The 144,179-nt window shown below is 40.8% G+C and overlaps 1 protein-coding gene across 10 annotated transcripts; it reads left to right on the top strand.

The window, feature by feature from the left end:
• Positions 1–24,688: 24,688 nt before the first annotated feature.
• LOC148006923 (uncharacterized) lies at positions 24,689–107,115 on the top strand. Of its 10 annotated transcripts, XR_015645097.1 has the most exons (16): positions 24,689–24,963; positions 25,072–25,171; positions 25,274–25,435; positions 25,667–25,973; positions 58,316–58,449; positions 58,744–58,830; positions 60,736–60,801; positions 64,965–65,016; positions 84,987–85,093; positions 86,398–86,583; positions 89,979–90,224; positions 95,210–95,344; positions 96,584–96,742; positions 99,162–99,271; positions 105,921–106,157; positions 106,928–107,115. XR_015645097.1 is itself a non-coding variant. In XM_087598413.1 (9 exons), exons 6-9 carry the CDS (start codon positions 58,795–58,797, stop codon positions 70,226–70,228), a joined length of 306 nt encoding a protein of 101 aa, XP_087454539.1. In that variant the 5' UTR covers positions 24,689–24,963; positions 25,072–25,171; positions 25,667–25,973; positions 38,370–38,506; positions 58,316–58,449; positions 58,744–58,794; the 3' UTR covers positions 70,229–70,429. The 10 variants fall into 10 exon arrangements, 2 of the variants coding, with proteins under 2 accessions (XP_087454539.1, XP_087454547.1); XR_015645100.1 differs by lacking the exon at positions 25,274–25,435 and having other exon boundaries at positions 25,752–25,973; XR_015645096.1 differs by lacking the exons at positions 84,987–85,093; positions 86,398–86,583; positions 89,979–90,224; ... (3 more) ...; positions 105,921–106,157; positions 106,928–107,115 and adding an exon at positions 38,370–38,506 and having other exon boundaries at positions 64,965–65,576.
• The last annotated feature ends 37,064 nt before the right edge of the window (positions 107,116–144,179 follow it).

The following is a 144,179-nucleotide window of genomic DNA, read 5'->3' on the forward strand; positions in this document are numbered from 1 at the left end:
CAAATACACCCAGGAGGAGTAGAAGGCAGGAAATAATCAAACTCAGAGCTGAAATCAACCAAGTAGAAACAACAAGGACAATAGAAAGAATAAACAGAACCAAAAGTTGGTTCTTTGAGAAAATCAACAAGATAGATAAACCATTAGCCAGACTAACGAGAGGACACAGAGAGTGCGTCCAAATTAACAAAATCAGAAATGAAAAGGGAGACATAACTACAGATTCAGAGGAAATTCAAAAAATCATCAGATCTTACTATTAAAACCTATATTCAACAAAATTTGAAAATCTTCAGGAAATGGACAATTTCCTAGACAGATACCAGGTATCGAAGTTAAATCAGGAACAGATAAACCAGTTAAACAATCCCATAACTCCTAAGGAAATAGAAGCAGTCATTAAAGGTCTCCCAACCAAAAAGAGCCCAGGTCCAGACGGGTTTAGTGCAGAATTCTATCAAACCTTCATAGAAGACCTCATACCAATATTATCCAAACTATTCCACAAAATTGAAACAGATGGAGCCCTACCGAATTCCTTCTACGAAGCCACAATTACTCTTATACCTAAACCACACAAAGACCCAACAAAGAAAGAGAACTTCAGACCAATTTCCCTTATGAATATCGACGCAAAAATACTCAATAAAATTCTGGCAAACCGAATTCAAGAGCACATCAAAACAATCATCCACCATGATCAAGTAGGCTTCATCCCAGGCATGCAGGGATGGTTTAATATACGGAAAACCATCAACGTGATCCATTATATAAACAAACTGAAAGAACAGAACCACATGATCATTTCATTAGATGCTGAGGAAGCATTTGACAAATTCAACACCCCTTCATGATAAAAGTCCTGGAAAGAATAGGAATTCAAGGCCCATACCTAAACATAGTAAAAGCCATATACAGCAAACCAGTTGCTAACATTAAACTAAATGGAGAGAAACTTGAAGCAATCCCACTAAAATCAGGGACTAGACAAGGCTGCCCACTCTCTCCCTACTTATTCAATATAGTTCTTGAAGTTCTAGCCAGAGCAATCAGACAACAAAAGGAGATCAAAGGGATACAGATCGGAAAAGAAGAGATAAAAATATCACTATTTGCAGATGACATGATAGTATATTTAAGTGATCCCAAAAGTTCCACCAGAGAACTACTAAAGCTGATAAACAACTTCAGCAAAGTGGCTGGGTATAAAATTAACTCAAATAAATCAGTTGCCTTCCTCTATACAAAAGAGAAACAAGCCGAGAAAGAAATTAGAGAAACGACACCCTTCATAATAGACCCAAATAATATAAAGTACCTCGGTGTGACTTTAACCAAGCAAGTAAAAGATCTGTACAATAAGAACTTCAAGACACTGAGGAAAGAAATTGAAGAAGACCTCAGAAGATGGAAAGATCTCCCATGCTCATGGATTGGCAGGATTAATATAGTAAAAATGGCCATTTTACCAAAAGCAATCTACAGATTCAATGCAATCCCCATCAAAATACCAATCCAATTCTTCAAAGAGTTAGACAGAACAATTTGCAAATTCATCTGGAATAACAAAAAACCCAGGATAGCTAAAGCTATCCTCAACAATAAAAGGACTTCAGGGGGAATCACTATCCCTGAACTCAAGCAGTATTACAGAGCAGTACTGATAAAAACTGCATGGTATTGTTACAGAGACAGACAGATAGACCAAGGGAATAGAATTGAAGACCCAGAAATGAACCCACACACCTATGGTCACTTGATTTTTGACAAAGGAGCCAAAACCATCCAATGGAAAAAAGATAGCATTTTCAGCAAATGGTGCTGGTTCAACTGGAGGGGAACATGTAGAAGAATGCAGATCGATCCATGCTTATCACCCTGTACAAAGCTTAAGTCCAAGTGGATCAAGGACCTCCACATCAAACCAGACACACTCAAACTAATAGAAGAAAAACTAGGGAAACATCTGGAACACACGGGCACGGGAAAAAATTTCCTGAACAAACCACCAATGGCTTATGCTCTAAGATCAAGAATCGACAAATGGGATCTCATAAAACGCAAAGCTTCTGTAAGGCAAAGGACACTGTGGTTAGGACAAAACGGCAACCAACAGATTGGGAAAAGATCTTTACCAATCCTACAACAGATAGAGGCCTTATATCCAAAATATACAAAGAACTCAAGAAGTTAGACCGCAGGCAAACAAATAACCCTATTAAAAAATGGGGTTCAGAGCTAAACAAAGAATTCACAGCTGAGGAATGCCGAATGGCTGAGAAACACCTAAAGAAATGTTCAACATCTTTAGTGATAGGGGAAATGCAAATCAAAACAACCCTGAGATTTCACCTCACACCAGTGCGATTGGCAAAGATCAAAAACTCAGGTGACAGCAGATGCTGGCGAGGATGTGGAGAAAGAGGAACACTCCTCCATTGTTGGTGGGATTGCAGACTGGTAAAACCATTCTGGAAATCAGTCTGGAGGTTCCTCAGAAAATTGTACATTGAACTGCCTGAGGATCCAGTTATACCTCTCTTGGGCATATACCCAAAAGATGCCTCAACATATAAAAGAGACACGTGCTCCACTATGTTCATCGCAGCCTTATTTATAATAGCCAGAAAATGGAAAGAACCCAGATGCCCTTCAACAGAGGAATGGATACAGAAAATGTGGTACATCTACACAATGGAATATTACTCAGCTATCAAAAACAACGAGTTTATGAAATTCGTAGGCAAATGGTTGGAACTGGAAAATATCATCCTGAGTGAGCTAACCCAATCACAGAAAGACATACATGGTAAGCACTCATTGATAAGTGGCTATTAGCCCAAATGCTTGAATTACCCTAGATCCCTAGAACAAACGAAACTCAAGACGGATGATCAAAATGTGAATGCTTCACTCCTTCTTTAAATGAGGAAAAAGAATACCCTTGGCAGGGAAGGGAGAGGCAAAGATTAAAACAGACACAGAAGGAACACCCATTCAGAGCCTGCCCCACATGTGGCCCATACATATACAGCCACCCAATTAGACAAGATGGATGAAGCAAAGAAGTGCAGACCGACAGGAGCTGGATGTAGATCGCTCCTGAGAGACACAGCCAGAATACAGCAAATACAGAGGCGAATGCCAGCAGCAAACCACTGAACTGAGAATAGGTCCCCTATTGAAGGAATCAGAGAAAGAACTGGAAGAGCTTGAAGGGGCTCGAGACCCCAAAAGTACAACAATGCCAAGCAACCAGAGCTTCCAGGGACTAAGCCACTACCTAAAGACTATACATGGACTGACCCTGGACTCTGACCCCATAGGTAGCAATGAATATCCTAGTAAGAGCACCAGTGGAAGGGGAAGCCCTGGGTCCTGCTAAGACTGAACCCCCAGTGAACTAGTCTATTGGGGTAGGGCGGTAATGGGGGGAGGGTTGGGAGGGGAACACCCATAAGGAAGGGGAGGGGGGAGGGGGATGTTTGCCCGGAAACCGGGAAAGGGAATAACACTCGAAATGTATATAAGAAATACTCAAGTTAATAAAAAAAAAAAAAAAAGATAATGTAAAGCGGAAAAAGCTACTAGACCAAAACATACAGGAAATCCAGGACTCGATGAGAAGATCAAACCTAAGGATAATACCTATAGAAGAGAGTGAAGACTCCCAGCTCAAAGGACCAGTAAATATCTTCAACAAAATCATAGAAGAAAACTTCCCTAACCTAAAAAAAGAGATACCCATAGGCATACAAGAAGCCTACAGAACTCCAAATAGATTGGACCAGAAAAGAAACACCTCCCGTCACATAATAGTCAAAACACAAAATGCACAAAATAAAGAAAGAATATTAAAAGCAGTAAGGGAAAAAGGACAAGTAACATATAAAGGCAGACCTATCAGAATCACACCAGACTTTTCACCAGAGACTATGAAAGCCAGAAGATCCTGGACAGATGTCATACAGACCCTAAGAGAACAGAAATGCCAGCCCAGGATACTGTATCCTGCAAAACTCTCAATTAACATAGATGGAGAACCCAAGATATTCCATGACAAAACCAAATTTACACAATATCTTTCTACAAATCCAGCACTACAAAGGATAAAAATGGTAAAACCCAACATAAGGAGGCAAGCTATACCCTAGAAGAAACAAGAAACTAATCGTCTTGGCAACAAAACAAAGAGAATGAAAGCACACAAACATAACCTCACATCCAAATATGAATATAACAGGAAGCAATAATCACTATTCCTTAATATCTCTCAACATCAATGGCCTCAACTCCCCAATAAAAACACAAAGATTAACAAACTGGATATGCAACGAGGACCCTGCATTCTGCTGCCTACGGGAAACACACCTCAGAGGCAAAGACAGACACTGCCTCAGAGTGAAAGGCTGGAAAACAACTTTCCAAGCAAATGGTCAGAAGAAGCAAGCTGGAGTAGCCATTCTAATATCAAATAAAATCAATTTTCAACTAAAATTCATCAAAAAAGATAAGGAAGGACACTTCATATTCATCAAAGGAAAAATCCACCAAGATGAACTCTCAATCCTAAATATCTATGCCCCAAATACAAGGGCACCTACATACGTAAAAGAAACCTTACTAAAGCTCAAAACACACATTGCACCTCACACAATAATAGTAGGAGACTTCAACACCCCACTCTCATCAATGGACAGATCATGGAAACAGAAATTAAACAGAGACGTAGACAGACTAAGAGAAGTCATGAGCCAAATGGACTTAACAGATGTTTATAGAACATTCTATCCTAAAGCAAAAGGATATACCTTCTTCTCAGCTCCTCATGGTACTTTCTCAAAAATTGACCATATAATTGGTCAAAAAACAGGCCTCAACAGGTACAGAAGGATAGAAATAATCCCATGCGTGCTATCAGACCACCACGGCCTAAAACTTGTCTTCAATAACAATAAGGAAAGAATGCCCACATATACGTGGAAATTGAACAATGCTCTACTCAATGATAACCTGGTCAAGGAAGAAATAGAGAAAGAATTTAAGGACTTTTTAGAATTTAATGAAAATGAAGGTATACCATACCCAAACTTATGGGACACAATGAAAGCTGTGCTAAGAGGAAAACTCATAGCGCTGAGTGCCTGCAGAAAGAAACAGGAAAGAGCATATGTCAGCAGCTTGACAGCACACCTAAAAGCTCTAGAACAAAAAGAAGCAAATACACCCAGGAGGAGTAGAAGGCAGGAAATAATCAAACTCAGAGCTGAAATCAACCAAGTAGAAACAAAAAGGACCATAGAAAGAATCAACAGAACCAAAAGTTGGTTCTTTGAGAAAATCAACAAGATAGATAAACCCTTAGCCAGACTAATAAGAGGACACAGAGAGTGTGTCCAAATTAACAAAATCAGAAATGAAAAGGGAGACATAACTACAGATTCAGAGGAAATTCAAAAAATCATCAGATCTTACTATAAAGGCCTATATTCAACAAAACTCGAACAACTGCAGGAAATGGACAATTTCCTAGACAGATACCAGGTACCGAAGTTAAATCAGGAACAGATAAACCAGATAAACAACCCCATAACTCCTAAGGAAATAGAAGCCATCATTAAAGGTCTCCCAACCAAAAACAGCCTATGTCCCCACAGGTTTAGTGCAGAATTCTATCAGACCTTCATAGAAGACCTGATACCAATACTATCCAAACAATTCCACAAAATTGAAACAGATGGAGCACTACCGAATTCCTTCTATGAAGCCACAATTACCCTTATACCTAAACCACACAAAGACCCAACAAAGAAAGAGAACTTCAGACCAATTTCCCTTATGAATATCGATGCAAAAATACTCAATAAAATTCTGGCAAACCGAATCCAAGAGCACATCAAAACAATCATCCACCATGATCAAGTAGGCTTCATCCCAGGCATGCAGGGATGGTTTAATTTACGGAAAACCATCAACGTGATCCATTATATAAACAAACTGAAAGAACAAAACCACGTGATCATTTCATTAGATGCTTAGAAAGCATTTGACAAAATTCAACACCCCTTCATGATAAAAGTCCTGGAAAGAATAGGAATTCAAGGCCCATACCTAAACATAGTAAAAGCCATATACAGCAAACCAGTTGCTAACATTAAACTAAATGGAGAGAAACTTGAAGCAATCCCACTAAAATCAGGGACTAGACAAGGCTTCCCACTCTCTCCCTACTTATTCAACATAGTTCTTGAAGTTCTAGCCAGAGCAATCAGACAACAAAATGAAATCAAGGGGATGAAGATTGGTAAAGAAGAAGTCAAAATATCACTACTTGCAGATGATATGATACTATGTTTAAGTGATCCCAAAAGTTCCACCAGAGAACTACTAAAGCTGATAAACAACTTCAGCAAAGTGGCTGGGTATAAAATTAACTCAAATATATCAGTAGCCTTCCTCTACACAAAAGAGAAAAAGCCGAGAAAGAAATTAGGGAAACGACACCCTTCATAATAGACCCAAACAATATAAAGTACCTCGGTGTGACTTTAACCAAGCAAGTAAAAGATCTGTATAATAAGAACTTCAAGACTCTGAAGAAAGAAATTGAAGAAGACCTCAGAAGATGAAAAGATCTCCCATGCTCATGGATTGGCAGGATTAATATAGTAAAAATGGCCATTCTACCAAAAGCGATCTTCAGATTCAATGCAATCCCCATCAAAATACCAATCCAATTCTTCAAAGAGTTAGACAGAACAATTTGCAAATTCATCTGGAATAACAAAAAACCCAGGATAGCTAAAACTATTCTCAACAATAAAAGGACTTCAGGGGGAATCACTATCCCTGAACTCAAGCAATATTACAGAGCAATAGTGATAAAAACTGCATGGTATTGGTACAGAGACAGACAGATAGACCAATGGAACAGAACTGAAGACCCAGAAATGAACCCACACACCTATGGTCACTTGATTTTTGACAGAGGATCCAAAGCCATTCAATGGAAAAAAGATAGCATTTTCAGCAAATGGTGCTAGTTCAACTGGAGGTCAACATGTAGAAGAATGCAAATCACTCCATGCTTATCACCCTGTACAAAGCTTAAGTCCAAGTGGATCAAGGACCTCCACATCAAACCAGATACACTCAAACTAATAGAAGAAATACTAGGGCAGCATCTCGAACACATGGGCACTGGAAAAAATTTCCTGAACAAAACACCAATGCTTATGCTCTAAGATCAAGAATCGACAAATGGGATTTCATAAAACTGCACAGCTTCTGTAAGGCAAAGGACACTGTGGTTAGGACAAAACAGCAACCAACAGATTGGGAAAAGATCTTTACCAATCCTACAACTGATAGAGGGCTTATATCCAAAATATACAAAGAACTCAAGAAGTTAGACCGCAGGGAGACAAATAACCCTATTAAAAATGGGGTTCAGAACTAAACAAAGAATTCACAGCTGAGGAATGCCAAATGGCTGAGAAACACCTAAAGAAATGTTCAACATCTTTAGTCATAAGGGAAATGCAAATCAAAACAACCCTGAGATTTCACCTCACACCAGTGAGAATGGCTAAGATCAAAAACTCAGGTGACAGCAGATGCTGGCGAGGATGTGGAGAAAGAGAAACACTCCTCCATTGTTGGTGGGATTGCAGACTGGTAAAACCATTCTGGAAATCAGTCTGGAGGTTCCTCAGAAAATTGGACATTGAACTGCCTGAGGATCCAGCTATACCTCTCTTGGGCATATACCCAAAAGATGCCTCAACAAATAAAAGAGACACGTGCTCCACTATGTTCATTGCAGCCTTATTTATAATAGCCAGAAACTGGAAAGAACCCAGATGCCCTTCAACAGAGGAATGGATACAGAAAATGTGGTACATCTACACAATGGAATATTACTCAGCTATCAAAAACAACGAGTTTATGAAATTCGTAGGCAAATGGTTGGAACTGGAAAATATCATCCTGAGTGAGCTAACCCAATCACAGAAAGACATACATGGTATGCACTCATTGATAAGTGGCTATTAGCCCAAATGCTTGAATTACCCTAGATCCCTAGAACAAACGAAACTCAAGACGGATGATCAAAATGTGAATGCTTCACTCCTTCTTTAAATGAGGAAAAAGAATACCCTTGGCAGGGAAGGGAGAGGCAAAGATTAAAACAGACACAGAAGGAACACCCATTCAGAGCCTGCCCCACATGTGGCCCATACATATACAGCCATCCATTTAGACAAGATGGATGAAGCAAAGAAGTGCAGGCAGACAGGAGCTGGATGTAGATCTCTCCTGAGAGACACACCCAGAATACAGCAAATACAGAGGTGAATGCCAGCAGCAAACCACTGAACTGAGAATAGGACCCCCTTTGAAGTCATCAGAGAAAGAACTGGAAGAGCTTGAAGGGGCTCGAGACCCCTTATGAACAACAATGCCAAGCAACCAGAGCTTCCAGGGACTAAGCCACTACCTAAAGACTAAATATGGACTGACCCTGGGCTCCAACTGCATAGGTAGCAATGAATAGCCTTGTTAGAGCACCAGTGGAAGTGGAAGCCCTTGGTCCTGCTATGACTGAACCCCCAGTGAACCTGATTGTTGGGGGGAGGGTGGCAATGGGGGAGGGTGGGGAGGGGAACACCCATTAAGAAGGGGAGGGGGAGGGATTAGGGGGATGTTTGCCTGGAAACCGGGAAAGGGAATAACATTCGAATTGTAAATAAGAAATGATAACTACATAGACTATAGATGATATATAGAGATAGACAGATAATGAATAGACATATGGGTAAATGTGTGGATTAAAGATGAGGAAAACAAATATTAATAGATTTATGAATGATTAATGACCAGTCATCTTTATTCTTAAAGATCAAAGGCTCTTGAGAATTAAATTTCCTTCAATAGGAATGCTGAGCCACCATTAATTTGTATAAACCATGTTAAGATGTGTCTAGTCGGGGTTGGGGATCTAGCTCAGAGGTAGAGCACTTGCCTAGCAAGTGCAAGGCCCTGGGTTCGGTCCCCATCTCCGAAAAAAAGAAAAAAGAAAAAGAAAGAAAAAAAAGATGTGTCTAATCGGTAATCAGTTGTTCTTTTGAAAATGTTATTTTTCATGTCTAAAATCTTCCAACTATGTATCAGAGCAGCGTGTCTCTAAGTTTGTTAATATTTCATTTGTGGTTCATTTTTATTTTAGTTTATAAATAGAATTATAAGTATGTTTTTATTTAAATAGTAGACCTTTGAAATTTTTATTTTCCATTCTATCCTTCAAAACATTTTCCTTATTTTTGTTTTGTTTTTAATTAACAAGTATTTGTAAATACATCTGAAAATCATCTAGAATTTTCTGGCCATTGAAGTTGCTTAAATTATATATTTTGTACTATGACTTTCTTAGGATTTATTGGTACAGTAAGTTTTTAAAGGTATTTCATATTTTCAATAAAATGAGTAAAAATGCATAAATCTCTTACAAGATGCTGAGCTTTAACATTAATGAGATTTTTCACATAGTGTTTCATCCACCTTTGAATGTATCTGACTATCTATCATAAGACTGTATAAAGGAATTAACCAAGCGTCTGCCTATAGGTCCCAATTGTAAAGCTTCACATACTGTTGGTATTCTAAGCTCCAATCCCACTTTCCCCCACCCCCAGCTACCTGGGAACCGCTAGGTATGTTTTAGCCCACACTTCCTGGCAACAGCCATCTGTACCTGACAGTGTTAAAGGGCTGCTTGCCCTCTCTTACCCTCTCTTATTTCTCTCTAGCTCTGTATTCTTCGATGCTCTTTCCCCTACCACCCATGTGTCCATGGCCAGCCAGCTTTCCACTCTTCTACTCTTCTCTCATTAAACCTCTCCATGTAAAACCATGGTGACTGGGTGTGTTCTGTCTGGGCACGGGCAGAGATTTAAAACCTAACATTGGTGCCGAAACCTGTGATCGAACCAGGAAACTTTACACTGGTGCTGTGATTCAGATGCCCTGCCTGAGGATTTTGATCTCCCCCTGCCCACATGGCCTGATGTCCCTGCCACCCCACCACTGACCACAGGGTGGAGGATAGGCCTTTCCCACTGCATGCCTCTGCTGCCCAGAGCAACCCTCAGCCCACCCTGGGCCCCCACGGGCCTAAGGCACGGAGCCTTGGTGGAGATGGAAGGAAGTGTGTGCTCCCACAGCATCCTCGCAGTGTCCGCAGTCCACACTGGGACAGGGATGCAGTTGCGGTTGCTCTTCAACATGGGCTGTGCTGTGCGTTTGCGCTGACTGTGGAGGGGATGAATGCACATGCAGGCCACTTCTGTGCTCATGACCCGAGACTGCCACTGTGCGTCCTGCTGTTGGGCCCTGCCATTACATCTGCTGCTGCTTCCAAGTGCATCATAGGGATTCGATTTGCAGCTGCTGCCACAACATCTATGTCATCGGACCACCTCCTACTGGCTGCTGTGGACCTCAGGACTTCCATCACTTCAGCAGGCCTCCCCATCTCTATGATGTTCTACTTACAGCTGCCCACCAAGGAGAGAGCCCTCTTCAAGCACGTGTTAGTGAGCAGTACCTACTCAATCTCTGTGTGTTTTCCTTACATCAGAGCTTGACTTTCTATGGTGTACACATGGTTTCAGGGGAGTGTTCTTGAACTTTTGAACCTGTGCTGCCTCTTGGGATGAACTTTTTATTAACTCTCATTCTAGGACCTTTTCCCTTAAGCGAGACTCTCTCTCTCTGTCTCTCTCTCTCTCTCTCTCTCTCTCTCTCTCTCTCTCTCTCTCTCTCTCTCTCTGTCTCTCTCTCTCTCTCTCTCTCTCTCTCTCTCTCTCTCTCTCTCTCTCTCTCTCTGAGACAATTTAATGTCAGGGTGGGCCTGGATATGGTGTTCTCTGTCTCAGGAGCACCGGCTCTAAATATAGCGAGAGAACTGGTCAGAGCAATTAATCCCTAGTCACAACCACTGGTCTTTAGGTCTTTGCTGCCTGTCCCCATTTCCTGGGATGTTTTGGTCTAATTTACACTAAGCAAACAACAATAATTCTGTCTGTCCTCATCCCTAGGCCTCCCCCTCCTCCCTTCCTCATTGTTTTAGCTCCTGGTTTGTGTCCACGAAAAAGCAGGCCTGACCCCATTCCTCAGGAAACCTGTCTGTGAGGCCTGCTTTCCCACTCACATGCGACCCATAAGACCCTCATAAAATCTAACTCTCTCTGTGAGCACCAGTGTCCCGGCTGCGCAGGGCTTCACCCATGTGCTCAAGCCTCTTTCTTGCTCTGGAGATCTTTTAAAATGTTCATATTGTTGACTCATGCTGTTATCTGTTTTGTAAACTTATAAGCTACAGGAAGCCCACTCAGGACTACCTCTCAAGGACCAAATAGTCTCCTCCCTGACAAATAAATCTGCCTAAAGTTCCCTCTTACTACCTATTTTAAAAGGTGGGATTCCTCTGGGTTTCAAATGTACACCTAAGGGAAAAACTTTTCTTTTGTCCTAAACATGTTTAAACTTATTCTCTGCCTATAATAAATATATAGGTGTGTTCCAGCATCTTGCAAGTCCAGGAACTTACTACACCCAGGACAGCTCCAGAGAAGCAACCGCCAGATGTTCCAATTTCCTCTCACAGACACTTATGCTTCTATTGGACCTGTTCCTTCTGACCTATCCTCCAATAATTCGACAGACCCTGGGCAACAAGAAAATAGCCAACTCTAAGACAGGACAAACATCCCTCCCTCAAATATGGCACCAACCTGTCATTCTGCCTTTTTCTTCAGTTCCTGGACTTTTGAAAACCCTATAGGGAAGTGGAGACTCCCTTTCATAACACCCTTTCTAGTCATCTTTGTGGTGTTACTATTCACTCCCTGCCTCACTAATGTTGTCTCTGCATTCCTTCTATGACCGATAAAAAAAAAATTCTGATCAATTTATTAAATAGTTCCTGTTACAGGATTACCAGCCACTGTCCACTAAGGAGCCTAATGCAAACATTTGCCAAGTGAGCCCTGATAGTGAAAGTCAGCTGTACCCTGACATTGAAGACGCCCCAAGAGAGTAGGACGTAGCCGAAGAGACAGGGCACCCCATCCCCCTTTCACCATCAGCTTCTCCCTCCCTTTTTTTCCCCTTCTTTTTCTAATAATAAAAAGGGAGATATATTGTTATCAGGAATTGCCTTTAACTATAACAGAGATAATGTTTGGTCACTGTTGCCATGGCAACAGCCATATATTTCCAGAAGATCTTTTGGCTCAATTCTCAACTCCACCTAGAAGTAGTTATGTCATATTCCAAATAAAAGGCAGACTTCTTCTACCCTCCTCCTCTCTTTTCTCTTCTTTCTCTCGACCCTTCCCCTTGTCTCCTTCTCCCATTCAATCTCTACACATGGAGCCGTGTTGGTTTGGTGTGCTCTATCCCGATGGGTGCAGGCCGATATTTAACAACAATGATATTAATAACAACACACACACAACTCCAACAATTTTGTTGGCTATATATTTTGTTTAACCTATGTTACATATTTTGAGACAAAGTCCCTTATAATCCAGGATGGCCTCAAGTTCACTATGTAGTCAAGAATGACTTTGTACTTGTGATTCTTCTTTCTCAATATCCTGAGTATTGGAGGTAAAATTTAAAGCAAGCATTATTGACTGGGCCTGTTGTTGCATGTCTTTCATAGACTCACAAGGCAGAATCAAACAGATTTGCTTAATTTTGAGACTGGCCAGGCTCTAGGCAGTCAGACCTATACAGGTAAAACTGTCTTCAAAACAGTAAAAAGCATACTTCTGAAGCTTCGGTATTGGTGGTAGTTCATGGAGCTAAAATTGTTGTTTCTGTGCAAAGAACTGGGTTATACCCATAGAAATGCAGAAAGAGACATAAAAGAAATGCAAATGAGATATAAAGATATTTCTCAGTGGATAAAGAGACTTCTACAAGTCTATTATCTAAATTCAAATCCCTGAACACGAAGTGTAAGAAAATAACCAACTTCCAAAAAGTATCTTCTGACCTTTCCATTCAAGCGTGATCTATGTACTTCTACACACATGTACACGCACACTGGTGTAAGGACCCACCCTCACACTAATTAGTAAATAAAAGCAAGAAAAAAACATAGGCATTTACAAACATAGATAACAAATTTTTGTGTGTGAAAAATAGTTCTGTCCCTGTCCACACTGATTTATCTGTGTAGGCATGGAACTCCAATGCTCTAAATAAAGGTAAAACCATTTATGGAACCTACAATGCTCAGATTTATTGGAGTTCAGTGGGATAGAAACATTGCCAAATTGTTCAAGATGATGAAACATAAAGGTTAAAGTCATTGCTCTACTGTAATATCTGAACATAAGTTTGTCCATGAAGATTGAAATAAGGCTTTGTGAATATTATAGTGAAGGCCTGCTTACAGATAGTTAAGTTACTTTGCATCTTTAAGGTTCCTGTATTCTCAAAATACAGGATTAAGTGGCAACAAAAACGTAAATTATTTTTTGTGGGGAAATATTTACAAATATCTACTTGTCCCATATAGGTTATTAACAGGCGTTTATCTCAATGAACCAAAGAGTGTTGTTGGGAATATTTTCAGGAATATTGATGAGGATTTATTTCGGGAGCAGGAAAAGAGTCAAAGACACCATAGCCTACCCAAACATGGGTGACAACTCATAAGAGCTGGAAGTCTAAAAGGCATCGCACACCTAACTGGCAGCAAAACGGCTCAAAGGCTGTCTTTTCCTGGTGGTTCCATCAGTCTAAGCCTCTTGTTGGCAGGCAGATAAGGTTGACCGTGAACCTTCTAGAAAGTTTGACTAGTCTCTGTTTCTGCCAGGCTATTAGGTAGTTTCTCCTTCCACCAGCCTGCTGGGTATGTATGAGAATTTGCTTTGCAACTCGTTCTTCAGAACAAAGTTGGATCCCAGTATTCACATTGGGCAACTCAGAAACATTTATCACTCCAATTCCAGACAGTCCGATATTTTTTCTGACTTCCACAGATACCAGAAACTTATATGACTAATAAACATACATGTAGGCAACTACTCATAACAACAAAAGTTAAATAAATCAATCTATAATGTTTAAAAAAGATGAGCTTTTAATTTAAAGAATTTATATAGCTTTCAGGAAAACTGAAAAAAGGTAGCTCAATGGAAAATTTTTGAGGGTATGGAGATAGGAGGGAGTGCCTTATAATGCTTTGTCTATGTTTGTTTGTTTTTCCCCAACAGTTTTTTTTTACTAATATATTGTGATTCCTGATTTTCTTTCCTTATGAGATTTCTGTTTGCCAACATGTATGTCTCTAAGTCATGTATGTTTCTTGGGCATTTTTGGCTCCAATTTTTAAAAATTAATTTATTTGTTTTCTCCTGTTCATGTTTGTTCATATTATTTTTCCATTAATTAATATATTCATTAGTTTATATCTGAATTGCTGCCCCTTCCCTATCTTCCCTTACACTCTCCCTACTCCTATCCCATCTCTTCCTCTCTGAGAGGGTAGGGAGCCCCTGAGTATCCCCTTATCCTGACCTATCAAGACAGGACTAGGTGTTGCTTCTCCTGTTTCTCCACTGTGGCCATACAAAGCAGTCCAGTTTAGGGAAGAAATTTAACAGACAGGCAACAGCTTTAGGGACAGCTCACATTCCAGTTGTTGGGTAACACACAGGAAGACTGAACTATACATCTGATATATATGTGGGGGGGGGTCTTGGTTAAACCCATGAATATTTCTTTCGTAGCTCAGTCTCTGAGAGTCCCTAAATTTAAACTTTAGTTGACTCTAGTGGACTTCCTCTTTAGTTTCTATCCCCTTTGGGATCCTCATCCAACTCTTCCATAGGCACACCTTAACTCTACCCAATGTTAGTCTGCGTGTCTCTGTGCTGCTGAGTGGACTCTCTCAGAGGATAGTTTTGCTAGGCTCCTGTCTTCAAGCATAACATAGAATCTTTAATGGTCTAGGACTGGTGCTTGTACATGGGATGGGCATCGAGTTGGGCTAGTTTTAGTTGCCCATTCCCTCAGTCTCTGTTTCATTCTTAGTCTCAGCATTTCTTATAGACAGGACAAACTTTGAGTCAAATGTTTTGTGGATGGGTTGTTGCTCTTATCCCTCCACAACATGCCTTGTTTCAGAAGGTTCCATATCCCCAGAGATATGTGTCTCATCTATGGTCACCTGCATTGAGTCGTCAAAGCCTTCTCCATTCCAAGTCTCTGGTATGTCTTAGAGATGCCTCCCCATGAAGCCAACCCTGCCAGCTTGAGATATCCATACATTACTCAAAATATATTATTTCAATTTGGTTCTGTCATGATACTCCTTGAATGTTTTTGGTTAGAAACTTTTAAGATTTGGTATTATCTTTGACTGAAGTATTGTTTGTTTGTTTCTTCTAATGTATGTTCTAATTTGAGATTCTGTATTCTGTCTCTTGTTATCTGTTGGTGGTGCTTGCATTTGTAGATTCGGTTCTCTTTTGTGAGTCTTCCATCTACAATGTTACCTGTTTGTATTTTTTTTATTGATTCTATTTTTATTTGCAGGTCTTGGACTTTTTATTAGTTTCTTTTAACTGTTTGCATTTTTTCTATTTCTTTAATGGATTCATTTGCTTCCTCTTTAATGGCATTTATATTTTTTGCTGTATTTTTCTGAATTTCTTTAAGCTATTTATTTGTTTTCTCATTATAAGACTATCATTTTCATGAAATTAAAGGTCATAGTCTTGCTCTTCAGGTGTGTTATGATAACCAGAATTTGTTGTTGTAGTAGTACTAGGTTCTGATATTGTCATATTGCACTACCTTCTGTTGAGAGTGTGCTTGTGTTTGCCTTTAACCATTTAGTTGTCTGTTTTATTGGCTTTCAGGTTTCTCCCAGAGAGGAGCAAGCCTCAGGGATTGTTTCTGCCAGGTGGCACAGGCTTCCAAGCTGCCAGGCATAGCTGTGGAATTAGGTGCAGGATTGCATGTAAAGGTATGGACCAGAACTTGGAACTCAGAAAAGATGTGGTAAATGTCTTGACTGCTTAGTTTACTGCTCCTGGCAAGTGAGGGATTGTGGTAGGTGGTGGTGGTGATGATGATGATGGTGATAATGATGATGATGATGATAATTACTTAGTCCCTAATGGTTTTCTAGTGAGAGAGCAAGAAAGGGTGAAGATTTGCATGGGTGGAAAGGAGAAGAGGATCTGGGAGGATTTGGAGAAGTGGAAATTCTAGTTAGAATATACTTTATGAAAAATCATTTTTAATAAAAAACATTTTTCTCCAAAGTATATGAAATAGTGAAATATATAACATACAATACCTCAATATATTGAGTGTTCTATGTATTCTCTCTAACCAAAAGGTAATGAAATTTAAAATTAACATATGATAGATGAGTGCAAATTTCAATTTAATAAAGTGAAAATATAATTTATAGTCTAGTTTAGAAGCTTCTAAAAAAATTCTCAAAAAGATTTAAATTGTGTTAAATATTCTCAAGTTACTTTTTTCTCTGAGTAGACAAGGGAAATAAAAATGCCTTGTAAAGAGTTTCTGCTACCTCACCAATAGCTTCAAGTCTCATGTCCTACCCCAACTTTTGGCAGAGACACCCCCAGCTCTGACAATGCCAGTTGTCATACTGATTTCAGAGCAAACAATAAAATGTGAAAGCATGAATTCACAGTAGAAAAGGACTTTGGCACGATAACAACACAGAGGGACAGAGGGAGACAGAATGGCAGGGAAGGAGACAGAGAGGAGAACCACCTCATAAAACATAAAGAGATAAAGATAGAAAGAAAAGACATATGAAGATGCAGGAATACAAAAACATATACATCAATAAAAAACATTTGACCCATCATATTTCAGTTAATTTTTTTCAGTGTTTTAGAAAGTAGAAGACTACAAACTAAGAAGCTTATAAACAAAAAGCAACATATAATATGAAGAAATAATAGCTACCAAATTTGACAGGGACCAAGTGATCATATATCAAGTACTAATAGTTGTGTCAGCCCACTCTTGACCACTGTTCTTTGTCTTTTTCTGAGCCCTGCTCCTCACCATTCAGATCTTTCCTGGCTTCTAAGAACGCATGCAGAGCCTTTGGCAGCTCCTTTTTACATCTTATCACAGCAGCTTCTATCTTGACAAAGGTCTTTTCATATACCCTATATTTAATTTGGTCTTGCTGGATAAGTTACTACTTTCACATATTAAAAAAAAAAAACTTCCCCTTTTGTATTCCTAGTTGCACAATTCAAAGAAGGAACAAGCCTGTGATTATTTCATGTCTAACACATCTAAGCAGTCCTTCTGATCTCAGAGGTTCATTTATCATGCTGAAAGTGGATGAAAACTTGTAGCCACCCTACATTCACTTTGAGAAGTCTTAACAGCCACAGTTCTTCCTGGAGGCTATGATTTATCTGAAGCATGTGACTGAATTTATCAATAGGTTATACTATACTTTTTCTTTGATACTTGGATATAAACACAGCAAGACAAATTTAAAAACAACTTTCCCTTGAGACTTAGTACTCTCTGACAAGTAGCTGCACTTTTTATTTTCTGGCATCCAAAAGAAACTATACTTCAGAGAAGGTTTTAGCTCAGTGTCATGGAATGAGTACTTGTCTCATGCAGAGCTCCTGGAATGAATAGGATCTTTTACAGAATTAACTTTTCATTATCTTTCTCCTGAGCTATGATTTCACTAATAATCTATTAACTCTGTAAGGCTTTATTCTCTTAAAAATGCAAGGTGAGCACATTAAATATAATAATGTCTATGAAAGTATATCATGCTTATATATGGGAAAGAGATAGACTAACATCCCGAGAAATGCCCATAGCCCTATGTTTCTTAGTTGATTCTAGATTAAATCAAGTTGACAGTGAAAATTATCGATAAGAACACTAAAGCAGTTCATCAGATTGATTCTTTCTTCATGGTAAATGTTTAATTTAGTTGTTCATTTAACATTATACTCATTTGTCCAAAGAGGAGACTCTTCGAGCTTTTCACAGCTATGGTTAGTTCCAAGCCATGTGATCTCACTTCAATGGCCAGCACTTAGATGGGTCTACTTACAGTAGCAAAGCCTTTTTCTTCTAGAACTAAGCTATTCTTTAGTCAAATCTCAGAAGGTCTTTACAACAATTTCAGAAACTTTAGAGAATGGCAGGTAACTATAAGAGATACAGACCTCTGTACATGATTACACATATGTAGAAAACAATGAAGAATGTAATAATGAAATGTTCAGACTGAACTGATCCTGGTTTTGCATTATGTTTTTGATCTGCATCAACAGAAGGTTTATTTGAAAATTGTTTTTATTACATTTATTCATTTAAATATTGTGTTTGTGTCTGTGAGTATGTGTGTTTGTATGTGCATGCATGCAGACACGTCAAAGCTAGAAGTATGTCAGAATTAAGCACTTTCTTCTCTAACACCATCCACTGTGTCAGTAAAGCTCTGTCTGTTGCACCCAGGCCTGAATTACAGACTTGTGTATGGAATGGTATTCCCAGCTTCCTTTGGGGTTCTAAACTCAGATCATTATGCTTATGTATGAAAAACTTTACTCTTTCTCCCTTCTTTTTAGCTCGCTTTTTAAAAGTACATGCAGGACATAGTAAGTTAAACTGTCTTATTATTGCAACACAGAAACAACTTTGTTGACTTTTCACCTAGCATTTTTCTTCTTTTAATACTTTAATGAATAAATTTGGCCTATCAATGCATTTTAATAACCCCCCCCAACACACACACCACAGACTTCAGTTGGCTCAAATAAAGGTGTCTCACTTAGTTAGGGTTTTACTGCTGTCAAAAGACACCATAACCAAGCCAACTCTTATAGGGACAACATTTAATTGGGGTTGGCTTATAGGTTCTGAGGTCCAGGCTGTCATCACAGTGGGAACATGGCAGTGTCCAGGAAGGCATGAACCAAGAAAAGATGAGAGTTCCACATATCATCTGTAGGCTACTAAGAAAAGACTGGCTTCCAGTCAGAAGGAGAAGATCTTAAAGCCCACATCCGCAGTGACTTACATACTGCAAGGCCATACCTTCAAATAATGACATTCCTTTGGCCATACATATTCAAACTACTATATTATACTCCGTGGCCCACTTAGGTCTTTTCAAACACCTGAGTGTATAGTGCCATAAATTGCCATAACATAATGCTTAAACATTTAGGCCAACTTCAAAAATCCCATACACTATGACAATCTCAATAATGTTAGAAGTCCAAAGTTCAAAAAGTCTTCTGAGATTTATCTTATTACTTACCTCTGATATCCAACTCAAGACTGGAAACCAGCTGGCCATACACCAAATATCTCCATGTCTAATGTTAAAGCAGTCTTCAGATATCAAACTCCTTTTTCATTTTTGTTGACTGTGACAAAATTCTTTCTCCTGGGCTGGTTTCTCTTTCAATTAGCAGCTTTTCTTGGAAGGTATCCCATGTCCATAGCATCTTTAACATTTTGAGTACTATAAGTCAACCTCACAGATTCTTGTTCCAATGTCTGGGATCCAAACATGATCTTCTGGTCTCTTCCAAAGGGTTTGGCTTACTTCTTCAGTTCTGCCCTCTGTGGCACTCTATGGTCTCCTTGACTCAACTCAGGTACTATTGCTGTTATGGATGGCAATCTCATGGTACTGGCATCTCCAATACTCAGCGATCTTCTGATTCAACTATGCTTCACCAGTAGACTCTTATAATGTCTCTTTATAGTGCCAAACCTCAACATCTTCCCATGACAACTTAAGTATTTGTCCATGAACTGTAACTGATACTGCACCTTCACAAATGACTGTCCCTGGTCTTACCTACTCTTCATGACCCCTTCATATATTCAAAAAGTACTACCTAGGTGATTCTTACAAGTTACCAAGTCCAGCTACAGCATAAGGTACAATCTTCACTATCTTTGGAACACAAATTTTTTGTCCTTTCAGAAAAATACTTCCAGACTTCACCTCAGTAATCCTGGTGTCTTTATAATCATCACTAACTTCTTAGCACCACTAACCACCAACAATTGTTGCAATAGTCCCTTCTGTACTTTAATTCCACGGAACCATGTAGATAAGTCTGCCTTGTTCTGCTAATTGTTTTGGCTGGAACATGTCCCCACCCGCTCAAATCCCCACCCCTTATGCTGTTACAGCTTTCTGTTTTCCAACTTCCTCACTGTTTATGCATAGTTGTCCTAGAACTTGTTCTGTAAATTAACCTTGAACACAGATATCTTGATGGTTCTGTATCCATGGATTAAAAGTGTATACTGCCATGTCTGGATCTAATCTTAGCTGGGTGGGATCTTGCCCTAAAATCTCTTAATCTGTTATCGCCTAGGACATAGGATACACCTCTATTCTGCTTCCTGGTGCCCCTCTAATATTTGAACCATATATTTTGTATTTTTCCTTTCTCAGTTTGCTCTTTTTCATTAAAATGTTCTTCATAAAAGTAAGCTCTAGTAACCACACAACAGAATTTATACCTGGCTATTTTGAGATTTGCCTATCCAAAGCAATTAATCTAAATCTTTGCACCTTAACTTCAGGCAGACTCTTCTTACAGTGGCCAAATGTAGTCAGCCAGATTCTTCACCAAAATGCCACAAAAACCGTCTCTGTACCAAATACTGAAATTCTCCAATGAAACCATTTTGGCCAGGTCTGCACAGTTAAAATCACTTTTGACAACAAAGTCTTTCACAGTCCTTCTAGCATAGGCCATTAAGCTTCATTTAAAGCACTCCAATACTTTCTAAATCCAAAGTCCCAGAATCCACATTCTTCTAAGCAAAAGCATGATCAGGCCAATCACAACAATAGCCTAGTTTTTTGTGTCAACTTCTGTCTAAATTAGTGTTTTAGGGGACTGGTAAGACGAATCAGAGGTTATGAGCACTGGCTACTCTTCCAGAGGTCTAGAGTTCAGTTCCCATCAACAACATGGTAGCTCACAAAAATCTGTAATGGGATCTGGTGTCCTCTTCAGGCAGGCAGAGTATATGCAAAAGGGCACTGATACATTAAATAAATTAAATTGAATTAAATCATTAATAAAAAAATAAATAAACGAGTGTTTTAGTGCTCTTCATCAGACACCATTATCAAGTCAACTATTATAATGACAACATTTAATTGGGGGTGGTTTACAGGTTCAGAGGTTTAGTCCACATCATCAAGCCATTCGTAGACATGTAGGAGGGACTGAGAATTGTACAACTTTATCTGAAGGCCACTAGGAGAATACTGGTTTCCAGGAAACTGGGACACACATACTAGAGCCCATACCCACAGTGACATACCTACTTCAATAAGGCCATAACTGGTTTTAATAGTGCAACTCACTGCATCAAAACTATTCAAACCATTACAATTTTTACTAACCCAGATGGGATGCTGTACACTGTTCAACAAACATGTTGAAACCCACCTTCATGGTACCTCCACCCACAGTTATTTTTCCTATGAAATAACAAGAAAAATGAACCATGCCTAGTGAAGACTTGTTGCTACCTCACTACCAGCTTCAATTTTCATGTCCTTCCTTAGTGTTGGCAAAGATACCCCATGCCCCCACCATGGTTGTTGTCATCCTGCTTTCACAACATGGTTTAATTTATTCTCTCTCCTACCTCTGCCTATGCTACAAGTCAAGGCTGATGAGTAGTAGAAATATAGAGGAAAGAATAAACGAATCTGTCAGGCAGAAAAATAAGACAATAAATTTATTATAGGTTTTGATGGTCCAATTTGTTATAGAGAATTCAGATATATTAGTGCCTACAGCATTTACAATTCAGAGGCTATTGCTACACAAATGACAAGGGATGTTCCTTTAATTTATTATTTGTCTTATTTACATAGTATATAATCGTTATGAAAAATCATAACCATTTTGTTACTGCTCTAACTGAGAGCTCCCTCAACGTTTTAGTTCCCTTGCATGCAGTTTTCTCAGGTGGCTGTTTCAGGTGGAATATTTTAACATGAAAAAAAAATTCAACAGCCTCTATAATAACTATATGTTACATGATGCTGGTAACTCATTGTACTTGAGCAAGTTGTTCTGTATGGTGTTCCAAAAAATGTCTAGTGTAAAGCAGGACACATAGAACACAAACTGTATGTCTTTGTCAGATATTCACTGACCTAAAATTGATAGATCGATAATAAAAAGGTAGATGACATTTAGGTCATAGACTGGCAAATTATATACAATGGTTTAATAGATTGATTGTAGATGATTGATAGTTAATGCGTACAATATGGATGCTGACAAACAAACAGATGGATAGTGTGGTAGTTTGAATGAACACTGAGAAGTGACACCATTAGGAATTATGGCTTTTTGGTGGATGTGTAGCCTTGTTAGCAGAAGTATGTCACTGTGATGGTAGGCTTTGTGGTCTCACATATGTGCACAAGTCTGGCAAGTGTGATTCAACCCTTCTGCTGACAGCCTTCAGATCAAGATGAAGAACACTTAGCTCCTTCTCTAATATCATATCTGGCTGCATGCTGTTCCCTGCCATTAGCTTAGTTTCCTTAGCACAGTGTCCTCCTGATTTGGTTATCTATTGATGTCCAGCAACTCCTCTCAAATGAAATGCCTTAAGACAACACATATTTAGTAATTCTCAGGGTCATTATGAATTAAGAATGTGTTATGGCTTAAATGAGGCCCTTGCTTCAAGGGTCTATCACATGGCTGCAACCAAAGTCAACCAGGGTTGTGGTGCTATCTCAAGAATCACAAGCTCATTTATAGGTCTCTTGGCAGAGTTTGGTTCTTGCTGGCTGGTGACCAGAGGATCTCTGGAGTTCTTTACTATGTGTTGCCCTCCTAATGCAGTCTATGGCTTCCTCAGAACCAGTGGAGACATGGTGTTGACTGGCAAGCCAGAAAGGCCATTGAAGTGAATTCTGATCACTATGGCCCCATTCTGTTGGTCAGAATTCACAAGCAAGCCTATCCTTCTCAGGTTGGCAGGGGTGGGTTGTTGGAGAGTAGGAGTGCATGGGAGGATGGGGGTTTATACAAGAAAGAGAACACTAGGAAATCAAGCTGTGGGGATTCCATCTTGGATTTTGGTTTGCCTCTAATTTGTAGGCTAGACCTCCAGTCAATGTTAGAGCTATTGTTATGCTGAATGGAGGGATGCTGAGCCAGAGGGAGAATGTATGGTGGGTGGAAGAGAAAATAAGGTGACTTTGGACAAGTCAAATCGCCTCCTGCCTCTGAGACATTATTTTGTCCTCAGCAAAATGTAAATATTTGGTCACAGGGGGGCAAATGAGAAAAAAAAGTGCAAGCTTCAGTTTGTTTTCTGAGGGAGAAAACATAGCTCTCTCCAGCTTGCAGGGACAAACTGCTCTGGGCCTTTTCTGTGTGTTGATTTGGAGTCTGTCAGTCTGGTATCTTCAAGGATTTTAGTATTTGGCCCCTTGGGGCCAAATAATAAAGAAATATATTAAATAATATATAAATAATTAAGAATTACATGGCTGGGATAAACACAACGAGAAAGCTGGTTTTGGGAGTTTTTTAAAGTATCTCTAAGGCCTTTTTAAAAACTACCTTTACTTCTAAGGAGCCTGTGGTGGGTGGGCATAGCTGAGAGAAAACTGGCTGTATGTGGGAAATTTCACGCTCCTGATAATAAAATGGTAATAAAATCTCATCCGGCTCCCGAGGCTTAGAGCAGAGGGGATGTTTATGGTGGAGGGGGTTCCCCAACACAGGTGCAGCTGCTTTCCAGGTTGTGAGGTTTTCCAGGCCTATAGGGCAGCTGGGGTTATGGACTCTGTGGCCTCCTGCTAGTGTAGTTCCTTTACTCCCAGGCTTTGGGAGAAAACACAGAGTTGTCCCGCCCTGGCGCCAGGCAGCTTCACTCCAGGCTCCAATTGAATGGTGTCACACAAAGTGGGATTCACAGTCTGTGCTGGAATGGTTTGCCCCAGGGAAGGTAAACAGCTGGGGAGGACATTTCAGAGGGTGGCAGTGTCCTCCCAAAGGTTAGCCAGTGATTGGGGATAGAACTTGGGAGTCAGCCTTTCACAAAGCCATGCTTCTCAGCAGGAAATGTGGGTGGGGCGGAGCAGTCCTGGGATAGAGAAGAAGGTCCTTTGAATCTATCGGAGGGCCTGACCTCTTGCAAGAGGGGTATCCGGGACCAGAGGCCAGCGCAGGGAGCACACTCCAGTGTGTAATCTCATTACCCTCCCTCGCTCTGCCAACCTAGCACGCACAGTCGCTTACAGCCTACAGCTGCCCGCGTGCCTAGTGTCCCTCCAGCCCATGAGGTCACCTCCTGCAGAGCCATAACCCATACTGGAGAGTTGTGGGTGGCCCAGAAGTAGTTGGGACAGCCCAGACCAGATCTGGCCAACAGTCTCACCTTACCAGACTACAGCAGTCTTAGAAAACCTAATGAAAACCAGTTTTAGTGGCCGCTGGCAAACTTTCTCAGACTCGCTGATTGGTCCAGTGGCCGAGAGCTGTAGCCAATCAGTGCGGTGGTTGGGCCCGCATTCTGGGCTGAAGGTCTGTGTGGGCATCTGGCGGGCACTGTGGCCTGCAGAGACTCGAGGTGTGGAGGGCAGAGCCAGGGAGGAGTGAGCATGTCTTGGGACCTGACAGCCAGGCGGCTGGCACCACCATCACCGCTATCGCTGCTCCTGGTGCTGGTGCTGCTGTCCGGAGCTGGGGCTCTGCGTCCTGAAGAGCTCTTTCCTTACCGGGAGTCGTGGGGCTGCCTCGGGAGGGCGACGATGAAAGCTCCGCGGCTGTGAAGCTAGCAGTACCTCTACGCTTCTATGGTGTCCAGTTCAGCAACCTCTATGTAAGTTCAGCTCCCAAAGGTGCGCGGCTTGGTGTGGAGTCCTAGTTTCTTCCCAGGGTGTGGAGCAACTAACCTCCATGTTTAACTGTCATTGCCGCTGGGGACCAGGCTTAGCAGCGGCGCTGCAGCTTCTTGATCCCTACTGTGGAGGAATAAGGATCATTTCAAGGGAGAGCTGGAACCATCCCCCTCTACTTCGACTTCCCAGGTAGGAAGATGAAGTTGAGGCGGCTAGTGCGGTTTGCGTTTAGGGGCGGTGGGAGGCTGTGCATGCTGGCATAGTAATCTAATTAAGGACACGGCGCCCAAGGTGTGCAGTGGTGGAGAAAGATGAGCGGGTTCGAGAGCAGCCGCACCTGTGGGTCGCAGTGCACTTGAGGACTGTCGCCAAAGTTGAGTTTGTTGCCCTGGATGTGTCTCAACCTGCAAAGAGGAGGGAATCTTCTTGACTCGAGTAGAACTCGGACCGTAGGTGCGTTGACTGGTGGTTGCCCTTGGGACTTGAGCGACCACTGTTTTGCTCTTTTAAAAACGTTTATGTGGGGCGGGATTCACCTGCCACCTCATGCGTGTGAAGAGCAGAGAACAACCAGGTTTTTTTTTATCCCACCTTCTGTCGGGTCCTAAAACTCAAGTCCTCAGGTTTGACTGCAGAGTGCCCTTACCTGCTGAACTGTCTCGCCGCCCTGTGGTCTTATTGTAGGTGGGCACCAATGGCATCATCTCCACCCAGGACTTACCCAGGGAGACTTAATATGTCGTTGATGATTTTCCTACTGACTTCCTAGCCATCGCCCCATTCCTGGCTGACATCCACTCGAGTCAGAGCAGTGGCCGGATCCTGTATGGAGGACACCTCCTGGGCTGTGCTGTGTCTGGCTGCTTGCTACCTGTGCACAGGCTTCCTGCTGACCAGGTCCAGCTTCCCCCCTACCCACTTCTTCCTGGCCACCTGGGAACAAGTGGGCCCCTAGGAGGAGGACAGTCTTGGGGCTGCGTGGTCTAGAGAGGTAAGTGAGGGGTACTCTGCAGCTGAGTAAACAGAAGGGTTGGGCTTGAACCGGAAACTAAGGCATTGGCTAGGAGACATTCCCTTGATTCCCCTCCTCAACACTAAGAAAATCGCTTAGTAAAATGGGGGACTAAGGTGCAGATACCAAAGACCCTGAGGGAACTTAATGCCCTGAGGCATTTTACAGGTTTTTTTTTCTTTTTTCTGGAATCACCTATAAGTACACAAATATTTCTAATGATATATTCATCGAAAAAATTAAAAATTTGGGAAATTTAAAAAGGAACACCTTTTCTTTTTTTTTTTTTTTTTTTTTTTTTTTTTGTATGAGCTGGGTGTGGTGTCACTCGCCTTCAATCGCAGCAGAGTCAGAGAGGCAAACAGATCTCTGTGAGTTCTAGGCGAGCCAGAAGTGAGTTCCAGGACAGAATACAAAGAAACCCTGTCTGGAGAAACCAAAAATAACATGTAGGTTCGTGTGTACATTTCTAGCCATTTCTTTAGCATATTGTTGCCGTTGACAACAGTGGGTCCACAGTGCCCATATTACTGTTTCACTTGCTTGTTCTGCTGTATAGTATGCTCTTGTCAATGTATTTCTGTAACATTTATTACAACCGTATAAAATCTCACCCTTCCTAGTGGTCATTAAGGTTGCTCCCGTAACTATTTTACTGTAATCAATACTATAAAATGCTTTACAAGGTTTTGTTTTGTTTTGTTTTTTTTCTTTTTTTCGGAGCTGGGTACTGAACCCAGGGCTTTGCGCTTGCGCTTGCTAGGCAAGCGCTCTACCACTGAGCTAAATCCCCAACACCATAAGGGTTTTTTTTTAATCGTGTGTGTGTGTGTGTGTGTGTGTGTGTGTGTGTGTGTGTGTGTGTGTGTTTGTCTTTCTCTGTGTCTGCTTGTGTTGGTAGGGCCAGAAGAGGGCTTGGGCCCCCTGAAGCTGGAGTTGTTACATACAGGCAGTTGTGAACTGCTTGACTGAGAATGGATACAGAGATTTGAGCTAGCATGCTGAAAGGACTACAGTGTGCTCCTAACTGCTGAGCCACCTCTTCAAAGCCAACACTTTTAAAGTGTCAAAACACTGCACAGCCTTAGCTGACATCACAGGAAAGTGAGCAAGCATGCCATGAACTTCTTAGTAAGTTCCTTGTAGCTTTCTCCACATTGCCTTTTTAACAGTTTACATACTTCTGTCTTCAGGAGCCTGCTTTGCAGTCTCCCTGGAGAAAACACCAACTCTGCTCTGGCTTTGGTCTTGGCAACATGTGAAGCGGGCGTGGGTGGGTGAGGGTAAATGGCCTCATTCCTGGTGTAGGTAGAGACAGAGTCCTCTTGTGAAATTCCACCTGGGTGTAAAATGCCATAGATCTGGAGCAAATCTGTGCTTGCTTTAACTCCCCTAGAGCCTCTGAGCTACAGAAGTGATGTCTTCCCTAAGAGCTTGCCCATTGTTCCTGTCACTGACAGTGGCTGTGTTTGTTCTGTGAACTTAAAGGAAGAGACATGTTTTCCTAAAGCCTGCACCAGCAGAGATGGAGAAATAAACATTGTTTGAAGCTACAGTTTTTTATTTGACAGGTTAACATCCAGTTTTGTTTGCTGACCAGCCTTGTAATGCCTTGGGTTTGACATCTCAATTACAGTTCAACAGAATACCTTCAACTCAAACACTGCCTCCTTGGGGCAGGCCAGCCAGCTAGAGGGCTAGAGAAGACAGTCCCCACTGCTAAGTTTCATTCTCTCAGTCATTCATTCATACATTCTTTTTAAAAGGTTTATCGAATATCATGTATAACAAGCTTATAGTGGAAAAAAATAAACTTTTCTAATACAAGCAACTAGGTCACCAATTCTAATATTTCTATTTTCTTACGGTCTTTTTTTTTTAATTTTTCATTTGTGAGTGAGAGTGTGGGTGTGCATGCACATGTGTGCATATGCATGTGTGAACCAGAGGTCAATTTTAAATGTCTTTGCTTGGGAGCCATCTTGTCTTTCTACTCAGGGTCTCTCTGGGACCTGGGGCTCCCCAGTTAGGCTAGGCTTGTTGGCCAGTGAGCCCTAAGGATCTGCTTGTTTTTCTCTCCAGAGCAGGGATTACAAGTGTGCTGCCACGACCTGCTTTTCATCTGGGTGCTGCCATTCAAATCAGGACTTCATACACACACAGCAAGCACTTCATAGGGTGTGCTGCCTTCCCAACTTCTCCTATAATGTTAAAAAACTTTATGTCACAGGGTTAGGGTTAGGAGCTAGGGGTTAGGTTTAGGAGTAAGGGGTTAGTGTTAGGGTTATATATGCAGAGAGTCATATATATCATATATAATCTCTATCTAAACATAGTCGATATTTGTTAATTCAGAAACTATTTTTACACATTTTCCTTGTATCGGCACTGAAATAGACATAGACTCTAAGCGGAATGCTCTTACTCTGAAAGGCCTCTCTTACATTTAGTAGGAACACCATTAATAACCTTATGTTGTGGTAATATGGTAGACTCTCCAGCTAGAGCTTCCTCCTAACCCATCCTGATTCAGGGATTCCATTTGGGTAGGTTTCAGTGAGGAAGCAATTTCTCCAGGATAGAAGGCAGAGCATGTATCAGCCTGTGTGCTGAAGGTTAATGTACTAGGGGCATGGCAGGCACAGTGTCTTTCAGAAGAGCAGGGTGTTGGGATCTGATGCAGGAGCACTCAAGGGTAGAGACGTTGTCCCCTCTGAGGACTGCAATTGGTTCCTGGAAGTAGGCAGCCTTGAACGTTTTGAAGTTGGGGGAGTCTGACATTTATGTTGTTCCTTTTGTTTTGCTTTTGATCCCCCCCCCTCCCACCATGCATTTCAGGTTGGCCTCAAACCTCATAATGGAGGATGATCTTGAATCTCTGATCCTTTGACCTGACTGACCTGTGCTGAGATAGTGGGTGTGCAGCATTACAACCTACCCATTTGATGGAAACTGAACCCAGAGTGCAGACTGAGCCACAGTCTTTCTGGTGAACTTAGTAAGGGTCGAAGGGCAAACTACTTAGACAACTGTTAAATAGTCTGTTTGTTCACACCATCAGACTTCTCTTTAAATTTTTAAAATTGTGTTTATGCACATGGGACATATGCCTACACACCGTTGCATGCAGTGCCCGTGGAATACCCTGGACCGGATTACCTACAGTTGTGCACTGTCATGTGAGTGCTGGGAAATGAACATAGGTCCTCTGGAGGAAGAGCCAATGATCTATCTCAACCAGGGAGCCATGCCTCTGCCCCCCTCTCCTTACCTTCTTGCAGGACCGTTTTATACTGTCTTCTCAACACAGTCCCACAGGATAAGTACAGTAATTACTGTTTATATCACAGAAGAGAAAATAATTTCCAAATCTGCCTTAAGTGAGGCAAAGTCACCTTAGAAGACATACTTTTCCCCTTTCTTACATTTTTCCTGCAAGACCCATTTTCTGTACAAGAATCATATAAGTAGTTACAGTAACAATAGTTGCGCTTTTTCTGAAGACATCTAATAAATAAGGTTAGTGTTTTAGTGTTCATTGTGGCTTTGGTGCTAGGACAGTTCTTGGAGCCATATTCAAAGGAAGTGTGAACTGGAGTGAAGTTGCTGTGAAGAATGCTTCTGATGATAACCTCACTTTGAAATTACTGTTCTGCTGCTCCCAAGGAAAATTCAGCTGAATTAGCTAGCCTCTTGTAACAGAAAAAACAAACAAATAAAAAAAAATTAGAGCAGGAAGCATTTGCACTGAGGCTCCGGGGTCTTGAGGCTGCAGTGGGTCCCAAGTGTTTTAGTGTTTATTTGACATGAAGGTTACAGCCCCAGAGAGATGAGTTTACTACTTAGGATTCTCATTTCATTAGAATATTTCATTAGAAACGGTCTTTGACAGTTTCCTTTTGGTGTCCGTGCATGCTGTAGCTGTTTCTGTGTGTGTCTGTGCATGTGTGCGCTCATGCAGGCACACACAGACATTCATGCATGGCTCACATTTGTGTGGAGATGCATGTGTGTGCAGACCAGAGAAGAACTTTGAGTGTAATTCCTTAGGCACTCTTCACCTTTTAAAAATTATTTATTTGTTCTGCATACATGTGCATGCCTTGACATTGTGGTAGTCACAGCACAATTTCAGAGTCAGCTCTCTGCTAATCCTCCTTCATGGGGTCTGGGAATTGAACTCTGGTTTATCAGGCTTCTGAGGTAAGCGCCTTTAACCTGCTGAGCACTCTATTCAGCTCCCTTTCAAATCATTTTCAGGCACACCTCCCTCTGACCCAGTACTCAGCTAATCTAGGATTGATTGCTGGGTGACAAGGCTCTTGGACCTGCCTTCCTTCCTGTGGGACTACAGATCTGGGACTGACAGACACCATGACTGTTTTTGTTCAGTGTGTATTCTAGGGATCAAACTCAGGTCCTCATGCTTGAATAGCAACTCCTCACACTGAACCACTGAACCATTTTCCCAGCTCTTCCTTCAATTTTGCAGTTCTGGGACTTGAACACAAGTCCTCATGAAGGTTAGCTAAGTAAGTCCTTCATGAATGAGCAACACCCATAGGCACAGTAATTCTTTCATTACACCTTCCAGGTACTTGTGTAGTCAGGCACAAGGCAGAAAACACTTGCAGCAGTGGTCTTGGAAGACACAAGCCCTCAGTCTTCCTTTTCTAAGCTGTAGATTGACATGGTAGTGCTGACTTTTTAGGGTTGTCATGAGAATTAACCAAGCCAATGTGTTGTTCCTGCCATGTAACGATCTTGTGGTAGAACTCCTTTATGTAAGGACTTGTTTTTTTATTTCATTTTATTCTCTGTGTGTGTGTGCATGTATGTGTATGTATATGTTTATGTGCTACATGTGAATATGTATGTCTATGTATTGTGTGTATGTAAATAATCTATGTTTATGCTGTATATGAAATTGTGTGTCTGCATGTTCATGATGTGTATGTATGTCTGCATTTGTGCATTATGTGTGTGTTTGGGTATGTGTGTGTGATTTGTGTGTCTGTGTATGGTTTATGTGTATGATGTGTGTATGTGCATGATGTGTGTGCTTGTGTGTGTCTGTATGGTGTGTTTATATGCATATGGTGTTTGCAGGTTGTGTGTGAGTGTGAGGTGTTTATACGGTATGTGCACACTGCATTGAGGCCACTTGTGTGTGCATGATATATATGTGGGGTGTGTGTATGGTATGTGTGTAGGACATGTATGGTATGTGGTTTTGTATGATTTATGTGTGCACATGCAGAGATTGGGAGGAGATCCTCCCGGTACCAGTTCTCTCCTTTTACATGGGTTCCTGGAACTGAACTCGGATTTCAAGGCAAGGGATTTATTTACCTTTTGAGCCTTCTCTCTATAAGTACTTTTTAAATGGAGGGTTTTCCAAATTACTGTTTTGGGTTTTTTCCCCTTTGTTTTTCTTATCTTTTTGTAGGGGAATTTGGTGGGGAAAATTCTGTGGCTTTCTTGTCTTTTAACTTTTCCAAACCTCCATATTGTTCTTCAGATATTGCCATAGGCTGAATGGGCTTCAGGACTTGTTCCGTTCGATGAGGTTTTGAGCACAGGATGTGTTTTCAATTACTCCTGTGGAAGGCTCTTCTGAATACTTTGAAGGCCCTGGGATTGAACTCTTGCTTTGATAGATTTTTTTTTTTTAATTTTTGAGGTAGATTTTGGCACACACCAATCTCCTTTACCTGGAAGATTCTGTGATCTCTACATAGTTTTCTTTTTCTTTCTTTTTTTTTTTTTGTTTATTTTATTTTATTTATTTTTTTATTAACTTGAGTATTTCTTATTTACATTTCGAGTGTTATTCCCTTTCCCGGTTTAAGGGCCAACATCCCCCTAACCTCTCCCCCTCCCCTTCTTTATGGGTGTTCCACTCACCATCCTCCCTCCATTGCCACCCTCCGCCCAACAATCACGTTCACTGGGGGACAGTCTTAGCAGGACCCAGGGCTTCCCCTTCCACTGGTGCTCTTACTAGGATATTCAATGCTACCTATGAGCTCAGAGTCCAGGGTCAGTCCATGTATAGTCTTTAGGTAGTGGCTTAGTCCCTGGAAGCTCTGGTTGCTTGGCACTGTTGTTCATATGGGGTCTCGAGCCCCTTCAAGCTCTTCCAGTTCTTTCTCTGATTCCTTCAACAGGCATCATGTTCTCAGTTCAGTGGTTTGCTGCTGGCATTCGCCTTTGTATTTGCTGTATTCTGGCTGTGTCTCTCAGGAGAGATCTACATCCGGCTCCTGTCTGCCTGCACTTCTTTGCTTCATCCATGTTGTCTAATTGGGTGGCTGTATATGTATGGGGCACATGTGGGGCAGGCTCTACATAGTTTTCTTACATCTGGTATAGTAATGTTAATATTAGGCACTGGAAATGACATCAGAGGAATAATATCTTTACACTGTGAAATGTTTCTGCTCTCTTCATTCCCTCCAGGATGTTCACATTGGGTATGACAGAGTGTTCTACCTGGCATGCAAGAATGGCATGGTGCAACTGCATTAAAAAAATTAACAAATAAAATGTTTGTTCATTTAGTTAATCTGAGATTTCTTAAACTGTCACTTCATAGAGCAAAGAGGTTATGTCCGGAAGATCTGAGAAATGATGGGTACCGTTTTTTTGTTTTTGTTTTTTGTTTTTGTTTTTGTTTTTTTGTTGTTGTTGTTGTCGTTGTTGCTCTGTGTGTTTTTGGTGTCAGGGGAAGGCTGTTGTGTTCTCACTGGGGAGGAGGGTGTTATCTAGAATTGAGTTAGATAGTATGTCGAAGGTTTTTGTTGTTGAGGAATTTCATTTGGGTTGGAAGGACCACAGGAATGGGAACTGAGTATGAGTGGTAGGAGAGCTTTCCTTAGTCTGGGCTGCATCCTGGGAGAAGGATGGGAGCGTGGAGGTTGCTTCAGAAAAGGATGGAAACATTGTATCTGTAGTCAGGAAGCAGAGAAAAATGGGTGTTGTTTCTAAGCTTCCTTTTCTCTTTGTATGCAATGCAAGCCTGAGCCCAGGGAATAATGGTGTCTATATTTAGGGTGGGTCTTTCCTCCTTAATTAATCTAATCAAGATACTTTATCAGAGACATGCCTGGTGACTATTTCCTGGATGGTTGTAGATACTGTCAGATTGACAGCTAATAGTATGCATCACAGCTGGTCCCTGCACGCTTTAACATGGAATGGTGGGTGTTGAGTTGGTGCAGAGGTGACAGTTGTTGATCAAGAACTTTGGATTTAGCTGGAGTTTTTAATTTATGGAGCTAGAGTCCACAGAAAGTGTATGTGTGTAATTTACCACATGTCAGTGAAGACAGAGAGGATAGAGAATAACTAGATATATGAAAATGGGTTGAACAAAACTGCTTAGGTGTCCTTGAAGACTACATATGAAAGAGGATACACTATGTCATCGTGAAAGCATTAGGCATTCTCTTGACTCTGCAGTACCGGGGTGAATTTGGAACACCCCAAGCACATCAGTGTCCCCATGGGAATGGGGAAAAAAATAACATACAAAGTGGTGGTTGGTGTTCACACCAAACATCGGAGGCCAGAATCAGTGGCCTTACACCTCCAGAGAATGTGTCCTTAAGGAAGACTGAGCATTGAACTTTGTCCCCCAGGAAGGAATCACCTCATTTCTTATTTTGTTATCATTTTGGTAAGGCTGGATAGACAAATCCCTTGTTGTAAAGATGACATTCTGCTGGTTGATGTTTTACCCTTGTTGGATGGTATGTTTGAGAAGCCTTCTGGTTTTCTGTCTGAACAGGAAACTGGAGACCTTGCAGCTGGGCAACTCTGACCTGATCCTCTTTGCACTGCTCCCCACCCTGTGGCAAGCTCCTCTCCTAGCTGGCACTCTCTCTTTCTCTTTGGGGAAGTTGGGAGGCCATGACTCTTGTACAGGTTTTGGCAGTGCAGCTGAGGGGTTACCTTCAGAACCTGTGTGGAGGACTCTTGGAAAACTTGTATCTGGGAATGTGAGGGCCTTTCCCTTTGGAAAAAAGTCAGACAGAAGGTGTCTCTATAGAGGGGCTCTTCAGGGACTATGAAGTGGCCTCTTAGCGATTCTGTGTGGAAGTCTGTAGCCCTGACAAGGGGTTCATGTGTGGCAGATTTCAAGCAGGTCAACTCTTCCGGAATGTACTTTGGGATCATAAACTGTATTAAAAGGAAGTTTTTGTTGTTTTCTCCTCCGTTATTTGCCTGTTTTAGTGGAGATGAGGAAATGAAAAACTTGCCATCTGAAGTGAGTGCTTCGCCAAAAGGTGACACAGAAATGACATAGAACAAGTAAGGCACTACATGTGCACATCTCCAGGTTAAAAGTCAGGCTCTCCCATCACAGCCTCCTCACTTCTTCCCAGACCTCCTCCCCACTGATTTCTGATCTCCACATGTAGACAGCCCTTATCATAGGGAATTTCTCTAAATTTAGAACCTTGGTTCTCCCTTATCTTGTGATGTTGATTGTGGCCATCATATCAGGAGCCTCCACAGTTGGTTATTTAAGGATGGGATTATTAGTTCGGCTTTTCATCTCCTACTTGAACTTTCTTGTGACTGAAATAAAGCTTTGGCAGCCTCTGGCCCTACCCAGACTGATGATGGATGACGCATGTTCTGCGTGTACCTGAATTGGAAACTTAGAGGTTTTGACCTTTCTGGGGAGGATCAATTCCCGCGATGACATAATTGAGGACTACAGCTGCAACAAATGTAGAATGTGGGGACTGAATTCATGAACTTTTTTTTTAAAAAACAAGGAACGTAAGCAGACTCTTCCATTTAGAGAATACAGAGGAGCTACAGAGTTCTTTTTTCCTTGAAACCATATTAATATCTGCAATTCTTTGTCTTATTACCCAAACCTCAAAGCTGTACTTTAGCATTATGTGTCAGAAAGGTAAAAGTGACATTTGAGATGTTCTAGAACAAGACAGAAAAAAACACAAGGACACATTCATTCCTTGTATTCAGTTTTGAGGTTCTTGCTGTGTCAGTTTGTCTTGTTTAGCAAAGTGAAGATGTAATGATACCAATAAGTGATTTCTTTTCCTTCTTGTCATCCACCTTGTTTATAAAGCGAGTATTTGTAAGAGAAATGTCTCCCTAGTTCCCTATTAAATTGTAAAACATATATGGTCTAGTGAGAGAAGCCAACTACAGCGTCTAAGACAGTGGAGCATCCCTTAACTAATTCTTTGGTGGAAGAAGGTGGTAATGGCAGAAAAGGTCCCTTTGAAACTCAGTAAACAAAATATCATGGAATAATTCTACAGTCACCCTGGTGTTAATTCAGACTCAAACTCTCATCTAGGTCTGCTTTGGCTCCCACAGTGTTTATCTTCATTCACTGGCTGCCACTGTGATGCTACCCCACCCCCACTCTGATGTCCTGGACACTCTCCTTTTTCTGTGGCCTCTGCCACCATGCCTGTCCCCAGTCACTCTCCTAAAATTCCACTCCTGGCTGTTTTCCTCTCCTATAATGCAGGCTCTTGTGGCATAGTTTTTTGGCTCTGTCCTGGCTGCAGCATGAAACATAATGTGGTTTAGCGGGTACCCAACCCCAATGAATTAATATTCAGATGGTTTAGTGAGTGGAGGCCAAAGCCAAACCAGACAACCAACAGGAGCCAAATACATACTGGAAAACCAACAAAGTGGGTGCTGAAGGATGGAAGGGGTTCCACAGGGAATCACAGTCCTCGACCCCCAGGAGGCAGTGCTTGCTGGTTAGGATTTTCTTGCTGCAGGGAAATATGAACACAGCATCAAAGCACTTAGTAGGAGTGGGGACCCTTAAACACTGTGTGGAGGGCTTAGTGGAGCTGAGCCAGGGAAGGGAGATTGGGTCAGAGCATGTGTCCTGGAATGGCTTGTTTGGTAGAGTTCAGGTGACTGTCTATTGCAGGGGATGAGCTGTTGGGTCTGGCTGGCTTCCACCATTAATCATTGCCCGACCTTAAGCAAGCCCCTGGGTTTCTTTCTTCATCTGCAATGTGACAAGATAACTCGTATTGTAAAGAGATTGAAGAGGAAAGGGAGTTTGGCTGTGAGATCAGTAAGGATGACTTTTGATCAGCTGCTTCCTGACTGAGTGTTGCCTGCAGTAGGCAATGGGTGGATGCATAGATGGATGGATGCATGTCTTGCTGGATGCATGGATGTTGGATGCATGGATGGATGGATGCATAGCTGGCTGGCTGGATGCATGCTGACTGGATGCATAGATGGATGGATGGATGGATGGATGCATGTCTTGCTGGATGCATGGATGTTGGATGCATGGATGGATGGATGGATGCATAGCTGGCTGGCTGGATGCATGCTGGCTGAATGCATAGATGGATGGATGGATGGATGCATAGATGGATGGATGCATAGCTTGCTGGATGCCTGCTAGATGGATGCATAAATGGATGGATGCATGGATGGTTGGATGCATGGATGGATGGATGCATAGATGAATGGATGCATGGGTGGGTGCATGCATGGATGCTAATATGATATATGGATGTGAAAGCCGTTGAGACACAAAATAAATCTGAGGGTATAGGAATGAGCAAGTCAATTTTGTTCCTTGTCCAGAACTCTCAAAAGAGTTTGGGCTGGAGAAGCTTACAACCTTAACACTTCTAAATACAGTGTTTTAATGTTATTTGTTGAGAATTTCATATATTGATACAGTATATTTCAGAATATCCACTTCACCCCCTATATTTGTTCTAAGAATCCCTTGAATACAGTGAAGCCTACTCATGGGTGAGGGGCCACCACTGCAGCATGGTCCACTCACTAGGGACCACACCCCTAAAGGAAACCCTCCCCTAGCAGTTCTCAACTGTCAGAATCTTCTCAGCTACAGGCAGGGGCTTCAGTGCCCTACCACATCTGTGCTGGAATCTTGAGTGGTTTGCTCTTCTGCTGGACACCAACTTCACTGAGTTTGGGAGTTCAACGACCATATCATGAGCACATGTCATTGTTTTGACCCAATTCCTTCCGACCTTTGGCTCTTAAACTCTTTCCACCTCTTTTCTTTCCAATATTCCCTGAGTGTTGAGGGAACTTGATATGGTGGGAGCATCTGTGGCTGAGCTCTCCACAGAGAGTTCGGACTAGTTATGAATGTGTATTAACTACCATCCACTGTATGAAGATCCTCCCCCCAATGACCACCGAGAGCTGTGTTAATCTATGATCTTGTAACTGGTATAGTTTGATACTATATATCCATTTAAGAAAATAGTAGTTATGGTTCACTCCCCGGGTTTATGAGCCTCTCCACCATGGTTTCTTGACCAGATTTACAATGTCAGGCAAAAGTTTCCTCTTGTAGTGCAGACCTTCAATCCACCCAGAAAGTGATTGGTGATCCTCACAACATTCCTGCCATTCATGGCACACCCATGAGGACATCCTGCCTGGGCTTTTGTTATATAGCCCTGAGTAGTCACAGTAGAGTCAGAATAGTCTGCATCACATCTTCTAGCATCATAAAGGGTAGCTAGCAGGGGTGGAAGCTTCCTGCTAAGTACTGTGCAGGCAGGTCTGTGTGATTTCTTCAAGTTCTTTGACCTACTTGTGTGGTGTTATCTGCTATAGGATCTTACCATCACATTCTGATGGGTAGCCCTGAGCAATGAGAATTGACAACTCTGGTATAATCTCTGTGACATCCTCGACCAACAACTTGAGAGCGAGGTGTCCTACATCTGGCTCTGGCCTTTTTGAGAACTTGTAGCCAATGGAAGGAGAATTACCCACCTTACAAGTCAATTCCCTTTAAACGTTCGTTGTAAGTTGGCAAGTAGCTTTTCATATGGCTTTTGTATTTTAATGTTCGTGGATGTTTTACCTACTTGTATGTCTGTGTGAGGCTGTCAGAAGTCCTGGAACTGAAGTTACAAGCAGAGGTGAGTTACCATGGGTGAGTAGGTGCTGAGAATTGAACCCAGGACCTCTGGAAGAGCAGCCTGTGCCCTTAACTGTCCGTCTCTCTGGCCCTTCATATGACTTTTTCAAATATCCTTAGTGTTAGTTAGTTCTTCTTCATCCTCTTCCCTGCAATCCTAAAGATTTTAAACCAGTGTTTCATTTATGCATTATTTAACTATTGATCTAAATTGGTAGAAAAGATTTAAAAAAATGACACATGGTTTACAAAATTATATTTGTTATTTGAAGATGGGATTCTAAAGGAGATTATGTTCAAAATCAACATGGGGAAATCCTAAAAAGGATCTGGCCTCTGCCCCCTTGTTGGAACACCTTACCTGTGTTCTGATTTTCTTCTTTTGTTTATTTCTTTGTTTAAGGGTGTCTGCAATTCCTTTTTGTCCACAGCTTAACACTCTCCAGGCTGTTCTGGCATCCGATGAATGTGATTCCTATGTCCTCTTTCTCTATCCTGCCAATGGTCTTCAGTTTTTGGAACTCGCCCCAAAGAATCCTACAGTGTCCAGCTGCAGCTTCCTGCTAAGGTGGGCTTCTGCCAAGGGGAAGCAGATGACCTGAAGAGAAAAGCCCTGTATTTCAGCCTGACTAACAGTGAGCAGTCGGTGAAGAATCTCTACCCATGAGTAATGTGGAGTGTGTGACTGTGATATGCACTGAAAGGACATTAGGAGGGACACTATCTCTAGTGGCCAGAAACCATTTGATAATAACCTTTGGTGGCTTCTAAGAAAGGCACTGGCTCAAAACCAAGAGCTAAGCTGGACCTCTGGAGCTTCAGGCTCGCCAAGATGTAAAAGATTCTTTCTTTTTCCTGCACTATCTGTCAGGCATAGAAACCAGAACGAGCAGTGATTATATGTTTTTGCAGAACTACTGGGGCTTGCTGTGAAAAACATTGTTCTTAGGGCTACACAAAAATATCCAGTCATAACTAACTGCCTCAGTGGAAGCTTTTCAGGTTAATGATTTCTGGAGAGGAGGCATCATGATTCAGTCTTTCAAACAGGTATTGTTAAGGATTAAATTATGAGTACTATAATGGGGGAGAGGTAGATGAGGCTTTTAGTCGTCTCAGGTTTCTCCTGGCATCATCACCTGAAATCATGCTGATTGGTTTACCCACAGCGTTGCCAGAGACAATTCCATTTCTTAGTCTCCCCAGTGGGTTATTCTGCTAGTGCTGCAGTAGGCTATTCTGCAGGTGTCTGTCCAGTTCGTGCTCATATGAGACTATTGACTTCAGGTGGGCTCTTTTGTCTTTGTATTCTGCAATACCAGCTTAGCCCATAGGAGTTACTTTGTGGCTTCCCATAGTTGCTTCTCAGTCAAACTAAGACTAGATCGTGGGCAGATAGAGTGACAGAGCAAAAATTTGCTCATCACTTTATCTGCAGGGCATTGTGATAAAACACTTGCAGATATTATCTTAATTAAAACTCTCTCAACTTATAGGCGGTAAGTATAACTATCTTTCCAGTTTTACAAATAGTCTTCCCGAAATTATGAAAGGTGCTTATGTCAGAGTTAAATGGCCGAGCCATAGTCAATACAGCTCTTAAGTATGGATACAAGGGTGATCTCTTATGCAGAGTAGATAGGGTGTTTCTTACTTGGATTTCATGTTACCTGGTTGTTTGTATTTTGGTTCATTTTATCAGTCACTCAGGGTTAAAGCTCATTCTGCCACTCTCCCGCAATTTTGATATTTCTGGAAAGCATCAAAGGAGACAGTGAAGAACCGGAGTGAATGGATGACAGTGTTTGTGTCTGCCTGTGTGTGTGTGTGTGTGTGTGTGTGTGTGTGTGTGTGTGTGTGTGCATGCGCGCGTGCATGCGCATGCGTGTGTGTGAGCACGTGTATGAAGGCCTTTATGGCTCTAGTAGGAAAACACAACTTTCTCCTCACATGCTTTTTGCACACACACACAGGCACAGACATACGGGCACACACATGCACATGCACAGCAGCTTCTTATGGCTATGCAGGTACCAATTCTCATTCTAATACTCTGTGATTCTTGGTCCTTCCCAGATGCTGTTGGTGTCCAGGGGATCTGCCTTTAAAAAGCATAGTATTTCAAACACTCAGCCCTATTTCCAAGGGCTCTACATACAAGTGTCCCCTCCATTACTGTGATCCATACAGGGTCTTTATCTCCATCTCATCCGCTGTGTACTCTAGACTCTAGAACAGACTTAGCAGTTGGCCTCTATCCTTTCTCCTCTAACCTCTTACCCTCTAGCTTAAAGACTCTCTCTCCCCAGGTTGTACCTAGAGCCCCCTGGAAGGAGGGCTGATTGCTTGAAATACTACGATGTTTAAGACACAGGAGTGTGCCAGAAAGGAGCAGCATGAGACATGACCAGAGTGATTGACAGATTTGGTGTGCCTCACGCTTAATAAAATGAGACAAACTACAGACAATGGAATAACATAAAATGCAAGTCAGAATTATCCTACCACTACTCTGAGTGACAACTCTGCTACCTCCCCTTTCAGCATGGGCTTTGCCTCCCATTCAGTGTTTCCATACTTAACACTGTCTCCTAGGATTCTTTCCTCCAGATTCTGTCAGTATCATTGTCTTAAGGGTTGAAACATTGCATCACACATGCCCAGCATTGAGGACAACATTTGTAAACAAAGTAGCTCAGGATCATGGTCCTAGCTCCCTCTGGATGCTTTGCTGTACCCCTTCAAGGAGAAGAACATTTTCCTAGTCCTGGAATTTCTTCTTCCAACAGAGGTCATACATTATTCAGGTTTGCAGGCCTCTTCTGAAACATATGCATATTCAGGTAGAGAAGAGAGTAGTTCCTGGGAAGGATTAGTCACAGGCAGGCCAGCATGGCTGTTCTGTTTTGTGATACAGTTTTTCTTTCTAGGAGACAAATTCTATCTGTGAGCATTCAAAATGACCTCAGTGTGGAGGGTAAATTAACTGTATAGATTCCCACCAGGCACTGTGGCAAATGCTAGGATATTGATTTATGTCTCATTAGAATGCATTTATTTTGCTCCATGCTTGCATGATTTGTATTTTCCTACTCTTTGAAGCTTTGAAGCTTTGAAGCTGTCCACTTCCAAACTCAAGAGGTTTCCCAGCTGCAATACCCCTGCTGTGGGATGGGCTGGGGCTCCAGGGTCTCTTCTTACTGATTGGTTTCAGTTTTTAAAATTACATTACTGTGTGGGAGTTGGGTGTTGGAGGCACCTGGTGGGGAGGAGTCTGGGTCGGAATCCAGTGTGTAAGAGTTTGTGCTCTCAGACTACCACATGGATTCTGGGTATAGCTCTCAACTTTTGTAGATAAGTGGCTTTTCCTGCTGAATCATTTTATCAGCCTGGAGTTTTGTCTTCTGTGGTATGTTTTATTTGCAACCCTAATTTCTATAAGCACCAACTGAGGGCAAGAGTTGAAGCTCTGCTGGTAGAACACTTGCCTTGCGGACACAAAGCCCAGAGTTTTGACCTTGATGCCACACAAACAGGGTTTAGTATCACAGCTGGTATCCCAGTGTTTGGGAGGTGCAGGCAGGAGGAATAGAAGCTCAAGGTTATCCTCAGCTACATGCGACTGTGTCTCAAAAAAATGAAAAGAAACCTTAGCAATTGAATATAGCAAATCACAGAAGGGACAAACACTGACCTGACTTGGGGAGGAGAGGGTTTATTTGGTTTACTGTCCTGGGTCACACAGTGCATTAGGGGAGCCAAGGCAGGAACTAAAGCAAGACAGGAACCTAGAAGGAGGCAGGAACTGGAGCAGAAGCCATGGAGGAACATTATTATTGGCTTGGTTCCTCTGTCTTACTCAACCTGATTTCTTACACAACCAGAGATGGTACCCTAGGGTGGTATCACCCATAGTGAACTGCTCTTCTTCACACCAATCATTAACCAAGAAAACGCCCCTCCCCCCAGACTTGCCTTCAGGCCTGTGTGATTGAGGCAGTCTCTTTTCAGGTCTGCATCAGGGTGACGAAATCCAGCCAGTACAGCAGAGTATCATGAATACACTTGGGTAGAGGTAGTGGCTAGTGGACAGTGCACAGAATGAGAGAGAGATAGAGAACTGAAGAAAACCTCAACTCTCTTCATTATTGCAGTAAAAACCTAGACTAGAATGATGAATACTTGCCCCAGTGAACAAACATCTCGTTATATGATTCAGTGGATTTTAATACTTCTTTTTAGCCATTCCCTCTTATTCTTGATTGTTGACTTTTGAGGAAATTACATAGTCTGGGAGAATTTGAGCTTTGGTATTTCGTGCAAACACAGGATTGATATCATTGGCTAGGTCCCGCTTTCCAGAGTCTTTTTTTTTCTCCATCTTTATTAAATTGGGTGTTTTTTATTTACATTTCAATTGTTATTCCCTTTCCTGGTTTCCAGGCCAACATCCCCCTAACATCTTTCCCCTACCACTCTATATGGGTGTTCCCATCTCCATTCTCCCCCCATTACCACCCTCTCCCCAATAATCACGTTCACTGGAGGTTCAGTCTTGGCAGGATGAAGGGATTCCCCTTCCACTGGTGCCCTTACTAGACTATTCATTGTTACCTATGCAGTTGGAGCCCAGGGTCAGTCTTTGGGTAGTGACTTAGTCACCTGAAGCTCTGGTTGGTTGGCATTTTTGTTCATATGGGGTCTCAAGCCCCTTCAAGCTCTTTCAGTCCTTTCTCTGATTCCTTCAATGGGGAGGTCCCGTTCTCGGTTCAGTGGTTTGCTGCTGGCATTCACCTATGTATTTGCCATATTCTGGCTGAGTCTCTCAGGAGAGATCTACATCCAGTTCCTGTCAGCCTGCACTTCTTTGTTTCATCCATCTTATCTAGTTCGGTGGGTGTATATATATGGGCCATATGTCAGGCAGGCTCTGAATGGGCATTCCTTCAGCCTTCCAGAGCCTTCCTAAAACCCGAGCTTTCTCTTAGGGTTAGGAGTCGTCTTACACATGACTGTCCTCTTCACAGCAAACATACCATTGACACTGAGATAGTAGGTGACTGAGCTGGCAAGAGTAGTGCCACATCCCAGCAGAAGATCTTCAGTTTCAGGATAGCTGGGACTATCTGGTGAGACTCCTCTGAGAAAAGAGATTCTTGGGAACTAAGAGGGGTTCATGGTCTACTCTACAGAGAAAATGAAGATCTGTTCCCAAATACTGAGCCTCATTTTGACTAATACACTTGTATCTCACCCACGTTGAACTTTTGCTCAAAAATTGCTTTACCTGGGAAACCAGAAGAGACTGCTCTCTGCACACACATCTCGGATGCCAGAGGAAAAAGCCAAAGACCATCTGGAACCCTGGTGCACTGAAGCTCCCGGAAACGGTGGCACAGGTCTTCCTGGTTGCTGCCGCTGCAGAGAGCCCGTGGGCAGCACCCCACGAGCGAACTTGAGCCTCGGGACCACAGGTAAGACCAAATTTTCTGCTGCAAGAAAGCTGCCTGGTGAACTCAAGACACAGGCCCACAGGAACAGCTGAAGACGTGTAGAGAGGAAAAACTACACACCCGAAAGCAGGACACTCTGTCCCCATAACTGACTGAAAGAGAGGAAAACAGGTCTACAGCACTCCTGACACACAGGCTTATAGGACAGTCTAGCCACTGTCAGAAATACCAGAACAAAGTAACACTAGAGATAATCTGATGGCGAGAGGCAAGCGCAGGAACCCAAGCAACAGAAACCAAGACTACATGGCACCATCAGAGCCCAATTCTCCCATCAAAACAAACATGGAATATCCAAACACACCAGAAAAGCAAGATCTAGTTTCAAAATCATTTTTGATCATGATGCTGGAGGACTTCAAGAAAGACATGAAGAACTCCCTTAGAGAACAAGTAGAAGCCTACAGAGAAGAATCGCAAAAATGCCTGAAAGAATTCCAGGAAAACATAAATAAAAAAGTAGAAGCCCATAGAGAGGAGACACAAAAATCCCTGAAAGAATTCCAGGAAAACACAATCAAACAGTTAAAGGAATTAAAAATGGAAATAGAAGCAATCAAGAAAGAACACATGGAAACAACCCTGGATATAGAAAAACAAAAGAAGAGACAAGGAGCTATAGATACAAGCTTCACCAACAGAATACAAGAGATGGAAGAGAGAATCTCAGGAGCAAAAGATTCCATAGAAATCATTGACTCAACTGTCAAAGATAATGTAAAGCGGAAAAGGCTACTGGTCCAAAACATACAGGAAATCCAGGACTCAATGAGAAGATCAAACCTAAGGATAATAGGTATAGAAGAGAGTGAAGACTCCCAGCTCAAAGGACCAGTAAATATCTTCAACAAAATCATAGAAGAAAACTTCCCTAACCTAAAAAAAGAGATACCCATAGACATACAAGAAGCCTACAGAACTCCAAATAGATTGGACCAGAAAAGAAACACCTCCCGTCACATAATTGTCAAAACACCAAACGCACAAAATAAAGAATATTAAAGGCAGTAAGGGAAAAAGGTCAAGTAACATATAAAGGCAGACCTATCAGAATCACACCAGACTTCTCGCCAGAAACTATGAAGGCCAGAAGATCCTGGACTGATGTCATACAGACCCTAAGAGAACACAACTGCCAGCACAGGTTACTGTATCCTGCAAAACTCTCAATTAACATTGATGGAGAAACCAAGATATTCCATGACAAAACCAAATTTACACAATATCTTTCTACAAATCCAGCACTACAAAGGATAATAAATGGTAAAGCCCAACATAAGGAGGCAAGCTATACCCTAGAAGAAGCAAGAAACTAATCGTCTTGGCAACAAAACAAAGAGAATGAAAGCACACAAACATAACCTCACATCCAAATATGAATATAACGGGAAGCAATAATCACTATTCTTTAATATCTCTCACATCAATGGCCTCAACTGCCCAACAAAAAGACATAGATTAACAAACTGGATACTCAACGAGGACCCTGCATTCTGCTGCCTACAGGAAACACACCTCAGAGACAAAGACAGACATTACCTCAGAGTGAAAGGCTGGAAAACAATTTTCCAAGCAAATGGTCAGAAGAAGCAAGCTGGAGTAGCCATTCTAATATCAAATAAAATCAATTTTCAACTAAAAGTCATCAAAAAAGATAAGGAAGGACACTTCATATTCATCAAAGGAAAAATCCACCAAGATGAACTCTCAATCCTAAATATCTATGCCCCAAATACAAGGGCACCTACATACGTAAAAGAAACCTTACTAAAGCTCAAAACACTCATTGCACCTCACACAATAATAGTGGGAGATTTCAACACCCCACTCTCATCAATGGACAGATCATGGAAACAGAAATTAAACAGTGATGTCGACAGACTAAGAGAAGTCATGAGCCAAATGGACTTAACGGATATTTATAGAACATTCTATCCTAAAGCAAAAGGATATACCTTCTTCTCAGCTCCTCATGGTACTTTCTCCAAAATTGACCATATAATTGGTCAAAAAACGGGCCTCAACAGGTACAGAAAGATAGAAATAATCCCATGCATGCTATTGGACCACCACGGTCTAAAACTGGTCTTCAATAACAATAAGGGAAGAATGCCCACATATACGTGGAAAAGGAACAATGCTCTACTCAATGATAACCTGGTCAAGGAAGAAATAAAGAAAGAAATTAAAAACTTTTTAGAATTTAATGAAAATGAAGGTACAACATACCCAAACTTATAGGACACAATGAAAACTGTGCTAAGAGGAAAACTCATAGCGCTGAGTGCCTGCAGAAAGAAACAGGAAAGAGCATATGTCAGCAGCTTGACAGCACACCTAAAAGCTCTAGAACAAAAAGAAGCAAATACACCCAGGAGGAGTAGAAGGCAGGAAATAATCAAACTCAGAGCTGAAATCAACCAAGTAGAAACAAAAAGGACCATAGAAAGAATCAACAGAACCAAAAGTTGGTTCTTTGAGAAAATCAACAAGATAGATAAACCCTTAGCCAGACTAATGAGAGGACACAGAGAGTGCGTCCAAATTAACAAAATCAGAAATGAAAAGGGAGACATAACTACAGATTCAGAGGAAATTCAAAAAATCATCAGATCTTACTATAAAAACCTATATTCAACAAAACTTGAAAATCTTCAGGAAATGGACAATTTCCTAGACAGATACCAGGTATCGAAGTTAAATCAGGAACAGATAAACCAGTTAAACAACCCCATAACTCCTAAGGAAATAGAAGCAGTCATTAAAGGTCTCCCAACCAAAAAGAGCCCAGGTCCAGACGGGTTTAGTGCAGAATTCTATCAAACCTTCATAGAAGACCTCATACCAATATTATCCAAACTATTCCACAAAATTGAAACAGATGGAGCACTACCGAATTCCTTCTACGAAGCCACAATTACTCTTATACCTAAACCACACAAAGACACAACGAAGAGAACTTCAGACCAATTTCCCTTATGAATATCGACGCAAAAATACTCAATAAAATTCTGGCAAACCGAATTCAAGAGCACATCAAAACAATCATCCAACATGATCAAGTAGGCTTCATCCCAGGCATGCAGGGATGGTTTAATATACAGAAAACCATCAACGTGATCCATTATATAAACAAACTGAAAGAACAAAACCACATGATCATTTCATTAGATGCTGAGGAAGCATTTGACAAAATTCAATACCCCTTAATCATAAAAGTCCTGGAAAGAATAGGAATTCAAGGCCCATACCGAAACATAGTAAAAGCCATATACAGCAAACCAGTTGCTAACATTAAACTAAATGGAGAGAAACTTGTAGCAATTCCACTAAAATCAGGGACTAGACAAGGCTGCCCACTCTCTCCCTACTTATTCAATATAGTTCTTGAAGTTCTAGCCAGAGCAATCAGACAACAAAAGGAGATCAAGGGGATACAGATCGGAAAAGAAGAGGTCAAAATATCACTATTTGCAGATGACATGATAGTATATTTAAGTGATCCCAAAAGTTCCACCAGAGAACTACTAAAGCTGATAAACAACTTCAGCAAAGTGGCTGGGTATAAAATTAACTCAAAATAAATCAGTTGCCTTCCTCTATACAAAAGAGAAACAAGCCGAGAAAGAAATTTGGGAAATGACACCCTTCATAATAGACCCAAATAATACAAAGTGCCTCGGTGTGACTTTAACCAAGCAAGTAAAACATCTGTACAATAAAAACTTCAAGACACTGAGGAAAGTAATTGAAGAAGACCTCAGAAGATGGAAAGATCTCCCATGCTCATGGATTGGCAGGACTAATATAGTAAAAATGGCCTGTTTACCTAAAGCAATCTACAGATTCAATGCAATCCCCATCAAAATACCAATCCAATTCTTCAAAGAGTTAGACAGAACAATTTGCAAATTCATCTGGAATAACAAAAAACCCAGGATAGCTAAAGCTATCCTCAACAATAAAAGGACTTCAGGGGGAATCACTATCCCTGAACTCAAGCTGTATTACAGAGCAATAGTGATAAAAACTGCATGGTACTGGTACAGAGACAGACAGATAGACCAATGGAATAGAATTGAAGACCCAGAAATGAACCCACACACCTATGGTCACTTGATTTTTGACAAAGGAGCCAAAACCATCCAATGGAAAAAAGACAGCATTTTCAGCAAATGGTGCTGGTTCAACTGGAGGGCAACATGTAGAAGAATGCAGATCGATCCATCCTTATCACCCTGTACAAAGCTTAAGTCCAAGTGGATCAAGGACCTCCACATCAAACCAGACACACTCAAACTAATAGAAGAAAAACTAGAGAAGCATCTGGAACACATGGGCACTGCAAAAAATTTCCTGAACAAAACACCAATGGCTTATGCTCTAAGATCAAGAATCGACAAATGGGATCTCATAAAACTGCAAAGCTTCTGTAAGGCAAAGGACACTGTGGTTAGGACAAAACGGCAACCAACAGATTGGGAAAAGATCTTTACCAATCCTACAACAGATAGAGGCCTTATATCCAAAATATACAAAGAACTCAAGAAGTTAGACCACAGGGAAACAAATAACCCTATTAAAAAATGGGGTTCAGAGCTAAACAAAGAATTCACAGCTGAGGAATGCCGAATGGCTGAGAAACACCTAAAGAAATGTTCAACATTTTTAGTCATAAGGGAAATGCAAATCAAAACAACCCTGAGATTTCACCTCACACCAGTGAGAATGGCTAAGATCAAAAACTCAGGTGACAGCAGATGCTGGCGAAGATGTGGAGAAAGAGGAACACTCCTCCATTGTTGGTGGGATTGCAGACTGGTACAACCATTCTGGAAATCAGTCTGGAGGTTCCTCAGAAAATTGGACATTGAACTGCCTGAGCATCCAGCTATACCTCTCTTGGGCATATACCCAAAAGATTCCTCAACATACAAAAGAGACATGTGCTCCACTATGTTCATCGCAGCCTTATTTATAATAGCCAGAAACTGGAAAGAACCCAGATGCCCTTCAACAGAGGAATGGATACAGAAAATGTGGTACATCTACACAATGGAATATTACTCAGCTATCAAAAACAACGAGTTTATGAAATTCGTAGGCAAATGGTTGGAACTGGAAAATATCATCCTGAGTGAGCTAACCCAATCACAGAAAGACATACATGGTATGCACTCATTGATAAGTGGCTATTAGCCCAAATGCTTGAATTACCCTAGATCCCTAGAACAAACGAAACTCAAGACGGATGATCAAAATGTGAATGCTTCACTCCTTCTTTAAATGAGGAAAAAGAATACCCTTGGAAGGGAGAGGCAAAGATTAAAACAGAGACTGAAGGAACACCCATTCAGAGCCTGCCCCACATGCGGTCCATACATGTACAGCCACCCAATTAGACAACATGGATGAAGCAAAGAAGTGCAGACCGACAGGAGCCCGATGTAGATCGCTCCTGAGAGACACAGCCAGAATACAGCAAATACAGAGGCGAATGCCAGCAGCAAACCACTGAACTGAGAATAGGTCCTCCGTTGAAGGAATCAGAAAAAGAACTGGAAGAGCTTGAAGGGGCTCGAGACCCCAAAAGTACAACAATGTCAAGCAACCAGAGCTTCCAGGGACTAAGCCACTACCTAAAGGCTATACATGGACTGACCCTGGACTCTGACCCCATAGGTAGCAATGAATATCCTAGTAAGAGCACCAGTGGAAGGGGAAGCCTTGGGTCCTGCTAAGACTGAACCCCCAGTGAACTAGACTATGGGAGGAGGGCGGCAATGGGGGGAGGATTGGGAGGGGAACACCCATAAGGAAGGGGAGGGGGGAGGGGGATGTTTGCCCGGAAACCGGGAAAGGGAATAACACTTGAAATGTATATAAGAAATACTCAAGTTAATAAAAAAAAATTGCTTTAGACTTGGTCATTAAAAAGTACTAATAGATCTATCATCCTCTGTCATTAATACATTAGTCCATGTGAATCACAGTACACAGAGATGTTTGGAAGACAAAGTTTCTTGTTAGCATGAAATTCTTGCCCTGGCTTTGCCAACTTTTGGCTGTATGATCTGAAGATTAGCTAACCTCTCAAAACCAACTTTTTCCTCACTAAGATCTAGCACAGCTACCACCCCTATCTTGCAGAGCCCAGTGAAGACTGATAAGCACTGGTGTAGGCACGGCTTGTAGAAATCAGTAAAATTTAAGTGTTTTAGGAATTGTAAGCTTAAGTAAGCTTGCGTCCGATTTAAGTTTTCATTCACGTAAAGCATAAAATATTCTTGCATTCCATGTTTGCTCTCAAGACAGCAGGTTTTAACAGAATATTTGATTTGGGCTTCTGGAGCAGACATATAACCTGATGACTTAGTGTTCTATACACAATGCCAGACAAAAGGCAGCTCATAACAAAGTTCCTGTATGGTATTTATCTCAGTTACTTAGAAGCTTTGCTTCTGTTTGACATAGCAGGCAAAGTTTGACTTTAATCATTAAAGTCTTTTGAATTCAAAATAAATTCTGAAGGAGGATGAATGGACTGGTTATAATCCACTCTTTCCTCTGTTCTTAGACTAAGGAACTTGGGGATTCATGGGGTGTGGGCTTTTCACATCAGCAGCAGGCTGGCCCTGGACAATGTCTGTCCAGCTACGGTCAGAGGTGACCATTCCACAGTCTGCTCCTCAGTGCTGGAGCACTCCTTCAACCATGCTGCAGCCCTGGAGATCTGTTCTGAGGACAATTTCAATTATTACAATGAGAATGGAGAGGATGTAGACAACCCACCAATTGAACCAGGGGAGGCCCTGGAAGGCCACAGCAGAATGGATGTATTGATGTGTCTTTCAAATCAAAGGCTAATCCAAGCTGTGTGGATGTTGGCACCATGTCTCCAGATTCTGATCACGCTTCTCCTTTGCCACACCCAGTCCCTGGTAATTGGCCATCCTACCTGGAAACAGAATCGGCTTTCTTGGTCCATCAAATTAAACACGGGCCACCTGTGGGAGAGGTAGAGGTCCTGGATTTCAAGGACCCAGTATTGCTTTTGGATCCAATGGGCACCGGAACCCCAGCTCCTCCACAGGCAGATGCAGCTTTTTTAACTCCAGGCAGGAAAGATCTTGGGAACAGAAACACCCAGTCCTATCCAGTGCCTTCAGAGCCAGATGTTCCCGTCGCTCCTTTGGAAGGAGAAATCCTTCCTAATTACCCCGAGTCTAGTCACATGCCACCCCTGAGTGGAGGGAGGTATGTGGTAGGACTGGAGGACCACGTGAGTTCTAAAGCTCAAGGCAAGTGCATTGAAAAACTGGGCATTTGAGGTTTTGTTTAAAGAAAATATAGCAGAGTTGACAAACTAGACATGGTCATTCCCCTGGGCCCATCCCTGTACTGGGCAGGCTGGGACAGGCTAGGGAGGCTAGGGCAGGCTAGGGCAGGCTACTGCAGGCTGGGGCAGGCTGGGGCAGGCTGCAACAGAAAGATTGTCTAGGTTCAAGAGTGGCCTGGGCCATATAGAGAATTCTAGGCCAGCCTGGATTATACAGCCAGCTCTCCTCCCAAGTGTAATGAAAAATTTTGGTTTGCAATTCAGAGAAGGTGAGCCATGTTGAGGCTTCATAGGCATTGCAGGATGGAGGGTCCAGCCATTTAGCTTTGACTGTGGTAGTTAGTTGTGCAGGCTTAGGCAAACATGCTGAAGAGCCTTAGGGAGAGAACATGGTATAGACACCTGTGTCTGCTATTAGTTCTGGTTCTTGTCCCCACAGCTGTGGCCTTCACCTCCCCTGAACCACCTTATCCTGGTTTTGTGACTCACTAGCACTAAAGGTAGGAGGAAGAAGGCAGGGGAATTCCCAGAGGGAACAACTTTTCATCCACCCCGATGGACTGGGAAACTGGACCTAGATTCATCCTCCCCTACACCTATCTCAACGATCTCTGCCAGGAGGAAGTGGTCACACCACTCTCCACAGCATTTCAACTTCACAGTTTTTCTGTCAGTGTTTTGACAAAAACATTAACCTAGCAAACAGGACCTTCTGGTTCTGCTGGGACATTTTCTGCAGGTTCAGGAGTTGTTTGGAGAAATAGTTCAGGAGGGAAGAAAACACTTTGTGTTTAACAGAGTATAGAGTAATAGTTAAGGTAGGAACGTTATTGTCAAGTTTGAATCTTGGCCATGCTAAGGCAACTTATTTCACCCCCAAGTCTCTGATTTTCATTTATAAACATATTGCCAGGATTTGTTGTTAGTATATGTTATGTTTTGAGTGCCTGCAGTAGTCGGTTCCTTAGAAGACAATTACGGCCATCGTTACTAATCTTTAGAGGATTTAAAGCGTATCAAACTGGAGGAAGGGGGCGGGGAGAGTGAACAGCTGGGCTGGAAAACAGAGAAACTGAAAACAGAAAGTCTCTTGATTAAGTTTGATGAGCATTTGTTTTTGTAAAGCCAAACGCGTGGATTTCTTTTAAACATTCTAGAACTTTCAAATTCTTCTAACAATCTCCAAAAATATTCAGTGTGAGTTCTTTCTATCTAAAGAGATTTAAAGGCACAAATCAAAAATTTCCTCAAAGGGATTTTGTGTTACAGATGTGTCTGAGTGGCCTTTTGTTGGGGGTTGTATTTTCCTGGCCCAGGAAGAGCACACAGTTATTGGAAAGTAGGTCTATGTACAGTTGTCTGAAACCTGAGGAGCGGGCTATGGCCCAGCACAAAACTGTAAACTGATCTAAAACCTTCAGAGAGTTTTCTTTTGCAACTCGGTCATGGTTCTTGAAGGGTGAACTTTGTAGATGACAATGTGTCACAGTGTCAAAGGTTGTGCGTGGCTGTTTAAGAGCTCAGAAAGGCCTGAAATGGAACCAGTCACTGGGAACTGAAGGTAACAGCATAACCCAGGAGGGACATACATGATCTGTGGCATTTAATCAGCTGGCAAATGTAGTCAATGCTGACATCTGAATGCTAGAATGTTTATGAAATAGACATTCAGGGGGAGATTGTTCAACTGGAAGCTTTTAAGTCTTAGAGGAGAAAAATTCTTTTAAATTTTATTTAAAAAAATATCTATGTGTGTTTATGTGTACAAGTTCATGTGTGGGAAAGCCTAGCACTTAAGAAAGAATGTTTGGTGAGCTGTGTGAAGCATAGAAACATGTAATTGTTATTATTTATGTTCAGAGGAAACACTGGTGTCCCGGAGGTTTATCTGGCAGCTGTGGGCTTACTCTGGGCAGCTGTTGACATGGGGCTGAGACCTTCTAGTACCAGCTCAAGGTAGGAAATCCGAGGCTTCTGGTAGTGGATGGACTTGAGTTCCCCCACAGCTCTGTTGTGTAGTTTGAAGACAGATGCTGTTTGAACCTTATTTTCTGAATAGAGAGCACCCTTCCCAATAAATTTTAACTTCCCCTTGAAGCATATAGGATTGGGTTTGCTGAGTCAGAGTGGGGCAACCTGAGGCCAAAGGAGAAGTCTTCAACGAAGATATTCAGATGTTTTCTTGAAATTCTCTTAAGTTTTTGAAGATCTCGGGAGAGTTTGTGTTTGTGGGTCACATCTATAAATACATCTCATCTGAAAACTTAGAACTAAAAACTGATATTAATCTGAGGAAAATAAAAAGCCATATGCATTGACTTATGTGGTGGGTTTTTATGAGAAATAACTGTGCTTATAAGGTGAAAAGATAATTTAGGTTAATGAATGACATTATTTTATAGTTTTCTGTAATGTCTGGCTTCAATAGAATGCATCTGGATTCTTGTGTGTGTGTGTGTGTGTGTGTGTGTGTGTGTGTGTGTGTGTGCGTGTGCATGTCTTTGTCTGTGTGGGCCTCTGTGTGTGTGTCTGTGTGTGCGTGCATGTCTCTGTGTGTGCATGTGTGTGTGTATGTTTGTGTGTCTGTGCGTGTATCTGTGTGTGTTAGTGTGTGTATGTGTGTCTGTGTGTGTGTATGTGTCTGTGTTACTGTGAGACAGACCTAGGAATCACTATGTAGACCACACTTTACTAGACAGACCAGACTGGCCTCAAATTCACAGAGATCTGTCTACCTTCCTCTACCTCCCCACCCTTCAACCCCTGTGCTGGGACTACAGATGTGTGTTACCACTCCACCTGGATTTTTAATATCTGCATCTGGACTGAGCAGTTATAAGTTCCTTAGGTTCAGTACAACATGCAGAGAAAATCCAGACTCATGCAGTTGTGTAGGAGGAAAGGGGAAAGAACTCAATGTGCTTTTTATCTTTAGTATTTTCTTATTTATTTATTTACTCCCTTTTTGTCCAAATTGCTGCCAGTTTCCCTGCTCCCTTACACAGTCTCTCCCTCTATCTCTCCCCTTCTCCTCAGAGAGGGTGGAGCCCCAGGGTATCCGCCCCCACTCCCCACCCCCCACACCTAGCTGGAACATCTAGCCTCTTTGGGGCTGGATTCATCCTCTTCCACTGAGGCTAGTAAGGTAGCCCAGCCAGGGAAACAGGATTCACAGGCAGGCAACAGCTTTAGGGACAGCCTCTGCCTCAGTTGTTTGGGTACCCACATGAACGAGCTGCATATCTGCTACATATGTGTGGGGACCTAGGGCCAGAAGTGCATCCTCCCTGGTTGGCGGTTCAGACCCTGAGAGCTCCAAGGTGTTCATGGTTCTTTGGACTCCATGTCTTCTTCTGGTCCTTCAGTCCTTCCTCCAGCTCTTCCATTGGACTCTCCTATTCTTTGAATGGATCATTCACAGTGTGTTAGCGCTGTGCACTGGTCACTTGGAAACACTGATACCCCAACCAATGCACAATGTACTATATTACAGAATCACACCTATCTATTGAACAAAGCATTCAGTAAGTCATACGGGGTGGCACCACATGTAATCCCAGCACTGTGGAGGCAAACTTTTGGGGAGAATACCAAAAGTTTGACGATAATCCTGTTCTGTGTTGCAAGTTCCAGGATACTCAGGGTTACAACAGCAAGAGCTCTTGTCCAAAAACAAATAAACAAATAAATGATGAGTAAAACAATGATTTAAAAAACCATCTAGATATTGAAAAGCTTTTCATATCACAGCCACCAGCAAGTGTTCAGAAAACTCTGTCTTAAATTCCAAGTTTCGTTACTGGCAGCAGATATGATCAGGGAGCCTGCAGGGATAGTTCAGTGGCACAAAGCACTAGTGCCTGTGTGGCAGCATTCCTCTTGGAGGTTTTGTGGAGGAGTGATTTCACTCCTTTTGCCATCTACATTCTTTGGTTTATGACTACTTTGTTCATCTTCAAAACCATGAATATGCCAGTGTTTCTTTTTTCAGTTTGTCTATTTTTCCGTATCTGTAGCCCAGGCTGATTTGAAACTTGTTATATAATTCAGGCTGCCTTCCAAGTCCTCCTCTTCCTGAGTCTGCCTGTCAGATTCTGGGATCATAAGTGGGCACCACCACACTTGGTTCTCGTGGATCTTCTGTGCATACAGTCCTGCCACCTACAGACCGTTTTCAATATCCTTTCCTCATTCTTGCTAGGACTGCTGGTACTGCATTGAATAGAATTGGTACATTGGACACGGTTGTCTTGTTCCTCAGGTTAGAAGGAAATCTTTCAGTGTTTCCCCCTTGACTATGTGCCCTGGTCCCTCATCCTGTGTGGTCCTCATTCCATTGGGTGACATTGCTTTCATCTTAGTTACTTTTCTAGTTGATGTAAGAAAACGCCAGGGTGGAAGCCGCTTAAGGGAGCGTTATTTTTGCCCAGTTTGAGCAATGATGGGGTACACTCAGCTCACTCCATCACCCGTGTGCAGGCTAGAATCTCAGACCGAAGAACCATGTCATCTGCCGTAGGTGCTTCTTTTCAACACAGTTTACCGAGTCAAGATGATCTCCTACCATACTGCTGGAGGCCTGTCTCTCAGGAGGTTCTAGAACTCATTGAGTTGACAACTCCCGCTAACCACTCTAGCTTCTATGGCTGATATGTGGAGGACTGTCATCAAAAAGATGTTAAATTTTGTCAATTTATCTTTCTATACCTACTGACATGATCACATGATGTTTATGCTTCATACTTTTACTGTTTAATGATTTAATTTATGTTGAGCAATCCTGTGTCCCGGGCATAAATCCAGTTTTCATTATAGGGTGCAATCTTTTAAATGTGCTGTTCATTCTCTTTGCAAATGTAATGTTTCCTTGATTTTTGCCTCTATTCATATAGTTTTGCTTGTTTTTGGCATTCTTGTCTGGCTTTCCGTGAGGGTCATGCTGTTCTCATGAAGTGAATTTCGATTTCCTCCTCTTCAGATCTGCAAGGATTTGAGAAGGATTAGCTTTAACTTTTCTTTGAATTCATTTTTATAGCCTTCTCTTACCTGGATATTTCTTTGTTGGGAGGTTGTTAATTATTCTAATTATCATTCATCCAGTTATATTTTGATTTTTCATAATCACCTTAATAGTTTGTGTGCTTGTAGAACTCTATCCATTTCCTCTAGCATGTCTGATTTGTTGGAATACATTGTCCATTGTAGTTTCCTTTGTACCTATTTAGTATTAGTTGCAATGCCTCCTCTCCCATTTATAATTTTGAGTCATCAGAACAAGTTGAATCTTGTTTTCTTTTGTCAAAAAGCCAACTCCAGATTTCCTGTCTTTCCTCTCCTCCCCCTTGTTTTTCCCTGTTTGTTCTGAGGAAAAACCTAGGACCTCTAAGTAAATGCATGCTTGCTTCTGAGCTACCCCACCAGCCCACAAGAACCTTAGCTCCATTAAAGCTTCCTGATGGTTTTCTTGTCTAGAATCCTTTGTCCTCCCTCCTTTCTACACATCCTATTTCTGTGCCACTTCTTCCTCTTCCTCCCTCTTTTGAGACTGAATCTTACAATCTTGGCAAGCAGTCCTAGCTGGATCTCAAATGCCAGGTCCTCCCACCTCAGCTTCCTGAATTGTGGCCGTGTACCAGGTGGCATGTTCTTTCCAGCTTCGTAACAACTTTTCCTCTTATGGGCCGTGTTTCTGTAGTCGAATATCTGAACTCTTTACTAAGCATTCAATTCTGAAACACTTCCTTCTGAAAATTTAATGGTTTAATATTTAAGCAAATGGAACCTATCCATTTGCAGTTAGTTTTATATAAAATGAAACCCATTGCTTTTTGTTTTGGAAGTTTAATTATTCCAGCACCCTTTGCTGAAAAGATTTCTTGCTCCCTTGAGTTGTTTTGCATATGTATAAAAAAAATCACTTGAGCAGATCTGAGGTCTTTTGAGCTCTTCATTCTGTTCTGTTGCCTGTATCTATCTATCTGCCACATCTTTGATAAATGTTGACTATGAAGTATTAGGTAGAGTGATTCATCCCACTTTATTCTTTTTAAGGTTTAAAAAAAGACAATCTCAGGTTCTGCCTTCCCCAAAAAGTTTAGATCAAATTTGACTCTTTCTGGAAAGAAACAATCAGTGGGACTTCTATAGGCTTTCATTGAACATAGAGAGTGTGGGAGCTGATGTTGCCAATCTGGTGTGTGTCTTTATTTGGATCTTCTTGGTTTTATACCTTTAGGTTTACTCTACGTTTATAGTAATTTCCCTCACCTCTGCTTTAAATACTTTGCTTTCTGAGACTCTGCTGAAATGAGTTCAATAGCATCGACATGTAATAGTGATGACAAGGCAGCGTCCAATCCATCACTCACAAAATGCCACAGTAGATCTCCTTTACTCTTAACCTGGGCCCCATGTGACCCCACTGAAGTGGATAGTAAACCTTACATGTCACCTTCCAGTGACGTATTCCCAACAATTGACCTGTAGGGTCATATCACGTTTGACTACAACACCCATTTATTTGTTGTTCTGTGATGGTGCAAGTGAGTTGTTTGGAAATCCTTGTTGTTTTTTCTTTTCATTTCTTCCCCCCCCCCTTTTTTTGTTGTTGTTTCTTTAATGGAGGGTTTTTCTTGGCTGTCCAGGAACTCATTCTGTGGACCAGGCTGTTTTCAAGTTTAGAGATCCTTTTGCCTCTGTTCTGGAGTACTGTGATTAAAAGAGTGCATCGCCATAGATCACATGAAACTCAAGAAGGATGACCAAAATGCGGATGCTCCACTCCTTCTTTAAAAGGGGAACAAAAGTACCCTTAGCAGGGGATAGGGAGGCAAAGTTTAGAGCAGAGTCTGAAGGAACGGCCATTCAGAGCCTACCCCATATGTGGCCCCCAACAAGATAAGGAGGATGAAGCAAAGAAGTGTAGGCTGACAGGAACCGGATATATTTTTTCCAAAATGTTTTCTGCTGAGTGTTTAGAAACTAGCTTTTTAGATCTTTGATCCACTTTTAGTTGATTTTAATGTACGGTATAGCATGATCATCAAATTTTCTTCTTTAACCACTTTCAGTTTGTAAAGGAGTTCTCCGTACATCACATAAATGCTAGCTTATAAAACAATTCTCTGGACACTACAGACAACACCAGCTCATTCATCTCTGGGCATCATAATCTGCTGTTCAGTTCTTGCACTAACAGTAGAGTAAACCATAGCTCAAAGGTCTCGGGGATCGTCTAGAATTCCCTACTCCATGTGTGCAGCAGATCTGGGCTCATGTTCTAGCTCTGGTCAAGTAGTGAGATGTGGGTCTCTCGGTCCCCAACCTATGAAGAATGGTTAGAATCTCCCTCACTTAAACCTGTTCTATCTCTTTGCCATCTTTCTCTGGGTAGTCATGAGTTTATATAGGAGCTTTAATAAGTACTAACGATTGTCTATTCACAGTGTGACTTCCTTAAACTATGATGTAGGTATACATTTTATTATTATTTATTTTTTATTGCTGTTTTCCCTCCTACTTTCAGAGAGATGGGACCACATCACCACTACTACAGAGAGAAGGCCAGGAACAACTAGAGCACCATCAAATCCTATGGGTAAGACAAGCTCTCAGAGGAAAAAAGGAAGGAAGGATTTTCCACATCAGCTACCTGTTTCAGTGAGTATCCTCGTTTGTGTTTCTACAGTGATAATTAAACACCACGATCAAAACCAACATGGAAAAGAAAGGGTTTATTTTATTTGGCTTATGACCACCAGCGTAGGGATGGTACCTTCCACGGTGTACCGTGTCCTTCCCCACTGATCGATCACTGAGAAAATGCCTAACAGCCTGAGCTTATGGAGGCCTTTTCTTAAACACGGTTCCCTCCTTGCAGATGGCTCTAGCTCATGCCGACATAAAAACTACCCAGTACAGCAGTGATTATCTCTTTTGTTCTGTGGTCCCCAGAACTTCATGGGTTTGACTTGGAAGACAACTTGGATGACTGGAGTGATCTAGATGGCCCCAAAAAGCCAAGTACAGGAGAAGGAGGAGGTAAGTTCTCGATGATCGACATCGCAGGCCAGTGCTATAGCTCCTGGTATGGTTTGTCTTATACCTGCAATGGCGTTCTGAGAGGTCCAGAGTACTGTAGATCTGGGCCAGATCTGGGCCATGTCGAACTGTAGGAGAACCCCACAATGGTAGTACTGATATATTTTGGTCTTGGGATTCTCCGAATTATCGGGAATCTCAATAACTATTGTCTGTGTGTGTCATATACATCTCTGTTTATCATCTATATATTTAATTTTTTTAAAAAATCAGTATTGTTCGTATAAAATGATAATACTAAACCAATACATATTAACATAAATAGCACATTGTATGAGTCTGTGTGTCGAGAGAAAACCAACTTGTCAGAGAGTGGCATTATTTTTTACTTCTTAGAAATTTCTAGAATGTCAATCTTTCTAGGAGATACCTGGATTCGCATATTGAGATATGCAACTTGAAATCTGTCCTCTGACCTACACACACACACACACACACACACACACACACACACTTAAATACAATTAAATTTAAAAGGGTTTAAAATAGATATATAAATGAATAATACCTTTTAAATAGTGTTTAGTAACCTTTCCTCACTTAGTTCTCCTTTCATTACTTTTCTGGTTGCCCTGAACAAGGACCTAGCAAGCGAAGAGAAGAGGAAGGATTCTTTCAGCTTATCATTTTATAAGTGATGAGGCCCCGATATGACTCTGCTGCTCGCTTTGTATCCACACACAGGAAGTGCAGAAACAGAGACAGGAAGTGGGCTAGTAAAACCCAGATGTCAACTTTCAGTGATGTATTTCCAAAAGCAGGCCTCAAAAGTCCCAGCACATGAGCCTATAGGGAAATTTCACGTTTGAACTACAACACCCATTCAATGGACTTGTGCCCATTTGTAGTTTTCTAGCATTGCAGGTTAGTCTTTTAGAAAACCTCGTTCTCTTATGGTTTATAAAACGTCAGTGTAATGCTGCATGCTATAATAAAAAAATCTAACTTGCTGCTAACACCACCCATACCACTGGAAAAGAACCATGGTAGCTTATAAAGGCTTTGCCCGAAATCTTGTTGACAAGCACCATCAGTGGCTGTCCTGGACTGATGGATTCATTTCATTCAGTTGTAAGAAATGCTTCCCAAGTCATCCAGTTGGTACGACATTCATTCTGCCTGGCAAAAGGGGTCTCATGACACAAAGCAGACAAAGCCAAGTAAGAGAAGGAACAGTGACGCCAGGGGCTTAGCAAATCACCCCCCTGTCCACTGGAATACAGCGGGACGGCTTTAAGCACACTTTGCACACAGAGAATAGGACATTCAGGAAGATGTGTACTTAATTACTGAACTATGATTAATAATGATTCTGCTTCTCGTATTAGTCATCTGTGATTGTGTCGCAGATTGTGAGAAAGTTGAGACTTATTTTTGCAGAAAGGCATTAATCTCCTTGGTTCAGTTAAGAAGCAGAGTCTTCTATAGAGTCAGACCTCAGAGAGCTGCCATCCACGCAGGGGGATGGTGTCTCATCTGAACTTAATTATAGGATTGTATTTCTTCTCTCTGTGGTCGCACAAACGCTCAAGATGATTGGACGTTCTACAGAACATATACATCGGCAGTGAGCTGTCTGAGGGGCTGGTTGAAATTTTGCCTACCCCCTTTCTTCCTTGTTCATTCACCTCAACCTCCTTCCCTTCCTCCTCCTTCTCCCCCTCCCCATCGATCCTTAGTATGAGCACAAGGTGTGGTTCTGAGACCTAACATCTGCTGTGCCACTGAACCACACTCTCAGTTCCATGAAGAACACTCACATGTCATGGACAACTTTAACTAATCCAAATGTTTGCTGCTGAGATTTTTTTCTTTTGGCCACTGAAATGTGTGGTTTTTCTGTAGGTTGGTCAGACAAGGATCTCGAAGATATCTTGGGAGACGGGGAATACAAACCTGACAAGAATAAAGGTAGGAATGTTGCTTTGTCTGGCAACACATAGATTCTCCTTAAAATGCTAACCATCCAGCTGCCAGGTAAACATGTCACTCTCAGCCTCTGGCAAATCAGGCTTCGACATGTGCACTTGTCATGTGCAGTGGGCTCTCACTCTTGCGGGTGGGGGCTCATTTGTGAGCCATCCTGGGATGCTACCCATTTGCTCTGTTGCTCTTTAAGCCTGAGCTGGGGTCCCCACTACCTAGGTGCACCTCGTAAGCCAGTTTTCCATGCAGTGCAAGGGTTTAAACTTAACATGGCACACATTTTAAAGAAGCCCCTAGCAAATCAGATGTTCACAAAATTCCTTTGGATTTCATTTCCCCTTCCCAGGAAGATTCACACTTCCCTCCTATTGGATCCCAGGAAGTGGAAACGTTCCTTGGGGTGTATCCTATGAGCAAAGAAACTATTTTCAATTAAAAAGACAAAAAGTTGGGGGAGGGGAAGGGGAGGGACTGGGGCCTGATGGACAGGAAGGCAGGAAGGGGAATAACATCTGAAATATAAGTAAACAAATATATCTAATAAACAATTAAAAAAGAAAAATTAATACAAAAAGCAATTTATAAAAAAATTATCCAATGAAAAATTAAAAAAAAAAAAAGAAAGACAAAAAGTCCCACATCGTTCCTTGCTGGGTCTCAGCCCCGAGTCCTGTTTATCAGCTGATAGAATCCATTCTTACCTTAAAGATCATGGGAGCTTTGCTACTTTGCAACAGAATTTCAAGGTAGCCATCCCTGAGGTTTAACTGTGTTTAAATGTGTAGGAAAATTAAACCACAGGATCAGACTGTCTAGAATTTTCAATCCAGTCTGACACACAAAACAAAACACAAAACAAAAACAACCAACTGAAAAATAAAAGCCCTTAATATTAAAAAAATAATGTAGCACCGGTCAGAGTTTTAAAACGGTTCAGGAAAACTCCTACAGAATCTTCATCCAGCCTCGGCCAAGGAGCCTCCATTGTAGAACTATAGAGATGGTTGTTCTAAATTGGAAGTTGTTATCTGTGAAATAAAGTCACCTATTGAAGTTGTTATCTGTGAAATAAAGTCACCTATTGACATTTTGGAAATTATGTTAGATCTCATTTTGTGTGTGTGTGTGTGTGTGTCTGTGTGTGTCTCTGTATGTCTATGTCTCTGTGTGTGTGCCTATGTGTATGTGTGTCTATGTCTGTGTGTGTGCCTATGTGTGTGTGTGTATGTCTGTGTGTCTGTGTGAGTGTGTGCCTCTGTGTGTATCTATGTGCATGTGTGCCTGTGTGTGTGTGTGTGTGTGTGTGTGTGTGTGTGTGTGTGAAATTTTGTCACATGTGTAGATTTCAATAGCACTTAACACAACCAGGGAGAGATTATCATAAAATCTCTTCTGCATGCTGCCCCCAGAACAGTCATGTCCTTCCCTAGCCTCATGTTTGCAGTTTCCACAGCTGTTTGTGACTGAAACCTTTCTTGACACATCTGTCAGATGGGATCTTAAGCTTGGATGGGGTGAGATGTCTGAGGCTTGTGTGGTGAAGTACGTTCCTGTTGGAACCCATAGGTGTCACATGCCACAGTTGTGACCTTTCAAATAATCACTTTTGACAAGATGTTGGAATGTTGTGACGTTTGAAACGCTTTGTTTATTATTCAATGTTATGATGGACAAATTGTAGAGGGTCCAGAGAATTCAAGCTTTGAGTCCATCAAGACCCCTCTTTCCAAGTCCAGGCTGAAGTTGAGCATTTGCTTCATTCTTGCAAGCGCTGTGCCTTGCATATGGGAATGGTGTTCTGTTGCTTAAAATGGCCTGCAGTCATGTTTGTCCCCAGAAACACCTTTCCAGATGGTGTCATCTCGAGGAAAAAGTTGTAAAAGCCTCTAAGTTAAACTTCCAGGGGTCAGGAGGACACGGAGCATTTAAAGGGTGACAATTGGTATTTCCAGATGGGGAGAGAAAGGCAGGGGTTACCTCTGTAAGCGTGCACAGGAATGAAAGCCTGAGTGACAGGCAGGGGGCTTCTCTTCATTAAATGTACTTGTTTTAGCAAGGAAGAGGTGTCCGGAAATTGTTTAATTGGGCTCCCGTTGGAGCTCATCTGGTAAAGAATAACTGATTGTTGGCTATGGTTACTCCCTCCATCACCCTTCACTGTAAGTGTCGAAAAAGAAGATCAAAGGGCGACACGGGAACACGGGTGACATTCACAGACACCGTCCCTTCCACCAAAAACCAAGCTCATGATGGGGAGCGAAGGGGAAGCATCACATAATTTCCATACATTATAAACTCAATTAGCGAACTTCGGCGACTTGAGTCTTTACGATGTAGCTTCAGTCGTTCTGGCGTGGATTTGTCAAATAATATGTTATCCATTGTGTATTTTTTTCCTCAAGACAACATTGTTGACACACTGCGAGTGTGTACCTGAGTCCTCCAGCATTTCTTGAAGTGAGTGGCTTGCAAACCCTCCGTTCTTTCTCCTCCTTTGACCTTTCAGGACTCACGCTGTTGCCATTTTTTGCAAATGGCCTTGTTCTTTTCGTAGTGTGGATGAGAGAAGGTCCAAAGAGGTTTCTTTGGAGTTGTTTCCACAATATTTCTGGCTTTAGCGTGTGGAAATACTGTTCCATGGTGAGGAGACACATCGGACACCCACAGTCACTCCAACAGATCAGGGAGTGCAGCATGAACATAGGGAAGTTGTTGAGCTGCTCTTCATGTATAACATTGGGTGTTTTAATGTAGATAACAACGCATTACCTACAGAGTACTCTCAGTTTTGTGGTAGGAAATGGATGAACATGGCTGTGAGAGATTTTGCAACTGCAGGAATACTATATTCCCTGGTCATTAGCCCAGATGGTACATTTTGGAGTAATTTTTCTGTTTGATCTTATTTAGCAATTATAAGGTTTTTTATGCAGCAATATTTTCCTCTATTACTTTTTTTAAGTAATTAAAAGTTTTTTACAGCAATATTTTCCCCCTTTTTATTACTTTTTTTCTGTTCTTATTACTTTTTTTCTCAGCAGGGTTTGGTTTTACAGCTCCAGCTTGCCTGGATGTCACAAGCTTTCTGACCTAGCTCTCTAGGTTAAAGGGTGGCGCCACCTGGCTTAGCTTCATTTATCGAATTAAAAACACCATACCTCTCTTGCTATTTTTTGAGACAATTAGAGCACTTTTTAAAAATATTTAAAAGCCCTTGCTGTTTCTTGGTGGAAGCCTGGGACCCTCACAATGTCCCCAGCAGTTGTCGACATAATCACTCCACCATCCCATGATTCTCTGTGTCCTTGACAACCAGATGTGTCAGGTACTAGATGGGAGCCACAACCTAGGTGACCATCAGAGAGGGGCAGACTCCCGCCTCATGTCCCTGCCTCTCCCAGGAAGTGGCTCCACAGGACTCGAGGCTGAAGTGTGTGTGTGTGTGTGTGTGTGTGTGTGTGTGTGTGTGTGCATTGTCGTTTTTGTTTCTGAGCTGCTGAAAGTCTGACACTTCTGTTAACAGCAGAGCTTACTCATAATTTCTTAACCCATTGTCTTTCCCTATAAGAATAATAGATAGTTAATAATTAATAGTAATATTAATAAAGGAAAGATGTTTATTTACCTCCAAGTTCTGGGAGCAGGGTGACCAAGATGGGTGGCTATATCTGTTGAAGGACTCACGTTGCACCCTAACATGGCAGAAAAACAAAAGGGCAAATGGGCACAGACCCATAAGGCAACACAGCCTGCTCTTGTGGCACCGAACAGAAACATCACGGTTTTTACTGCAAGTTTCCGTGGGGACAAGATTTATTCAAACCACTGAGCACAACTTCCTCACTGAAGTAATTCCTCTTTTTCTTGGGGTCCATCCAAGTAAAGGTGGTTGCTATAGCGACAAGGTCCCTGTAACCTCAATTGGGCAAGCATCATAGTTTTGTAATCTTTACAAATTCAATCAGAACAGGGGATTTGTCTTGGTCACAGTTTCATGTCTTTGAATATATGTGTTTTTAGAAAGTCGGTATACATCGTGATCTCATGTTCATGCCCTTGACCAAGTTTCTCCTCATCGTTCTATAATAATTCATATCACCGAGCCCTTTTCCATATATTACCAAACATTTTACTTTGCTATTTTTCAGTGGATGGACTGCCAGACCGAAGGCTTCATGAAAGAACTGTGCTGCTGTGAACGTCAGTATATGGGCATATAGAAGATTTCACACAGGCATAGTTTTTAACTGTCTTGAGTACTTGTGGGCATTGGCATCCGCTCAGCATCTGCTAGAGCCTCTGTGCTGGGTCCAGACATGGCTCCGTTTAACTTGTGGGTGCCCCTTTAATACCCGAACAATATATTATATATTGTTTCTTTACTAATCTCACTGCACTTGCCCAAAATTCTCCTCCTGAGACTTAACCAGGGAACAGAGTCTCTGCTGGGCTTTTCTGAGACTTCCTTTGCCGGTGCAATGAATCTGAGTCTTCACCTTAGCCTCAGGCAGACTCTTCAGACAGGGGCAAAAAGCAGCCACATTCTTCACCAAAACACCACGAAAACAATCTCCAGGCCACACACTGAAATTATTCTCCCTGAAGCCTCCTGTGCCAGGTCTATGCAGTTAAAATCACTCACAGCCACAAAGTCTTCCTGCCAGGATAGCTCATTGGGCCCCACTCAAACCATTTCGTGGCTTTCCAAATCCAAAGTCCCAAAATTCACGTTCTTCCAAATAAAAGTATGGTGAGGCCTATCAGTAATACCCAGGCCTTGGTATCAACTTCTGACTTACTTAGGGTTTTACTGCTGCGGACAGACAGCATGACCGAGGCAGCTCTCACAGGGACAACATGTGACTGGGGCTGGTTTACAGGGTCAGAAGTTCATTCCGTCATCATCATGGCAGGAGCAGGGCAGTGTCCAGGCAGGATGGTGCAGGAGGAGGTGAGAGTTCTCCATCCTCATCTGAAGGCTGCTAGCAGAGCACTGAGAGACAACCCACACCCACAGGGCTATGCCCACCCCAGCAGGGCCAAACCCTCTCCAGCAGGGCCAAACCCACTCCAGCCAGGGTCACACCCACTCCAGCCAGGGACACACCCACTCCAGCAGGGCCACAACCACACCCACTTATTTCTGGCTCTTATTTCCTTTAAGTACGATATCTGGGACCTTTTGGTGGGACACCATCTAGCTCCTTCCCTCTATATCTATTGTCTGTCCTTGGTGCTCCAAGCTGTCCATGTATGTCAGTTTATGGCTGGGTTTTGCTTCTAGTTGCTTGAATGTTTTGTGTTTCATGTTTGAAAGAAAAACATGGTTAAATCTTTAAATGCTGGTTGATTCCTCCCTTGATTTAGTTTTAAGTCCTTTCAAGAAAGGAACAAATAAATAAAAAGCAGTTTAAATTGACCTTTGGAGACCTGCATCATATATAACTGGTTATCTCTGGTGTCACAGTCATGCTTGTCTCTGACCGGATCTGGCATCAATGGAGGAATGTAGCTAGGAGCCTAGGTCTGTCCACTGGGGAAGCTCCCCAGGGAGTTGGCTAAATGTTTACACTAGCTGATCTTAAAGGTGCCAGCAGCTTCAAACCTTCTATGGTAATGGAGCTGTTAGCTGTCTCAGAGAAATCTTTGACTGTGATTATTGGATTCAACAGGTAACAAGGTGCTTCTTTTAAAATGACAGCTAGAGAAAGTAAAAATGGTGTTTGATCTAAATACTAAAGATATGTGTTGTCACTTCATTTTTTCTGTTTGGTTTTAAATGTATAATGCGCTCTACATGTCTTGGCTATAGGTGACTGGCTTTTAAGTTACTGGGTATGGTTAAAAATTTGTAACATTGGTAACAGAAAGTTGGCTTAAAACTGGAGTCATTCTAGACAACACGTGGCATGAGCCAACATAGGGAAACAGGTCTAGATTGGGATCATATTTTAATATAACTCTTATCATGGAAACCAGACTTATAAAAGAATTTAGGACAATGTCTCTTTGGTGAGGTATTAGAGCCTGCACCATTGCTCGTTCATATGCAAGACTTGGCAGTCATACTTTATAGCTCGAGGAATGGACTTGGAGTTTTGGAGAGACTGGATTTTAGAGAATAGATTGTTTGTTGGAGGGTGAGTTCTGCTTTCCAAAGTTGTGGCTGTGCTCTTGTGTTACAAGGGAAACTTAAAGATTGTGGTTAATGATTGCCAGTGTTACATTGACTACTGTTTACAGTTCGATCACAGAGAGACACAGGATTCTAACTCACACATATTTGTGATTAAGGAAAAATCAAACAGGTGGAGATTTTTACAAAGGGTTGATGAGACTATGGAACTTATAAGAACACTACAGCCTGGTTGCTTACTCCAACTGCTATTTCAAGAAATACATATAGAATTATTATAGGTTTTAGAGATTGTTTTTATGCTGTTTCTTTGCACTCTGGGGTTGTTATGAAATATTGCATTATTGTGTTTTCTTGGGTGTTGTTTGCCTTGACCATACATTTGTATGACTTTTTGAAAGAAAAGTGTATCCACTCTTATTTATTTTGATGAATTGTTCTTTGGCTGACTTTTGTCTGTGGTCCCTTTGCATGCAGTTCCCTCAGTGGCCAGCAGACGCCACTAGATACCCTCTTACAGATGATGGTTAAGCACACTATAGGTCCTCTGAGTGAGCAGCAGATTTTGCATTGGGTTCTGTTGTTTATGACCTGGAGTTTGCCTCTTCCCTATGTTTATCTCTGGTGTTAACTGTCATTCATGTCTCTGACTGGATCCAGCCTGACTGGAGGAATGTAGAGCTCTGTGAGCTGGGTGACAGCTGGTCTCCTGGGAGTCAGGTAGTACTGTCTCTGTTTAGTGTGGGCCTCCTGTGTCTCTGGTTAGAGCAGGCCTCCAGGGTCACTGGAGTACAAACCCACAGGCCTCAGAGAATTTTGAGAGAGTCTGTCCTATTATTTTCTATCTTCCCTTCACATTTCCTACATCTTAAATAGAGTACAGAGTTGACAACTATGAATTATATTTCCTAGGTGTCTCTCAAACCAAGAGTTTGCATGTGACTAAGTTCTAGCCAGAAACATGAACAGACTCCATAGGCAAAATGTCTGCCATTTTCTTCTTTATGTTTACCCTCCCTAGTACTGAGGATCAAATTCCTATATTCTCAAAGATAGTTGCTTTATTCAATATCAAGAATGTATGTGTAAACTGTCAACATCTGGTGTTGGGAATTGTCTTATTTTGTCCCCAAAAAGCCTCACTTCTAGACCTGAGTGCCCCTGAGAGCTTCAACTGATAATAAAGAGTTGCCATAGCCAATGGCTGAGCAGAAAGATAGAAAGACAGGTCAAGGGTTTAGGAGAGAGGAGAGGATGAAGAGAGTCACCATGATCCAGAGTTAGAAGGATCAGATTTAAGAGCTACGGGAGAGAAAGCAGCCTAAGATGTAGGTAGAAGGGAATAGGACCCTATTGGGGGAGTGGGGTGTTTCCCAGAAGGTAAAAGGGCAGCAAAGATAAAACATAGATTTAAAAGGTAGTAAACCTGGGATGCTGGGTGGAAGGGTGAAGTATGGTAGCTGTCAGAAGAATTAGAAATGTGTCTTTCATTCTCGAAACCAGAGAACACTTCGGCAGATCCCATGACTGTACTAAGGAGCCAAAGTTGTTTAATTAATTCACTGCTATAGTCTGGTACATTGAGGTCCCAAGTGAGGATCGCATTAACCTGGACACGAGTTACACAGCCCAGTCAGCCAATGCACAGTTTATTCAGTTTCAACTTCTTTTAAAGGCAAAGCAGGATAAAAGTTTCCCACCGTTTCTAGTTCTCACCAGCTGCTATTTCTCTAGCAATAGCACATACTGGATCAAAGTGACCCAAACCTCCTTGCAGAATCTGTCAGCAGTCCAACTCTTAGACGTGTTAGAGGTGCTGCTGTCTAATTAAGCTATAAACAAAGTTACTTTCTCATGAGAAAATGACATGAAGTCCACGTCTGTCCCCGCCAGCGGGGACCCAGTTATTCAGGGTCCCGAAGAGGCTTTCTACCTGTGGGCCAAAATGGGGGTGAAGAGAAGAAGGAGACCAAGCAAAAGTTCTGTTGTCAAGGTCTCGTTTATTGGGATGAACATTGCAGCTTTTAAGGCTTTCAGGTAGGGGGAGTGACCTTTGTGAAATATGAAGGAGGGGGAGATGAGGGTATAGGCAGTGATAGCTGGAGGCAAAGAAGTCAGGCGATGAGGTCAGGTGGTGGAGACACTGGGTGTTGACTGAGGAGATAACTGGTATCTGCTCGAGCTGAGGCATCCCTTGAATGTTATACTCCTGTGCCGTAAATTCATGGGAGAGGCTTTATCCAACAATCTTAAGACTTAATGCAGTCATCTTAGGGGTGAGTCTCTGTGGCCAAACAGCCCAGAGTCACTTTGAACCATGCAGTCAAAAAGCGGCTAGGCCCAAATCCAATATGGCTCCGTGCAACTCCCCCATTTTTCTTTTATTAAAAAAACCATTAGGTGGAAGTAGTGGTCTGCGAGAGATCAGACATGCCTCACAGAGTGCCCAGCTCGGCCATGGCAAGCCACTCTTGCAGTTAGGACTGCACCCCAATGGCTAGGAATGAACTTATGCTGTAACACACCGTTCTGGGCTATACATGTGTGTTATTGGGGGAGAAACTGGGCAGAGGAGCATTTGACCGGCCCGCACGTTTAAACGGGGTGTAGCCACCTCTGTCTTAGGATCGACCTCTCAAACCCCAGCCTTATCTGTCATAGGACCACCTTGTCGCCCTCAAGGCTCCATGTCTAGATTGGTCAAGGGTCAGAGGAAGTTGCCCGTCACTGAGGAAAGCTACATTGGATCATCTTCTCATTCCTCTTACTTGAGCCCAGGGGCGATGGAGCAGGAGCCAGATGGCATTAATATAAGAGATTGTGGAAATTGAGCCTCTCCCGATAAGTTGTAGGCACCTCATCTGGTTCTCCTCAGCTGCTATGGCCATACCACCAAGGACCTAGTCAAGCCTCTCCTGTAATAAAATTTAGAATTCCCAATTGTTAGCAACTACTCCAGAAAGTTCACCCACTGTGCTTGCCTAACAATAGATTGGGGGAGGGTAGCTCCAGACACTGCAGACACAATGGCTGCAGAGGTAAATGGCTGCTACAATAGCAGCGAAAATAACAAGGTCTTTCCCAGGACAGTTCAGGATCAGCCATTCTTCTCTGGAACAACCAGCAGGCAATGGGACCATGTCTGAGATCTGCAAAACCAGGGCAGAGTTCCCCAGTCCACAGCAGCTTCCACCAAGCAACAGTGCACAGAGGGTCGGAGCGCAGGCCGTGGTGGGACGGAACACAATGACTGCAGCAACGCCAGAATTTCTGTGATGACAAAAGATGAGTGGGAATCCTCCATATTCCTCCAAGGACACAGGAATGACTCCAGGGACCCGAACCAGGAGAGCTGAATCTTCATGCTCCCAGGATCAGCATGTCTCACCAGACACTCGGGCAGCTGGCACACTCCTGTAGCATCCTGTAGAAAAAACACAAAGATTCCCTCTTCCCCATATAAAATATCTGAACAGGATCATGCCAATATGTGGATCTTTCTATTTCACCTTGGCAGAAGTATGCCTAGTTGTAGGGTGCCATAAACTCAGAGTGTTCCTTGGCATCCAAATTTTAAAATTGAAATAAAAGGAGCATATTTTAGCATACAGGGATAACTCCCCTTTTTTATTTATTAAAATATTGTTAAAATATTATTTATTAAGATAAGTCCTTAAGGATTAAATTGAGGACACTGAGCACTTGTATTTATAAATTGACTTTTATACCAAATTATTGTCTCCAGCATTATTGTTTTGGATATATAAAGAATGAGATTTTTTGACTAACTGTTTCTATATAAGGCCTATAATCTGCCTGGTATCATTGTCCTCCCTTGCTAAGTAAGGTGTCCAGGCAATCCAGTTTGAGTTCTTAAATGGCCTATAAAGGAACAGTACTTAGTGCTCTTAACCACTAAGCCATCTCTCCAGCCCCTTACCAGCTTTATTTACCTAAACATAAGCATTAATTAGAGATGCCAAATCCTATAAATACTGTACTAGAAATCCCTGAGCCGGCAAGGTGAGGCTGGGAGTTGAAAGTAAGCAAATGGAGTCTTCCTCTATTTGTGAGGGAGTGTTATCAACTCCATTATCATTTTCAAAGAGCTGGGTCTATGGTTTTGTTTAGTTGTCTGAGCCAGAGCACTGAAAGGACAGTGAGTTGTCAGACAATTTACGCTGAAATCACTCACTGATTTCATGTAGAAAACTTGTCTCTAATAAAGCATTAAGTAATTGAAATCAATCGTAAACCACAAGCCACACATTGGCTATCAGTATGTGAATTGAAAGCTTGATTTTTTTAACATTATAAAAACAGTGGCTAAAGCCAGGAATTTAATAATCTGTGCTGAAGCAGCAGAAACTCAAGAGAATAAACAAGTGATCCAATCATACATGTAGCCTTTTCATTAGATGAACCACCTATAAATACAGTAAGCGCATTTCCTATGGGTTGTATGCACAAATATACAGGAAATACAAAAACATGTAAAGAGTAAAATTATCAATTTTGCCTGAAAAATTTGTATATGTAATAGGCCAAATATCAGTATTTTGTAATAACCAATTAACTGTTGTTTGGCTTTTTAAAATACTTCCATGACTCTAGTCTACAGTTCTGTATTAACACAGCTGAAGCTTTATCTCCAATGAGGATAACAAACAAAGACCTAAGTCCTCTGGTAAGGTGAGGTACTTAGCCAACTAACATATCCTTAGTAGCTTAAAATTAGTTTTAAATACTCTTTTCTGGAGTAGTCTAACAGCTACTCCCCAAATATTAAAGCTCATTTAGAGAGCAAAAGTTTGTAGTAAAAATTTCTATATACACTTAAAGATTTAAAGTTCTAACTTCTTACATTGAAGAAGCGACAAAATTACATAATATAAGGCTATTAGCCATTCTTTAGTAAAAATTTTAATGATATCACTTTATGGGCTCTCTAAAATTATAAGCAAGCTCACGAAATGAAAACTCACAATCGCCAGGACGTAAACAAATTGTATAAAAATAATCCTCTAAATCTATCTTGAAATGGCAGTTGGAGTAAGCAAACTGGCTGTAATGTTCTCACAACTTCTAAAACCTCATCAATCCTTTTTAAATCCTGTAACAATCTCTACCTGTTTGATTTTTTTCTTAATTATAAATAAGTTTGAGTTAGTCAATGTAACACTGACAATCTTTAATCACAATCTTTAAGATCTCTTTGTAACACCAGAGCACAGCCACAACTTTGGAAAGTCACCTGAGTTCTGAGTATGTGACTAGGCAGCTGTTCTTGGGGCAGTGGAATTAGCATCAAAATACAGTAACTTTAGGGCAAACCACAACTTTGGCTATGACTGCCAATTCCTACATACGAACGCACGATGGTGCGGTCTCCAATACCTCAACAAAGAGACGTTGCCCTAAAATCTTTTAGAAGCCTGGTTTTTAGAATAAGAATTCCATAAAAATATTACCTCAATTTGGACCTGTTTCCCTAGGTTGGCTCATATCCAAATTACAGTTTTAAGCCAACTTTCTGTTACCAATGTTACACCTTTTAAGCTGTGAAAGCTCCTGGTGTCTTTAGGATCAGCTAGTATAAACATTTAGCCAGCCCCTGGGGAGCTTGTCCAGCAGACTTAGGCTTCTAGCTACAGATGTAGGCTCCAAAAGCCAATTGAAACTGTTTTTTATGCATTGTTCCCTTCTTGAAACGAGTTAAAACCAAGTCAAGGTGTGAACGACTGGCAGATAAAGTTTTTATCATTTTTTCTTTTGAACACGAAACATAAAACATTTAAACAACGAGAAACAAAGACCACAGACATAAACTGACAGACATGGATAGCTTGGTGCACCAAGGACACACAATAGACATAGAGGGAAAAAACTAGATGGTGTCCCACGATAGGGACCCACATATCCTACCTATGGAACCCAGAACTAGAAATAAGCATTTCTCCAATAGGAGCCAGCAGAGAGGCAGGACGTCTCCTGCCTTTCTTCTGTTCCCAGGAGAGCCCTGAAAAGTTTTTCTCTTTCTCCAAAGCATCCGTGGAGAGTCCGGGAGGACTGTTTTTCCCAAACCCATTCTCTCTCATGTCTAGGGTGTAAACTATCTCTAGTCAGGATCCAAAGACTAAAATATAACTCTAAAAGAACGCATATGCAAAAACACTTTACCATTACCTTGTCCCTTTTTATTACAAGTTTTACTTAAGCTAGCCCCACACTGCTTAAAATTAACCAGGGACACCTTTCATCAATAAAACAAAAAAACTTGATTAAATCCTTTTTCTTAACTCTTAATCCTCTCTCCCTGAGTGAGCGCTTGATCTCTCCTATGAAACAAGCCTCCTAAATCCATACCTTCCCCATGGCAATTAGACGACAATTATTCGACCGGTCCTTACCTCCCTCTCCAGCGACGCACGAGCGATGCGGCCTGAAGAGTCCTTGATTCCCGCTGCAGCTCTCTTATCTCCATCGTCCTGTAGTCGGCCTTGCTTCGGGGTCCCTGTGTTCGGGCACCACTTGTCCCCGCCAGCGGGGACCCAGTTATTCAGGGTCCCGAAGAGGCTTTCTACCTGTGGGCCAAAATGGGGGTGAAGAGAAGAAGGAGACCAAGCAAAAGTTCTGTTGTCAAGGTCTCGTTTATTGGGATGAACATTGCAGCTTTTAAGGCTTTCAGGTAGGGGGAGTGACCTTTGTGAAATATGAAGGAGGGGGAGATGAGGGTATAGGCAGTGATAGCTGGAGGCAAAGAAGTCAGGCGATGAGGTCAGGTGGTGGAGACACTGGGTGTTGACTGAGGAGATAACTGGTATCTGCTCGAGCTGAGGCATCCCTTGAATGTTATACTCCTGTGCCGTAAATTCATGGGAGAGGCTTTATCCAACAATCTTAAGACTTAATGCAGTCATCTTAGGGGTGAGTCTCTGTGGCCAAACAGCCCAGAGTCACTTTGAACCATGCAGTCAAAAAGCGGCTAGGCCCAAATCCAATATGGCTCCGTGCACACGTCCTCAGGTTCGCAGCTTATTTGGGAGACAGAGCACCAGGATCCTCTGCTTGAGGAAGTTGCTTCCTCTGTATCTCAGTGTGCTGAGAGTGGCCGAACCATCCTAGGGTGCCCTGCAGCTGGCAAGCTAGGAGAAGTCGCCTCATGACATTTCTCTAAATTAAAGAAAAATAGTGTCAACCCTAATCCCTAGAGAATGGCTAAGCAGGCAGAGGGACCTGTGGCCCTGAATAGCCAGAGAAATGCTGCCCTCTGTGGATTGGCTGCCTACCTTTGGGCTATCACAGGCAAGGGAAAACTCTCAATATTTGCACCGGATCCAGTCTTTTCCAATAGTTTGGCCTGTGCCCTAATTAACTTAAAAACACTTAATAATTTTAGTATTAATAATTTATTCCACATTTCAGCTACATAATTCAGACTGTGCCTAAAATGGGAAAAATGAAATTAAGTAAATTCTTAGTAATCTCAGATGTAAGAATCAGGGACTTTAGAGAATTATACAGCCTTTGTTGTATAACTAAACCTTCAAGAAGTTCCTCTTAAACCTTGAGTGTAACCAAGCAAGACTGAGCCAGAAAACAACATTCTGGTTCACTTTTATACTAGACTCAAGGACAATCATATAGAATACACACATCAATCACAGACATTTTCTTTTGTCCTCTCCTGCTTACATGGAAAGCAATGGAGCCAGAAACTCAGATGATAAACTTCAGTCCAAACACAAGAAGCCAATTAAAATAACAACAACAATAAAGAAACCTGGTTTGATGGCACACACTTTTGCTGGGGGGACAGAGACTCCATATCCTCCCTAGCCAGTCAGCCGGGCTGACCTGTCTTATTCCTAGTCAAATGAAAACTCCCATTTTATAAAAACTGGTGGATGGCACCTGAAGAGTAAACCCCAAGGTTGTCCTCTGGCCTGCACACATGCAAGCTCACATATGCAGAGCCACAGGACCAAACTAGCCTGTAAAAGGTTTATCATGAGCCAGGAAGATAGCTCAATGGGTAAAGGTTCTTGTGTGGCCAAGCCTGACATAATCAGTTCAATACCTGGGACCTACTCAGAAACCTGACTCCTACCAGATGGCCCTGACCTCCATGCTTCGAGGTTTGGTCTGTTGCTCTGTATTGTAATGGTAACTGCAGGCGTCCACGGCCTGATTGTCCCAGAGACAAGAGAGTCCACATGTAGACCCAAGTGATACTATGTAAACTTGTGTCCCCAAATTATTTCTGATAGATGAATAAGGATTCCAACAGTCAACAGCTGGGCACAGGGAGGGTTTAGCATCCCAGGACTTGAGGCATCCAAGAAGAACCATGAGGAATAAAGAAGGTGAAAGGAGGAGGAAGCCACCATGGGTCAGGTGGGTTGGCTAATTGGAGTTAAGAGCAGCCCAGATGAAACACAGCAAATTATATAGTGGGATTATTAGCTGGGAAACAGACATAACAGCCAGAGGATCCATATCTTCCCAGCTCCTGTGCTGATTAAGGCTTAATGTAAATATAAAGCTTGTGGGTGTCTTTTATCTGGGAACTAAGTGGTCAGAGGCAGGGGAGGAAACCTGGGTTGGGATTAAATAATTTCTACAACATCTACACTCACAACTCCTGCCCCTCTACACACACACACACACACACACACACACACACACACACACACACACACACAAAATAAATGTAATTTTAAAAAGGGGGATAAGGAACTTGTCATCAACCATGGGGATCCAAGTTCTATCACTAAAACCCATGTGGTAGGAGGATGACCTCCTCACTCATTGTCCTCTGACCTCCATATATGCACACTAACACATATAGGCATATGCACACAGAATACGATAATGTATCAATTAACAGATTAATAAAGTAATTAAAGGTTTTTGAAATCATCTGTTCTTGGCCCCTGCTCACTTCTTTCTTTGGTTTACACAGCTTGCTTCCCCACATCTGCCTCTCCTTCTCACATGCCTTTCATGCTTGCATGTGTGTTTCTCCTCTCTTAGTGTCCATGTTTAACTCTATATTCACTGGTTTATAAACTACAGATCTGGTGGCTAGACACATGGTTTCCTGGTTAAAAGAACTTGCTGTGCGATCATAAGGCTTGGAGTCCAAATCCCATCATCCTGCAATCACCAGCCATTACATCTGCCAGGAATCAAACAACATCCTCTTGGGCAGAAATAATGAAATACTGCCAGTAATTTGGAGGAACACACACTTACAAATATATGGCAAAATTGCAAAAGTTGTCCTTTTAAAATGTAGCTCACAGAAGTTTTAGGACCTGGGTTATGAATCAAAGGGAAGTAAAAATTCTTGTTCCTTTTATACCATGTGAGCCAATCAAGTACTGTTATCTCTACAAACCTGTTCCTTTGTCCTTACGCCAAATTTAAATAGTGCTTTGGGATATTAAATGGAAAACCACTTAGCAAAGAGTCCTGGAGCATAGTCCATACTATGGAATTCACAAATTATTATTAAGTTTTGGAACAAATGTTAAAAAACAAGGAGGGTTTCATGTTCACTTTTAAGTGTCAGGCACAAGGCTTACAATCCTATGACATAAGGTTGAGACTGATAAATAAAAGGAATTACAAAACTCCATTTGCCAAGGACAAATCCTAAGTAAAAATACGCTCCAATTTGAGAACCAAAATACAACATGTAGGAAAGCTCCTTGTACAAAATGGTAGAAAATATCACACTAAAGATAATAAGACACCTCTCCTTCCTGAACACTACAAGAAACAGAATTCCCTGAGATCTTCTAGGGTTTTCCTGTCTGGATAAAGGAAGCCCCAGTAAGTTCTCTCGTCACCACAATCGTATTACTAGTAGAACATCAAAGCAAAACCTAGGAAAGGCTTTCCCATTCTCAGCAATTCATTTTTATTTCATTCTAGACTTACCGATAAACTACTTCGAAAGGCAAACAAATTTTGGTAGGCAGCAAAATTTCACTCAAAAAAAAATAAAAATGAATTCTATTTTATCTTTTGACAACAATGAAAAGTGTCAGAGAACAAGAAATGGTAGCACACCTTTAATCCCAGCACTCTGGAGACAGAGGTAGGTGGGCAGATCACTTGACTTTGAAACCAGGCTGATCTATAGGCTACTCAGGAAAAGTTTGTGCATCACGGAAAAATCCAGCCTCCAAGAAAAGGAGAGAGAGAGAGAGAGAGAGAGAGAGAGAGAGAGAGAGAGAGAGAGAGAGAGAGGAAGAACCGATTTAATTAAAAAGTTTGGATTATCTGTTTATATGTTTCTTTGTTCGGGGACTGGAGTGCAGAGGGTTTTCTAGCAAAATAAAGCAAGCAGAATTTACTTATGAAGCCTGCAGGCTCATTTCCCACAGCAGTACTATCCACCCCACTGCTAAACTCTGCAGAGCATTGATGGAGTGGGTATGAAACTTCTCTAGTTTTCTTTCAAGCTGTAAACTGCAGGCCAGTAGCATCCTCAATGCTGCCTCCCAAAGTGGCATCTTCATCTTATACCATCTCATCCCATGTGGTTGGGGGAATGAGAAGGATATGCAGGCTCTGATGCTGTTTCCCCTGTGTTTACTTTCCAAATGCTTTTATATCCTTGCTGTTCTCATGTTCCCCTTATAACAAGAGCCTCTGTGGCACTATTTCTATGTAATTGTCTCTAGCTTGTCACTACATGAGTACATGGTGCCCAGACTCTGCTGACTTTAATAGATACCAGAGAAAATTTGAGATCCACACCCCAACCCCCTCTGCCTTTATCTTGCTAGTCTCCACCCAGCTCAGTAGTGCATCGTGAGAGGATTCTCACAGAGGTGTGTGGACAGTCTAGTTTCTGATGAACAAGCTCTGTCTCATCACTTCCTCAATGACAAATCCTCAAACCCTAGGATATGCATCCTAGTAATGTGAGACAGCCAGTATGAAGCCCCTGACTTTTGCTTAGGGCAAACATTTAAGCAGGGCATACCCTGATCTCAGGTTCAGGGAAGTTTGTCTGCCTGACAGGTGGCTTTGGGTCTCCGTGAGTAATCCCTACTTAAAGGCGGACTTGTCACAAGAAAGAGTCCAGAGCTGAGTCTTACATTCTAAGAACTTCATATCTTATCAATTACACTTCTGGGCTGCGTGCTTTCAGTCGTCACATATTCAAGTCACCAGTTTTGCTTGTTTATTTGTTTGTTTGTTTCCAGTATTGGACAGAGAGAGGTAGCAGCAGTTCTATTGTGTTCTGTGTTTCAGACATATGACTGGATGGTTGACTTTCTGTCTCTACTTCTCCAGGTAGACCATCAGGCTGGATTAGTAAATTGGAATCCTCATTTTGTAGTTCAAAAGTGACTTCTTCCCACTTCTAATTGTAGCATCAGCATCTCAGTACAAGTTTAGTTTATACATAGTCTAGGATTTCTTAACAGAAAATATATTGATACCCTCAGCTTTAGAACTGAGACATAAAGCTTTGCTAATTTTCAGTTCCTGTTCTTGAGGCCATTGTATTTGGGGAACATCATGTGATTAGTAATTGCACGTCAACTTGGTCAGGAATGGGATGCCCAGGAGCTGACTAAATAGTATGTCTTACAGTATCTTGAAGAGTGTTCTAAAGAGCTTAGCATCCACACTGGTGGACTAAAGGATATAACTCCTCCTCTGTGTGTGTGTGTGTGTGTGTGTGTGTGTGTGTGTGTGTGTGTGTGTGTGTGTGTATGTGTGACATCTGGCCAGTTGCTGGCTGAATAGAAAGAGGAATATAGGTGAAGGTTGATTCCTAGCTTGATTTGGGGGATTGATCTGTCAGTGAAATTTTTAATTCTCAGGCTGTCAGGCTGACTAGATCTCCACTGTGAGCTCTACAGTTTTGAGATTTCTTACAAACATAACACTGACTTTACAAGTAGACACACATAGAGAGCCACATGTAAGTCAAGGGCTGGAATGCAGACTGAGGAAACTGTTCCTAGGCAGTTTTGTAGCTTGAGTGTGAAATACACTATTGAAAAAAACATTGTGCATCATATGACTGTGTATAGAGAACACACATGCAGAGAGAGACATATATAATTGCTTCTATTTCTCTTATTTCTTTGAAGAACTCTGAATAATACTTAGTACTTGAAATCTAAAATTCATAGTTTTCTTTATGGATCTGTAAGTCAGAGGCTTTGGAAGGCAAGTTACTTGCTGTAGGTCATTCTTCAAAGGGAGGCGAAGATAAACATGAAGGGAAGGTGAACGTCATGGAGTAAGTTAACACCGGACTTGTATAGTTACATTGGCAGGGCTCGTGTCTTTCAAAGCACTCAATCTTTACTTCCTGATTTCTACACATGTCTAAATGTTTTCAAAGGGAGTTCTAAGAACTCCATCTGTGCCTGGTAGTAAACTAGACAAGGCTCAGACCATTCACTGTAGCAAACAAGTCACTGAAACCTGGAGATTAGATATAAAGGATGTGCACTGTCATCCACACAGTCCACAGAGTCCTGTGAAGTTTCTATGTTGCTGGTTATTGGATGTTTGCTATCCTCCAGCACCATCAGTCACTATCCTTGGTTCTTGTTTTGAGCCTGAACCTCATTGAGGACCTGCTAGAAAGGCAGTCTGAGTAGATCTCTGGTCATAGAAGATAACAAGAAAGATGAGACCCATGAAGGTAACCTAGAACTCATGAAGGACTGAAGCCTTTGAGGATACACTGGATGTGCACATGTCTTACCGTCTCCAGCCTTAGTAGCACCAGTATCCTGCAGAGGAGCTCAATGGTCTGAAAATGTACATGACTTGAGACTTGAAGAACCATTGGTGGAGACCGAGGAGTTCCATGTGCAGATGATGTCCTATGCAGCAGGATGAGCCAGCAGGTCAGGGGGAGTGTGGGATGCCACCAGCATGCCCAGAGACTTGCATTTTGTTTTTAGAGTGGGGACACAATGATGATGCTTCTCTGCTGCTTTTCAGATGACAGGCAACATGACACTTGCTCAATCGCAAGCGAGTGCTTGTCACAAGGATTCTGGATGGTGTTTTCTTCTGGAAGATACAAGGAAACTGAACCATTCAGCTCCTCCAAGGTTTCAGGCATCTGCATGGAAGGCACAGCAAGAGGAGAGACAGTGTCAGTGCATCCACTGCTCCACCACAGTCTGATTTCTCATTAGGAAAATGAAAGGGCTCCCAGGAATTCGGAGACCTGCAAAGAAGGAGGTTGAAACAGCTTTCAAATGACTCAAAAGCGTTTTTAAAAAAATCTATTGAGTGAGTTCTCATGTGAAGTTCATAGAACACTCACTTCCTAGTTTGAAAATTGGTATTTGAGGAGCAAATTAAACATCCAAACTTCGTAAAATCTTCCTAAAAATATATCTTAAGGAAACCAAATAGGTCCAAATGATGACTGTTTTACTGTATAGAAGACTCTTAATTAAGAATATGGAAAGCAAAAAAGAATCAGAAAAGCCCACATTCTGTAATTCCTACTAATTTAGCAATTGAGTTACTATGTTGAATTCTAATTAAAATGTTTAGCTGTTGGGACCTAAGAAAGTCACTTAGGACCAAAAGTAACCCTGCAGAGATTGCTTTCTTGTAGCTATGGGGAAAGAGGGGCTAAGGGTTCAGTGAAAGCTCAGACTGGACCAACAAGCTCATCAGGTAAAGGAACTTGCTACCAAGCTTGGTGACTTGAGTGTGACCTCTGGAATCAGGTCCAAAGGACAGAACTCCTCCCAAAAGTTATCCACTGATGCCACACAGTGCACGGTGGAATTCATGTGCACAAGTGCACACACACACACACACACACACACACACACACACACACACACACACACACACACAACGAGAGGGGGGCGTGAATAAACATAATATATTTTGCAAAGGCTCAAATGTCACAGTGCCTAAGAATGAATCTTAGCATCCAGTCAGTGTTGCAGAACAGAAGGCAGAAGCAGGCCAAGTCTTCAGCAAGCTAGCATGTTTCTAACAATGTGGGTCCTGTGGCAAAACAAGGTTTGGAACCAGGGTGTGTCCAAACAAATGGACCATAAAAGGATTTTTTGAGGACTTGATGCAGACATTTGCACTTGGACCAGAATTATTGTTAATGTTGGCATTCATTCTACACTCCACTGAGCCAAGCTCCCTGGGCAAGCCATCCCCAATAGGACTTGGAAGTGCCATTTCCACATCTAGCTACTAGGATAAAGAGTCCCACCTCTAAATCCCCTGCCTGTGAGTTCAGAGCATTCCAGGGGTATCTGAAAAGATATTCCCAGTAAAGGCCCAATACCGCTGAGACATTCTCATGCTCTTCCTACCCCAGGTTTAGTCTCCTTGATGGTGACCTGGGCCCTTGAAAACAAAAGAAGTAAAAAGTTCTTAAGAAGCTGTGGCTTTTTGTTTAGCTTCTGGTTCTTAGAGGCTTTGATGAGAAGCTGAATTATAGGAAAAAATATTTTACACATTAATTTGGGATCATAGAATTCACATCCAACAAACTGGCGAGACTGGACTCAGAGCTGGAGAGGGGAGACCCAGATGGAACTTGAGAACTGTCCAAAGCTACATCCCATTTCCCTTTGCAACTGCAAGAGCGGGAGAGACCGATTTCTGAGTTGTGCTGATTTGTCCTATACTAGGCTTGGTAATGAGAAAGCACAGTGCCTCCCTTTGTAGCCTCAAACTCCAGGCTCTCCTATCTCAGTTCCCCATGCATCAGGAGGGCACATATGCGCTGCCACAGCGCTAGCAGGAACAGGAAGATTTCTGTGTTCTGTTATCTTCTTCATGGGCTGAGGCTGAGCCTGGAGTCTCCATGTCAGTAGCATCCTTCAAGGCTGTTCCTCTGCAGGTCTGAAACCTTTTTTTTTAAATACAAACCAAGTTTATTTAGCCTTTTAAGTACTGTTCATATAGCACTACAGCTAGGTAAACAATGGGAATTAGTATACGTTATCTCAAAAGCCAGAGTCTTGTTATCGTTGTTGTTGTTTTTTAATGGGTTGTGAAAAAGATGGAGCCTATTCTAACAGGATAAATATTTTTAATCATTTCACTTTGAGTTAATGAAGGCTCACAAATGAGCAACAGTCCTCATTGAGGAAAACAGAAAGCTATTGTCGACAAGGGACAGCTCACACACACAAGCAAAAAGAACTGTGTAAAAATAACTAACTGTTCCCATATTAAACCTTGACCACTGGTGAGATGCCTGGGGAGGTTCAGTGTCAGAATATTCAAGCACTTGGGCACCCTCTAGAGGAACATTTTGAAAACCTTCAAAACTTCATTTGGAGAGGGTCACTGTCAGAATATTCAAGCACTTGGGCACCCTCTAGAGGAACAACTTGAAAACCTTCAAAAGTTCATTTGGAAATAAGAAAAATCTGATTTTACCTAAGCTATGAAATTTTAAGCTCAGAAGTACCACTTGGACATTTTTATTTGGAAACCTCTCCAGAATGTGTCTTGCTCTATAGCACCCATGAAATGGGTGCAGCCACTGTCTTTGCTACTGTTCCAGTCCTTTCTGTACAGCAACACAGGGACAATCATCTCCAGTTTCTGAACTGCAGTAAACTGTAAGCACTGCTACATTGTGGGGCAGGTAGCTTTCCTCCAGTTCTTAGGGATAGCATTCTTAACATTTGAATGCCTGTAGCATCGCTCATCTTTGTCCCTTCTTCCTCCCTCCTTCCTGTCCTTCTACTTGTCTGTGCTAGACAAGGTTCTGCCATTAGATTGTCACCCCATATCTGAGTTTCTTTTCATAGGATTAAGTCACCAAATCATATAAAGTCACATCCCCTGAGATGACAGATTGTTTCCATGTCACTTCCTTATGGCTGTTCTTTTGAGAAAGGCTCTCAATGCACAGCCCAGACTTAACACAACCTAGAGACCCTCCTGCCTCTGACTCCCAGACCACATCACTTTCATCTGAAAGGAGATTAAAAGCTCAAGTTTCAACTTTTGTCCCCAGTCCTGGGAGCTTTCTCTCTTGAAGATGCTCTGATAATTTAGTGGGCCAGCGTTGATTTGAATCAGTTTGACTTTGGGTTGATAAAATTTTCACTGAGTTCATGGACTTCATTTCTTCTCTTTGAGTCTCTGAGAACCTGGTTCTTATATTGTTCTTCAGGGCCCAAGAGGCCAGAGATTAGAAGTACACCAAAGGTGAAGATTCTAGTAAGAAACCTTGTCCCATAAACTCAGGCCTTAAAGAGAACGCTAAGGATGACTTAGAAGTAAAGGCAATGTATTTTTACACTCTGTTCATGGGGAGAATAAAAATCAGTAAGATAGACAGAAAGAGGACACTAAAGAAAACAGAGACCTGCCCATGAGACCTTACAGGTATCTGTTGGTTGGGGTTCTCTGTGAGCTTGTAGCCCCAACATCATCTCACCTGGATGTTCTACTAACATCATGCCTGGTTGAGTTTACAGTTGTTTAAGATCAGACATAGTACCAGTGTCGTAGTCAATGTTCTATTGGTATGAAGAGACACCGTGACCATGACAACTCTTACAGAGGAAAATTTTTAATTGGGACTGGCTTAACATTTTTAGGGGTCTAGTCTATTATTGTCATGGGGGCGTGGGAAGACAGGAAGCCATGGTACTAGAGAGATAGCTGAGACTTCTACATTCCAATCAGCAGGTAGCAGGAAGGGAGCAAAGACATTGGGCCTAGCTTGACTATTGTTAGATTCTCTTTTTGATTACCAAGAAACAAATAGATTTAGGTCTATGGAGATTTCCAGGCAAATGTGGTGGTTAGGCCCTGTAATTCTACCAACCTGGAGACAGAGAATAAGACAAGGTGAAGACCAACTTCAGCCCAGAGTGAGACCCTGTTTCAAAAAAAAACCCACAAAGAAAAACAAAAAAAGAAGAGCCTGAAGAAATGTACCACACCTTGATTACATAACCTTCTGGATACCCTGAGAGATTACTTTGGTCAGTCTAGTTGGACAATAAATCTTAACAGTGAACAGCACTGATCAATCAATAGGCCTTGACTATATATAATGAGAAAGGGTGTGGAGCATAAGTATTCATTGCTCTGCGTTCTCAGAGAGGATAATATGTAGACAGCTGCTCAACCTGCCATGGTGGACTGTGGCCTCCAATTGTTGGCCAACATACACCACTTCATTAAGTTGATTCTCGGGCATGTGATTTAGTAATGGGGAAGGAACTCATGTGGTAGACATCTACAAATCCGTGTGAACAGGCAGGCATGTTAAAAATAGGGAAAGGGTCCAGAGGAAGCTTCATAAACAAGAAAATCTCCAAATTGCAGTCTTTATGTATACTGTATGTACAACACCAACATTAACATGTAAAACATATCCAGATTTCAAGGAGAGACATTCTAGTCATGCTGGCACATGTGTGTAATTCTGACACTGGGAAGATGAAGCAGGAGGTTCTCTGTGAGTTTGGGTCAGCCAGGACTACATAAGCTGGGAAGTGGAGTGGAGATCTATGATTGCAAGGAGTGTTGTAGTCTAGAAGCCAGGAGAGGCAATTTGAAGAGGGTAGGTTTACTTCACTGCTATAGCAACTAGGACTCTGCTTCATTGATTCTAGTCTTAGGGAAGAAGAAAAATAAGATCCTGCATATAGGTTCCACTTTTGAGCCAAGATTCTGGATCCATGGCAGTTTGGGAATCTTTTAGGGAACTACGATCTCAACCAATGATCTCAGCCTCCCTAATCCCGTAACACTAATATATTTTCTCATGGCTTTGTGACTCTTAACCATTACTTCATTTTGCTTCTCTTCATAATTCAAATTTTGCTCCTGATTTGATTATAAAGAAAAATGGATGGAATATCTGATATGGAAAATATATGTGACCCCATTTTGATTATAACCCACAAGTTGAGAATCACTGGTCTAAACTGCTAATTTTAAACAAAAATGTTTTTCAAGTACTTTCTACAATGTACACTGACCATTACTATTTTTGTTTTATTTTCAATAAAAAAAGGATTTTATTATTAACATCGATGGAAGCTTACTAACCTTGGATTTTTATGAAAATTGGCTTAGCATCCCAGATGGAACTCTGGCTGGAAAAATTAATGGCATTCAAAGGTAATGATACAGTAAACACTTGGGGAACTGCACCAATATAGAAGCAATGCTTTTGTAAGGTACATAGGCTTGTGTTTACAGGATTATAAACTGGAATGATGTTCTATCCCAAGAGGTTTCCTTAGGTCAGACATGTATTGTCACTTTTTAAACATTCCCATTTCTCAAGCTAGCATGTTGAACCATGTCTGTAATCTTACCTGGGAGCCTTCTCCTTTATAAATGTCATGATTTAGAAGACAGTCTATGTAACACCGCGTGTTCAGGTCAGTTTAAAATATTGGTTTAGTTCCTGTGTGAGACAACTTAAAAGAAGTAAGTGTGTACAATACCTGTGGGTTACTTGCATCCTAGAATTGTTACCATGGTATTGTGAATAGTTCACATGGTCAATATGTGTCATTGATTAGAACAGGAATCTCTTACTGAATTCTTCTTTCTCAACTATAACTACCTAGAGAAGTCTAGATCAGGTATAGCTTTCACTTTTTTGAATCATTTTTCTGTGTGATACATAGAATAATTTCATACTTAACCAGAGCTTTGACCTCCCATTGCAACCCAGGAGCCCTGCATCTCTGGCTTGCTGTAGCAAAGCTTTTATAATTGCATTTTGTAGGGTCACAAGTGTGCTTTCGGCTCCTTATGTTCTAGAGTGTCACAAGAGTGTTACATGGATTCATACTACATTAGATATTGAATGTGTCTCCACTCCATTATGGTTGGAAAGATGGTTTGCTGTTTAATAACACTGGATGTTTTCATACACAGAACACACATGGTTTTCAAAAATCTTCATTCATTCTAATACCAGGGCATTGAGTAGAGTCCAGAGTGGGATTTTGCTCCTTATGTTCTAGATTGTTATAAGGGTGTGTCGTCGATTCACAATACATTAGATATTAAATGTGTCCCCATGGTGGCAAGAAAGATGGTTTGCTGTTTGATAACACTGGATGTTTTCACACACAGAATATACATGGTTTGCAACAATATTCATTCATTCTGTTACCAGGGATCCTGACATGTTCCTCTGGCTTCTGTAGGTAGCAGTCAGACATCTAGTACACTGAAATTCATAAATAATTTGAAAAATGTTTTTTCCATGATTCTGTACAGAAAAGTGATTTGCAGAAAATATTTTATGTAATACTCTAGCTATATATTCTGACTTCTTTTGAATTCTGACTATACTGTGAGTTGGTCTACAAAACATTTACCCTATTTGTTCTTTGTAGTTAGATTTCTAACTTTCATTATTTTCAAGATGGTCTGACCTAAAATTCTCCTTTTTCTTTGTTTAGCTTTTGCAACAGATGCCAGAACCAAACTTTATACTATTAAAACATCTCATATGTGTATTAGTAATAATAAAAAATTCTTCCATGAATAATTTAGACAGTTACAGGTTATCTCTGCGCATAGCTCCACATGTACTGTGGGGTCAGACTTCGAGAGATTCATTATTTGGGAGTGACGTCTTAAGAAAGGTAAGAGGATCTGAAATTTGCCTTTGGGAACAAAAGTCTAATTATTATTCAGTAATTGGGAATACTTTACAAAGATGATTTCTCTAACAGGAAACCCTAGGATTGTATGCTTATGGAGTGGAGTAGAATATGTATTGATCTATTTCAGGAAGATTTGGGAAGGGAGATTTTAATGTAGTTTAAAGTAAGTTAATCATTTCTTTCTACTGTTCTTTCCTTCTTTCTTCTTAGATATTGATTTAGATATTGATGTTTTACCCAACAATAATCTGTACATATAATGGTAATCCAAGAAGACTAGAGTGAAATTTTAAAAGATCTGGATTACCTAGGTTTTGTTTGTTTTTTCCATTGTAGCCCTATTTTTGGAGTATAGAATAGTTGTGTTTCAGTGTGGTGAGACCATGATATTACTAAATATTCACATCATGTGAATTGCTGGTCATATTAAAGCACATTGCATATATATATATGTGTGTGTGTGTGCATAAATATATATGTGTGTGTGTATGAATGTGTGTTTGCATGTGTACATATACGTGTAAGTGTACTTGTAAATGTATTTCTATATGTATATGTATATACATATGTAATGATGAATAATTGGTGTATATTATTTTGTATGCTTTCCATTATTTTAGCACTAACCTATTTCAGGTACAGTTTTATGATCCTCAAGTATACTGTAGCTGTTAATTTTATTATAAACACATATACATCAATATTCTTCACTCATTTATTTACTTTATATCCTGATTGCAGTCCCTTCCTCCAAGTCCCATCTTTACAACCTGTTTTTCCCTCCATTATTCTTTACCTCAATAGTGTAGACCTACCATTGACACCAACCCACTCTCACACATCAGTTCACAACAGGAATAAGTGAATCACCTTCCACTGAAGCCATACAAAGCAGCCCAGATAAAAGAAAGCAATCCAGTTGTAGACTACAGAGTCAGAGCCAGTCTGCATACTGGCTAGGGGACATATTTGTGTGTGCGTGAGTGTGTGTATGAGTGTGAGTTTGCATGTGTACATACAACTGGTAGGGGACATACCTGAAGATCAAGCTGCATATCTGCTACATATATATAGGGGCCCTAGATCCTGCTGCTGGAGCATATGATGGGGGAGATCCTGCAGATTCAAAGCTGCAGGATCACAATGATTAAAGGCTACAGCAAGATACCAGGATATAGAGGGAGAGGCATCTCCAGGACGTTCCAGTATTGAGAGTATAGTAAAATACAGAGAGCTTAAACCAGACTTACTTCACTATACATTTGCAAGAAAATCTGTTTGGACAAGAGGGTATAATGTGTGACCACTTATGGCACAACACATCTCACACACTGTATTTTTAATTTTTTTTAAATTTAGTTTAATTTTTTTAAATTAAATTTAAATTTTTATTTAATTTTAACTTTTGAAATTTAGTGAGGGGGGATTGTTTCCAAGGGATATATGGAAGGATTGAAAAATGAAGTGAGAGTTACTTGGTAGCATGATTAGAAATTTCAGAGAATTAATAAAGGACACATATTTTGAAAAAGATAAAAGATAAAGAAAATGTAAATATGACAGAAAGCAAGGTACATGTTAACTAGTAGCTCTCAGGTATTAGGTCCACAGGAAAGAAGATATCATGATGTTACTCACAATGGAGGATGATAGCCCAAGGGATACCTTGAATAAGATTCTTGCTCAGGACTGTACTTGACTTTAACTAGAAACGTAGCTTGTTTAGTTAATTTCTAATTACCAAGGTACTGGAAACCTAAAATCCAAGACTATATCAAACTGCATGTTTACTCCAAATGAAACAATAAAATGTATTTTTCACTCTTAATAACTATTAAAGATTCTTCCTTTATGGACAGTTCTTTTCAAATATTCTTTTGTATGGTCAGGTATGAAAACAAAGAAGCAAAACTATCCTGTACAATCTGCATATAAAATAAGACTATCCTGTGCAGGACTGCTCAAAAATAAACTGAGGTGCATGCTGAGGAGAAACATATGTGATGAATAGAGTTTGCCTAACCTAAGTCATCATCTCAGAAGAAAAGTAACTTACCAGTGTTGTTCAATTTAGGAAGTGTCATAATTTTCTACAATTGCTGTGACAAAACACTGATGAAAAGCAACTAATGGAAGACAGGTTACACTCCACAATATACTTGCAGTTACCAGTTAAATACTGAGAAATGTCAGAGCCAAAAATAAAACAGGGAGGCAAGAACTGAAGCAGAAGCCTAGTAGGAGCACTGCCTCCTGCCTTGTATCTCATATCTTTCTTTTTCTGACTAATAACTCAAGGGTGGCACCATCCTGGAGATCTGGACCCTACAAATTCCAAGGTTAATCAGGACAATATCCCTTAGGCTTCACTATACAATAGGTCCATCTGATGGAGGCATTTTCTCAATTAAGACTCCCTCTTCTCACCAACTTCTCTCAGTCGCATTTCTATTGCCTTAATAAAACATGAGGATTTAAAAGACCAACCAAAGAGTGCACATGGGGGAACCATGGTTCCAGTTGGATATGTACCAGAGGATTGTCTTATTTGGCATCACTAGGAGGGGAGATGCTTAGTCCTGAGGGGCTTGATGGCCTAGGGTAGGGGAATGCTAGGTTGTTGGGGCAGGAGTGTGTAGTCAAGTGAGAGAAAACTGCAATAGAGGCAGGGGAGGAGATATAGGATTTGTGGAAGGGGGATAACGTTTGAAATGTAAATGAATGAAATAAACAATAAAAAAATAAAACTACATGACCAGGGAAACTTATTGAAGTAGGTGGTTATTTGAGACCTACAAATGCTGAGCGAGTATAGCACTTCAGTGTCATGACAGAGGAGCACGACTGCATAAAAGAAGAAAAAAACAAACAGGAAGCTGAGACCTGATGGTTCTTATCTTGGGAAGCAAAACTGTAGCAGAGAAAGTACATTGAAAATGGGCACCTACCTTTTGTAACTACAAATTCTAAGCAGTGGCACTCTTCACCAGGCAGACCAAGGCACCAGAAAATTGTCAACGAGAGGGTATTGCGATGCCTGGAACTAGAGAGGCATCCCATTCAAAACATCACAATAAACAGCTACCCCCACCCACACACAAAAAAGTAACACACAGCAGTCATTAATTTGGTACACTCACAGTTTTTTGCAGCATATCAGTTCTGAAATGTTGCTTTGGTTAAGTAGTTCTTCTGTTCTTTGCAATATGCATGAAATTTTAACAAGTTGTATAAAGATGCAAAAGACTTAGAGTCTCCATTTCGAGACTTCATTGCATGGGTTCCTATCTGTAATTTTCCTCCTAGTATTTCTTTTCATTTTTAAATTTATTTTGTAAACTATGTGAAATGACAATCTTGCTTTTGCCTTGCAGTGTTACAGATGTCTCCTATACAAATTATGATTGACAACTATGATCAAATATTTGGAAATGATGATATGTTTAATAAACACATTGACAAAAGGTCTGAAGACTTAAAGACATACAAAGAATCAATAAATTATTCTGGAAAATCTCCTATTATGACCAAAGCCATAGCTGGCTACAACTGGAAAACCAGTGATATTGATGAAAATTTTAATATTTCATATGCTGCACTGCAGGAAGAAGGTCCTACAGGTAAGACAAGATTTATTTATTCATCAATTGAATGGAGTCATTTGATCAAATCATTTCATGATGTCATAAATTTGTGTATATCAGAGAAGCTTTGGGACACAAAATGATTATTTGAGAGAGTGTGGGAAAAGTTTTTAAACATCATACACACACACACACACACACACACACACACACACACACATATATGTACTCATATACTGAAATACATCTGGATACATCATTCAGGTATGTATGACACATTCTTTCTTTGAGTATCCGCCAATATTGTCTGCTATATTTTCCCCCCTTTCTTCCCATGGTCCTTAAGTTAGAGAATTTCTTGCATATGAAATCATTATTTTTGATAAGATCATTTAGAAACAATGATTTGATTTAAAAATTGATTAAATATTCTGCAATATAAAGCCCTGCATCTCTGTCAACATGCTTTGGTTTCCTAGCACAAAAATACTAATGTTTGTTTAATTTCCTATGAGAAACAATATTTGTCAAAATCTTATCATTGCTAAAAATATTTGCACAGGATCCACTACAAAACCTATGAGAGGTATGATAAAGAGGTTAAACTCACCTGATTATCAGGTGGTAGCACACAAATTCAAATACATTTTTAACTGAAGTAATTCTTTCTGTAGAGTTAAGATAATACACCCAAATATTACCCTTATCTTAAGTGATGTAAATCTATCATCTGAGAATATTTGTCTGATGATGACATTTTATGTTTCATTTAGGAGGACAAAACAGAACAACTACCACATATAAGTGGTAGTGGATGATTTAAGAAGGTCTAAGGTCATTGTATTTTAATGTTCCCTTCTACCTCCCATTTAATCATATTAGAAGAATTATTCCAAGATCCTATGTTAGTTTTATATTTCACCGTATTAGTTACAAATAGTTTCCACTCATTGTACTTATTTTATGCTGCATATTGGAGTAATTGCATACACTCCAATGTGCCTTGTTCATGGTCCTACACAGTGTTTGGAAAAATTTTCAATCTCTGCCTCTACAGCCCAGTTATAATACTAGTTTTCCCACCTCAGTTACCAATGTGTGGCCAGAAGCTAATGACACTGAATAATCCCTCAGAATTCTTCATAGAATTCCGTGCCATAGAAAGTTATAAATAAGATTCCATTAACAATAAAAATTAATCATCACACATGATGAACTTAGAGGTAGATCATGGTTTTAGAATATACAAAATGACCTGAAAAGATAATCTAGTGTCTAAAGCAATTGAGATTTAGACTTTGTGACATGAATTTGGTCATCAAAACATACATTAAAAGACAAACAAAGTAGGTATTGTAGCACAATCATCTCTAAACGAGTAGTTTATACCTGAATAAAGATGGCAGTCAGATACAGTAACAGAATCTTATTGGACAGATATTTCTGACGTATTGTTCAGTAATGATCAAAAGACACTCCCCCCCCCCAAAAAAAAGAGACAGAGAGAAAGACCAATACTGGAGGCTCCTCATATGTTAATAAGCTCAAAGCTCTAATTAATCTCTAAATATATATCACCAGTGATGTGATCTGCATGTGTTTTACACACACACACACACACACACACACACACACGCATGCATGCATTACGCACACTGAGAAATGCACAGAAGCATACAGCATATTTGTTATATCTCTCTTCATCACCTGAGGCCTCAACATGAAATATTGTTTATTCATGGTTTGTCTATCTCAAAAGTGTCTGTAATCCAAATTTGAGAAATGGAAATCTTACAGAAAACTCCAGTAAAGAAATTGATAATTTTCATATTTGCTGTTCTTGGTCTTTCCTGAACTCCCATTACTGTAAGTTTACAAGGTTTTCATTTATTACTAGTATTATTTTAAATTTTTATCAAAAATTGAATTATAGCACTGTAGCCTGACTTTCCTCCCTTAAGTCCATCACACTCACTGAACTTTCATACTCATTTCAATATTGTTTTATACGTGTTTATATATATGTATGTATGTATGTATGTATGTATATATGTATGTAGGTATATATTTATCTTTACAAATATGAATATTACTTGAGTTCATTTTGTTCTGTTTGTGAATATGGTTTCCATGATATACAGTGTGTATTAGACAATCCATATGCAGGTCATTTCTGGAAAAATTAATATTCTGTCAGTCATAATTAGCTGCCTATAAATTTTGAGAAGCGAAATTTTGACCATTGCCTTAACACTGCATTGACGTTGCTATTATTGTGATTTTGCACCTATTTTTATGAGAGGCAATTTCAAAACAGACTTTCAAGTATGCTGGGTCTTACAGTGTTTTTAAGCCCTCTTCTACAATGGTCCCTGAGCTACAGTGCATTTAGCTCTAATGTACATGTATTCACTGGTGCTGGATTTTTCGTAATGCAATTATCTCTTCATTGTGTCCAAGTTTTTGTTTTCTGTAATGGTCTCCATTTTCTATACAAAGAGGCTTCTTTGGTGTAGGATGATGGCCCCAATTGTTGGTACATATAAGACTAATATTTAAATGCTGTAAGGAATGTCGCTAATTTATTAAATTAATGTCATCAATTTTAAAGTTTATGACCAAACTAGCTACATAAATCGGACTAGATTTCTACCTCCAGCCATGATTTCAATCCTGGTGAGAGAAATTCTACAAATTGTTAAAGTACTTCCTGTGGCTTTCCCCCAAAATATGGATGCGTCAGGTAGCACTTGGATTTCTCTCAAGGTTGGTGGCTTGATTGCCAGTTGCCAAATAAATCTTACAAGGCATCTCAGCAATCTACCTGGATATGTCTTAGAAGCCTCTAGGTTTAAGTCAAAGTTCTAAGGTAGATAAAACAGTAGGCAAGTTGACACATTAGGGAAGCAATTGATAGTTGTACCCACCTGTAACACCTATAAAGTACGATGATAGCCACTATGGCAAGATAGCAGAATAGGTTCAATAAGTGACACTAACAGCTCAGTTCAAAACAACTGTTCTTTGATTAGACTTAAATGTATTTTCTTTACCATAGAATTGAACATGGTTCTGGGTCTTTCATTTGGTTTCTCAGAAAAAAATATTATTCCTAAGTATGCTTTTAAAGTTCAACATTTGGTATCTTGTTTATTTCTCTTTAGGATCATCCGTGCAGGTCCTTTGACTTGTCCAAGTCACACATTTTCACTCCTCTCTGACAAGATAAATTCATTTTCCTAAAGTAATATAATATAAATGTTATATAAATATACAATTCCTTCTTTTTGGTTACTTTAGTTTTCTTCTTTCCACATCTGCAAGTAGCCTTAATTGGCAATAGTCTAAAACATCAAAAGTTGAAATTTCTAGCAATAAGACTGCTTACCATATTGAGTTAATTGAAGAATATTTAACAGTGAGTGCCTTATGTCTGCAAGGATGATAATGATTCTATCACCTAGAATTTCCTTATAGTGTGTGCTGCCGCTCATCAAGTTATTTGTGAAATATTATGCTACCAATGGCTTCCTTTGCTGATCTTGGTCATACTCAATTTACTCTTGTTTCATACAGCATATGTAAACAAATAAGATAATATTAAAACTGCATATGACCAAGGGGACATATATTAGAAATGCAGAATTCAAAGAATGTCTTTTTGAAAATCATATGATAGTAAACATAAGTGAGCCTAAATATTCCAGAAGAATAATCAGATATCTTGTAAATTCTTTCAAAAGTAGCAACATACAAGATTAACTCACAAAGTGAGTACTCCTTCTTTGTAAAAATCACAAACTTACTGAAAAGTAAATCAATGAAAACCTGTCATTAACAGTAACTTTTAACTGTATTAAGTTTCTTGGGAAAATTCTATCCAAGAAATAAAAGGCTTTTGTGATTAAAAAAACAAAGCCAAAAACAAAAGAAAAAAATGAAAAAGAAATTTAACCCAAAACAAAACAAAATGTCTTATAAATTGAACAGATATCAGATAATGGAAAGATTCCCACATGTTTATGAATCAGTTAGATTTAAACAGTAAAAATTCTAGACAATCCTGTAGTAACATTTTGATTTTATCCTTTGAAAGCTTGATAAAATTTATAACACTCTTGATGTTTTTAGGAGAAATAATATTGTAGAAGTGAATTTTTAAACTTCTTTCCTCCCAGTCTTCTGCCATGTTCCCTTGACCTCACCCATAAAGCCTCACCAACATCACTTCCTAAACATTAACTGAACAAGGCAACACCAATGAACATGGAAAACTAAATGGCACCTGAAACCTAGACAAAGAAATATAGGCAATTGCATCGTAAACACAAGTATGCGATTTTATCTAAAACAAGTGTATTTTGTGGATGCAGGAGAATGATGAAACCTGCTTTCTGACCCAAACTGATAGTCTGTATATTATTGGTGTGAGACAGTTAATGCTTAGAGTTATTAATGAGCAGTATTTATGTGTCTTTGTTATTTTTTTTGTTGACACATACTTTTCCCCCTCTTTTTCGAATGACTACAGGGTTATTTATCATTTCTGTCCTCTTGTGTATATGTACGTTATCTTCAGCCTGCTGTTTGCCTTTTGTAGACCAAGATTGATGATGAGAAATGACTTAGTGGTGCTTAAACTATGTAATGTTTCTCCTCTTCTGTTGATATGAATGATGCTTTTGCTCAGTAATAAAGTCTAGGCTAGTATCTGTATTCTTTGAAAACATGGAGAACGTTGATGCAGGCCCACTATATTTTAGAATATCCACTGAAAATTCAGATATTAGTCTAATGTAGTTAACGTTATCTGTGACTTTGTCTTTTTCATTCATAGCTTTTCGTATTTTTATTTCTATGTTCAGTTAGCCTTTGACTATTATGTGCCTACTTGATGTTTTCTATGCTTCTAGTACTTTAACACATATCTCTTTTTGATTTGGTGTGATAAATGCAAAGGATATACAAGGTTAAAGAGAGTTCAATTTTAAAAAATGATTTCCCTTCTTTCTTATATGCAGAGAAACAGAAAGGCTATATATATACATACCAAGCCACCAGTTTATTCTGATCCAACACCACCAAGAAAGAAATGCTTATTTGGCAAAAATCTTACAAGCATTTATGTCGACAGAAAGCTGCCTGCTCCAAAACTTGTGAGTATCATTTTGGCTTTCTATAGCACCTTTCTCCTCAGTAAGCTATTTAATCAAACTGAGGAATGTTCAGATAACCGATCTATGAGAGTAAGATCATTTTAAAACAGAAATAAGTTCTACTGTATTTTGAATAATGTAATTGAAAGAAAAAGAGAAGAAATACCATTCCCATGTTTTGCACTGACTGCATCAAAGATTCAAACCCACCAGTATGTTGGAGAAAATAATTCTATGCAAGTGCCCCACTAACTACCCAACTGTAAAGTCTTGCAGCTTCTTTATGACTCCACATATCTCTAGAATCTCCCTTAATATCATTGCCTCTGAAATTACTCAATACTTAAAAATATCTGTAGGCTTTTCCTTTAAATGATCAATGAATTAGATGAACACACTGGTTTTTTTATATATATATTGACATCATTTATCCTAGTGGACTATATTTAAATGCCATCTACTATGGCTTAATCTTTTTTAAATGAGTGATTAAACTTCTTTGGAAACATATCTTTAGTATCCAACATCTCTTTCAGCACTATAGCTGTGATAGGAATTTATGCTGTTTGTGAAGAAATTTATCCTGTCTGACACATGAGCATTACTGCCAATTTCTTAGGTATTTTAGAGAAGAATTTTCTGGTAACCTTGTTTGTATTCGTGTAATCAATTTAAAGTGGAGTAAACCCATGCATGGTAGTCATGTTTACAGAGTAAATTATGGAAGAATGATAGAAATATGCTTGGTTTTTTAAATGTGAAAGGATCTGTAGACATAGTTGAAATTAAGAAGTCACAGAATAAGAATATAAAAGTCTCAGAAATATGGTGAAAAAATATATCTTCAAAACACAAAAGTTAGGATTCATAATACAGGCCAGGACAAACAGTAAGTAAAATAGTGAGTTGATCTCTGGAAGGGAAATGTCCCAACATTTACTTAAGATGCCAGGTTTGAGAAAGATATTGATAGAAGGAAACACAAAGTAATAGAGGCCTATTCACCACAATGCTTTGGGAAACAGAAGTCCCAACAAAACCATGATGTTACAAATTGGGGAAAAATGGATTAGGGAAGAAAATGTATTTGGAAGCTAAAACAGAAAAAAAGTTCAATGACTACTTTATTCCTCTCAGTTATAGCTGTGCATCCAAAACTGTCCTTGCTCAGGTTCACAATAAAAGACATATTTGTGCTTCAGGTGTGGAGCTCTAATACTACATCCTTATCCCACACAGGATATGTTATCCATAATTGCAGGTAAAGGACGAGAATCAGATCACATATTTGAAGTTCTACCTGAAAATTCACATTGGTGCCTCAGAGAGAGGATTGACAGTGAACAACTCATTGAATGGATTAAAGAATTCATGCTTGTAATAGCATCTGTCATGAAGGTAAGGAAGGTTTTCACGTCACCAACATTAAGCATCCCTCTAGAGATGCATATGTGCTTTCTGTCCTTAAGATTACATGAGGATGACTGTTTCTAAGAACTATGGACACGTGACCTCTTGATAAGAGGCATGGCAGGTAAAAGTCTGACAAACCCAAAGATTCATCATAAAGACACAGGTGAAGAGCTTCTGTTGGAAGTTAAAATCCTCATATATCAGATGGGCTTTAGTTGGGCATTATAAATATTCCCACTGATTTCACCTCTGAACATACCCTGTGAATTAATAGCTGAACAAGTTATAATGGTGGTAAAAATATGCTTTATCAAATGAATGTATTAAATAAGACTTACCAAAAAATATCCTTCAAAAATAACAGTTCAAATTGACAAGTCCAACACTCACCTACAATAGGCTATCGATGTTGAATATTACCCTCTGTGTTGTATATACAAGAAGTCGTTTTCCTTCTCAATCAAAAAATAATCCAGCACTTTCACTTTTGCCAGATATTGCCATTCTAATTCCATGACAAATACTCAAGTATTAGCCTAACCTACTTTTAACTTGTCTAACACACTAACACTCCTAACTTGCCAGGGAGCTGCAGTGACTCTAGAGCAATTTTCATTGTTTTTTTTTTAACTTGGTCCATGATCTGATTTCACCTTTCAGAAGTCTGTGAAGCTATGGCCCAGACATAAATAGTAAAAATAATGCTCTGGGATTAACTATGCTTACGAACAGTAGGCAAAGGTACTGAATGATCCTTCCTTGGCCTTTGAGCTTGCCAAGTGTGTCTGATTCTCATTGCCAGAAACTTAAGACCTTACTGAAGTTAGCCATGTGTATTCAAAGCCATTTACAGGTACAAGGGCACCTGGGATTCTTCCACTTTTATGGCTTTCATTGTACAACATGAATGTTCATTGTTGTATTTCATGCAAAAGACAGTTTCTGTTCTTCAAACAATCTGATGCTTACAACTAAATTTAAATAGTTGAATATTTACAAATTTTAAGAAAAAGACATGAAACTGTGAGACCTTCTCCCATGGAAAATAAGTAAGCTTCACCAGTATTCCTGCTGGGTCTGTAAGCAAGGTGTACTTGTATACAACAGCTTTATGCTGTGTGAGCCTAAAGTACAGATTCAACAATTATACAGTCAGGATGAGTTAATTTTGGGTGCTGTCATTTTTTGATAGTTGCCTATTCCAAGAAGAGGATTTTGCTTTTGGTTTGATTGTTTTGGTGGATTTTTAAAGCATCATCATCATCGTCATCGTTGTCGTCATCATTTTACATTTTTTTGTTTGTTCATTTTATGTCTTGTATGCTGCCCCCTACCTATTCTCCCCTCACAGGGTCTCTCTCCTTCCCTGAGCTGAATTGGGAACTTTGGGTTGTCCTCCTACCCAGGCACATCAACTCTCTTCAAGTTTAGCACATCTTCTCCCCCTAAGGCCAGGTAGGGACAGGTTTTCACAGTCAACAGCTTACAGATAGTCCCTGCTCCACATGTTGGGGGACCCACAAGGAGACTAAGCTTTACATTTGCTAGAAATTGTGCTGTAGGTCATGCTGCAGCTTCTGCAGGATTTTTAGATGTTAATTCAGCCTTTGACAGCTCCAAGTGGTGCTGCTTAGTTGATTCTGTAGCTCTTCCTGTGGACTTCCTATCTCCTCCAGGTCATGGAATCTCTCCCCCATTTCTTCCATACAAGCCCTTGATTGATTCATAAGGTCCAATTTTTGGCTGTGGCTCTACATAGTCTGTTTCAGTCAGCTGCTCGGTGGAGCCCCTCAGAGGGCAGTTATGATAGGTTCCTGTCTGGATATTCCACATAGCATCTGGCGTTTTTCAAGGCAGAGAGAGCTTTGGGCTGGGAAGTGGAGTGCAGATCTATGATTGCAAGTCATGGTGTGGACTAGAAGTCAGGAGAGGCAATTTGAACAGACCATAGGTTTGTTTCATTGCTATAGCAACTAAGACACTGCTTCATTGATTCTAGTCTTAGGGAAGAAAACACAAGGTCCTGCACATAGGTTCCACATTTAATCCAAGATTCTGGGGAGATAGAAGTTTGGGAGTCTTTTATGTAACATGCTTTCAACCAATGATTCTCAGCCATCCTAATACTGTAACACTAATATATTTCCTTATGGTTTGGTAATTATTAACCATTACATCATTTTGGTGCTTTCTCACAATTAAAATTTTGCTATTGGCAAGAATTATAAAGAAAAATGGAGAGAATATATGACATGGAAGATATATGATATGTGAACCCCTAATGGATTATGACTCCCAAGTTGAGAATCACTAGTCTAAACTGCTAATTTTAAACAAAAATGCTCTTCATATTCTTTCTAAAGTGTACATTGACCATTACTTTTTTATTTTCATTTAAAAAAAGGACTTTATTGCAAACATTGAAGGAAGTTTACTTACTTCTGACTTATATGAGAATTGACTTCGCATCCCAGATGAAGGAACTCTGGTTGGAAAAATCAATGCCATCCAAAGGTAATGATACAGAGAGCACTTGGGGGAACTGTACCAATATAGAAGCAGTGTTTTTGTAAGGTACATACGCTTGTGTTTACAGTATTATAAGCTGGAGTGATGTCCCATGCCAAGAGGTTTCCTTAGCACAGACATGTATTGTCACTTTTTAAACACGTTCATTTCTCAAACTAGAGTGTTGAACCATGTCTGTAATCCCACCTGGCAGTCTTCTCCTTTATAACTGTCACAGTTTAGAAGACAGCTTATGCAACACCTTGTGTGCAGGTCAGCGTAGAGTATTCGTTTAGTTCCTGTGTGAAACAAATTAAAAGAAGGAGGTGTGTATAATACCTGTGGATTATTTGCATCCTACAATTATTACCATGTTACTGTGAATATACCACATGCTAAATATATGTCATTGATTAGAACATGAAGCTATTACTGAATACTTCTTTCTCAGATATAACTATCTCGAACACTCTAGGTCAGGTATAGCTTTGACTTCTTTGAATCTTTTTTCTGTGCAATACTCCAGAGAATGATTTTGTGTGTAACAGGAGCATTGAGCTCCACATGCTACCCAGGTACCATGCATCTCTGTCTTGCTGTAGTGAAACTTTTATAATCGCATTGTGTGAGGTCACTAGAGTGCTTTCTGCTCCTTATGTTCTAGAGTGTCACAAGAATGTTACATGGATTTATACTACATTAGATATTAAATGTGTCTCCACTCCATGGTGCTTGGAAAGATGGATTGATGTTTAATAACACTAGATGTTTTCAGACACAGAACACACATGGTCTGCAACAATCTCATTCATTGTAATGCCAATATCCTGACACCTTCCTCTGGCTTCTGTAGGAAGCAGTCAAATATCTAATACATAGAAAATCATTCATACTTTTAAAATGTTCCCATGATTTTATACAGTAAAATGATTCGCAGAAAATATTTTATGTAGTACTCTAGCTGTATACCAAACCTCTTTGAATTTTGGTTATACTATGAGTTGGTCTACAAAACATTTGCCGTGTTTTCTTCATAGTTAGTTTTGTCACTAACATTAGTTTTCAGATAGTCTAAAATAAAATTATCCCTTTTCTTTATTTAGACTTCTACTGAAAATTCCTCAGGCAAACTTTATCCTTCTAAAGGATCTCATTTGCATATTAGTCATAATAAGAGACTCATCCACGAATAATTTAGACACTAACAGGTTATCTATCCAGATAGCTCCTTATGTTTTGTGGGATCAGACTACAAAGTATGCATGGTTCAGGAGTGATGTATCAAGAAAGGTAAGGGGATCTGACTTTTGCCTTTGGGAACAAAATTCTCAGTGTAATGCAGGAAGTAGGAACACTTTGGAAAGATCATTTCTGTAAAAGGAAACCCTAGGGTTCCGTTTTCTGGAGTGGAGTGGAATATATATTGATCTGTTTCAGGAAGATTTGGGAAGAAAGATGGTAAATGTAGTTTAAAATAAGCGAATCATTTCAGTCTTTCTTTTGTTCTTTCTTCATTGATATTGATTTTGGCCAACAGAATGTTTCACATATAATGGTAGTCAAAGAAGACTAGAGTGCTTTCTGCTCCTTATGTTCTAGAGTGTCACAAGAATGTTACATGGATTTATACTACATTAGATATTAAATGTGTCTCCACTCCATGGTGCTTGGGAAGATGGATTGATGTTTAATAACACTAGATAATCCTATTTACCCAGGTTTTGCTTGTTGGTTTTTTTTTTCATTCCAGCCCTCTTTATGGAGTATATAATAGTTCTGTTTCACAGTAATTAGACTAAAATATTATTAATTATTCACATCAAGTGAAATAACGGTCACATAAAAGTACATATCATATATATGTATATATATTGCATATGTGTGTGTGCATATTTGTGTGTGTGTGTGTGTATGGAGGTGACAAATTGGTGTTTATTATTTTGTATACTTTCAATTACTTTACCACTAATGTATTCAGGTGCAGTTTTAAGTTCCTCAGGTCTCAAGGACCTCGACATCAAACCAGATACACTCAAACTAATAGAAGAAAAAGTAGGGAAGCATCTTGAACACATGGGCACTGGAGAAAATTTCGTGAACAAAACACCAATGGCTTATGCTCTAAGATCCAGAATCAACAAATGGGATCTCATAAAACTGCAAAGCATCTGTAAGGCAAAGGACACTGTGGTTAGGACAAAATGGCAACCAACAGATTGGGAAAACATCTTTACCAATCCTACAACAGATAGAGGGTTTATATCCAAAAAATACAAAGAACTCAAGAAGTTAGACCGCAGGGAGACAAACAACCCTATTAAAAAATGGGGTTCAGCATGAAGAAGAATGCAGATCGATTCATCCTTATCACCCTGTACAAAGCTTAAGTCCAAGTGGATCAAGGACCTCCACATCAAACCAGACACACTCAAACTAATAGAAGAAAAACTAGGGAAGCATCTGGAACACATGGGCACTGGAAAAAATTTCCTGAACAAAACACCAATGGCTTACGCTCTAAGATCAAGAATCAACAAATGGGATCTCATAAAACTGCAAAGCTTCTGTAAGGCAAAGGACACTGTGGTTAGGACAAAACAGCAACCAACAGATTGGGAAAAGATCTTTACCAATCCTACAACAGATAGAGGCCTTATATCCAAAATATACAAAGAACTCAAGAAGTTAGACCACAGGGAAACAAATAACCCTATTAAAATGGGGTTCAGAGCTAAACAAAGAATTCACAGCTGAGGAATGCCGAATGGCTGAGAAACACCTAAAGAAATGTTCAACATCTTTAGTCATAAGGGAAATGCAAATCAAAACAACCCTGAGATTTCACCTCACACCAGTGAGAATGGCTAAGATCAAAAACTCAGGTGACAGCAGATGCTGGCGAGGATGTGGAGAAAGAGAAACACTCCTCCATTGTTGGTGGGATTGCAGACTGGTAAAACCATTCTGGAAATCAGTCTGGAGGTTCCTCAGAAAATTGGACATTGAACTGCCTGAGGATCCAGCTATACCTCTCTTGGGCATATACCCAAAAGATGCCTCAACATATAAAAGAGACACGTGCTCCACTATATTCATTGCAGCCTTATTTATAATAGCCAGAAACTGGAAAGAACCCAGATGCCCTTCAACAGAGGAATGGATACAGAAAATGTGGTACATCTACACAATGGAATATTACTCAGCTATCAAAAACAACGAGTTTATGAAATTCGTAGGCAAATGGTTGGAACTGGAAAATATCATCCTGAGTGAGCTAACCCAATCACAGAAAGACATACATGGTATGCACTCATTGATAAGTGGCTATTAGCCCAAATGCTTGAATTACCCTAGATCCCTAGAACAAACGAAACTCAAGACGGATGATCAAAATGTGAATGCTTCACTCCTTCTTTAAATGAGGAAAAAGAATACCCTTGGCAGGGAAGGGAGAGGCAAAGATTAAAACAGAGACTGAAGGAACACCCATTCAGAGCCTGCCCCACATGTGGCCCATACCTATACAGCCACCCAATTAGACAAGATGGATGAAGTAAAGAAGTGCAGACCGACAGGAGCCGGATGTAGATCGCTCCTGAGAGACACAGCCAGAATACAGCAAATACAGAGGCGAATGCCAGCAGCAAACCACTGAACTGAGAATAGGACCCCCGTTGAAGGAATCAGAGAAAGAACTGGAAGAGCTTGAAGGGGCTCGAGACCCCATATGTACAACAATGTCAAGGAACCAGAGCTTCCAGGGACTAAGCCACTACCTAAAGACTATACATGGACTGACCCTGGACTCTGACCTCATAGGTAGCAATGAATATCCCAGTAAGAGCACCAGTGGAAGGGGAAGCCCTGGGTCCTGCTAAGACTGAACCCCCAGTGAACTAGACTGTGGGTGGGAGGGCGGCAATGGGGGGAGGGTTGGGAGGGGAACACCCATAAGGAAGGGGAGAAATACTCAAGTTAATAAAAAAAGGGAAAAAAAGAAATACTCTAGTTAATAAAGAAAAAAATCTTTATTCACTAATTTATTTATTCTATATCCTGATTACAGTCCCTTCCTCCAAGTCCCATCTTCACGACCCCTTCTTCCCTCGACTTTCCTTCATCTTAGTAGTGTAGAACTTCCACTAACACCTACTCACTCTCATACATCAATTCACAACAGGAATAAGTGCATCTCCTCCCATTGAAGCTAGACAAAGCAGCCGAGCTAAAAGAAAGCAATCAAGTGGTAGACAATAGAGTCAGAGCTAGCCCACACATTAATACTTAGGGTACATACCTAAGATCAAGCTGCACATCTGCTACATATATGTAGGGGGCCTAGATCCTGCTGCTGGAACATATGTAGGGGGAGGTCCTGCAGATTCAAAGCTGAAGGATCACAATGATTTAAAGGCTACAGCAAGCTAGGATATAAAAGAAGAGGCATGTCTGGGAGGTTCTGGTATTGATGGTGTAGCAAAATCTAGAGGGCTTGAAGCAGACCAGTGACTTATTTCAATGTACATTTGCAAGTAAACCTGTTTGGACAAAAGGGTATAATTTGTGACATAGTATAGCACAACACATCTCACAGACTGCATTTTTTAAAACGATTTTAATGTTTGTTTGATTTTTAATTTAACTTTAAAACTTTATTTAATTTTAATTTTTGAAGGTTTGTGAGGGGAGATTGTTATCAAGAGATAGTTGGAAGGATTGAAAAATAACACGAGAGTTACTTGTGAGCATGATGATAAATTTAAAGAGAAACAAAAACAGACATACATTTTGAAAAGGATAAAAGGCAACAAAAGAGTAAAAAATGAAAGAAAGCAGGGTACATTTTAACTAGTAGTTTCCAGGGATTAAGTCCACAAGAAGGACAAATTAGTGATGTCACACACATGAATGTATTCTCACCCAGGACTCAACTTGGCTTGGACTAGAAACCTACCTTTTATAGGTAATTTCTTATTACCAAGCTCCTGGAAACGTAAAATCCAAGCCTGTATCAAAGTGCATGTCCAAATGAAGCAACAAAATTCAGTTTTCACTCATAATAACTATTAGTGATTCTTCTGTTATGGGCAGTTCTCTTCAAATATATACTTTTGTATGGTCAAGCATGAAAACAAGCAAAACTATTCTGTACAAGCTGCATATAAAATATGACTATCTTGTGCAGGACTGCTCAAACGTAAACTTAGCTGCATGCTGGTAAGAAATATGTGATGAGTAGAGTTGACTTAACCTAAGCCATCATCTCAGAAGAAAAGTAACTTATCAGTGTAGCTCAATTTAGGAAGTGTTATAATTTCTATGATTGCTGTGACAAAACACTGATAAAAAGCAACTTATGGAAGACAGGTTACACTCCATGATATACTTGGAGTTACTAGTTAACTCCTGAGAAATATCAGGGCCTAAACTGAAGCAGGGCAGGAACCTGGATTTAAGAACTGAAGTAGAAAGTGAGTAGGAGTTCTGCGTCTTGCCTTGTACCTCATATCTCTCATTTTCTGACTAATAGCTCAAGGGTGGCACCATCCTGGAGATCTAGGCCCTACAAATTCCAAGGTTATTCAGGACAATATCCCTTAGACTTCTCTATACATTAGGTCAATCTGATGGAGGCACTTTCTCCATTAAACTCCGTTTTCTCACCAACTTCTTTCCTCAGGCACATTTGTTTTGCCTTAATAAAACACTAGGATCTAAAACATTAAATAAAGATTGCACATGGGGGAACCTGTGGCTCCAGCTGTATATGTAGCAGAGGATGGCCTTATTTGGCAACACTAGGGGGGAAGATGCTTAGTCCTAAGGGAGTTTGATGACCCAGGGTTAGGGAATGCTAGGGTGTTGAGGCCAGAGTGTATAGGTGAGGGAGGGAGCACTGTAATAGAGGCAGGGGGAGGAGATACAGGGTTTGTGGAGGTGAACTGTGAAGGGGGATAACGTTTGAAATATAAATAAATAAAATAATCATTAAAAAATAAAACAATATGAACAGGGAAACTTATTCAAGTAAGTGGTTCTTTGGGACTTAGAAATGCTGAGAGAGTATAGCACTTCAATGTCATGACAGAGGAGCATGTCTGCAGAAAGGAAAAAAAACCAGCAAGCTGAAACCTGATGCCTCTTGTCTTGGGAAGCAAAAATGTAGCAGAGAAAGTACACTGAAAATGGACACCTGTATTTTGTAATTCCAAATTATAGGCAATGGCATACTTTCATCAGGAGGGCCAAGGGACTTAAGCCACCAGAAAGTTGTCACAAAGAGGGTATGCCATGCCTGGAACTAGAATGGCATCCCATTCAAAACATCCCAAAAGAAATCCCCAATCCCCCTATCCCCTAAAAATGTCAATGAAAGACAGTCATTAATTAGATTAACTCACAGTGTTTGGCAGCACATCAGGTTTGAAATGCTGCTTTGGTTAAGTAGTTCTTCTATTCTTTGCAGTATGCTTTAAATTTTGACAAGTTTTGGTAAAATGCAGAGAACTTAAGAGTCTCCATTTCAGAAACTTCATATAATGCATTCCTATCTGTGGCAATTGTTATTTTCCACATAGTTTTGGATTTCATTTTTAAATTTCAATTTTGTAAACCATGTGAAATGACAATCTTGTTTTGCCTTCTGTTGTTCCAGATGTCCATTATACAAATCATAATCGACAACTATCATCAAATATTTGGAAATGATGATATATTTAATAAACATATTGACAGAAGATCTGAGGATTTAAAGACTTGTGCAGATTCAATAAACTCTTCTGGCAAATCACCTAGTTGAAAGAATTCCTAGCTGGCCTCAACAAGAAAACATGCGATAATGGTGAAAAATTAAAAATTTCATCCATTGCTCTGCAGGAGGAAGGTCCTACAGGTGATCCAAGATTTATTTAGTCATCAAATGAATGGAAGGATGACATCATTCACTTATTTCATAAATTTGTAAATATGAGAGCAGTTTTGGGCACAAAATGATATTAGAGCATGGAAAAACTTTTTAACCACCACTTTAATTAAATTATACTTAAATTTATGCATATGTATAAACAAACCAATATATATGTATATATAATTTATGTGTATACACACAAACAGACAGACACACACACGCACAAATACTTGTGTACTATATATACCACATGTAAGTATGACAGACTATTTATTCAGCCTTTGTAAGAATCTCACAATATTGCTGCTCTTCATATGGTCTTTAAGTCATAGAGGATTCATGCATATGAAATTATTATTTTTGATAAGATCATTTAGAAACAATGTTTTAATTTATACATCCATTAGAGATTCTGCATGTTTAAGTCCTGTCCCACTGTCAACATGCTTTTTGATTTTAATGCGAAAAAATAATGTTTGTTTAATTTCCTACGAGAGACAATCTTGCCAAATGCTTAGCATTGGCATAAATATTAAAATGCACAGGATCCATTACAAAACCTATGTGAAGAAAGATAAAGAGGCTAAAACGCACCTGATTAATATGGTAGTACCACTCAAATTCCTATACATTGCAAGTAATTATTTGTATAGAGTTAAGAAAATATACTGAAAGATTACTCTTATCTGAAGTGAAGTGAATCTATCATCTGAGAAGGTTTGTCTAATAATGACATTTTATGTTTGATTTAACAGGACAGAACAGAACAACTACCACATATAAGTGGTAGAAGATGACTGAAGATATTATAAGGTCATTCTATTTTAATGTTCCTTTCTACCTTCCACTTAATCATAGCAGAACAATTATTACAACACCCTGCTTCAGCACTCATATGCTATAATAATAAATGGTAAAATAAATAAAAGTGTTATTGCTTACACTCCAATGTGCCTTGTTCATGATTCGCCATAGTCTTTGGAAAGTGGCATTTTTCTGTCTCTGTCTCTACAGCCCAGTTATAGTACTTGCTTTCCCACCTCAGTTTCTAAAGTGCAGCCAAAACTAAGGACATTAAATAATCCCTCAGAATTGTGCCCAGAATTCTGTGCCATACAAAGTTCTATATAAAATTCCATTACCAATCAAATTTAATCATCACACATGATGAAGTTAGAGATGGATCACGGTTGTTAGATTATACAAAATGACCTGAAAAGATCAGTGCTTAAGCAACTGAGATACAGGCTTTGTGACATGAATTTGGGTCAGTGAAACATACTTTAGAACACAAACAAAACTGAGTATTGTTGCACAAGCATCTCTAGACCAGAAGCTTCTACCTGGATGAAGGTGGGAGTTGGAGACAGTAGTTAACAGAAGCTTATTGGCCAGATATTCCTGACATGTTGTTCAGCAATGATCAAAAGAGACCTTATGCCAAAAAAAAAAAAAGAAACTGAGAAAGACCAATACTGGATGCTCTTTTCAAATGTAAATAAACATGCTTTACATTTATACACACACACGCACTCATACACACATATATTCATCCGTATACACTCAGAAATATACAGAAGCATACAGTATATTTGTTTTATCTCTCTGCATGACCTGAGACCTCAGCATGAAATATTCTTTATTCATTGTCGATGTGGAAATGGTCTGTAATACAATATTGAGTTATGCAAATCTTAGAGAAAACCTCCAGTAATATAATTGATAATTTTCATATTTACTCTTTCTTGGTCCCTCCTGAACTCCCAACTATAATAAGTTCAAAATGTTCTCATTTATTAGTATTATTATTTTAAATTTTTAAAAATATTTTTATTAGATATATTTCTTTACTTACATTTCAAAGGTTATCCCCCTTCTAGTTTCCTGTCCATAAGCCCCCATTTCCTCCCCTTCCCCCCACACAGGTATTTCACCTATGCATTATTAACAAATGAATTATAGCACTATAGGCTGACTTTTCTCCCTTCAGTCACTGCAATCTCAAACTCATCAATATTGTTTTATATATGTGTTTATTTATGGATATTTGTATCCTAAAAATATGGATACAACTTGAGTCCATTTTCCTGTGTTTGTGATTTAGTTTCCATGATGTACAGTGTGTATTAGACAATCCATATGCAGGTCATTTCTGTAAAAATTAACCTTCTGACGGTCATCTTTAGATGCCTATAACTTTTGACACATGAATTTTTTCCACTGCTTTACTAGTGCATTGATATTGCTAACATTGTGTTTTTGCACCCATTTTTATGACAGGCAATTTGAAAACAGACTTTGAAGTATGGTGGCTCTTAAAGTACTTGAAATCCCTCTTTTACAATGTTCCCTGAGCTATAGAGAGTTTTCGCTATAATGTACATGTACTCACAGGTGCTGCGTTTTACACAAAGCACTTTGTGTCCAGTTTTTCTTTTCTGTAATGGTCTCCATTTTCTCTACAAAGAGGCTTCTTTGATGAGGGATGATGGCCCCACTTATGGTAGATATAATACTAATATTTAGAATCCTGTAAGAAGCGTGGCAGATTTAGTAAATTAATGTGATAAATTTTAAGGCTTATGACATCACTAGATCCATAAATCTGACTAGATTTCTTGCACCAGCCATGATTTCATTCATTTTGAGAGAAATTCTTCCAATTGTTAAAGTATTTCATGTGACTTTTTCCAATATATAGATGCTTTGGGTAGCACTTGGATTTCTGTCAAAGTTGGCGGCTATAGTGCCTGTTCCTAAATAAATCTTACAGGGATGTCTCAGCAATCAACTGATTGTACATGGATATGTCTCAGAAGCCTCTATCTATACGTCACTGTTCTAAGGTAGATAAAATAGTAGGCAGGTTGACATGCTAAGGAAGCAAATGATAGTTTGACTCACCTGCAACACCTACGAAATATGACAATAAACAGTATGGCCAAGATAACAGAATAGGTGCAATAAGTGACACTAACAGCTCAGCTGTAAACAACTGTCCTTTGATTAGACTTAAGTGAATTTTTTTTACCATAGAATTGAACATAGTTCTGGGTCTTCATTTGGTTTCTCAGAAACCTAAGGACCCTTTTAAAATTCAACATATTATGTCTTATTATTTCTCTTTAGGATTGTCAGTGCAAGTCCTTTGACTTGTCCAAGTCATACATTTTCACTCCTCTCTGACAAGGTAAATTCATTTTCATAGTATAATGTAAAATAAATTAAATGTAAATATTTAATTCCTTCATTTTTGACTACTTAATTTTTCTTCTTTCCAATTAGCCTTAATTGGAATTAGCCTTTGCAATTAGCCTTAATTGACTATAGTCTGAAACATTAAAAGTTGAAATTTGTAGTATTAAGAGAATGCTTACCATACTGAGTTAAGTGAAGAATATTTCACAATCAGTGCCTTATATCTACAAGGATGACAATCATTCTATAACCTAGAATTTCCTTGCAGTGTGTGCTGCCCAACATCTAGTTATTTATCAATTATTATAGAACCAATGACTTGCCGTGCTCGTCTTTGGTCATACTCAATGGACTCTTGTTTTGTACCACATTTCTAAACAAGTAGGAAATACTACAACGGAATGAATCGAAGGGGACAAGCCAGAAGATCCTGGACAGATGTCATACAGACCCTAAGAGAACACAAATGCCAGGTCAGGTTACTATCCTACAAAACTCTCAATTAACATAAATGGGGAAACCAAGATGTTTCATGACAAAACCAAATTTACATAATATTTTTCTACAAATCCAGCCCTACAAAGGAAAATAAATGGTAAAGTCCAACATAAGGAAGCAAGCTACACCCTAGAAAAATATAGGCAGGGCAAGTTTTCACGAATGGAGCTGCAGTTTCGAAGCAAATTCTCTTCGTTCCAAGTGGGACTCACTTGTAGCAAGCGTAGTTTTCAAGATATAGGCAGGGAAAGTTTTCACAAATGGAGATGCAGTTTCTAAGCGAAAGCTTTTCGTTACAAGCGGGACTCGCTTGTAGAAGGCGTAGTATTCAAGATATAAACAGAGCAAGCGTTTAGCGAACGGAATTGCAGTTTCTTGGCAAATTCTCTTCATTCCAACTGGGAACCAGGTGTAGCAAGCGTAGTTTTCAAGATATAGGCAGGGAAAGTTTACGCGAATGGAGCTGCAGTTTGTAAGTTAATTCTCTTTGTTCCAAGCGGGACTCACTTTTAGCAGGCGTAGTTCTCAAGATATAGGCAAGGAAAGTTTTCACAACTGGAGCTGCAGTTTCTAAGCGAATTCTCTTCACTCCAAGCGGGATTTACTTGGAGAAGGCATAGTTTTCAAGATATAGGCAGGGCATGTTTTCGCAAATTGAGCTGCAGTTTCTAAGCGAATGCTCTTTGTTAAAAGTGGGACTCACTTGTAGCAGGCATAATTTCAAGATATAGACAAAGCAAGCGTTTAGCATATGGAATCGCAGTTTCTTGGCAAACGCTCTTCGTTCCGAGTGGGAACCACTTGTAGTTGGCGTAGTTTTCAAGATATAGGCAGAGCAAGTTTTCTAGAATGGAGCTGCAGTTTCAAAGTGAATTCTCTTCGTTCCAAGCAGTACTCACTTGTAGCAGGCATAATTCTCAAGTTATAGGCAGGGCAAGTTTTCACAAATGGACCTGCAGTTTCTAAGCATTTCTCTTCGATCCAAACGTGCCTGACTTGTAGCAAGTGCAGTTTTCAAGATATAAGCAAGGGAAATTTTTCGTGAATTTAGCTGCAGTTTCTAAGTGAATTCTCTCTGTTCCAAGCATAACTCACATGTAGAAGGCATAGTTTTCAACACATAGGCAGTGCAAGTTTTAGCGAATGGAGCTGCAGTTTCTAAGCGAATTCTCATGGTGCCAAGCGGGACTCGCTTGTAGTAGGCGTAGTTTTCAAGATATAGACAAAGCAAGCGTTTGGCAAACGGAAACGCAGATTCTTGGCGAATTCTCTTCTTTCCAAGTGGAACCACTTGTAGCAGGCGTAGTTTTCAAGATATAGGCAGGGAAAGTTTTTGTGAATTGGATCACAGTTTCTAGGCAAATTCTCTTCGATCCAAGTGGAACCACTTATAGCAGGCGTAGTTTTCAAGATATAGGCAGGGCAATTTTTCGTGAATGGAACTGCAGTTTCTAAGCCAATTCTCTTCGCGACAAGCGGACCTCACTTATTGCAGCCGTACTTTTCAAGATATTGACAAATCAAGAATTTGGTGAACAGAATCAGAGTTTCTTAGAGAATTAACTTCATTCTAAGTGAGAATCACTTGTAGAAGGCGTAGTATTCAAGACATAGGCAGGGCAAGTGTTCATGAATGGAGCTGCAGTTTCTAAGCAAATTCTCTTCGTTCCAAGCGGAACTCACTTGTAGCAAGCGTAGTATTCAAGATATAGGCAGGGAAAGTTTTCACAAATGGAGCTGCAGTTTCTAAGCGAAAGCTCTTCATTACAAGCGGGACTTGGTTGTAGAAGGTGTAGTATTCAATATATAGACAAAGCAAGCGTTTAGCGAACAGAATCGCAGTTTCTTGGCAAGTTCTCTTCATTCCAACTGGGAACCACTTGTAGCAGACATAGTTTTCAAGATATAGGCAGGGAAAGTTTTCGCGAATGGAGCTGCAGTTTCTAAGAAACTTCTCTTCGTTCCAAGCGGGACTCATTTGTAGCAGGCGTAGTTTTGAAGATATAGACTAAGGAATCGTTTGGTGAATGGAATCGCAGTTTCTTGGTGAATTATCCTCGTTGCAAGTGGGACTCAGATGCAGCGGGCGTAGTTTTCAAGATATAGGAAGTGCAAGTTTTCCCAAATGGAGCTGTAGTGTTTAAGCGAATTCTCTTCATTCCAAGTGGGACTCATTTGTGTCAGGCATAGTATTCAAGACATAGATTAAGGAAGCGTTTGGCGAATCGAATCGAAGTTTCTTGGCAAATTAACTTGGTTACAAGTGGGACTCAGTTGTAGCAGGCGTAGATTTTAACATATGGGCAGGGCTAGTTTTCCCAAATGGAGCTGCTGTTTCTAAACGAATTCTCTTCGTTCCAACGGGACTCATTTGTCACAGGCGTAGTTTTCAAGATAAAAGGAAGCGTTTGCCGAATGGAATCTCAGTGTCTTGGCGAATTAACTTCATTCCAAGTGGAAGTCAGTTGTATCAGGCGTAGTTTTCAAGATATAGGCAGGGCAAATTTTCTCGAATGGAGCTGCAGTTTCTTAAAGAATTCTCTTTGTTCCAAGCGGGACTAATTTGTAGCAGGCGAAGTAGTCAAGATATACACTAAGGAAACATTTGGGGAATGGAATTGCAATTTATTGGTGAATTAACTTCGTTCCAAGTGGGCCTCAGTTGTAACAGGCATAGTTTTCAAGATATAGGCAGGGGTAGTTTTCGCAAATGGAGCTGAAGTGCTTAAGCGAATTCTCTTCATTCCAAGTGGGACTCATTTGTAGCATGCGTAGTTTTCAGGATATAGCCTGAGGAAGCGTTTGGCAAATGGAATCGCAGTTTCTTGGCAAATTTAATTCCTTACAAGTGGCATTCAGTTCCTGGAGGCATAGTTTTCAAGATTTAGGAAGTTAAAGTTTTAGCAAATGGAGCTGCTGTTTCTAAGCAAACTCTCTTCGTTCCAAGTGGGAGTCATTTGTAGCATGTGTTGTTTTCAAGATATAGACTAAGGAAGCTTTTGGCTAAAGGAATCGCAGTTTTGTGGCGAATTAACTTCGTTCCAACTAGGACTCAGTGGTAGCAGGCGTAGTTTTCAAGACATAGGCAGGGCAAGTTTTCGCGAATGGTGCTGACGTTTCTAAGCGAATTCTGTTCATTCCAAGCGGGACTCAAGAGTAGAAGGCGAGGTTTCAAGATATAGATTAAGAAAGTGTTTCACGAATGTAATCGCACTTTCTTGGTGAATTAACTTGGTTCCACAAAGGACTCATTTGTAGCAGGCGTAGTTTTCAAGATATAAACTAAGGAAGTGCTTGGCGAATTGAATCACATGTTTCTTGGGGAATTAACTTCGTTCCAAGTGGGACACAATTGAAGCAGGCATAGTTTTCAAGATATAGGCAGGGCAATTTTTCTCGATTGGAGCTCCAGTTTCTAAGCTAATTCTCATCATTCCAAGCAGGACTCATTTGTAGCACGTGTAGTTTTAAAGGTATAAACTAAGGAAGTGTTTGGCGAATGGAATCACATGTTTCTTGGGGAATTAACTTCGTTCCAAGTGGGACTCAATTGAAGCAGGCATAGTTTTCAAGATATAGGCAGGGCAAGTTTTCTATTGGAGCTCCAGTTTCTAAGAGAATTCTCTTCATTCCAAGTGGGACTCCTTTGTCACGGGCGTAGTTTTGAAGATATAGACTAAGGAAGCATTTGGTGAATGGAATCACAGTTTCTTGGCGAATTAACTTGGTTACAAGTGGGGCTCAGTTGTAGCAGGCATAGTTTTCATGATATAGGCAGTGCAAGTTTTTGCAACTGGAGCTGCTGTTTCTAAGAAAATTTTCTTCATTCAAAGCGGGACTCATTTGTAGCACGTGTAGTTTTTAAGATATAGACTAAGGAAGTGTTTGGCGAATGGAATCGCACGTTTCTTGGGGAATTAACTTCGTTCCAAGTGGGACTCAATTGAAGCAGGCAGTTTCCAAGATATAGGCAGGGCAAGTTTTCTCGATCAGAGCTCCAGTTGATAAGCGACTTCTGCTCGTTCCAGGCGGGACTCCGTTGTAGTAGACATAGTTTTCAAGACATAGACTAAGGAAGCATTTGGCAAATGGAATCACAGTTTCTTGGCGAATTAACATCTTTCCAAGTGTGAATCATTTGTAGCAGGTGTAGTTTCAGAATATAGGCAGGGGTATTTTTTCGCAAATGGAACTGCAGTTTCTGAGAGAATTCTCTTCATTCAAAGCGGGAATCATTTGTAGCACGCATAGTTTTCAAGATATAGACAAAGGAAGCGTTTGGCGAATTTAATCGCAGTTTCGTGGTGAATTAGCTTCGTTCTAAGTGGGACTCAGTTGTAGCAGGAGTAGTTTTCAAGATATTGGCAGCGCAATTTTTCGCGAATGAAGCTGCAGTTTGTAAGTGAATTCTCTTCGTTCCAAGAGGGAATCATTTGTAGCAGTTTTCAAGATATTGATTAAGAAAGCGTTTGGCAAATGGAATCGCAGTTTCTTGGAGAATTAACTTCGTGCCAGGTGGGACTCAGTTGTACCAGGCGTAGTTTTCAAGATATAGGCAGGGTAAGTTTTTGTGAATGGAAGTGCAGTTTCTAAGCGAATTCTCTTCGTTCCAAGCGGGAGTCATTTGTAGCACGTGTAGTTTTAAAGATATAGATTAAGGAATCGTTTGGGAAATGGAATTGCAGTTTCGTGGCGAATTAATTTCATTTCAAGTGGAACTCAGTGGTAGCAGGCGTAGTTTTCAAGACATAGGCAGGGCAAGTTTTCACGAATGGAGCTGCAGTTTATAAGCGAATTCTCTTCATTCCAAGCGGGACGCAATTGTTACAGGAAGAGATTTCAAGATATATACTAAGGAAGCGTCTGTCGAATGGATTCGCAGTTTCTTGGCGAATTAACCTAGTTACAAGGCAGACTCAGCTGTAGCAGGCGTAGTTTTCATGATGTAGGCAGTGCAAGTTTTACCAAATAGAGCTGCTATTCCTAAGCGAATTCTCTTCGTTTCAAGCGGGACCCCTTTGTAGCATGCGTAGTATTCAAGATATAGACTAAGAAAACTTTTGGGAAAAGGAATCGCAGTTTCTTGGCGAATTTACTTTCTTCCAACTGAGACTCAGTGGTAGCAGGCCTAGTTTTCAAGACATAGGCAGGGTAAGTTTTCGAGAATGGAGCTGCAGTTTCTAAGTGAATTCTCTTTGTTCTAAGCGGAACTCATTTGTAGAAGGTGTAGTTTTCAAGATGATACTAAGGAACCATTTGGTAATGAAATAGCACTTGGTGGCGCATTAAATACGTTCCAAGTGTGATTAAGTTGTCGCAGGCATAGTTTTCAAGATACTGGCAGGGCAGTTTTTGGGAAAGGAACTGCAGATTTTAAGCGAATTCTCTTTGTTCCAAGTCAGTTGTAGCAGGCATAGATTTCAAGATATAGGCAGGGTAATATAAGCATATTCCCTTCATTCCAGAGGGACTCATGTGTAGCAGGTGTAGTTTTCAAGATATAGACTAAGGAAGCTTTTGGCGAATGGACCTGCAGAGACTTGGCGAATTAACTTCGTTCCAAGTGGAAGGCATTGTAGCTGGCAAAGTTTTCAAGATATAGGCAGGACAAGTTTACTCGAAGGAGCTGTAGTTTCTCAGAGAGTTCTCTTCGTTCCAAGCGGGACTCATCTGTAGCACGCGTAGTTTTCAAGATATAGACTAAGGAAGATTTTGAGAAAAGGAATCGCAGTTTCTTGGCGTATTAAATTCGTTCCAAGTGGGAGTCAATTGCAGTAGGCAAAGTTTTCAAGATAAAGGTAGGGCAAGTTTTAGAGAATGGAGCTGGAGTTTCTAAGTGAATTCTCTTCGTTCCAGGCGGGACTCATTTGTAGCATGCATAGTTTTCAAGATATAGACTTAGGAAATATTGGGCGAATAGAATCGCCGATTAATGGCTAATTAAAATCTTTTCAAATTGGACACAGTGGTAGCAGGCCTTTATTTCAAGATATATGCAGGGCAAGTTTTCAGAATGGAGCTGCAGTTTCTAAGCATATTCCCCTCATTCCAAGAGGGACTCATCTGTAGTAGGTGTAGTTTTCAAGATATAGACTAAGGAAATATTTGGCGAATGGAATCACCTATTGATGGCGAATTAACTTCTTTCCAACTGGGAACCAGTGGTAGCAGGCTTTGTTTTCAAGATATAGGAAGGGCAAGTTTTTGCGAATGGAGCTTCATTTTCTAAATGAATTCCCTTCGTTCTATGCAGTATTCAATTGTAGCACGCGTAGTTTGAAGCTGGCATAGTTTTCAAGATATATACTAAGGAAGCGTTTGGCGAATGGAATCACAGTATCTTGGTGAATTAACTTGGTTACAAGTGGGACTCAATTGTACCAGGCGTAGTTTTCAAGATATAGATAGGCAGGGTAATTTTTTGTGAATGGAGTTGCAGTTTCTAAACAAATTCTCTTCGTTCCAAGTGGGACTCCTTTGTCGCAGGCGTAGTTTTCGAGATATAGACTAAGGAAGCGTTTCGCAAATTTAATCGCAGTTTTATGGAGAATTAACTTCGTTCCAAGTGGGACTCAGTTGTAGCAGGCATAGTTTTCAATATATTGGCAGGGCAAGTTTTTGAGAATGGAGCTGCAGTATTTAAGCGAATTCTTCTCCTTCCAAGAGGGACTCATTTGTAGCAGGCATAGTTCTCACCTTACAGACTAAGTTAGCATTTGGCGAATGGGATCGCACTTTCTTGAAGAATTGACTTCGTTCCAACTGGGATTTAGTTGTAGCAGGCGTAGTTTTCAAGATATAAACTTACGTAGCGATTTGCGAATGGAATCGCTGTTTCGTTGCGAATTAACTCCTTTCCAAATGGGCCTCAGTAGCAGCAGGCGTAGTTTTCACGGTAGAGGCTGTAAAGTTTCGTAAATGGAGCTGCCGTTTCTAAGCGAATTCTCTTCGTTCCAAGCGAGACTCCTTTGTCGCAGGCGTGGTTTTCAAGATATAGCCTAAGGAAGCTTTTGGCGAATGGACCTGCAGAGACTTGGCGAATTAACTTCGTTCCAAGTGGAAGTCAGCTGTAGCAGGCATAGTTTTCAAGATATAGGCAGGACAAGTTTACTCAAGTGGAGCTGCCGTTTCTTAGAGAATTCTCTTCGTTCCAAGCGGGACTCATCTGTAGCACGAGTAGTTTTCAAGATATAGACTAAGGAAGCTTTTGGGAAAAGGAATCGCAGTTTCTTGGCGTATTAAATTCGTTCCAAATGGGAGTCAATTGCAGCAGGCAAAGTTTTCAAGCTATAGGTAGGGCAAGTTTTCTCGAATGGAGCTGCAGTTTCTCTGTGAATTCCCTTCGTTCCAAGCGGGACTCTTTTGTCGCAGGCGTAGTTTTCAAGATATAGACTAAGGAAGCGTTTCACGAATTTAATCAGAGTTTCATGGAGAATTGACTTCCTTCCAAGTGGGACTCAGTAGTAGCAGGCATAGTTTTCAATATATTGGCAGGGCAAGTTTTTGTGAATGGAGCTGCAACATTTAATCGAATTCTTTTCATTCAAAGAGGGACTCATTTGTATCAGGCATAGTTTTCCCCTTAGAGACTAAGTTAGCATTTAGCGAATTGGATCGCACTTTGTTGAAGAATTGACTTCGTTCTAATTGGGATTCAGCTGTAGCAGGCGTAGTTTTCAATATATTGGCAGGGAAAGTTTCGTGAATGGAGCTGCAGTATTTAAGGGAATTCTTTTCGTTCCAAGAGGGACTCATTTGTAGCAGGCATAGTTCTCCCTTAGAGACTAAGTTGGCATTTGGCGAATGGGATCGCACTTTCTTGAAGAATTGACATCCTTCCAACTGGGATTCAGTTGTAGCAGGCGTAGTTTTCAAGATACAGATTTACGTAGCGATTTGCGAATGGAATCGCAGTTTCATTCCGAATTAACTTCTTTCCAAATGGGACGCAGTAGCAGCAGGCGTAGTTTTAATGTTAGAGGCTGTAAAGTTTCGCAAATGGAGCTGCCATTTCTAAGCGAATTCTCTTCATTCCAAGCGGGACTCCTTTGTCGCAGGAGTGATTTTCAAGATATAGTCTAAGGAAGCTTTTGGCGAATGGACCTGCAGAGACTTGGCAAATTAACTTCGTTCCAAGTGGAAGTCATTTGTAGCAGGCATAGTTTTTAAGATATAGGCAGGACAAATTTACTCGAATGGAGCTGCAGTTTCTCAGAGAATTTTCTTCGTTCCAAGCGGGACTCATCTGTAGCACACGTAGTTTTCAAGATATAGACTAAGGAAGCTTTTGGGAAAAGGAATCGCAGTTTTTTGGCGTATTAAATTCGTTCCAAGTGGGAGTCAATTGCAGCAGGCAAAGTTTTCAAGCTATAGGTAGGGCAAGTTTTCGAGAATGGAGCTGCATTTTCTAAGTGAATTCTTTTCGTTCCAGGCGGGACTCATTTGTATCACGCATAGTATTCAAGATATAGACTAAGGAAATATTTGGTGAATAGAATCGCCAATTCATGGCTAATTAAATTCCTTTCAACTTGCATGCAGTGGTAGCAGGCATAGTTTTCAAGATATAGGCAGGGCAAGTTTTCTAGAATAGAGCTGCAGTTTCTAAGTGAATTCCCTTCATTCCAAGAGGCACTCATCTGTACCAGGGGTAGTTTTCAAGATATAGGCAGGGTAATTTTTTGTGAATGGAGGTGCAGTTTCTAAGTGAATTCTCTTCGTTCGAAGAAGGACTCATCTGTAGTAGGTGTAGTTTTCAAGATATAGACTAAGGAAATATTTGGCGAATGGAATCGCCTATTCATGGCCAATTAACTTCTTTCCAACTGGGAACCAGTGGTAGCAGGCTTTGTTTTCAAGATATAGGAAGGGCAAGTTTTTGCGAATGGAGCTTCATTTTCTAAACGAATTCTCTTCGTTCTACGCAGTATTCAATTGTAGCACGCGTAGCTTGAAGCTGGCGTAGTTTTCAAGATATATACTAAGGAAGCGTTTGGCGAATGGAATCGCAGTATCTTGGTGAATTAACTTGGACTCATCTGTAGCAGGTGTAGTTTTCAAGATATAGGCAGGGTAATTTTTTGTGAATGGAGGTGCAGTTTCTAAGCGAATTCTCTTCGTTCCAAGCGGGACTCCTTTGTCGCAGGCGTAGTTTCGAGATATAGACTAAGGAAGCGTTTCGCGAATTTAATCACAGTTTCATGGAGAATTGACTTCGTTCCAAGTGGGACTCAGTTGTAGCAGGCGTAGTTTTCAATATATTGGCAGGGAAAGTTTTCGTGAATGGAGCTGCAGTATTTAAGGGAATTCTTTTCGTTCCAAGCGGGACACCTTTGTCGCAGGCGTGGTTTTCAAAATATAGTCTAAGGAAGCTTTTGGCGAATGGACCTGCAGAGACTTGGCAAATTAACTTCTTTCCAACTGGGAACCAGTGGTAGCAGGCTTTGTTTTCAAGATATAGGAAGGGCAAGTTTTTGCGAATTGAGCTTCATTTTCTAAACGAATTCTCTTCGTTCTACGCAGTATTCAATTGTAGCACGCGTAGCTTGAAGCTGGCGTAGTTTTCAAGATATATACTAAGGAAGCGTTTGGCGAATGGAATCGCAGTATCTTGGTGAATTAACTTGGTTACAAGTGGGACTCAATTGTACCAGGCGTAGTTTTCAAGATATAGATAGGCAGGGTAATTTTTTGTGAATGGAGTTGCAGTTTCTAAACAAATTCTCTTCGTTCCAAGTGGGACTCCTTTGTCGCAGGCGTAGTTTTCCAGATATAGACTAAGGAAGCATTGCGCGAATTTAATCGCAGTTTCATGGAGAATTAACTTCGTTCCAAGTGGGACTCAGTTGTAGCAGGCGTAGTTTTCAATATATTGGCAGGGAAAGTGTTCGTGAATGGAGCTGCAGTATTTAAGCGAATTCTTTTCCTTCCAAGAGGGACTCATATGTAGCAGGCATAGTTCTCACCTTAGAGACTAAGTTAGCATTTGGCGAAAGGGATCGCACTTTCTTGAAGAATTGACTTCGTTCCAACTGGGATTTAGTTGTAGCAGGTGTAGTTTTCAAGATATAAATTTACGTAGCTCTCTCTACTCCCAAACCCCGTGGGAGAGAGACCTCACCGCCTGATCAGGTGGGCACTCCTGAGGCTGCAGAGCGGAGGAGACCACCAACACTGCCCACCCTTGCCCACATCCCTGGCCCAAGAGGCAACTGTATAAGGCCTCTGGGTTCCCGTAGGGGAGTGCCCAGGAGCGGCAGGACCCTGCGCCTGAGACACCCCCGGAACCTGAAGGAAACAGACCGGATAAACAGTTTTCTGCACCCAAATCCCGTGGGAGGGAGAGCTAAACCTTCAGAGAGGGGAACACGCCTGGGAAACCAGAAGAGACTGCACTCTGTGCACATCCAGACGCCAGAGGAAAACACCAAACGTCATCTGGAACCCTGGTGCACGGAGGCTCCCGGAAAGAGCGGCGCAGATATTCCCAGTTGCTGCCGACGCGGAGAGGACTTAGGCAGTACCCCACGAGCAAACTTGAGCCTTGGAACCACAGGTAGGACCAACTTTTCCCCTGCAAGAAACCTGCCTGGTGAACTCAAGACACAGGCCCACAGGAACAGCTGAAGACCTGTAGAGAGGAAAAACTACACGCCCGAAAGCAGAACACTCTGTCCCCATAACTGGCTGAAAGAAAACAGGAGAACAGGTCTACAGCACTCCTGACACACAGGCTTATAGAACAGTCTAGCCACGGTCAGAAATAGCAGAACAAAGTAACACTAGAGATAATCTGATGGCGAGAGGCAAGCGCAGGAACCCAAGCAACAGAAACCAAGACTACATGGCATCATCGGAGCCCAATACTCCCACCAAAGCAAACATGGAATATCCAAACACACCAGAAAAGCAAGATCTAGTTTCAAAATCATATTTGATCATGATGCTGGAGGACTTCAAGAAAGACATAAAGAACTCCCTTAGAGAACAAGTAGAAGCCTACAGAGAGGAATCGCAAAAATCCCTGAAAGATTTCCAGGAAAACACAATCAAACAGTTGAAGGAATTAAAAATGGAAATAGAAGCAATCAAGAAAGAACACATGGAAACAACCCTGGACATAGAAAATCAAAAGAAAAGACAAGGAGCTGTAGATACAAGCTTCACCAACAGAATACAAGAGATGGAAGAGAGAATCTCGGGAGCAGAAGATTCCATAGAAATCATTGACTCAACTGTCAAAGACAATGTAAAGCGGAAAAAGCTACTGGTCCAAAACATACAGGAAATCCAGGACTCAATGAGAAGATCAAACCTAAGGATAATAGGTATAGAAGAGAGTGAAGACTCCCAGCTCAAAGGACCAGTAAATATCTTCAACAAAATCATAGAAGAAAACTTCCCTAACCTAAAAAAAGAGATGCCCATAGGCATACAAGAAGCCTACAGAACTCCAAATAGATTGGACCAGAAAAGAAACACCTCCCGTCACATAATTGTCAAAACACCAAACGCACAAAATAAAGAAAGAATATTAAAAGCAGTAAGGGAAAAAGGTCAAGTAACATATAAAGGCAGACCTATCAGAATCACACCAGACTTTTCGCCAGAAACTATGAAGGCCAGAAGATCCTGGACAGATGTCATACAGACCCTAAGAGAACACAAATGCCAGCCCAGGTTACTGTATCCTGCAAAACTCTCAATTAACATAGATGGAGAAACCAAGATATTCCATGACAAAACCAAATTTACACAATATCTTTTTACAAATCCAGCACTACAAAGGATAATAAAGGGTAAAGCCCAACATAAGGAGGCAAGCTATACCCTAGAAGAAGCAAGAAACTAATCGTCTTGGCAACAAAACAAAGAGAAGAAAAGCACACAAACATAACCTCACATCCAAATATGAATATAACGGGAAGCAATAATCACTATTCCTTAATATCTCTCAACATCAATGGCCTCAACTTCCCAATAAAAAGACACAGATTAACAAACTGGATACGCTATGAGGACCCTGCATTCTGCTGCCTACAGGAAACATACCTCAGAGACAAAGACAGACACTACCTCAGAGTGAAAGGCTGGAAAACAACTTTCCAAGCAAATGGTCAGAAGAAGCAAGCTGGAGTAGCCATTCTAATATCAAATAAAATCAATTTTCAACTAAAAGTCATCAAAAAAGATAAGGAAGGACACTTCATATTCATCAAAGGAAAAATCCACCAAGATGAACTCTCAATCCTCATCTTCGATTGGTTTATATACAAGTGTGCAATTTCTAGGCTTGAAAGTAAAATGATGCTATCTGGTGCTGGATAGAGGAGCCTTATTTTTTAATATGGCAGCTTGCTATTTTTGTAACATGGTGATCTGGTTGAACACAATAAAGTACAGTAGTAACTGAAAAAAAAATCTAATAAAAAAAGAAACCCTTCACCCCCCCCCCCAAAAAAAGAAATCAGAAGCGGTGGAAAACATGAAGGAAAATGCTTTTCTCTTTTCAACATGTCGTTAATTAAATTAATATGCAAAGGGGAAAAACTAGCTTAAAAAAACAACCACTATGGGGCTGGGGATTTAGCTCAGTGGTAGAGCGCTTACCTAGGAAGCGCAAGGCCCTGGGTTCGTTCCCCAGCTCCGGAAAAAAAAAAGAACCAAAGAAAAAAAACAACCACTACAACTTTATTCCCAAAAAACTTTATCTGTGGCCCGGGAATGATGCTGTCAGTAATGGCAGTGATTTAAGCAGATTTGAGTACAAAGCTTTGAAGAAAAGCCCCATGCTCCTGGGATCCCAAAGCACCAGGAGGGAGGGGGATGGGCTGACGTGTGAATATTACTCTACTTCCTTCCATCCTCACAAAGAAAACAAAACCCCTGCTCCAGTCCGTCTCCCAGGAGCTGACTGTCCACTTTCCTCAGATTAAAACATCTCTAAATGACAGCCTTTCCTCACTTTACAGACCTCCAGCAACAAACATCAGACCACGTGACACTACTGGGTGTATCAGCAATATTCTCTCCACGGAGACTAGTCTGAAGGACAGAGTGTGCGCTCCGTAAAGCGTCAATGCATACTTCTGTTCAAAGCCGTTATTTCAGATCATACATGTTCCACCACGGAATATTAAGGCTGGCTTAACAGTCTACTTGGTTCCTTTTTAAAAATATGGCTGTGCATTTTCAACTTTTGTTTGTTATGACTATTTCAAACATAGAGTTACAGAGAAAGGTTAAACGGACCCTCGGGCACCCGTCCGTCAGGTACACAACCATCCATTCCTGGCCTCTTGTTTCATTTAACTCAACCTCAACCTGGTCTAGTCCTCTACTACATTTAACCTGTACAGAACTTTGCATTATTATGAAGGGATCCTAATCAAGACCAGGCAACGGTTTCACACGTTAGTAAGTTCCCTGAAAGGCCTTGAAATGACCACTTCGAATGGGCGAATCTACTCTCGAGTTAGGAGATAAAGTGGTTCTAAGAATCTACACATAAGCCTCTCTGTCAGATCGCCACAAGTTGCAGGCAGCTGGCTACAGTAATGGACATGCTGGGCAGGACCGTTTCGCAGAGACAATGCCCACAGGTGTGTGAATTTATGGATGGCACCAGCCTCTCCCCCGAAATCGCAAGGCATGCATGAGAGGGTGATGGGCTCGCCCTATTGCAGTCAGAAAGAGAGGTTCAGAGGTTGTGCTGACCTTGCTGCTGGGTCCTGGATATCTACCGCTTAGCCCAGGGGATAGTCTGCAGCTGTTCAATAAAGCATCTGTATTTTTGTCATTGTTTTAAAAGAACCTATACATAGGACGTACGATGAAAACGCACACTGCACACAGGTACAAATGCAGTATGGGTGTACATTTGAAATCTGAGTAAGCTGTATGGCTTGTACTAGTGAATCTATTTCCTGGTTTTGATATTGCGTTAGAGCTATTCAAGATTCTCTCTCAATAATAAAACAAACAAAAGAAGATGAAAAAAATAAATTTACGTAGCGATTTGCGAATGGAATCACTGTTTCGTTGTGAATTAACTCCTTTCCAAATGGGCCTCAGTAACAGCAGGCATAGTTTTCACGGTAAAGGCTGTAAAGTTTCGCAAATGCAGCTGCCGTTTCTAAGCGAATTCTCTTCGTTCCAAGCGTGACTCCTTTGTCGCAGGCGTGGATTTCAAGATATAGTCTAAGGAAGCTTTTGGCGAATGGACCTGCAGAGACTTCACGAATTAACTTCGTTCCAAGTGGAAGGCAGTTGTAGCAGGCATAGTTTTCAAATAACGCAGGACAAGTTTACTCGAATGGAGCTGCATTTTCTTAGAGAATTCTCTTCGTTCCAAGCGGGACTCATCTGTAGCACGAGTAGTTTTCAAGATATAGACTAAGGAAGCTTTTGGGAAAAGGAATCGCAGTTTCTTGGCGTATTAAATTCGTTCCAAGTGGGAGTCAATTGCAGCAGGCAAAGTTTTCAAGATAAAGGTAGGGCAAGTTTTCGAGAATGGAGTGGAGTTTCTAAGTGAATTCTCTTCGTTCCAGGCGGGACTCATTTGTAGCATGCATAGTTTTCAAGATATAGACTTAGGAAATATTTGGCGAATAGAATCGCCGATTAATAGCTAATTAAATTCTTTTCAACTTGGACACAGTGATAGCAGGCGTTTATTTCAAGATATACGCAGGGCAAGTTTTCTCGAATGGAGCTGCAGTTTCTAAGCATATTCCCTTCGTTCCAAGAGGGACTCATCTGTAGTAGGTGTAGTTTTCAAGATATAGACTAAGGAAATATTTGGCGAATGGAATCGCCTATTCATGGCCAATTAACTTCTTTCCAACTGGGAACCAGTGTTAGCAGGCTTTGTTTTCAAGATATAGGAAGGGCAAGTTTTTGCGAATGGAGCTTCATTTTCTAAACGAATTCTCTTCGTTCTACGCACTATTCAATTGTAGCACGCGTAGTTTGAAGCTGGCGTAGTTTTCAAGATATATACTAAGGAAGCGTTTGGCGAATGGAATCGCAGTATCTTGGTGAATTAACTTGGTTACAAGTGGGACTCAATTGTACCAGGCGTAGTTTTCAAGATATAGATAGGCATGGTAATTTTTTGTGAATGGAGTTGCAGTTTCTAAACAAATTCTCTTCGTTCCAAGTGGGACTCCTTTGTCGCAGGCGTAGTTTTCCAGATATAGACTAAGGAAGCATTGCGCGAATTTAATCGCAGTTTCATGGAGAATTAACTTTGTTCCAAGTGGGACTCAGTTGTAGCAGGCGTAGTTTTCAATATATTTGCAGGGCAAGTGTTCGGTAATGGAGCTGCAGTATTTAAGCGAATTCTCTTCGTTCCAAGCGGGACTCCTTTGTCGCAGGCGTAGTTTTCAAGATATAGACTAAGGAAGCTTTTGGCGAATGGACCTGCAGAGACTTGGCGAACTAACTTCGTTCCAAGTGGAAGGCAGTTGTAGCAGGCATAGTTTTCAAGATATAGGCAGGACAAGTTTACTCGAATGGAGCTGTAGTATCTCAGAGAATTCTCTTCGTTCCAAGCGGGACTCATCTGTAGCACGAGTAGTTTTCAAGATATAGACTAAGGAAGCTTTTGGGAAAAGGAATCGCAGTTTCTTGGCGTATTAAATTCGTTCCAAGTGGAGTCAATTGCAGCAGGCAAAGTTTTCAAGATAAAGGTAGGGCAAGTTTTCGAGAATAGAGCTGGAGTTTCTAAGTGAATTCTCTTCGTTCCAGGCAGGACTCATTTGTAGCATGCATAGTTTTCAAGATATAGACTTAGGAAATATTTGGCGAATAGAATCGCCGATTAATGGCTAATTAAAATGTTTTCAACTTGGACACAGTGGTAGCAGGCGTTTATTTCAAGATATAGGCAGGGCAAGTTTTCTGGAATGGAGCTGCAGTTTCTAAGCATATTCCCTTCGATCCAAGAGGGACTCATCTGTAGTAGGTGTAGTTTTCAAGATATAGACTAAGGAAGCTTTTGGGAAAACGAATCGCAGTTTCTTGGCATATTAAATTCGTTCCAAGTGGGAGTCAATTGCAGCAGGCAAAGTTTTCAATATAAAGGTAGGGCAAGTTTTCGAGAATGGAGCTGCAGTTTCTACGTGAATTCTCTTTTTTCCAGGCGGACTCATTTGTAGCATGCATAGTTTTCAAGATATAGACTATGGAAATATTTGGCGAATAGAATCACCGATTCATGGCTAATTAAATTCCTTTCAACTTGGACGCAGTGGTAGCAGGTGTTTATTTCAAGATATAGGCAGGGCAAGTTGTCTCGAATGGAGCTTCAGTTTCTAAGCATATTCCCTTCGTTCAAAGAGGGACTCATCTGTAGTAGGTGTAGTTTTCAAGATATAGACTAAGGAAATATTTGGCTAATGGAATTGCCTATTCATGGCGAATTAACTTCGTACCAACTGGGAACCAGTGGTAGCATGCTTAATTTTCACGACATAGGAAGGGCAAGTTTTTGAGAATGCAGCATCTTTTTCTATGCGAATTCTCTTCGATCTACGCAGTATTCAATTATAGCACGCAAAGTATGTAGCTTGCGTAGTTTTCAAGATATATGCTAAGCAAGCATTTGGGGGAATGTAATCGCAGTATCTTGGTGAATTAACTTGGTTACAAATGGGACTCAATTGTAGCAGGTGTAGTTTTCAAGATATAGGTAGGGTAATTTTTTGTGAATGGAGGTGCAAATTCTCTTCGTTCCAAGCGGCACCTTTTGTCGCAGGTGTAGTTTTCTAGATATAGACTAAGGAAGCGTTTCGCGAATTTAATCGCAGTTTCATGGAGAATTAACTTCATTCCAAGTGGGACTCAGTTGTAGCAGGCGTAGTTTTCAATATATTGACTGGGCAAGTTTTCATGAATGGAGCTGCAGCATTTAATGGAATTATTTTCGTTCCAAGAGGGACTCATATGTATCAGGCATACTTTTCCCCTTAGAGACTAAGTAAGCATTTGGCAAATGGGATCGCACTTTCTTGAAGAATTGACTCCATTCCAATTGGGATTCAGTTGTAGCAGGCGTAGTTTTCAAGATACAGACTTATGTAGCGATTTGCGAATGGAATCGCTGTTTCGTTCCGAATTAACTCTTTTCCAAATGGGACTCAGTAGCAGCAGGCGTAGTTTTCACGGAAGAGGCTGTAAAGTTTCACAAATGGAGCTGGCGTTTCTAAGGAAATTCTCTTCGTTCCAAGCGGGATTCCTTTGTCGCAGGCGTAGATTTCGAGATGTAGACTAAGGAAGTGTTTCGCGAATTTAATCGCATTTTCATGGAGAATTAACTTCGTTCCAAGTAGGACTCTGTTGTAGCAGGCGTAGTTTTCAATATATTGGCAGGGCAAGTTTTCGTGAATGGAGCTGCAACATTTAATCGAATTCTTTTCGTTCCAAGAGGGACTCATTTGTATCAGGCATAGTTCTCCCCTTAGAGACTAAGTAAGCATTTGGCTAATGGGATCGCACTTTCTTGAAGAATTGACTTCGTTCCAGTTGGGATTCAGCTGTAGCAGGCTTAGTTTTCAATATATTGGCAGGGCAAGTTTTCGTGAATGGAGCTGCAGTATTTAAGCGAATTCTTTTCCTTCCAAGAGGGACTCATTTGTAGCAGGCATAGTTCTTCCTTAGATACTATGTTAGCATTTGGCAAATGGGATCGCACTTTCTTGAAGAATTGACTTCGTTCCATCTGGGACTCAGTTGTAGCAGGCGTAGTTTTCAAGATATAAATTTACGTAGCGATTTGCGAATGGAATTGCTCTTTCCTTGCGAATTAACTCCTATCCAAATGGGACTCAGTAGCAGCAGGCGTAGTTTTCACGGTAGAGGCTGTAAAGTTTCGCAAATGGAGCTGCCGTTTCTAAGCGAATTCTCTTCGTTCCAAGCGGGACTCCTTTGTCGCAGGCGTAGTTTTCGAGATATAAACTAAGGAAGCTTTTGGCGAATGGAACTGCAATGACTTGGCGAATTAACTTTGTTCCAAGTGGAAGTCAGTTGTAGTTGGGTTAATTTTCTTTTTTTTTTATTAACTTGAGTATTTCTTATATACATTTCGAGTGTTATATTCTTTCCCGGTATCCGGGCAAACATCCCCCTCCTCCCTCCCCTTCCTCATGGGTGTTCCCCTCCCAACCCTCCCCCATTGCCTCCCTCTCCCCACCAGTCTAGTTCACAGGGGGTTCAGTCTTAGCAGGACCCAGGGCTTCCCCTGCCACTGGTGCTCTTACTAGGATATTCATTGCTACCTATGAGTTCAGAGTCCAGGGTCAGACCATGTATAGCCTTTAGGTAGTGGCTTCGTCCCTGGAAGCTCTGGTTGCTTGGCATTGTTGTACATATGGGGTCTCGAGCCCCTTCAAGTTCTTCCAGTTCTTTCTCTGATTCCTTCAACGGGGGTCCTATCTCAGTTCAGTGGTTTGCTGCTGGCATACGCCTCTGTATTTGCTGTATTCTGGTTGTGTCTCTCAGGAGCGATCTACATCCGGCTCCTGTCGGTCTGCACTTCTTTGCTTCATCCATCTTGTCTAATTGGGTGGCTGTATATGTATGGGCCACATGTGGGGCAGGCTCTGAATGGGTGTTCCTTCAGTCTCTGTTTTAATCTTTGCCTCTCTCTTCCCTGCCAAGGGTATTCTTGTTCCCCTTTTAAAGAAGGAGTGAAGCATTCACAATTTAATCATCCGTCTTGATTTTCATTTGTTCTAGGCATCTAGGGTAATTCAAGCATTTGGGCTAATAGCCACTTATCAATGAGTGCATACCATGTATGTCTTTCTGTGATTGGGTTAGCTCACTCAGGATGATGTTTTCCAGTTCCAACCATTTGCCTACGAATTTCATAAAGTCGTTGATTTTGATACCTGAGTAATATTCCATTGTGTAGATGTACCACATTTTCTGTATCCATTCCTCTGTTGAAGGGCATTTGGGTTCTTTCCAGCTTCTGGCTATTATAAATAAGGCTGCAATGAACATAGTGGAGCACGTGTCTTTTTTATATGTTGGGGCATCTTTTGGGTATATGCCCAAGAGAGGTATAGCTGGATCCTCAGGCAGTTCAATGTCCAATTTTCTGAGGATCCTCCAGACTGATTTCCAGAATGGTTGTACCAGTTTGCAATCCCACCAGCAATGGAGGAGTGCTCCTCTTTCTCCACATCCTCGCCAGCATCTGTTGTCCCCTGAGTTTTTGATCTTAGCCATTCTCACTGGTGTGAGGTGAAATCTCAGGGTTGTTTTGATTTGCATTTCCCTTATGACTAAAGATGTTGAACATTTCTTTAGGTGTTTCTACGCCATTCGGCATTCCTCAGCTGTGAATTCTTTGTTTAGCTCTGAGCCCCATTTTTTAATAGGGTTATTTGTTTCCCTGCGGTCTAACTTCTTGAGTTCTTTGTATATTTTGGATATAAGGCCTCTATCTGTTGTAGGATTGGTGAAGATCTTTTCCCAATCTGTTGGTTGCCGTTTTGTCCTAACCACAGTGTCCTTTGCCTTACAGAAGCTTTGCAGTTTTATGAGATCCCATTTGTCGATTCTTGATCTTAGAGCGTAAGCCATTGGTGTTTTGTTTAGGAAAGTTTTTCCAGTGCTCATGTGTTCCAGATGCTTCCCTAATTTTTCTTCTGTTAGTTTGAGTGTGTCTGGTTTGATGTGGAGGTCCTTGATCCACTTGGACTTAAGCTTTGTACAGGGTGATAAGCATGGATCGATCTGCATTCTTCTACATGTTGACCTCCAGTTGAACCAGCACCATTTACTGAAAATGCTATCTTTTTTCCATTTGATGGTTTTGGCTCCTTTGTCAAAAATCAAGTGACCAAAGGTGTGTGGGTTCATTTCTGGGTCTTCAATTCTATTCCCTTGGTCTATCTGTCTGTCTCTGTACCAATACCATGCAGTTTTTATCACTATTGCTCTGTAATACTGCTTGAGTTCAGGGATAGTGATTCCCCCTGAAGTCCTTTTATTGTTGAGGATAGCTTTAGCTATCCTGGGTTTTTTGTTATTCCAGATGAATTTGCAAATTGTTCTGTCTAACTCTTTGAAGAATTGGATTGGTATTTTGATGGGGATTTCTTTGAATCTGTAGATCGCTTTTGGTAAAATGGCCATTTTTACTATATTAATCCTGCCAATCCATGAGCATGGGAGATCTTTCCATCTTCTGAGGTCTTCTTCAATTTCCTTCTTCAGTGTCCTGAAGTTCTTATTGTACAGATCTTTTACTTGCTTGGTTAACGTCACACCGAGGTGCTTTATATTATTTGGGTCTATTATGAAGGGTGTCGTTTCCCTAATTTCTTTCTCGGCTTGTTTCTCTTTTGTATAGAGGAAGGCTTCTGATTTCTTTGAGTTAATTTTATACCCAGCCACTTTGCTGAAGTTGTTTATCAGCTTTAGTAGTTCTCTGGTGGAACTTTTGGGATCACTTAAATATACTATCATATCATCTGCAAATAGTGATATTTTGACTTCTTCTTTTCCGATCTGTATCCCCTTGACCTCCTTTTGTTGTCTGATTGCTCTGGCTAGAACGTCAAGAACTATATTGAATAAGTAGGGAGAGAGTGGGCAGCCTTGTCTAGTCCCTGATTTTATTGGGATTGCTTCAAATTTCTCTCCATTTAGTTTAATGTTAGCAACTGGTTTGCTGTATATGGCTTTTACTATGTTCAGGTATGGGCCTTGAATTCCTATTCTTTCCAGGACTTTTATCATGAAGGTGTGTTGAATTTTGTCAAATGCTTTCTCACCGTCTAATGAAATGATCATGTGGTTCTGTTCTTTCAGTTTGTTTATATAATGGATCACGTTGATGGTTTTCCGTATATTAAACCATCCCTGCATGCCTGGGATGAAGCCTACTTGGTCATGGTGGATGATTGTTTTGATGTGCTCTTTGATTCGGTTTGCCAGAATTTTGTTGACTATTTTTGCGTCGATATTCATAAGGGAAATTGGTCTGAAGTTCTCTTTCTTTGTTGTGTCTTTGTGTGGTTTAGGTATAAGAGTAATTGTGGCTTCGTAGAAGGTATCCGGTAGTGATCCATCTGTTTCAATTTTGTGGAATAGTTTGGATAATATTCGTATGAGGTCTTCTATGAAGGTTTGATAGAATTCTGCACTAAACCCGTCTGGACCTGGGCTCTTTTTGGTTGGGAGACCTTTAATGACTGCTTCTATTTCCTTAGGAGTTATAGGGTTGTTTAACTGGTTTATCTGTTCCTGATTTAACTTCGGTACCTGGTATATGTCTAGGAAATTGTCCATTTCCTGAAGATTTTCAAGTTTTGTTGAATATAGGTTTTTATAGTAAGATCTGATGATTTTTTGAATTTCCTCTGAATTTGTTGTTATGTCTCCCTTTTCATTTCTGATTTTTTTAATTTGGACGCACTCTCTGTGTCCTCTCGTTAGTCTGGCTAAGGGTTTATCTATCTTGTTGATTTTCTCAAAGAACCAACTTTTGGTTCTGTTGATTCTTTCTATGGTCCTTTTTGTTTCTACTTGGTTGATTTCCGCTCTGAGTTTGATTATTTCCTGCCTTCTACTCCTCCTGGGTGTATTTGCTTCCTTTTGTTCTAGAGCTTTTAGGTGTGCTGTCAAGCTGCTGACATATGCTCTTTCCTGTTTCTTTCTGCAGGCACTCAGCGCTATGAGTTTTCCTCTTAGCACAGCTTTCATTGTGTCCCATAAGTTTGGGTATGTTGTACCTTCATTTTCATTAAATTCTAAAAAGTTTTTAATTTTTTTTCTTTATTTCTTCCTTGACCAGATTATCATTGAGTAGAGCATTGTTCAATTTCCAAATATATGTGGGCATTCTTCCTTGATTGTTATTGAAGACCAGTTTTAGGCCATGGTGGTCCGATAGCACGCATGGGATTATTTCTATCTTTCTGTACCTGTTGAGGCCCGTTTTTTGACCAATTATATGGTCAATTTTGGAGAAAGTACCATGAGGAGCTGAGAAGAAGGTATATCCTTTTGCTTTAGGATAGAATGTTCTATAAATATCCGTTAAGTCCATTTGGCTCATGACTTCTCTTAGTCTGTCTACATCTCTGTTTAATTTCTGTTTCCATGATCTGTCCATTGATGAGAGTGGGGTGTTGAAATCTCCCACTATTATTGTGTGAGGTGCAATGTGTGTTTTGAGCTTTAGTAAGGTTTCTTTTACGTATGTAGGTGCCCTTGTATTTGTGGCATAGATATTTAGGATTGAGAGTTCATCTTGGTGGATTTTTCCTTTGATGAATATGAAGTGTCCTTCCTTATCTTTTTTGATGACTTTTAGTTGAAAGTTGATTTTATTTGATATTAGAATGGCTACTCCAGCTTGCTTCTTCTGACCATTTGCTTGGAAAATTGTTTTCCAGCCTTTCACTCTGAGGTAATGTCTGTCTTTGTCTCTGAGGTGTGTTTCCTGTAGGCAGCAGAATGCAGGGTCCTCGTTGAGTATCCAGTTTGTTAATCTATGTCTTTTTGTTGGGCAGTTGAGGCCATTGATGTGAGAGATATTAAAGAATAGTGATTATTGCTTCCCGTTATATTCATATTTGGATGTGAGGTTATGTTTGTGTGCTTTCATTCTCTTTGTTTTGTTGCCAAGACGATTAGTTTCTTGCTTCTTCTAGGGTATAGCTTGCCTCCTTATGTTGGGCTTTACCATTTATTATCCTTTGTAGTGCTGGATTTGTAGAAAGATATTGTGTAAATTTGGTTTTGTCATGGAATATCTTGGTTTCTCCATCTATGTTAATTGAGAGTTTTGCAGGATACAGTAACCTGGGCTGGCATTTGTGTTCTCTTAGGGTCTGTATGACATCAGTCCAGGATCTTCTGGCCTTCATTGTTTCTGGCGAAAAGTCTGGTGTGATTCTGATAGGTCTGCCTTTACATGTTACTTGACCTTTTTCCCTTACTGCTTTTAATATTCTTTCTTTATTTTGTGCGTTTGGTGTTTTGACTATTATGTGACGGGAGGTGTTTCTTTTCTGGTCCAATCTATTTGGAGTTCTGTAGGCTTCTTGTATGCCTATGGGTATCTCTTTTTTTAGGTTAGGGAAGTTTTCTTCTATGATTTTGTTGAAGATATTTACTGGTCCTTTGAGCTGTGAGTCTTCACTCTCTTCTATACCTATTATCCTTAGGTTTGATCTTCTCATTGAGTCCTGGATTTCCTGTATGTTTTGGACCAGTAGCTTTTTCTGCTTTACATTATCTTTGACAGTTGTGTCAATGATTTCTATGGAATCTCCTGCTCCTGAGATTCTCTCTTCCATCTCTTGTATTCTGTTGGTGAAGCTTGTATCTACAGCTCCTTGTCTCTTCTTTTGGTTTTCTATATCCAGGGTTGTTTCCATGTGTTCTTTCTTGATTGCTTCTATTTCCATTTTTAATTCCTTCAACTGTTTGATTGTGTTTTCCTGGAATTCTCTCAGGGATTTTTGTGATTCTTTCAGGGATTTTTGCGATTCCTCTCTGTAGGCTTGTACTTGTTCTCTAAGGGAGTTCTTTATGTCTTTCTTGAAGTCCTCCAGCATCATGATCAAATATGATTTTGAAACTAGATCTTGCTTTTCTGGTGTGTTTGGATATTCCATGTTTGTTTTGGTGGGAGAATTGGGCTCTGATGATGCCATGTAGTCTTGGTTTCTGTTGCTTGGGTTCCTGTGCTTGCCTCTCGCCATCAGATTATCTCTAGTGTTACTTTGTTCTGCTATTTCTGACAGTGACTAGACTGTCCTATAAGCCTGTGTGTCAGGAGTGCTGTAGACCTGTTTTCCTCTCTTTCAGTCAGTTATGGGGACAGAGTGTTCTGCTTTCGGGCGTGTAGTTTTTCCTCTCTACAGGTCTTCAGCTGTTCCTGTGGGCCTGTTTCTTGAGTTCACCAGGCAGCTTTCTAGCAGCAGAAAAGTTGGTCTTACCTGTGGTCCCGAGGCTCAAGTTTGCTCGTGGGGTGCTGCCCACGGGCTCTCTGCAGCGGCAGCAACCAGGAAGATATGCGCCGCCCTTTCCGGGAGCTTCAGTGCACCAGGGTTCCAGATGGCCTTTGGTGTTTTCCTCTGGCGTCGGAGATGTATGTACAGAGAGCAGTCTCTTCTGGCTTCCCGGCTTGTCTGCCTCTCTGAAGGTTTTGCTCTCCCTCCCACGGGATTTGGGTGCAGAGAACTGTTTATCCGGTCTGTTTCCTTCAGGTTCCGGAGGTGTCTCAGACAGGGGTCCTGCCGCTCCTGGGCATCCCTGACGGGAGCCCAGAGGCCTTATACAGTTGGGCCAGGGATGTGGGCAGGGGTGGGCAGTGTTGGTGGTCTCTTCCGCTCTGCAGCCTCAGGATTGCCCACCTGACCAGGCAGTGAGGTCTCTTTCCCATTGGGTCTGGGAGCAGAGAGCTGCTGCGGGCCGGGATCCGCGGGTGTCGATAATTTTCATGATATAGGCAGGACAAGTTTACTCGAATGGAGCTGCAGTTTATTAGAGAATTCTCTTCGTTCCAAGCGGGACACATCTATAGCACGCGTAGTTTTCAAGATATAGACTAAGGAAGCTTTTGGGAAAAGGAATCGCAGTTTCTTGCCATATTAAATTCGTTCCAAGTGGGAGTCAATTGCAGCAGGCAAAGTTTTCAAGATAAAGGTAGGGCAAGTTTTTGAGAATGGAGCTGGAGTTTCTAAGTGAATTCCCTTCGTTCCAAGAGGGACTCATCTTTAACAGTTGTAGTTTTCAAGATATAGACTAAAGAAATATTTGGCGAATGGAATCGCCTATTCATGGCGAATTAACTTCTTTCCAACTGGGAACCAGTAGTAGCAGGCTTTGTTTTCAAGATATAAGAAGGGCAAGTTTTTGCGAATGGAGCTTCATTTTCTAAGCGAATACTCTTTGTTCTATGCAGTATTCAATTGTAGCACGCGTAGTTTGAAGCTGCCGTAGTTTTCAAGATATATACTAAGGAAGCTTTTGGCAAATGGAATCGCAGTATCGTGGTGAATTAACTTGGTTGCAAGTGGGACTCTATTGTAGCAGGCATAATTTTCAAGATATAGGCAGGGTAATTTTTTGTGAATGGAGGTGCAGTTTCTAAGCGAATTCTCTTCGTTCCAAGCGGACTCCTTTGTGGCAGGCATAGCTTTCGAGATATAGACTAGGAATGTTTCGCGCATTTAATCACAGTTTCATAGAGAATTAACTTCGTTCCAAGTGGGACACAGTTGTAGCAGGCGTAGTTATCAACATACTGGCAGGGCAAGTTTTTGTGAATGGAGCTGCAGTATTTAAGCAAATTCTTTTCGTTTCAAGATGGACACATTTGTAGCAGGCATAGTTCTCCCTTAGAGACTAAGTTAGCATTTGGCGAATGGGATGGCACTTTCTTGAAGAATTGACTTCGTTCACAGTGAAATTCAGTTGTAGCCGGCATAGTTTTCAAGATATAGACTTACGTAGCGATTTGCGAATGGAATCGCAGTTTCATTGCGAATTAACTTCTTTCAAAATGGGACTCAGTAGCAGCTGGCGTAGTTTTCACGGTAGAGGCAGTAAATTTTTCGCAAATGGAGCTGCCGTTTCTAAGCGAATTCTCTTCGTTCCAAGCGGGACTCCTTTGTCGCAGGCGTAGTTTTCAAGATATAGACTAAGGAAGCTTTTGGCGAATGGACCTGCAGAGACTTGGTGAATTAACTTCGTTCCAAGTGGAAGGCAGTTGTAGCAGGCATAGTTTTCAAGATATAGGCAGGACAAGTTTACTGGAATGGAGCTGCAGTTTCTTAGAGAATTCTCTTCGTTCCAAGCGGGACTCATCTGTAGGACAGGTAGTTTTCAAGATATAGACTAAGGAGGCTTTTGGGAAAAGGAATCGCAGTTTCTTGGCGTATTAAATTCGTTCCAAGTGGGAGTCAATTGCAGTAGGCAAAGTTTTCAAGCTATAGGTAGGGCAAGTTTTCGAGAATGGAGCTGGAGTTTCTAAGTGAATTCTCTTCGTTCCAGGCGGGACTCATTTGTAGCACGCATAGTTTTCAAGATATAGACGAAGGGAAGTATTTGGCGAATAGAATCGCCGATTCATGGCTAATTAAATTACTTTCAACTTGGACACAGTGGTAGCAGGCGTTTTTTTCAAGATATAGGAAGGGCAAGTTTTCTCGAATGGAGCTTCATTTTCTAGTCGAATTCTCTTCGTTCTACGTGGTATTCAATTGTAGCACGCATAGTATATAGAGTAAGGAAGGTTTAGGCAAATGAAATTGCAGTTTCTTGGCGAATTAACTTCCTTCCAAGCGACACTCAATTGTACCAGGTGTAGTTTTCAAGGTATAGACTAAGGAAGCTTTTGGAAAAAGGAATCGCAGTTTCTTGGCAAAGTTACTCCATTCCAAGAGCGACTCAATTATAGCAGGCGTTGTTTACAAGATATAGGCAGTGCAAGTTTTCGCAAATGGAGCTGCAGCTTCTAACCTAATTAGAGAAAACTTGCCCTGCCTATCTCTTGAAAACTATGCCTGCTACAACTGAGTTCCACTTGGAACAAGTTAATTTGCCGAGACAGTGCGATTCCATTCGCCTAATGCTTCCTAGGTCTATATCTTGAAAACTACACCTGCCACAAATAGTCCCACTAGGACAGAAGTGAATTTGCTTAGAAACAGCTGCTCCATTCGCCAAAACTTGCCCTGGCTCTATCCTGAAACTATGCTTGCTGCAACTGATTCCCACTTGTAAACAAGTAAATTCACCAAGAAACTGCGGATCCATTCTCCTAATGCTTCCTTAGTCTATAGCCTCAAAAGTACGCCTGCTATAAATGAATCCCGCTTGGAACGAAGATTATTTGCTCAAATACTGCAGCTCCATTGGTGAAAACCTGCCCTGACTATATCTTGGAAACTACGCCTGCTACAACTGTGTCCCAATGGGAACGAAGTAAATTTGCAAAGAATCTGCGATTCCATTTGCCAAATGCTTCCTTATTCTATATCTTGAAAATTACGTCTGTGACAAATTAGTCAGGCTTGGAACGAAGACAATTCACTGAGAAACTTTAGCTCCGTTCAGAAAAACTTGCCCTGCCTATATCTTGAAAATTATGCCTGCTACAAATGAGTCCCACTTGGAACGAAGAGAATTTTCTTAGAAACAGCTGCTCAATCATGAAAACTTGCACTGCCTATATCTTGAAAACTACGCCTGCTAACACTGAGTCCCAGTTGGAATGAAGTTAATTCACCAAGAAACTGTGATTCCATTCACCAAACGATTCCAAAGGCTATATCTTGAAAACTACGCCTGCCCCAAATGAGTCCACTTGGAATGAAGAGAATTTGTTTAGAAACTGCAACTCCATTCACAAAAAATTACCCTGCCTATATCTTGAAAACTATGCCTGCTACAACTGAGTCCAAATGGGAACAAAATAAATTTGCTAAGAAACTGCGATTCCATTTGCCAAACGCTTCCTTAGTCTATATCTTGAAAACTATGCCTGCTACAACTGCCTTCCACTTGGAACGAAGTTAATTCGCCAAGTCTCTGCAGGTCCATTCACCAAAAGCTTCCTTAGTCTATATCTTGAAAACTACGCCTGCGACAAAGGAGTCCCGCTTGGAACGAAGAGAATTCGCTTAGAAACGGCAGCTCCATTTGCGAAACTTTACAGCCTCTAACATGAAAACTACGCCTGCTGCTAATGAGTCCCATTTGGAAAGAAGTTAATTCGCAACGAAACAGCGATTCCATTCGCAAATCGCTACGTAAATTTATATCTTGAAAACTACGCCTGCTACAACTGAATCCCAGTTGGAACGATGTCAATTCTTCAAGAAAGTGCGATCCCAGTAGCCAAATGCTAACTTAGTCTCTAAGGGAGAACTATGCCTGCTACAAATGAGTCCCTCTTGGAAGGAAAAGAATTCGCTTAAATACTGCAGCTACATTCACGAAAACTTGCCCTGCCAATATATTGAAAACTACGCCTGCTACAACTGAGTCCCACTTGGAACGAAGTTAATTCTCCATGAAACTGCGATTATATTCGCGCAATGCTTCCTTATTCTATATCTCGAAAACTACGCCTGCGACAAAGGAGTCCCGCTTGGAACGAAGAGAATTTGTTTAGAAACTGCAACTCCATTCACAAAAATTACCCTGCCTATCTATATCTTGATAACTACGCCTGGTACAATTGAGTCCCACTTGTAACCAAGTTAATTCACCAAGATACTGCGATTCCATTCGCCAAATACTTCCTTAGTATATATCTTGAAAACTACGCCAGCTTCAAACTACGCGTGCTACAATTGAATAGTGCGTAGAACGAAGAGAATTCGTTTAGAAAATGAAGCTCCATTCGCAAAAACTTGCCCTTCCTATATCTTGAAAACAAAGCCTGCTACCACTGGTTCCCAGTTGGAAAGATGTTAATTGGCCATGAATAGGCGATTCCATTCGCCAAATATTTCCTTAGTCTATATCTTGAAAACTACACCTACTACAGATGAGTCCCTCTTGGAACGAAGGGAATATACTTAGAACCTGCAGCTCCATTCGAGAAAACTTGCCCTGCGTATATCTTGAAATAAACGCCTGCTACCACTGTGTCCAATTTGAAAAGAATTTAATTAGCCATTAATCGGCGATTCTATTCGCCCAATATTTCCTAAGTATATACCTTGAAAACTATGCATGCTACAAATGAGACCCGCCTGGAACGAAGAGAATTTACTTAGAAACTCCAGCTCCATTCTCTAAAACTTGCCCTACCTTTATCTTGAAAACTTTGCCTGCTGCAATTGACTCCCACTTGGAACGAATTTAATACGCCCAGAAACTGCGATTCCTTTTCTCAAAAGCTTCCTTAGTCTATATCTTGAAAACTACGCGTGCTACAGATGAGTCCCGCTTGGAACGAAGAAAATTCTCTGAGAAACTGCAGCTCAATTCGAGTAAACTTGACCTGCCTGTATCTTGAAAACTATGCCTGCTACAACTGCCTTCCACTTGGAACAAAGTTAATTTGCCATGTCTCTGCAGGTCCATTCACCAAAAGCTTCCTTAGTCTATATCTTGAAAACTACGCCTGCGACAAAGGAGTCCCGCTTGGAACGAAGAGAATTCGCTTAGAAACGGCAGCTCCATTTGCGAAACTTTACAGCCTCTACCGTGAAAACTACGTCTGCTGCTACTGAGTCACATTTGGAAAGGAGTTAATTCGCAACGAAACAGCGATTCCATTCGCAAATCGCTACTAAATTTATATTTGAAAACTACGCCTGCTACAACTGAATCACAGTTGGAAAGATGTCAATTCTTCAAGAAAGTGCGATCCCATTAGCCAAATGCTAACTTAGTCTCTAAGGGAGAACTATGCCTGCTGCATATGAGTCCCTCTTGGAAGGAAAAGAATTCGCTTAAAAACTGCAGCTCCATTCACGAAAACTTGCCCTGCCAATATATTGAAAACTACGCCTGCTACAGCTGAATCCCAATTAGAACGAAGTCAATTCTTCAAGAAAGTGCGATCCAATTCGCCAAATGCTAACTTAGTCTCTAAGGGGAAAACTATGCCTGATACAAATGAGTCCCTCTTGGAATGAAAAGAATTGGATTAAATGTTGCAGCTCCATTCACGAAAACTTGCCCTGCCAATATATTGAAAACTACGCCTGCTACAACTGAGTCCCACTTGGAACGAAGTCAATTCTCCATGAAACTGTGATTAAATTCGCGAAACGCTTCCTTAGTCTATATCTCGAAAACTACGCCTGCGACAAAGGAGTCCCGCTTGGAACGAAGAGAATTTGCTTAGAAACTGCAACTCCATTCACAAAAAATTACCCTGCCTATAACTTGAAAACTACACCTGCTACAGATGAGTCCCTCTTGGAACGAAGGGAATTCACTTAGAAACTGCAGCTCTATTCGAGAAAACTTGTCCTGCCTTTATCTTGAAATAAACGCCTGCTACCACTGCGTGCTAGTTGAAAGGAATGTAATTAGCCATGAATTGGCGATTCTATTCACCAAATACTTCCTTAGTCTATATCTTGAAAACTGTGCGTGCTACAAATGAGTCCCGCCTGGAAGGAAAAGAATTCACTTAGAATCTGCAGCTCCATTCTCGAAAACTTGGCCTACCTATAGCTTGAAAACTTTGCCTGCTGCAATTGATTCCCACTTGGAACGAATTTAATAGGCCAAGAAACTGCGATTCCTTTTCTCAAAAGCTTCCTTAGTCTATATCTTGAAAACTACGCCTGCGACAAAGGAGTCCCGCTTGGAACGAAGAGAATTCGCTTAGAAACGTTAGCTCCATTTGCGAAACTTTACAGCCTCTACCGTGAAAACTACGCCTGCTGCTACTGAGTCCCATTTGGAAAGGAGTTAATTCGCAACGAAACACCGATTCCATTCGCGCAATGCTTCCTTAGTCTATATCTCGAAAACTTCGCCTGCGACAAAAGATTCCCGCTTGAAACGAAGAGAATTTGTTTAGAAACTGCAACTCCATTCACAAAAAATTACCCTGCCTATCTATATCTTGATAACTACGCCTGGTACAATTGAGTCCCACTTGTAACCAAGTTAATTCACCAAGATACTGCGATTCCATTCGCCAAACACTTCCTTAGTATATATCTTGAAAACTACGCCAGCTTCAAACTACGCGTGGTACAATTGAATAGTGCGTAGAACGAAGAGAATTCGTTTAGAAAATGAAGCTCCATTGGCAAAAACTTGCCCTTCCTATATCTTGAAAACAAAGCCTGCTACTACTGGTTCCCAGTTGGAAAGATGTTAATTGGCCATGAATAGGCGATTCCATTCGCCAAATATTTCCTTAGTCTATATCTTGAAAACTACACCTACTACAGATGAGTCCCTCTTGGAACGAAGGGAATATGCTTAGAAACTGCAGCTCCATTCGAGAAAACTTGCCCTGCGTATATCTTGAAATAAACGCCTGCTACCACTGTGTCCAATTTGAAAAGATTTTAATTAGCCATTAATCGGCGATTCTATTCGCCCAATATTTCCTAAGTATATATATTGAAAACTATGCATGCTACAAATGAGACCCGCCTGGAACGAAGAGAATTCACTTAGAAACTCCAGCTCCATACTCGAAAACTTGCCCTACCTTTATCTTGAAAACTTTGCCTGCTGCAATTGACTCCCACTTGGATCGAATTTAATACGCCAAGAAACTGTGATTCCTTTTCTCAAAAGCTTCCTTAGTCTATATCTTGAAAACTACGCGTGCTACAGATGAGTCCCGCTTGGAACGAAGAAAATTCTCTGAGAAACTGCAGCTCCATTCGAGTAAACTTGACCTGCCTATATCTTGAAAACTATGCCTGCTACAACTGCCTTCCTCTTGGAACGAAGTTAATTTGCCAAGTCTCTGAGGGTCCATTTGCCAAAAGCTTCCTTAGTCTATATCTTGAAAACTACGCCTGCAACAAAGGAGTCCCGCTTGGAACGAAGAGAATTCGCTTAGAAACGGCAGCTCCATTTGCGAAACTTTACAGCCTCTACCGTGAAAACTACGTCTGCTGCTACTGAGGCCCATTTGGAAAGAAGTTAATTCGCAACGAAACAGCGATTCCATTCGCAAATCGCTACGCAAATTTATATCTTGAAAACTACGCCTGCTACAACTGAATCCCAGGTGGAACGATGTCAATTCTTCAAGAAAGGACGATCCCATTAGCCAAATGCTAACTTAGTCTCTAAGGGAGAACTATGTCTGTTACAAAGGAGTCCCTCTTGGAAGGAAAAGAATTCGCTTAAATACTGCAGCTCCATTCACGAAAACTAGCCCTGCCAATATATTGAAAACTACGCCTGCTACAGCTGAATCCCAATTAGAACGAAGTCAATTCTTCAAGAAAGTGCGATCCAATTCGCGAAATGCTAACATAGTCTCTGAGGGGAAAACTATGCCTGATACAAATGAGTCCCTCTTGGAATGAAAAGAATTCGATTAAATGTTGCAGCTCCATTCACGAAAACTTGCCCTGCCAATATATTGAAAACTATGCCTGCTACAACTGAGTCCCACTTGGAACGAAGTCAATTCTCCATGAAACTGTGATTAAATTCGCGAAACGCTTCCTTAGTCTATATCTCGAAAAATATGCCTGCGACAAAGGAGTCCCGCTTGGAACGAAGAGAATTTGCTTAGAAACTGCACCTCCATTCACAAAAAATACCCTGCCTATATCTTGAAAACTACACCTGCTACAGATGAGTCCCTCTTGGAACGAAGGGAATTCACTTAGAAACTGCAGCTCTATTCGAGAAAACTTGTCCTGCCTTTATCTTGAAATAAACGCCTGCTACCACTGCGTGCAAGTTGAAAGGAATGTAATTAGCCATGAATTGGCGATTCTATTCACCAAATACTTCCTTAGTCTATATCTTGAAAACTGTGCGTGCTACAAATGAGTCCCGCCTGGAAGGAAAAGAATTCACTTAGAATCAGCAGATCCATTCTCGAAAACTTGGCCTACCTATAGCTTGAAAACTTTGCCTGCTGCAATTGACTCCCACTTGGAACGAATTTAATACGCCAAGAAACTGCGATTCCTTTTCTCAAAAGCTTCCTTAGTCTATATCTTGAAAACTACGCGTGCTACAGATGAGTCCCGCTTGGAACGAAGAAAATTCTCTGAGAAACTGCAGCTCCATTCGAGTAAACTTGACCTGCCTATACCTTGAAAACTATGCCTGCTACAACTGCCTTCCACTTGGAACGAAGTTAATTTGCCAGGTCTCTGCAGGTCTATTCGCCAAAAGCTTCCTTAGTCTATATCTTGAAAACTAGGCCTGCGACAAAGGAGTCCCGCTTGGAACGAAGAGAATTCGCTTAGAAACGGCAGCTCCATTTGCGAAACTTTACAGCCTCTACCGTGAAAACTACGCCTGCTGCTACTGAGTCCCATTTGGAAAGGAGTTAATTCGCAACGAAACACCGATTCCATTCGCGCAATGCTTCCTTAGTGTATATCTCGAAAACTATGCCTGCGACAAAAGATTCCCGCTTGGAACGAAGAGAATTTGTTTAGAAACTGCAACTCCATTCACAAAAAATTACCCTGCCTATCTATATCTTGATAACTACGCCTGGTACAATTGAGTCCCACTTGTAACCAAGTTAATTCACCAAGATACTGCGATTCCATTCGCCAAACACTTCCTTAGTATATATCTTGAAAACTACGCCAGCTTCAAACTACGCGTGCTACAATTGAATAGTGCGTAGAACGAAGAGAATTCGTTTAGAAAATGAAGCTCCATTCGCAAAAACTTGCCCTTCCTATATCTTGAAAACAGAGCCTGCTAACACTGGTTCCCAGTTGGAAAGAAGTTAATTGGCCATGAATAGGCGATTCCATTCGCCAAATATTTCCTTAGTCTATATCTTGAAAACTACACCTACTACAGATGAGTCCCTCTTGGAACGAAGGGAATATGCTTAGAAACTGCAGCTCCATTCGAGAAAACTTGCCCTGCGTATATCTTGAAATAAACGCCTGCTACCACTGTGTCCAATTTGAAAAGATTTTAATTAGCCATTAATCGGCGATTCTATTCGCCCAATATTTCCTAAGTATATATATTGAAAACTATGCATGCTACAAATGAGACCCGCCTGGAACGAAGAGAATTCACTTAGAAACTCCAGCTCCATTCTCGAAAACTTGCCCTACCTTTATCTTGAAAACTTTGCCTGCTGCAATTGACTCCCACTTGGAACGAATTTAATACGCCAAGAAACTGCGATTCCTTTTCTCAAAAGCTTCCTTAGTCTATGTCTTGAAAACTACGCGTGCTACAGATGAGTCCCGCTTGGAACGAAGAAAATTCTGTGAGAAACTGCAGCTCCATTCGAGTAAACTTGACCTGCCTATATCTTGAAAACTATGCCTGCTACAACTGCCTTCCACTTGGAACGAAGTTAATTTGCCATGTCTCTGCAGGTCCATTCGCCAAAAGCTTCCTTAGTCTATATCTTGAAAACTAGGCCTGCGACAAAGTAGTCCCGCTTGGAACGAAGAGAATTCGCTTAGAAACGGCAGCTCCATTTGCGAAACTTTACAGCCTCTACCATGAAAACTACGCCTGCTGCTACTGAGTCCCATTTGGAAAGAAGTTAATTCGCAACGAAACAGCGATTCCATTCGCAAATCGCTACGCAAATTTATATCTTGAAAACTATGCCTGCTACAACTGAGTCCCACTTGGAACGAAGTCAATTCCTCATGAAACTGTGAT

The sequence above is a fragment of the Rattus norvegicus genome, chromosome 1 (genome assembly GCF_021556685.1).
Source record: "Rattus norvegicus strain SHRSP/BbbUtx chromosome 1, alternate assembly SHRSP_T2T, whole genome shotgun sequence".
Classification (NCBI taxonomy): domain Eukaryota; kingdom Metazoa; phylum Chordata; class Mammalia; order Rodentia; family Muridae; genus Rattus; species Rattus norvegicus.

Excerpts from the sequence above, each read along its gene's own strand:
- LOC148006923 (XM_087598421.1), top strand. The coding sequence starts at position 58,795 with ATGGCCCCAAAAAGCCAAGTACAGGAGAAGGAGGAG. Across the intron at positions 58,831-60,735 it reads AAGTACAGGAGAAGGAGGAG|GTTGGTCAGACAAGGATCTC; the intron begins GTAAGTTCTCGA and ends GTTTTTCTGTAG. Across the intron at positions 60,802-64,964 it reads CAAACCTGACAAGAATAAAG|TGGATGGACTGCCAGACCGA; the intron begins GTAGGAATGTTG and ends GCTATTTTTCAG.